This window comes from Podarcis liolepis, assembly GCF_965112155.1.
Source record: "Podarcis liolepis genome assembly, chromosome: 2".
NCBI classification, from domain to species: Eukaryota; Metazoa; Chordata; class Lepidosauria; order Squamata; family Lacertidae; genus Podarcis; species Podarcis liolepis.
The window spans coordinates 52,583,277-52,727,455 of NC_139555.1; the positions used below are offsets into that span (position 1 = coordinate 52,583,277).

At 42.0% G+C, this 144,179-nt stretch overlaps 2 long non-coding RNA genes across 5 annotated transcripts; one reads left to right on the top strand and one right to left on the bottom strand.

Moving 5' to 3' along the window:
- Nucleotides 1-22,938: 22,938 nt before the first annotated feature.
- On the bottom strand, nt 22,939-70,950 carry LOC310697520. 3 transcript variants are annotated; one of them, XR_014521033.1, is made up of 5 exons: nt 70,640-70,950; nt 70,463-70,527; nt 43,784-43,900; nt 39,245-39,396; nt 22,939-23,455 (listed from the first exon to the last, which is right to left on the bottom strand). It is a non-coding gene; the product is annotated as an uncharacterized lncRNA (long non-coding RNA). The 3 variants fall into 3 exon arrangements; XR_014521032.1 differs by lacking the exons at nt 39,245-39,396; nt 43,784-43,900; XR_014521034.1 differs by lacking the exons at nt 22,939-23,455; nt 39,245-39,396; nt 43,784-43,900 and adding an exon at nt 58,711-59,238.
- Nucleotides 70,951-71,000: 50 nt separating this feature from the next.
- LOC310697509 lies at nt 71,001-87,627 on the top strand. Of its 2 annotated transcripts, none has more exons than XR_014521028.1 (2): nt 71,001-71,900; nt 86,667-87,627. It is a non-coding gene; the product is annotated as an uncharacterized lncRNA (long non-coding RNA). The 2 variants fall into 2 exon arrangements; XR_014521029.1 differs by lacking the exon at nt 86,667-87,627 and adding an exon at nt 76,447-78,016.
- The last annotated feature ends 56,552 nt before the right edge of the window (nt 87,628-144,179 follow it).

A 144,179-nucleotide genomic window follows, 5' to 3' on the forward strand; every position in this document is an offset into this window, starting at 1 on the left:
GTGAGTGACAAGAATAAAATGATTAATTCTGCACATATGGTGTCTCCCTGCTCTGGAGGTAAAACAGTCCTGTTAACTTTTTGATGGAATTTATGAGAGGGTTCATGAGCAGACATGTTTGTTCTGTACTAATTACCCAGAAATAAATAATATTCCTGGCTCTAACTAAAAACTGATTAAGTTTAAACAACCATTCTGTACTAAATGGGGCATTCAGTAGGTCATGTTTTGAACAGATGAGAAAATGCTTCCTGTGCATCACCCATTTGTTCTCTTAGCTGCTGTTAACCTTAATCACTCACAAACAAAAGTGGCAATTTGTGGAAATCAAGGGGGGTTGTGGGGGGGGGGGAACCAGGGATGAACAGATCTGTCCATTTTGATTCTCTCAGTTTTTCAATTTCCCAGTCTTAATTTCAGTTCTCCACATTTCTGTAGCAATTCACATTTTAAAAAATCCTCCTGAAAATATGTCAGCATTTTAGCACGAATTTCTCCTAAATGAACATGTTTGAATGCAGTTTTGACCAACATACATCTTTTTGCAAGCAATGTTCCCTAATATAATGCAGGTTTGCATGCTATTTCCATGAATATGTTCATTTTCATTCTCATTTCCCTCTAACATATACACTTATGTTACCATTGTTTGGCTGGAGAACGTCATTGCAAAATTCAGATGAGAGCAAATTTCAAATGATGGCTGTCTTTTGGTTCCCGTATCGTTTTGGAATGCATGAATTAGGCACAGTTTTGTCTTTAAATACAAACTGAATCAAATGTATTCTCCACCTCTGGAATCAACATATTTTCCCTCAATTCAGTGCTTGCACCCTCAGATGGCCTGAATTACCACCCTCTAGAAGTAAATGCAACATTTTCTTTTCATGTTCATTAGAATTTGGGAGGAGGTGGAGGTCATTCCTCCCCTCATTTAGGCCTTTATGATGCCCATGCCCATACATTCCACTTTACTATTAAGGATAATTATTTTAACATTTTCTTGAAATATTCAGGTTAGTTATATTTATGTAGCTCACAACTGCAACAGCACCTCCATGTTGAATATTCTCTGTGGACTGACTGGCAAATTTCTGGAATGCTGTAATAGGCAGTGTTTATTAATATCTTGTATTAAGAGTAACCCAGAATAAAATTTCTAATTAGTAATGTTCAAGTGACTTTTCCATTATTCATCAACAGTGGAGGGCGGAGGAGAGAGAAACTGGGTTATCTCTTTATAGCCTCTTACGGAGTATATAAAGATGTTGAGGTTTGTCTGTTGCAGGATTCACTCAGCTTTTGCTGAGAAATAGAAAGGTGTGGGGTTTGTGTGCATGAGAGTGCATATGTATGGTTATGCAGCATTCATCTGAACAGAAATGCTTCTCCTCACAGCCAAAGTGCACATTGTATAAATGGCACATTTACACTTACAGCACAGGTGTGTGTTGTATGAGTTAGGCCAAGAATAGGGAGCTTAACCACACAATCCTAAGCATGTTGACTCCTAAGAAAGTCCTGTTGAATCCAATGGGGCTTAATTTCAGGTAACTGGAGTTAAGATTGCACATCACTTTCAAATGAACAGCAACAGCACAGTGTGTGTGTGTGTGTGTGTGCGCGCGCGTGCGTGCGTGTATGTGTGTGTAAAATTCTCTCCAAACAGAAATCTGTTTCCACCAGTTTTTATGTCCAACCACCTGGGGTGTACCTGAAATTCATGGGACAGCTTTAGAAATCAAAAGGCCTGCTGAGGCTAGAAAATTGGGGTGGGGTAAGGGTAATGTGTGTTCCTTATTGACAGTTTTCTAGCTGAAAAATGCATGGTAGGTGAAGCAATCATTTGACAAGAAGAAACTGATCCTTTAGTGTAATTGGCGCAGTTCTATGGATTACTCTGCCAATAGAGATTCAGGGGGTGCTTTCACCTGCTGAAAACATTTATATTCTGCCAGGCCTAAAATTAAGGCTATCTCCTTCTGTAATGGTTAACTGATGTCTGTTTTTAACTGTTTTTAACTGTTTTTAACTGCATGTTTTTTTTAAAAAAAGTTTTCATTGTATACCACTTTGATATTTTCTTTATGGCACAGGGGTATAGAAAGATCCTTATAGATAAATAATAAATTTGTTCCTTTGCTGGGCACTGAATCTATGGGGAGCATATTCTAGAAAAAAACAACATAGCCCCTATCAGGCATTTTGTACACATATGGAATCATATGTAGAGTGTGACAGCATCTTTCCTGCATTCTGTCATATGTGTTTATATTGCGGACAGGCAAAGGAATATGGGTAAGGTGTGGGTGGGGCCTGCAGCCATGTTGCTGCCCCACCAGACCTATGTATGCTTACTGAATGTATGGAGCTCCCCTGCCCCCTTCCTAGAATGTCTGAAAGGGACTAATGTTCTTCTCCTACCATTCTTCCTAAAAGAAATGTTTCACAAAGATACCATAAGTATTTGTTCCTCCACAGAAAACTGACTCTCCAGAGGCTGCTTTGAACTTTCTGCCACTTTGGGAAACAATATTATAATAATCTCACTTAGACCATGTGGAAGGACATTGACCTTGTGCTCTTCTGGGTACATTAAAATGACTTATTGATAAAGGCTTCTAGCTTCCACACTGCAGCTCTCAAGTGCTACTGAGGCATTGCTTTTCCTACGCCTGCTAGAAGCCTAATTGAAAGTTCCACACAAGCACTTCATATATTAAATGCATTCATTAAAAACATTTCTCTCCTGCCCTTCCTTTGCAGACTGCAGAGGTAGCCAATACTGTGTGCCCTTCAGCTGTTATTGGATTGCAGCTCCTATCAGCTCTGGCCAGCATAGTCAATGTGGAGTGATGATGGGAGATGTAGTTCAGTAACATCTGGTGGTCACTGGGTTGAGGAAGCCTGGCATACAGCATTGACCAAACAGAGATGGCTATATGATCTAGAAAATGCTGTTCCTCGTGTCCAAAATCCTCCTGTGTTAACTCAAAGCTTTTGAGTAACATTTGCAGACCATTCTGATCATTAGGGCTGGAAGGATAGCCATATCCCGATCCCTGGTCCTCTGGTGGCCAGGGAGGAAGATGTGGGTGGGGACATACGAAGGGAAAGAAATATGGAGCTTCATCTCTAGGTAGGGCTGAGAGAGATTCCTGCCTGAAACCATGGAGTGCTTCTGCCAGTCGGTGTAGAAAAAGCTGAGCTCAAAGGACCATTGGCTCGATTTGATATAAGACAGCTTCCTATCTTGGATGCTCCGCAATGAGGAAGTAAACAAAGGGAAGCACGAACTTTTCTGTCTGTTTATATGTTTGTCAATGGCTCATGCTGAATTGGCTATCATTGGGAAGGCGGCCAACATAGCGCAGGAGGCTCCGGTGATGAAATTTCAGCCATCAAGTAAAAACTCCGACTGGGGCAGTGAACCCACCCTTAACACATACACAGAAATTCAGAAAGTTGACTGCAATTTTCATATGACAATGGCAGGAAAAACGACCCCCAAGGAAAACCAGATCATCCCCAATTAATGGAGAAACAGTACATGAAGTTTCTGATGTGTGCAGCTCAGTCTAGCTGGGTTTGCTCATAAGTCCTGTCTGTTTTAGTGGGACCTATTGCTGGAGAAGCCTGCACATAAATGCAGCCAAAGGGAGGTGGGAGAAGAGAGTTGGCTGGGAGGGAGGGAGTGCTTTATTTCCTGGCAGAGTTTTACATACTTCTGATCTCTTCAGTCATTCTGTTTGAACCTGCTGACAAAAAGCAACAACATAGGCAAGAATCAGAGGCAATTACTTTGAGCACTAACATTCATTCAGCTTATTAAATAAAAAGCCGATATAAGGTCAACACTCTGAAATAGGCAGAGAGGTCATGGGAGAAGAGATCAAATATGTTGATCACTCTTGCCTCAGTAATAAGCTTCTTCTGTTATTTATTCCCGTGCTTTCAGCACATAACAGAGAGCTGTGTACTTTCAAGTGGAGTATGTTCTCTGGAGGCAGTATGGCAGAGTGTGCTACTTACTTACCCCCTTCTAAATGAGATATAACAAACAATGGTGATGTTCAACATAACTCTCTATAACTCCACTACGATTTAATGTATTGAGAAGACACTTTTGCAGCAAACTGATTGAGTTTAATGGAGCATTTGTCTTCTGAATCTTGGTTTGTATTGCACAGACTTGTTTGAGGTCTCCATGTTTCCAGCAGGGCTCATGTCCCTTTAAAAAGTGTGTGCAGAAATTTGACAGGTGTTACTCACCATCAATGCATTTTCATACTAGAAAGAGTCATAGAATGAATTTCTGTCACAGGACCCTGCCAAAAAAGAGTTTTGTGCTGTATTTTTATTTTTTTCAAGTTAATAGTTTCCAAGAACTATTGCCCACATACCCTTCACTTTCAGCATATTCCATGGAACCTAAAAAGTTCCTACATGAATAAAGCCTTTGAATGCCAAAAACTGCAGGTGATGGAGTTGGCTCAGTCGGCAGAGCGTAAGGCACCAATTCTCAGTGTTGTGGGTTCAAGCCTCATGTTTGAAGATTCCTTCATTGCAGGGGATTGGACTAGATGACCCTCGTGGTCCCTTCCAACTCTATGATTCTATTATACTTCTGTGATTCCAAGCTAATTCACTCAAGCTGCAAGGTCTGATAACAATATGTTCATTTGTGGTGCTCTTTGAGACCTAGAATATCTTATATACTGCAAATAAAAGGGAGCCAAAATTAAATGTTCTCTGGATCTACCCATGGTTTCAATAGACACATTGTTTAGTGATGTGATGCTCAAGACCACTGAACATTTTTTTTTTAAAAAAAATATTAGAAATGTTGCTACTTGTTGTTTGTAGGATAAAAGTTTTCCTTCCTTTGAGCTTTGGGCCTGATTTGTATTTCAATAAGTCACTAGATTAGTGGGGATTGAAGTAGGAATCCTTTGAAAACATTGAAACAAAAAAGGGGAAGCACATTCCTCTTTCATCACCCCCTTTCAAAACCCACTTGTTTTATTTTTGATATGTTGTCCTTTGTTCTTAGAATGCCTAGGTCATCATTTGAGCTTGACAGAAAATGTTCTGCTCTTCACTGATAACTTCAACAGTGCAATAGCTACAATTGTGAATAAGATTTCAAATAGGTTTCTGTGTAAGGCACATGGGGCATTATTGGGCACTTTGAGCCTGGCTCTCACTGGTTCCTGAACTATCTCAGACCCAGATTAACATGTGCTGATTTGATTAAGATATGAAGTTGCAAGGTAAAGCTTTATAAATGGCATTTGGAGGATAGCTGTGAGGGGAAATACAAAAAAAAAAAAGCAACCCCTGTCCCCAAGTCTCTTTAAGCATGTTGACTTGACAATTATTCTTTATTAAGTTAATATGATCTATTCAGACATAGGAGCAGATCCATTAAAAATGGAATAGGATTTTTAAAAAAAACCTGGGTAAAGTTTCCCCAAAGGCTGTTTTACAGGATCACAAATCTATTGTGATTAGCAGCGCCAATCCAAGACAGTGGCACAGCAAGCCGCTCTGGCGCCTGGGGTGGCACGCCCAGGAGCAGCACACACCGCCCATAGGGGCAGGGCGCACCGCAGGGGCCTCTGGAGTCTGCCTGCCTCCTCCCACTCAGCCGCCCTACAGCTGGGGGAAAGGCAGCGGGTGGACCGCTTACACAGCGCGGAGCCTGCGCGCGCCCAAGCCACCACATTTTCCCCACGAAAGAAGCGTGGCTCGGGCGCGCTGCAGGCCCCCGTGGTGAGTTCTGCCTGGCATTTTGTCATCCCCCTTAGTGGTGACACCCGGGGCAGTCCGCACCTACTGTACCCCCCCTTCCTCCGCCCCTGCCTGTAAATCCAGGACTGTCCCTGGAAAATAGGGACACTTGGAGGGTCTAATTTTTTTTGTCTCTGAAGATAGTTCAGTCTCACAACTCTGCTATTACAGGAAATAAGGGCAAATTCTGCCCAAAATTGTTGTTGTTGTTTACTTTTCAATGGACAAAGTCAACAGAAATTATGACTGGTTAGCAGCGCTACTTCTTCCTAACTATACTTTCTCACCTGAAATGTGGTCATAAGAGTAATGGCCTATCTCACCGAGTTGTAAAGACGAATGAGTTGAGAATTGTAAAGCAATTTGTGCATTCCAAATATGATCTAAATGAATGATATAAGACACTGAAAGAGGACCTTGTGCTGGGTGAAACCACGAGATGTCCCAATGTAATTAATGACATTAATACCAGTCAGAAAAAGTGTGTAATGATGTTCAGACATTTTAAGTGGAGAGGTCCATTTGTAAAAGATGAGGTAGATCAGTGGCTTAGCGATCACAGAGATTAGTTATAATACCAAGATATATGACCATACCACTACTCATCTATCAGCTGAACATAACGTTTTACTCACAAAGTGAAACTCTCTGCATAGATTAGTGAAAAGATTTCTCGCGTTTTAGTTTCCTAGTTTTCCTGTATTTCCCCCTAAAAATAGGCCTAAATATAGGCCTAAAACCTATACTGATATCAAACTAATTCACACATTAAATTTTCCAAGGTATAATTTAAGCACACACATGAAAAAATAAAGTGTTATCAATCCGCGGGTTTGCTGTTGCCATTGCAAATCAGTGTAATCAGACCCATGGCTACAATTGACCGTGTTGTGTATGAAAAGACATGAATTGTCACTAAAATGCACAGAAAAACATTTTTTTAAAATTCTGGGAGTTCTTACAAACAAGGCAGCCAACTGAATTAAGCAATGCAGACTGTTTCAATAAAGAAAACAGAAAAAAACACTATCTTGAGTTCTCAGCACTCTTTTAGTTATTCAAATATTTATTGACCATATGATTTAAGAAAGAAAATTAAGCAGGAATAGAAAAAATAGCAAAAAAAAGAGTGGAAGAAACAGCTGTCTTTCAGCTACTCTTGGTTCAGAAGAACAAAGAGACTTCTAAGTTCCTTTGTAGTTAGTCTTTGTCTGGAAATCTTGTTTGTTCCAAAATAGAAGAAGTAGAAAAAGATGAGTATGGGGTTTTGCCAGGAAATAACTTGTCTGGCCTTGGGTACTTTACATCTTAACTTGTGGGTGAGGGGACACAGGCATCGGCTGCTCCACTTCTGCCATGACATTTGATAGCAGAATAAGCTATGCTTTCACACTTAAAGCAACTACTGCCTGCCAGAGCTTGGGGAGGTTTGCCTTGTAGACTACATGGCAATTTCTCTGAAAATTTCCCCAAACGAGTGGTCTCAACACCCACCTGTTCGTAAAGGTTTTGCTTTAATTGTTCTTCATTAAACCAATTAAACATGCTAAAGTCATCTATCCATGAAAAGAACCTGTAAATGTATACAGTGGTACCTCGGGTTAAGTACTTAATTCGTTCCGGAGGTCCGTACTTAACCTGAAACTGTTCTTAACCTGAAGCACCACTTTAGCTAATGGGGCCTCCTGCTGCTGCCACGCTGCCGGAGCACGATTTCTGTTCTCATCCTGAAGCAAAGTTCTTAACCTGAAGCACTATTTCTGGGTTAGCGGAGTCTGTAACCTGAAGCGTATGTAACCTGAAGCATATGCAACCCGAGGTACCACTGTACTTATACTGCATTCTCCTTGCCAGCATCAGACCATAAGATGGTGCCCTCTGTTTCCATTCCATGTATGTAAGCCAACCAAACTAGAAGCTGAACCTTAGATGAACAGCAGCAGCAGGCTACTTTAGGGAATACCACTCTACACCTCCTAGCAATTGCCACCTAGGTGCCTGCCTCACTCTGCCTAATGGTATGGCCAGCCCTGGATGTTGAGGCCACTGGCACAGTGAGGCCAAGTTACAGTGCAGTGAATCGTGTCTCTCCTGCCCCTATTACAGTATCCTGGAGCATTTTAAATAAAGTGTCTAAAGCAGTTTTAGATCTAGGGTGGGTAAGCCTAAGCGTTTTGATCTCTGTAAATATTAGGTCAGTAAATATTGACTCTTCTTCCAGTGCATCATTCATACATGCTAATCAACACCATTTCTAGTGACAGTCTAGGCTTTCCCCTAATTATTTAAAAGCCTTCTAGTGTGGAGAACAGCCCTTGGGTTTTCATTGTTCAATCATTTGTAGCACGCTTCTTCTTTGATGAATTGCAAAGACCGAAAAATAGATTTCAACCATCCACTTCTGTCCCCAGGAAAATTGGATAGTATTTTTTTTTAAGTACTACATGATTATGAATCTTTACCTTGCATACCATTTCTGTGCCCAAGTTATAGGTTTAAATCTTAACATAATCATGGATGCAAATCTTTCAGCAGAGGGCTCGCCACTAGCTAATGTGGCTGTGATCTTTGAAATCCGTATTTGTGTGGCACCAAGTATGAAAGCTTTGCACATCAAAAGACTAACAGCGGATTTCCATTCAGCACAGATTTCATAGCTGGATGTCTCTTTCAGAATGTGCAAGCAGGACCACAATAACAAGCCATATGATTATATGGCTTATCATTCAAAATTGCTGTGTTAAAGAATGGGGGGGGGGGAGAGACCAACTCCCAGAGGACTATTACATCTACATATGTAACAAAAGGTCAGTTTGGGCATATGGATTGATAAATACACATTCCTTTTAAAAAAAGAAGACACTGTAAAATTACATTTTGAACCTGACAGCTAATTTCTATGGTCTACTAAGGTGACTAAGGTGGCGCTGTGGGTTAAACCACAGAGCCTAGGACTTGCCGATCGGAAGGTCGGCGGTTCGAATCCCCGCAACGGGGTGAGCTCCTGTTGCTCGGTCCCTGCTCCTGCCAACCTAGCAGTTCGAAAGCACGTCAAAGTGCAAGTAGATAAATAGGTACCACTCTGGCATAAAGGTAAATGACGTTTCCGTGTGTTGCTCTGGTTTGCCAGAAGTGGCTTAGTCATGCTGGCCACATGACCCGGAAGTTGTACGCCAGCTCCCTCGGCCAATAAAGTGAGAAGAGCGCCGCAACCCCAGAGTCGGCCACGACTGGACCTAATGGTCAGGGGTCCCTTTACTTTTACTAAGGTGACTATAGCTGCGCCATTAATTACACCAGTACATTTTAGTTGGCAACTGAGGTTACTCAGCACCATCCAGCTGAAAATGTACTAAGAATGATATAAGAATAATAAATGTCATCTGTGCAACAAACCCAGTCTCCCATACTGACACTGATCATAGTAACTAACTGCAGCATTGTCGCTAGAACAAATTCTTAGCAGGTAAGCATGGAAAACACAAGTCGCCATGCAGCAATTATTATTATTATTATTATTTATTCAATTTCTATACCGCCCTACACTGGTGGAGGAAGAGGAATGCAGGGGGAGCTCACCGTCCCTGGCAGCGCGATCCCCAGGGTGCCATCATGGCTGCGCCCCTGCACGTGCTGGGTGCCCTGCCCCCGCAGGTGGTGCCCCCCACCCCAGGACACATGTCAGCCCCGCCCCCGCCTGCTCTCTGCCCCCTGGTGCCTGAGCATGAAGCTCCACCACTGCCGCCCTATACCCAAAGGTGTCTTGTTCAGCTGAAAACAATTAACTTGGGCAATGCACACCTTAGTGGTTAATCTGGCTTTTGAGTCCATGAACACTTGTTAGCCAGGACCCATGGGCATCTTGGAGCTTCTTCTAAAATACCTATGTTTTCTCCTAAACCACTTTCATTCTGACTTGAAAACTGCTGTGTATAACGGAAACATTTACTGGGAGTGGTCCTAAATCCCAGACATCAGCATGGCAACTTCCTGCCTGCAGTTTGGGATCATTTCACCACTCTTATCACTTCCTCTACTCACCTGCACCTTATTGTGGATATTTCACCCCTCCCATTGCAAGAATCTCCTGACAATGTTTTCAGAAAGGAGGGGGCAGAATCTGCACATCGCTTCTTCCGCTCCACCCTGGCTGTGTGGGAGTCTGAGTGTTATCTGTGTAGAGATAAGATGACTGCTCAAGCAACTGCAACACTCATGCAGTCCGGTAGCCTCCAATAGTCTTTAGTTTCTAGTTTATTTTAATTTGCAGTAGTTGTAAAAGTTATGCTTCTGAGCTGTCGTTTGTGTAGTTCATACTCTGCTGTGCTCTGCTGACTTTGGCACCGGGTTTGGTGCTCACAGCTCAAAGTTGTGAGTCCATTGCACTTAGACCTACTTCCTGCACTGGAAGGTCTCTGGAAGTGCTTTCCCAGCTCGTCTGGCCCAGTCAGGGCTGAAGAGGTTGAGCCCAGTCGTTGGCACCGGCTCAAAGGTGAAGCTGACACTTATTGGCTAGGGAAAAAATGGCAGTGCAGTCTCCGCTTGTCCCCATCCCTCATAGCAAGCCAGATTGTGGTGGGAGCAACCTCTTCATCTCCACCTACCTCTTTAATTTTTTTTATCCTCCCCCAGCAAGATCGGGCTGGGCCTGGGCTAAAGAGAAGCTGAACATAAGAAGAGTCTCTGGATCAGGCCTATGGATCAGGCCAGCATCCTGTTCTCAAAGGCCAACCTGTGGGATTCAAGCATGCACTGCACTTTAACCACTGCAGCATACTGGTTGGGCTTGACAATGCAACATCCCTAATCACTTCACTGCCCCTCTTTGAAGGGGAGAAATTATGCCTGCAAGTATTGGCACGAGGAACCAGGCTCATTCATTACAACAATTGTATCCTCTGCATGGCAGAAGGGAGGAAGGCACCCACTTCTCAAAAATGCAATGAAGAATACTGCCCTGGGTAATGTATGAACTAAGATTGAGTTGTCTGGGGAAAGGAACATAACCATTTGCTTCGCACCAGTGAAAAAAAGGAAGATGGAGAGGTATTGTGAACAGGCCAGTACAAAAGTTGTAATGTGCTATTTCATATAAAACTATCTGATCTCCTGACAGTTTTCTTCAGAAGCCTTTCTCTCTCTCTCCAGGTACTGCTCATAAAACCAAGGGTCACCATCTTTCTGTCTTAGTTCCGGAAATCCTCGGAAATCCTTGTCTATGTATATTTTCCCCTGGCTTATAGTTGGGGAAAATGCGACTCTCTACTGTTTTCTTGCATGGTGAACTTCAAAGCTTTTGACGTATAGTCCCCCCTTTTTTTCTTTCAGATGACCTGGATTGTTTTTACTCCTTGAATATATTTCCTGGTTTTGAATTCTGTACAGAGTTTGATTTGTCTGATTTCAGCAACATTGCGGTCAAATGTCACCTCTCATCCTGTCACTAAGTAATCAGGACGGAGAAAGGACAAATAGGTTGCTTGGCACTTTGGTTACAGGAAGAAATGAAGTTTGCTGTTCCCTCCAGCACCACTGAAGTTGAATTGAAGTTAATTCTACCCTATGTCTGGAGTTCATTTCAGGAAACAATTCTGCTTCAGTTCCCTTTTCCCATTCTGCATGCATACTTAGCATCTGACCCTGCGATGACTTGTTCAGTTTTCTGATCTGACCATGTGATTTTAACAACCATCTCAGAAAGCAAAATATATATACTGCTTTCCGTAAGTTCTCAATTCACTTCAAATCCATAATCCCAATAGCTAGATGAATTCTGTAAGGTGGGGTAGTATTATTATTCTCAGAGTTATATGGGGCAGGGCTGAGACTGCTATTGAATGTGATTTACTTGAAGCCACACAATGAGGACACAGAATTGTAGAGTTGGAAGGGATCCCGAGGGTCATCTAGTCCAACCCACTGCAAAGCAGGAATTGATGTGAAGGAACTGAGGTTTGAACCCAGACCAGTCAACTAATACTTATTGCTACCAACCAGAGTGCTGTAGCAGATTAGTGACTGCACTTCATTTGCTATGGGCAAGTGTGCAGTGTGGCATTTGGGTATGAAGGTGCTTAACTATGAAACTACCGTAACGGGAAGGCCTTGAATGAATCACCAACACACAAGCTAACTTTTCACAGAATTGTCCACTCAAGTGAGATAACCCTAAAGTAATTTTGTAAACTGAAAAGCTCAACAGAAGCATTATATAGTGGCCCCCATTTCTTGCCCTATCTCTGTTGCATAGATTTGTGAAAAATGAGATTCCAGCTCAAGGGGTGCCTCACATTTAGACATTTCTTCTATTTTGGGGCGGGGCATTCTATACGTTTCATAACTTGCTTTTAGGCACATCAGACCAAGATGTGAAACCCTCTCTCTGCTTAGAGCTGCAAATCTAAGCAGATGAGATATGTGATTTGGTAAAAGACTTCATTTCTTTGCTAACTGGCGTAAATTTTGTCATATTAAACAGCTTAAACTGCTCATAAATAGTAATAAAATATATATTGGCTTTGATGGCAGAAGATTAGACTTTAATAATGTGTCCTCTCAGATCATCTGATCATATTAAAAAAAAGACCACCCACTCTTTTGGGGGTGTCTTACTGTGTTTTGTGTGTCATCCTATTTTATTTTAATTATGACTGGAGCCTCAAAAACTGGACGTCTGAGAAGACCTGGAAATGGGGGTGTTTTGTGCCTCCTGTAACTGTCATCAAAAACATTTTAGATTGTCATGGATGGCCACACATGTATTAAAGATACAGATTGCTTTGAATCACTCTTTCTTTTGTTTTCAGGTGTCTTCGTCTTTCAAGGCTGCTGTACAAACACAGCTAGAGAACGTGAACATCAATCTTTACAAGCCTGCTGCCCTCCAGTCATTTTGGAATAACATTCCCTTCCACGGCTGTGCTGGTTGGGGCTGATGGGCATCCTAATCTAGTGTAAATAGAAAACACACTGATTGTGAAGTTATGCTTCTTGTTGACTCATCTCCCGGCAGTTGCAATATCGGGGAGAAATCCCGAACATTAAAAATTGAGCTTCTCACTCCCCATAATTCACTGCACTCTGTTTCACATATCACCTCGGTGTACGTGAAAAGAGGATGCTTCTATAGACTTTGCTTGAACACTGACACTAAATAACATAGGAAAGGCAACTGTTCTCTGTTCAGATCTTGGCAAAGCAAGTGGAAGAATTTTTTTTCAAATATTTTGCTTTAAGCCTGGTATGTGCCTGTAGGACCAAGTCTACATACATAATTCCAAAGACTGGTGTGTGGAATATTAAGCAGTTTCTTATAAAGCTTTGCAGCTTACTAGGAATCCTCTTTTGAATCTACTGCTTTACTCTGTATGCATGCAGGCTGGTGGAGGTTTCAGGGAATATTATAGACATCTGATCCACTATGTCCTCCATAGTAATTTGAAGACACGCAGCCTGGTCCTACGGATGATATGGCAGTAAGTCCCATGGAATTTAATGGATCTCGCTTCCAAGTAAATGTGCACACAACTGTAGCTTTAAACTAGAACTGCTGTAGAAAGTAATCAAATGATTATTGGACACATGCCTGATATTATTGTGCCCAGATGCCTGATCCAGTGCAGATGCAGGCCACAATCCAGCCAGGGGAGGCTGGTCCATGGTGAACGGGACACTGCTCCACCACCCTGTCTGCTCTCAGCCAGCCCCCATCTGCCTGCTTTCTTACTACCAGTGCAGATGGGTAGCAACAGTGGCGTAGCGTGGGTTGTCAGCACCCGGGGCAAGGCAAGTAATTTGCGCCCCCTAACCCGTGGATTTGCGCCCCCTAACCCTAACCCCCAGATGTTGCGCCCGGTGCAGCCGGCCCCCCCTGCACCCCCCACGCTACGCCACTGGGTAGCAATGCTTCCCAGCTTCCTTCTCCTTTGTTTCAGCGTCACCCTTGTAAAACCTGACAGGGTTGGAATTCCATATACAGTGGTACCTTGGGTTAAGTACTTCATTCGTTCTGGAGGTCCGTACTTAACCTGAAACTGTTCTTAACCTGAAGCACCACTTTAGCTAATGGGGCCTCCTGCTGCTGCCACACCGCCGGAGCACGATTTCTGTTCTCATCCTGAAGCAAAGTTCTTAACCTGAAGCACTATTTCTGGGTTAGCGGAGTCTGTAACCTGAAGCGTATGTAACCTGAAGCATATGTAACCCGAGGTACCACTGTACTTCAATCCTGTGCATGTTTGCTCAGAGCAACCCCAACTGAGCTCAAAAGGGTTTACCCCCCCCCCCATCGCCCCAAGTAACTGTCCATATGATTGCAGCTTAACTCTGTCTTGGTTTGTGGCCATAGTTCTAATTCTATGGTTCTAGTTTTTGCCAGTTTATATTTGATTTTTGGAAGAACGATAATATATTTGTGGTTTTTGTGTGTTTTTTGTTGTAGTAGTAATGCCTTTGGTTTTAGCTTTCCAGTATCAAGTAAACAGGATGAACCTGGATCGCCACATTGTACCCTCAGATTTCAAACTTTGTGAGATGGCTGATTCTTTTTCTGGCATCCAGTAAGAAAGAGAAGACCTTGGAAAATTCCTAACTATGTACTATTATGTAGCCAGTAGGCTAGATTTTGTTCTCAAAGCCAAGAACAATACCAGAATTAGGGCTAAATGTGGGAAGATTGAAGACAGGCAAAAGGAAGTTCTTCCTCACCACTCAACCAACTAGGATGTCTTTAAAAGAAGATTAGACAAATTCATGAGAGATAAGCTATCAGTGGCTACTAGTAGTTGTGATGGATAATATACTTCCTACACCGCTAGAGGCAGTTGCTTTGGAACAACAGTGACAGAGTGCTGTTGCACTTATGTCCTGGTTGGCCACAGTTGGATTAAAGCATTGCTCTGCTACTAGGCTATGGTCCTTTTTGTACATTCCTCAAACAAGGTCAATCTTCTTTGTATAGGAGAGGGGCAAATGGTGCAGGGACTTGTAGAGGTACTTGTATAAATGAACCAATCTATTTCCAGTGTATAGGCTGGAGTTTGGGGGTAGGGTGGGAATCAGTGGTTAAGGGAGGAACAGTGATAATGGGAGAGCTTGAGCCAATGATGGAAAGAAAAACACAGTTTTTGGAAATGTAGATATGTATAAGACAGAAAGGAATTGTGCCGCCAATTGTCTGAAATGACATTGAAATTATCCCACAATAATTCTGCTGTCTTTTCAAGAGTCTCTGAGTGTTCCAGGTGGGATTCTGAGGTTGATTCCTATTGGGATAGTTTAATTATGTGTTGCTAATTATCTTTAAATCATATTTATTTGACTTTAATGAATCTACAGGAAGTCCCAAATTGCTAGATTAATTTCCCTGAATTCAAACTTTCACCTTTGTTGTTTGTTTTTATTCAACTAAGACTCATAGATGATAGAAACCAGTTATTCAATAGCGGTTATGAGAGGAGGTGGGAATTAATGTATCACTAAAAACATCGCATCTGGTTGTTTTCAATGGTTCTTCTCAACACTGCAATATGGAGAAAGAATACGAAATATAAGCTCCATAGATTAGAAACAATGAACAAAGTGTAATCTTTAGACTTTCATGAAATAGAGGTTTTGTACTAAAAATTGCATTGTAAGGATGTGTAAGGAGCATCCTTTTGGCCCAAAAGGAGGAACATCTAGAACCTCAGAGCCCCAGTCCTTCCTCATACTGCAGAGGAGGCTTGGTAAGTCCCTTACGCCTACTGTCTATTAGCAGATATGACTTGTGTGGAGGCCCTACATTTGCTTTCAAGCAGGTGGGACACTGTTGCTAATCAGGAGGGAGAAAAGTGAGATGGCGAGGAGGTTGAGGTGCTGCAAACGCGCTGGTGCAATCAATCTGGTGTTCCTTCCTGTGTGTTTGCACTGCACCAACCTCTCCATCCCCTCTACTCACCCTGCTGGTAAGCAACAGAAAAAAATCACCTGCCAGGAAGCTAGTATAGCAACTCTGCCCAACCAGTGAGATTCTTCAGTTAGGTAGGCTGGGACTCTGCTCATCACCAAGTTCTCTACAGTATCATTCTGCACTCCCTTCACCTCCCAGTGCTCCCTTCTATTGATTCCTCACTATTACTTTCAGTTATAAGCGAGTAAACTTTATGTAGATAAGAAAGCTTTGGGGTATTACAAATGGTTCACTATTTTATTTATGTATTTATTTATTCATTGGTTTACTTTGAGATGTAGGCACTGGGCTGGTTTTTATGATTGCTATTGTATGATGGTGTTAATTTTTACATTGGAACCTACCTTTTTGCTTTAAAATTATTGGTAGAAATGTATTAAATAATCGGCAAAAACATTAGATGGAAGTTTTTATTTCACATGGAGTCTCATCTGTTGAGCTTTGTTTGTGTCATGTGGTGAACATAAGAAGTGCCTGCTAGATTGGGCCACTGGCCCACCAAGTCTAGGATCCTGTTGCCACAGAGGCCAATCAGATGCCTCTGGGAAATGCTTAGTAACATAGCTATAGCAGTGTTGTTCTGAGATTAGAAAGGCATGGCCAAAACTCTTATGGTCCGTTCTTTCTCGTTCAGGAAGTACTAGATCATCCCTCCTGTGATGAGCTCAGGAGCATGTTCTAGTGCCACCAACCATCAGAAATGAGCTTAAATAGGTAGAGACACGCTTCAAAATGTGGGTGGGTGGCTGAGATCAGAAGCATCGAAACAATATCCTTGATCCCTGAAAGTAACAGACTATGTTCTCTTTTCTGTAATGGCAAGTGAAGCATGCAGGAAAGATGACTAGGATGCTCTGGAGAAGAGAAGAGACTTCATTCTTCCTGAATTTAGAAGAATATCTCATTTTCTCTTGTAAATCTTCTCTCTCTTTTTTAACTCTCAGTAGGAGGAAAAAAGTATCCAACCCAGCAGCTGACAAATGGCATGAATAATTCATTCCGTCTAATTTCACACCATTTCAGCTTCATTGCTGCCTTGTAATTAACACGTGTAGATTATTTAAGGAAGAGAGAAAATTGCTTTTAAATGCAGGTAGAAGGGTAGGTTGAATAGCCCCTTGGAATAATGCATAATGATACCTTCTGCGGGGAGCGGCTATGTTGATTAAGCTTCCTGTGGCCACCTTCTACCCAAGAAGAAAAGCTTCTTTGTTTGGAAAGACAAGTAATGACAACACTAAAAGAGAGCAAGAAAGGTCTTGGTTTTATAGTGATTTTTTTAAAATAAAAAACCTAGTTTTTCCACTTCAGGAGCCTGCCATAATAGCAGAGTCAAAATCCGTTTCAATCAATGCTTCTGATTCCTCCCCTGCCCCAATAAATCTCGTCAGTTTTTGAAGCAGCCGATTGAATTTAACATTGAGATTGGCTATTTACTCCATTCCATTACAACAGAAGGAATTACTTTTGGATCAGAGTAAGACACAGGTTAGTTCAGGAATAATTTCACACAGGAGGGTGGTTGCATGGGGGAAAATCTCTTGTTAAAACTAACATCACCTTAGCTTAAAACCCTTTTTTAGCCCAGCTACTGCTTAGCCAATTACCCCTCCCTCTCCACTTCTGCATGTACAATGGGCAATCCTCCTTCCAGTGCGAGTCTTCGGTTTGTCAAAACAACTTTGAATTCTAATTCTACCTGCCAAAGTGTTTACAATATTCCTGAACTGGGTGTCATTTGTGTATTTGGCAGGAATACTTTGCGCTCCTCTAAGACATTAATAAAAATGCAGAACAGCACAAGATCCCAGAGCATCACCTCCATCCTTGCTATCTTTGTTCCTCATTTGCCATTAATCCATTTATCCACGCTAAATTAATATTTTTACCTAATATCAAATATCTCACCCCCCATGTCTTGCCCATCTCCATAGTCCCTCCCCATTTTCACTGCAGAAAAGGTGGTGGTGGTAAAAGTTGTTTGTTTGTTTTTAAATCCACGCAGGTTTATACCCATCTGTGTACTAAACCCAGGGTTGGCCCATATGTGAAGTGGAGTGAAGCAGCTGCCTCAGTCTGCAGAAACCCCTGAGGCAGCTCCCTCACAGGTATCCTGCATGCCCCACCACCTCTGCCAGTGGTGGAGAAGCAGCACATGCATTGGTTACAGGGATCCAGGCAGAGTGCCTTCTCGGTAGTGGCGCCCACCCTGTGGAACTCCCTCCCATCAGATGTCAAGGAAATAAACCACTGTCTGACTTTTAGAAGACATCTGAAGGCAGCCCTGTTTAGGGGAGTTTTTAATGTTTGATGTTTTATCATGTTTTTAATATTCTATTGTGAGCCACCCGGAGTGGCTGGGAAAACCCAGCTAGATGGGCAGGGTATAAATAATAAATTTATTATCCTCCTCCTCCTCGTTATTATTCTTGGCATCAATTTTCAATGAGAGTGCACAAGAGTTTGTTGAGATCTCACTGGAACCTGCCGCCACCACTGATTCATGCCGCCACCCTGCAAACTAGCAAAGGGATGCTTGGGCGGTAGTGGTACACAGCAGGGCGTGGTGAAATGGGACATGCTGCCCTTAACCCAACCTGAATTTCATTCAACCCTATTGCTGTCTCTACGTTCTAGATGAGCCAACAAGGCTCCAGGATCCTAGCAGTTTCATGATTCTTTTAAAATAGACATCAGATATATCATGGGACAAATGAATGTTTGTTACATCGCTCTTTCTCCGGCATGCCAGGATACTTACCATCACCTTGGCTTATTTTCAAACTGAGGTGTGTACAAGTTGTAAGATGGATGCCTAGCAATGGGCTTATATGATAGTAAAATCAATGTTAAGCAACCCGTAGGTCCTTCTGGTATTTGGTATATTTATTTATTTATTTATTTATCTTCATACATTTATATCTCAGCCTTTGTTCCATCACAGAGTTCCCAGGCAGTAACTCATCCAGGCTCTGACCAGTGTAACTTCAGCCATGTGTACCTTCAGACCACACCTTGGGACCACATGTTCATAAATATGACTTGAGAGACTTGTATACCAACCAGTGAGAAGCTCTGATTAATAAGAGACACCTGGGGTCACAGGCTATGGGTCAGAGAAAGGAAAGAGGGAGGGAAGGAGCAAAGAAAGAAAGAAAACCTAAGTTGAGACCTTGCTCCTACAGTTTCAAGACAAGCTTGGGCATCAAGTGGTAGTCATGAACTTTGCTACTGAAAAGCAGAGGTGGGGCAAAAGCATGAAGGACAGGGCATGCACTGCCTGTGCAATGTACCAGTTAGTGCAAGCTGGAGAAGTAGTTAATGGGGATTTTTAGAATTCCCAGCACATCAAATCATGCACATCTTAATTACACCAATTAAATTTTGCAGCTGAATGATGGCCACTTGGCCAAGAATATGGCATGTCATGCCAAACAATTGCTTCATTCCTCCTGTAAAAACGTAAGTAAGTTGTTTCCACAGCCACAGAGGGGTTTTACATGGCAAAATCTTTCTTTCGAGACATGAAGCAAGCATTTAAAAAAGAAAATAAAAAAATCTTGATCTATCTAACACCAATGAATTGAGCCTTGGCCTACATGGCAGTGTTGGCAGGGCAAATTACAAAGCCACCTGCTCGTAAGCAGAGTAATTATACCTAAATTGTGTTCTATAATTAAAAAGGTACGATAAACGACTCAGATCTCATCTTCAAATAGAAGTACAATGATACCTGAGGGCTTGAGTCAGATTTGTTGCCAAAAGGAAATTTGCTTATCGGATTAAGACCAAATGTATTTGGGGGCTGATTAATTAAAAATAAAGCACCTATGTAAACTGCAAAGGAAATAGGAAAATATCTGCACAGAACAATCCTCTTATATCCACTCCAGTAAGTTAAAGATAGGCTGGATTTTTAAAAATTAAGCTGCTATGGCTTTATTTACTTGTCTTTTCTCCTGCAATGTGCTTAAAAGTACAGTGGTACCTTGGTTTAAGAACAGCCCTGTTTACGAATTATTCAGTTTACGAACTCCGCAAAACCGAAAGTAGTGTCTCGGTTTGCGAACTTTACCTCAGTCTAAGAATGGAAGCCAAACGGTGGAAGGGCACCAGTGGTGGGAGGCCTCATTAGGGAAAGCGCACCTCAGTTTAAGAACGGTTTCGGTTTAAGAACGGACTTCCGGAACAGATTAAGTTTGTAAAAAGAGGTACCACTGTACAAACAAGAAGCAGCAAAAATTGGGAGCTTTCAAGAGTTTAATTCTTGCCAATGTGTATACTTACTAAGTCTAATGTCAATATTTAACTGTATAGTCCTATGTATGCTTTCAATGTATGCTTACTTGGAAATAAGTAAGTGCGTCCTATAATTGAACTTACAAATTAGTACATGTGTTTAGAATTACAACCTAAAGGCTCTTAGTTACAGCAGATGAATACTAATCCTCATCACCATAAACAACAGCAATGCTAGCAGAGTGACCACTCCCAAGAGTCACCTTGTTTTTGTATCTATGCTTTTCAGTAGTACAATGATGAGAAACAGCAATGGAAGGTCAACTGGCTGCAACTGAAGGTGAGTGGAGGGTTGCTTTGCCTAGGGATGTAGTCAGATGTGGGGTTCATTGTATTAGTTTTCCTGGTTATAACATTAACACTTCTGTACCTGTTTCTAATGTCCCTTGTTGCATTATGGAACTGTGGCTTTTTTATCAATCTGCCACCATATTGCACCAAATTTCATTCAAACCTGTGGGTGTGATGTGACACAACCTAGGAATCCTGCATTTGGGTTCCTTCCAACTCTACAATTCTCTGGTTCTGTGTCATTGGACATGGTACGACCCTTTATGCGCATGCGTGCTTCTGTTCCCTCATGACTGACCCATGAAAATGGTGGGAAAGAGCTGTACTGTATGTCGGAATACAGTGCCAGGTTTTGTCACAAGCCACTATCCATGCAAAGGGGTGGGGAAATCGCAGCACAAAACTCCTACAATAATCCGGGTTAACTGGGTGGCCGTCAGATCATTTCTGAAAACATTTAGCATGGAAATGAGCATCAAACTTCTGCTAGATTTCCAGGAGTGGCTTTTACATCAGATGAAAGATCACGTTAAAAACTGGAAATTATCAGGGAAGGAAATGTCAGGGAAGCAGAGTAAAGTACTGTCTGAATGCAGCCTGGGCCTACTTTATATATTTTGAAGACCTTGTTGTCTTTAAACATTTGTGATAGGTGAGCAAGAAAACTTAGCATGAAGCATACTCACTGTAACATCTATCTTTCCCACATATTCCAGAAAAAACAGCAGTACAAATCTGTCCAACAAAAGAATTGTTATTTTTCTCATTATCTTCAGCAAAGTAGTTATTAGCCATCATTATTGTTGCTCTTCAGATTAATTGGCAAATACAATCAAAATGGAAAAGATTCCAATCATCAAACAAAGGGAAGAACCATAGAACCCTAATCTGCCTGAGTGGGTTAACCGTCATTTTTGCTCCTCAGTTCTCCAATGTACAAGTGACTAATTGCTTATTTAGCCCTGCTTTAGATTAAAATAGTTTTTGTTCTCAAAGTACCATTGTGAGGAGAGAAACATGAAAATGCCACCGCTCACAGCCTTTTCTCACACAAAACGCACTCGACACCTTCTGAGGGCGTTTTTGTGTGACCTTTTGTGATAGGCAAAGGCAAACAGGTTTAATTGTTATTTCTACAGGGGTCATGCAGAAGTGTGCAGACATTTTTTTAATGTCTAGGAGTGCCCCCCCTCCCCGTTGTTAGGAGGACTTTCAGGTTGTGTGGATTTTTCCTGAAGTTCTGCTCTGTTTTTAAAGTGGATTTAGTAGGACTGCAATCCAATTAAAGAAATTGTAATCAATTGATCATATGAGTTTAAGGGACCAATATGAAGCTCCGCCCCCCATGCAGGAAATTGTGGGAAACACACAGGAAATAGGGAGGGGGGAAGCTTCTGCCACTGGAGACCAAGGTTTGCCAGTGAATCAGTACTATTGCCCTCAAGGTCCCCTCCCTACATCCCTGCAGGAATGTCTGCAAGTATAAAGGCACTGCTGTCAGAAGGGCCCAAACAGGTTGTTCTGGGGACATGCTGAGGTTGTGCCTGGGATGAGCATGGACCCACAGCTCCCCAACACACCACAAAAGAGTCCCTTAACTGCTCCAGGCCTGGAACTGCCATACTCAGTTCCCTCCCATTGAGTTCAAGAAAGGATAACAAGGCATCCTACCTTAGCGGCATTGAGCTGGTAGGGCTATGGATGTATGAAATGCTGTAGAGCCATTCTCCCTTTTACCTTATCCTCAATATCCAGGATTGCTTTGTTAGCTGCTTAATTGAGACACCTGTCAAATGCATTTGCATGTGGGTATATATATATATTTCATGTTGAATTAAGATTCAGCTCCCCATCCTATTGACATCTGTCCATGGACGGGGAGGTGCCCTGTCATGTCCTTCACCTTTAATTTTCAAGCCTCGCTGTTTTTCTCTAGAGCAAGTTTCTTAGCTTTCCATACACCCACCTCTCTGCCCTACAACACACCCATTTCCTTCAATGAAAGCCCCATCTACCCAGAAGGTCATCCAGCTCTCTGGGGGAATCTACCGATTTACAGCCAAAGCAGAAGCAGACTTGGCTGAGGGCAAATACCAAGACCTGTTGTTAAGGCAAAGCTTGGAAAGTGCAACTGCATGCACCACCAGATGGAGAGCTTCTTTGATGCGCAACCACCTCTTGCTAATGCTTGTTTGCTATCTAATTGCTCAGTCTTGGGCTATTGGAGCTCTCTGTTTCCTGGTTCAAGACTGCATCCTTTCAAATGAAGCTCACACATCACCATATGTGTCTGATGACCACGGGGCAAGAGGGGAAAGTTATATTGCTGACAAATAATTGCAGTGTCTGCTTGCTTAACATTTGCAGCAAATCAACAGTGGCATTTGGAAGGGCTGCCTGGAGGTCTGGAGCTGTCAGGCTGGATAATGGCTTTAAATACCACTGGCTGGTAATAATGCTGGGCTTCAGTGCACAATGTTTAAATGTGTAAAGAGAGCCATTCTAAGAAGCACTTTTCTTCTGCTTTCTATATGCCCATCTGCTGACACCCGTTTTGGAGCAAAAAGGGTCACTGGGACCTCATGTAACATACTTGGCCTCTGACCTTGAGAGGATAAGGCAGCTTTATTGTGCATAACAATGTTATTTGCATTTAACCTCTGGCCAAATTCTCCATGGGTTTCACGAGTTAGGCAGCATATGAGCTCAATGATATTTGATGGGAACGCTCCCAGGGAAATCTGCCGCTTTGACAGGTGCGATTCTCTTTCCAAAAGAACTGGACCGAGGACTATACAGATGCTGTGATGGAGTATGAGATCATGATTCTTCAATATGGTAGTCGGGTTTATCTTCATGCTGCAACAATCAACCTAAATTTCCCTTGAAAGCACAGGCAAGCATGAAGCTCTTGGACATGGAAGGAAAGTACTGGATGCTCATAGATTGTCTCTTTCCAGCTTATGTTGGCCATCTTTTTTCTGGCTATCCTCTAACACATTGCAGTAGTAAATTCACCAAAATTATAAACTGTACAGAAGGGATGGGGAACCTGCAGGCTTCCTGCTGTTGTATGCTGTGAATCCTGGGGCAGCATCTGGGAGGGAAGGAGGTTGGCAAAATCTGTCAGAGGGGAGAAAGGAGAAGTAGTCAGTGGATGGGGATGGAAAGGGTTCGAGTTGTGCTCCCTAGGTGGAAGGAGAGCCACTCAAGCTGCCTCAGGCCTCACCTTCATTGCAGGACATTGTCATGGTGACTGAGAAGCCAGCTTGCCAATCAATGGGTTCAGCAGGGTTGACAGAGACTGGGACTGAGAGTGAAGTAGCAGAACCAGACAAGCTTCCATCTCCAAGTATGTATCATAGGATGCAAACAGTTTGATCTCCTTTGGAGGGCTGCTTAGTTGCTATCTTTACATAGAAGAAATGAACCACCTGAGTGATAGTCTGTGCTTGGCTGTTCGAAAGCAAAGTAGGAAGGGCATACCAGCCATTGGGACAATGTCTTAGCTTGGGCCTAGTCATGTATTCTAGAACTCTGTTTATATATCTGAGAACTTTATAATCTATAGTCTGAGCTCATACATAGATCACGTACTGACTTCTTGAATAAAGCTTTTGGATGTACCAAATTTTTCACTTCATAAGACACACTTTTTTCTTCCTAAAAAGTAAGGGGAAGTGTCTGTGCGCCTTATGGAGCGAATGCATGGTCCCTGGAGCCGAATTGCCCAGGGGCAAAAAGCAGATCATGCTTTTTCTTTTTTTTTGGAAAGAGGGAAGTGGGTGTTGAAACAAAGCTGCTGATTGGCAAGTGATCAGAGGGAGATAAGGGATGCAGGCAATAAAGGAGGCTGCCTGGGAGCGGGGAGGTAAAGAGTGAACATGCAAGGAGAGGAGACAGGAAGACTAAAGCAACGAGGAGAGAAATTAGAAGAAAAGGAGGAGCAAAAAACTGCTCCAGCTAATAATAATAATAATAATAATAATAATAATAATAATAATAAAATTTTATTTATATTCCGCCCTCCCCAGCTGAAGCTGGGCTCAGAGCGGCTAACAACAAGAAAAGTAACACAACATTCTAAAATCAATTCGTTTTAAAATAAATTCAAAATCAAATTCATGGCAACCATTGGGCTAGAGTTCTTTGAGGAATACCAAAGGAGGGGGTCAGACTGTGCCTTGGCCAAAGGCCTGGTGGAACAGCTCTGTCAAGATGTCAAGTCCCGCAGGGCCCTGGTCTCTTGTGATAGAGTGTTCCACCAGATTGGTGCCACGGTCCAAAAAGCCCTGGCTCTGGTTGAGGCCAGATTAAGGCTAAGGAAAAGACACTAAGGCAAACAAGAGGGAAGGGAGTGTTGAAAGGAAGCAGCTGATCGGTAAGGGAGATAAGAGACGCTAGCGATAAAGGAGGCTGCCTGGGAAGGGGGAGGTAAAAGCCCATGGATCTTCAGGATTTTTGCATTAGGTCACCCCAAATTCACCATCAGATAACATAGCATGTCTATGGCTACAGCCTGCACATACAAAAAACAGGCATCCACTGTTGCGTGGGGCCCCAATGGCACAAAAACATGGTTACAAAGCAGGGGTCCACATGGATTCTAGGATTTTTGCATTTGGCTACCCCAAACGCACCATCAAATCACATGTCTGTGGCCACAGCATGAACCACAAAAATCACGCATCCACTGTTTCGTTCAGAATATTTCTTTTCTTGTTTTCCTCCTCTAAAAACTAGGTGTGTCTTATTTCCTCCCCATATGGTCAGGTGTGTCTTATGGAGTGAAAAATACGGTAGTTCAGGAACTTATACTGCCTTGGGCTTCTGACTTTTTCCGAACATTTAACATTGGCGACAAAGGTGGGATCAATGAGCTTCTGCCGGCTGCCAGAGGCCCAAGACCACACCTCAGCACCGCCACCTGCCGCCTCGCAGTAAGCGCGACCTCACCGCCTCGATGGACTCAGCAAATAGTCCCGGAAATGAGACTAAAAACTGGGTGCGTCTTATGGTCGGGTGTGTCTTATAGAGTGAAAAATACGGTAATCATGTGGAGAGTTTGAGTTCAGAGACTGAGAGTGGGAGCCAGCACAGTTGTAGGATTCTAATTCCCAGCGGTGGCAGCCAACAGACCAAGGACAATGGCAGTTCTAGTCCAACAAAATCTGGAGCGCCATGGATTCCTCATCTCAACGATGCAGAATGGGTTGTATTTAACAAAGTCATCCCATTAGCCCCAGGGTTTCTGCCTATGCAACTGCACTTCCTCCTAAAAATAAAAGCTCAGTGTGCAATTAATTATCATCCGCCAAACTAAACTTTTGCCAGTGACTTGAGTGATGAAAAAAGCCCCTTTGGAAATATGTGTTTGTGTGCTTATATTCCTTACTCTGGAACCTGAAAAGACTCAAGGATGGAGGAGTGAAACTATATCAACTTCTGCTGATCATCAGTTTCTAGTAATTAAGGGTTATCGATTGGTTATCAATTATTTCTAAGTTACCTCTATCATATCTAATTGCTGATAATTAGCACTAAATTGCCATATAATTGAATGTGTTTGAACTAACAAAAATGAAAATAGCTACAGGTAGATGTCCCATTGCATTTCCCAAATATTGAAACAAAGTACTAAAATGCTCTATACTTATTTATTTCTCTCCCTGGGCTTTTGGGAAAGGGACAACAGTCAGAAAAGTTATTGCAAGCTCCCAGCCAGCTGTGATATCAACTAATCCAACAAAAGAATAAATATTTTAGCAGCATCCTATTAAAATGTGTAAGAACAAGCCACCTGCTGTCATTGAGGAGTTGTTTGCACTGCAGAGTTAGAGGACTCCAGAACAGCTAAATGGAGCTGGAGCTTGTTTCAAACTAATTAGTCAAAATGCTGAACTATCATTATGCTACACATTGTCGCTCAGTTTCCTTTCTTGAGGTGGGGGGAGGAAAGAAATTCTGTTTGTTTATTTTACTGTTTGGAGTGATAAAGTCACTCCAAAGCCCAAAACAACAACGAAGACTGATTTTGCCTAGTTGGTTTTAAAAAGCTGCGTAATTTTTATAAAATCAAATATTATTTGTTTGTAAGGCACTTTCTGCTAGTCATGCACACTTAAGAGTCTTACATAAGTATGCACGGCTAACAGAAAGCGCTTTGCCAAAAGAAACTATTTTTGTTGTTGGAAATTATAAAGCTATTTAAAACCGGGATTCTCCAAATGACCTGTTTTTTGAACATCCATCCTGATTTTCTTGCACAGACTTTATGCTGAGATTAGACTATGTCTGGTCTTTATGCATAATTTGCTCTGTTTTTGTTCACATGGAAGTTATATGGCAAGGGACCTTCATCCTGATTTTCTTACAGGGTATTTAGAAGTGTTCCCGTTAATCATTTTTCATTTTTCAGTGTACTGTATTTCCCTATCACTTTTCCAACTGCAATAAGTCCGGGAGAGGGCAGATTTTATGTTTTTTAATGTGGATTTGTTGCATTAGAGCAACATAGTGCTTCACTTATTTAAATATTTGTAAACTGCACCATCATCTAAAAAAGCACAAGGCGGTATACAGGCTTAAACTATTCTACCATGCCATAAAACATGCCATAACACAATCATAAAATATGGTTGGCAAGGAATCTCGGGTTTGCAAGGTCTCTCAGAAGTTTATGATTTTTAAAACGGTGTCGACAACTGAGGAGGGATGGCTCCTTTTGAACTTCTACCATACCCAGCAATTGTCACAGCAAAAATGGAACATCCCATTTTTTCTTGCAGATGGACAGTGGCCCAAATGGCCACTGTGATCTTGTGCGATTTTGGGCTGCGCTTTTCTCAGGCATGGTGTCCCCAAACACACATTTTTGCACACTGCACCCCCAAAAGGCTTTTGGGGTGCCAAGATCTTGCGTGGGTCACATGACTTGTGCGGGAGTGCGGACCTGGAAGATGGCATCCCGGATTTGGGTTGGGCCATGTTGGAAGGTTTGTTCTATTGGCCAGGAGTTCTACAGGCCAGGGCTTTTCAGACTAAAGGCTCAGTTCCCTGGTAAAGGCCAGCTGAATCTCAGGGTCATGTCGGACCCCAAAAGCTCTACACACACAACCAGTTGGCTGCTATGCAGGAGGGCTTTTAAAGTCCTTTGGAATTACACCAAAGAACCTCCTTGTTCTCGAGCAAGCAAAACTTCTGCTGTCCCAGCAGGAAGAGAAGAAATGAACACTGATTTTCATGCAGGTGCTTGGAACCAGTAGGAAGCAAGTTGTAGAATGGCAGGGGGACCAGTGTCCTATCATGAGATCTGTTGTTGACATTTGGGGTTGTTCCCTAACTACAGTGGTACCTCAGGTTACATACGCTTCAGGTTACAGACCGCTAACCCAGAAATATTACCTCGGGTTAAGTACTTTGTTCAGGATGAGAACAGAAATTGTGCTCTGGCGGCGCAGCGGCAGCAGGAGGCCCCATTAGCTAAAGTGGTGCTTCAGGTTAAGAACAGTTTCAGGTTAAGTACGGACCTCCGGAACGAATTAAGTACTTAACCTGAGCTACCACTGTATACTCTTTTGTAATTTTGACACTGCCCCTTAGGGGCAAAGCAGTTACTTTGGTTTGGTTTAGTTTGGTTTAACTTTCCTTTCCTGTCTTCAGATTTGTTAGTTACACCCAGTCAGGCACCAAAAGCAGCCTTTCTGGCTTCTAATAAGGTTCTTAACCCTGTTCCACTGGCTGTTGGTGGAATTATTACAGCCTGTAATTCCATTGGAGAGCATGTGCTTTGCATGCTGAAGGGCCTAGGTTCAATTCCTGGCTTCTCCCCTTTGTGATGCTCCAGTTCTCCCATTGCACCAAATACCGTACTCCTATTGTCCAATTAACGACAGCATAGAAAATAACATTAATAAAGAAACAACAACCTACCTAAACTGAACTGGAAATACGGGAGGTTAATCAGCTTGCATAGTTAAATTAATGGCATAACAATTAGCCTCACATTTCTTTCTCTCATGCTCTGCTGTATTCACTATATCCTGCATCCTTCCCATATGCAACCTTGTGGTATATGGAGTGCTGACAAGTTCACTTTTAGGCACCATAGGTGGTAGCATTTCATTAACCAGTCAAATCATGTGTAGAGATGAAATGCAAATGCTTCATTGGAAAATTAATGAATTGTTGTCTGATTCAGCTTTAATCTGAATTAATGTTTTGATTCCAGCTGCCGCGCCAGTAACGTCAAGGACAGTAGTGCATTTCTCATTTCCACTTGGACTCTAAATTGTCGGTGTAATTGGCTTCATAGATCTCAGTCACTGATAGGGCGGACCTCCCCTCAAAAAAGGGGGGTTGCAAAAGAACAATGTGTTAAGTAAAACACTATTCATTTCACTCAAGGGGGTAGGAAAGAGAACAATGGGCCATAGAAGTCAGCATTCAGAAAGGGCTAGGCCACTGGTGCATTCTGGGTGACTCATTTCCAACTCAAATGTGTATAATCTGGGATAAACTACAGTGGTGCCTCGCAAGACGAAAATAATCCGTTCCGCGAGTCTCTTCGTCTAGCGGTTTTTTCGTCTTGCGAAGCAACCCTATTAGCGGATTAGCGGATTAGCGCTATTAGCGGTTTAGCAGCTATTAAACGCTGAGTGGCTAAAAGGCTATTAGCGGCTTAGCGGCTTAGAAAAAGGGGGGGAAAGCGAAAAAAATCGCAAGACTCGCAAGATGTTTTTGTCTTGCGAAGCAAGCCCATAGGGAAATTCGTCTTGCGAAGCGCATCGAAAAACGGAAAACCCTTTCGTCTAGCGGGTTTTCGTCTTGTGAGGCATTCGTCTTGCAGGCCACCACTGTATTCATTATATTAGTCTAACTGGCCCAACATCATTATATTTTGTAGCAGCTGGGCCACTGGTTATCAAAAAGGCTGATGTTCAGTGGTGGTTAGTTATATGTGGGGCTGCCTCTGAAATGGTTCAGAAATGTCAGCTGGTGTAGAATTCAGTAGCCAGGCAAGACTGGGGCAAGACGGTTTGAGCATATTATGCCAATCCTGGCCCACCTGTTCTGCTTGTAAATTAGTTTCCAGGCCCAATTCAAAGTGCTGGTTTTGGCCTGTAAAGCTTTAAATACCTCAGGGACCACCTTTTGCCATATGAACCGACTCAAACACTGCAATCGTGTGTGTGTGTGTGTGTGTGTGTGTGTATACATACATACATACATACATACATACATACAGTGCTTTTTCTGGGGGGACGCAGGTGTATGCATACCCCTAAACATTTTGTGAATCTTTCTACTTTTGTCCATTTACTGCATTTATTTTTCCAGATTTGAACTATAAAATGGTGATTTTCTTAAGTCAAAATGAGAGTACATTTTTTAAAGAAAAAAGCACTGTGTGTGTGTGCGCACACACACACACAAACACACACAAACACACACACAAGGGAATGAGAGGGAATTCCTGGATGCCAAGATCCAAGTCTGGGGACAAGTACTCTTTGGTGAGAGAACTCCAGCAGAGATTTAAAGTCACAAAATACACAGCAAAGTAAAGCATGGAAATATAAGCTGTTGGACCTCTAAAATATGCACTTCCGAGTGAACTTCAAAGTTTTCCATTTCCCTTAGCATTTTAAAAAATGCACACATTTGGTAAGTGCTTTTACATACATCAGTCAGAAAAGTTGCATAGGCAGTAAAACTTAGTTTAGTTACAAAGTGGTAAAAGTTCCTAGGTTATTGGTATAGAAACTCAAGAGTGGCTGGTGAGAGCCATGCTGCTGAGTGGGAGGCAACAAGCTCAAACATTGTCACATACTGAGATTTACTGGTAGGCTGGGAGGGGACAATAGGGTTGATTATCTATTACCTCCCAAGGTAAGTGACATAGCTAAGTCTGTCAGGACAGCTTACTCTATGGTATTAACCCCTTCATGCATCAATCAGACATAAGCATGTAGATTATATAGAACTGGCTATCCCACATGAGGGAGATTGGAATAGTCATCCCTTGAGATCCCTTCCAACTCTACAATTCTGTAATTCTAATGCAGCCTTTGATGGTGAAAGACATGGAACATGATGAAAGACATGGAACAAGGTCGTATCAGATAATCTTAACACACATGACTGATAATACAGGAGAAGGCATTCTCTGAGATGCATTTGTTCAAGCAGTCCAAACAGATTTGGTGAATTTAAAGCTTGACAAAGCTGTGCTGCAAACCTGCAGAAGATTGAGTTCTAACGCCTGTGTTTTTTACACATTTAATAATGGATTGATGTTTTCATTCTAACTATAGCTCTAGTAATGTCAAGGACAAAGCATGCTATACTCTGTTGCAAAGCAAAGTGGCAAAATATGAGATAAGATATCTAAAAAGTATGAATATGGAAAGTGAAAGCTATGGTATGAAAATCCTAGGAATGAAATAAAGTAGATTTGAGTCTTACCCTCCAGAGCAGGAGAAGACAAGCTTGCTCCTTCTTCCATGTGACAGCCCCTGAGATATTTGAAGATGGCTCTCATATCTCCTCTCTGTCTTCTCTTTTCAAGGCTAAGCATTCCCAGCTCCTTCAACCACTCCTCATAAGGCTTTGTTTCCAGATCCTTGATCATCTTGGTAACCCCCTCTGCACACATTTCAGCTTGTCTATCTTTCTTAAGGGGGATGCGGGTGGCGCTGTGGGTTAAACCACAGAGCCTAGGACTTGCTGATCAGAAGGTCGGCAGTTCGAATCCCCACGATGGGGTGAGCTCCCGTTGCTCGGTCCCTGCTCCTGCCAACCTAGTAGTTCAAAAGCACCTCAAAGTGCAAGTAGATAAATAGGTACCGCTCCGGTGGGAAGGTAAACAGCATTTCCATGTGCTGCTCTGGTTCGCCAGAAGCGGCTTAGTCATGCTGGCCACATGACCCGGAAGCTGTATGCCGGTTCCCTTGGCCAATAATGTGAGATGAGCACTGCAACCCCAGAGTCGGCCACGACTGGACCTAATGGCCAGGGGTTTACCTATCTTTCTTAAATTTTGATGCCCAGAAGTGGACACAGTATTCCAGGTATGGCGTAAGGCAGAATAGAGTGGTACTATTACTTCCCTCTGATTCTGAAGGAAATCAGCCCTGAGCGCTCACTGGAAGGACAGATCGTGAAGCTGAGGCTCCAATACTTTGGCCACCTCATGAGAAGAGAAGACTCCCTGGAAAAGACCCTGATGTTGGGAAAGATGGAGGGCACAAGGAGAAGGGGACGACAGAGAATGAGATGGTTGGATGGTGTTCTTGAAGCTACCAGCATGAGTTTGATCAAACTGCGGGAGGCAGTGGAGGACAGAAGTGCCTGGCGTGCTCTGGTCCATGGGGTCACGAAGAGTCGGACACGACTAAATGACTAAACAACAACAACAATTACTTCCCTCACTCCAGGCCATTCACCAAGCTGCCTGAGGCAAATGGGAGCTGGAGACTAGCAACATCTGGAAAGCCACAGGTCTCCTTATGTAGTGTTAAGCAACTTTGCTTCTTATACAAAAACAGAGAACTGGGATCATAAAAGTAGAATATGAGACACATGGACAAAAATGAAATGAAGCATCGGCTGCAGTTCACACTGAAAAGTAAGGTGTGTAGGATGATCAGCAGGTGTGTGCTATCTGATAACTTCAAATATGGAAAATACAGATTGGATTTAAAAGGATAGGTTATAGCAGCCTTCCCCAACCTCGTGCCCTCTAGATGTACTGGGCTACAACTTTCATGATCCTTGCCAACTGGTCACCCTGGCTGGGGCTGATGGGACTCCAAAACATCTGGAGGGCATCAGTTCAAGGGAAGGCTGGAGTATACTAAATCAAAAGAAATTATTTCAAGTCACTGAACACTGAGAACCCAAGAGAATGAGCTTGTATGTACAGATATCCGTTTCACTGAAATTTCCGTTTGCCTCGAAGCAGCCTCTTGGTGGTGCCATCTGTGACAAAAGTATGTACAAGGGCACAGCTTTCCAGCTGCAGGCCTTCCTTCCCTTGGAAGATTGACTGAGCTCCAGAAGTGGATATTATATACTTTTATGCCACTGAATCATTCATTAAGCAGCCGAAGTCCTCAGAGTTAGGCCAATAGAGAGAGACTTTTTTTTTTTAAAAAGGAATAAAAGTAATATGGATAATCTATGAGCCAGAGGTAAAGGTAAAAGGTAAAGGGCCCCTGATAGTTAAGTCCAGTCACGAATGACTCTGGGTTTGCGGCGCCCATCTCGCTTTACTGGCCGAGGGAGCCGACGTTTGTCCGCAGACAGTTTTTCCAGGTCATGTGGTCAGCATGACTAAGCCGCTTCTGGTGAAAATATTTGGGGGCCACGTAAGCCCTGCCCCACATATTCGATCACAAGATGCGGCACATACATACCATTTGAATGGCAATGCCCCTCAACTTTGGGGGGCCCTCAAATATTTTATGGGGGTGGGCAAAGGGACCACAGCCCCTAGGAGTTGGCTCCTATGGTTAGAACCAAACAGAGTTCTTATTTACTTGTGCAACGAGCAGTTACCTTTCAGAGACTCTAGGATTCCTAGCAGAGCTTCTGACCTGGGGCGGGGGGGGGGGACGGGACTCTTCTGGCTTTTCATCAGGTCCACCACCACATCTGCAACATTTAGGGAAAGAAGAACGAGTCTACTTCTAATCTGTGTCACTGTCTCCAGATTCACAAATAAATTATATCCCTTTTCTGCAGTAATCTGCATTTCTTTAAAAAAAAAAAACCTGTATGAAAATGCAAATTTAAATATGTAGTTGAGTATGTAATTTTTGGTCTGAAGTACTGTCTGTATTCAGCTTGTGTTAGCAAAAATACTTTATATCTGCTTATTATTTGTGTATTTTTAAATTATTTCCCTGTAGTATGAGGGCTAACAGCAGGACAACAAAAATGGATTTAATGAGCCCTTATAGTCGCTAAGAGACTTCTACTTCAAGCCTGGAAAGATAAATACTCACCATCTATTATACAATGGCTTGAAGGCCTTAATGTCCTTGCTATGTTTGAATGTACTTTACAGAAACATACTTAGAAGAATGAGCTAGCTATTGTTTGGATACCTATTCACACATTTGAATGGCGTATATCGATCCGTGATTGTAAACTGGGATGGATGTGTTGATGTTTATTGCACTGTGAACAGGAGCCGACAATATTGTTTTTGTTCCGTTGTGTTCCCCCTTCTTTATATGTCTGTGTTTCTTTTGTTTTTTCTTTAACAAATTTACAATTTAAAAGATCAATAGCAAGTATGTATTTTTGAACATACAGTTGTACCTCGGAAGTCGAACAGAATCTGTTCCGGAAGTTTGTTCTACTTCCAAAACATTCAGAAACCAAGGTGCGGCTTCCAACTGGCTGCAGGAAGCTCCTGCAGCCAATCGGAAGCCGTGGAAGCTGCGTCAGACATTCGGGTTCCAAAGAACGTTCGCAAACCAGAACACTCACTTCTGGGTTTGCGGTGTTCAGGAGCCAAACCGTTTGACGCCCAAGGCGTTTGGCTTCCAAGGTACGACTGTATTTAACACAAAATATGCATCTGTAAGGTTGCATGCCTAACTGTCTCATTCAGTGCACTACTGGACTCTCCCCAGCAGGACAGATGGGATGAAAATAAACTACACCAGCACCTGGCGGTCTGTCAAAGTACTGGGAAGGCATGGAATCTTTCAGAGTTGCATGTGGCTTCTTCTTTGTACAGTTTTCCATGAATGCTGAAGAGGCACCTGTTCACCCTGGCTTTTGACACTCGAGATGTATATTTTTAGTGCCTACCTTATTTTTTTGTAAGTAGCTTTAAACTGTTTTTAACATTGTGTTTTAATACAAGTTAGTCACAATGTGCACTTGTGTGCATTCAGCTTTACGCACTTGGCAAAAAGATTTATTAAAATTAAAAAGGGGTGGGAGTCCGGGGGTGGTGGAGCTTGGGCAAGCCCACCCATCATTGCACCCAATGTGTTTTGACTATTCATGCTTTTGGCTTTACACACTATCCCCGGAACGTAACCCTCGCGTAAGTTGAGAGTGACCTGTATTAATGTGCCTTGATTGTTGTAACCCACCCTTAGGGTGAAGAATGGGTAATAAATTGCATTAATAAGAATAACTGTAGTAAATAATAGACAGGCCATTGGCTTGATCTAGCAGAGTTCTTTTTAAGCTCTCCAACTCAGAAACATAACCTTTCATTCCATTAAGAATCTAAACAAGGCCACATTCATTTTCAGGACATCTGTTGGATATCCGTGTGAAGACTTTCCAAAAGCTGGTTGGAAAACAACTCCAGGGATTGGCCTTTAATGGCTAAATTTGTAGATATGTTCAGAAAGAAATCTCAAAATCTCACCAACAGTGTTGGAATAGTTATCTTGTTTCTACCTATTTGATTTATTTCACGTCACTGAGGTGCTTTGTTATAAGCCAGATGGATGAAGACAGAATTATACTCTGAGAGCTCTGAAAAATGCTGTGTAATAAAAGAAATGGCTGTGCTTGAAAGTTTAAGTTCATTGTTAATGCTGCCTCAGAAAGAATAATGCTTTATTTGCTCTGAGCTTCTGAACAACAAATCTCATTTTGGAGGGCCTGGGATGTGGATTGTGTGTTTTTTAGGTATGGTAAAAGAAACAGAAAGTTTCAGTTTTTCTGCTTGGCTTCCCTGGAAACGTTAAACGTTGAACTTTGTGCGAAGAACCCTAGAGATCCTCCCCATTGTTGCTTTTGATTCTGTCCTGCCCATTCTGTTTATTAAATCAGTGCATTCCAAACATTTATCTTTGAGACACACTTAGCTTTTCTTCTCCATAACACCTGAATCAACGGAGGCTGTGAAAACTCTGGACCAGTGTCTGAATGCAGTAGTGGACTGGATGAGGCCAGATAAACTGTGCTTGAATGCTGGGAAGACAGGGGCTCTTTGAGTGGGTGGTTCCCCTGTTCTGGAAACTAGCTTCGTTAACTAAGAACCCCCAAAACTGGGGTCCCCTCAAAACAGGTGCCAAAGTTTTGTAATTGTTTGAAGCACTTTGTAGCAAACCCCCACATTTTCTAGCACCCCACAGATTACCGTAATTGATGCATCAAACTCGGGTTCCTAGTTAGCAAACAAAAACCCAACGTTGTCTGATCCCCTTGAAACAGGTGTGGAAGTTTTGTATAGTAATCATTTTATAGAGTTTTGCAGCACCCCCCCCCCCCCCGCAACTTGCAGCATCCCACAAATGGAGCAATAGACAATTTTTATTTGCTAAAAATGATTATTTAAAAATTCCTTCACGAAATGTGAATTTTGATCAATAAAACTGTATTTTTTATCAGCTTTAAACATTTCAAACGTATGTGGGGTGCTACAAAATGCGGGGTTTTCACAAAAAGCACTACAAAACGATTACAAAACTTTGACACTGGTTTTGAGGGGATCGGACAATGTTGGGTTTTGAGGTGACCCTGTGATTCTCAGGTTTGAGTGTCTATTGCTCTGTTTGTGGGAGGCTACAAATCATGGGGTTTTTGTTACAAAATGCTACAAAATGATTTAAAATTGAAGGGATCGGACAACGTTGGGTTTTTGGGTGACCCCGTGACCCTCGGTTTTGAGTGTCTCTTGCTCTGTGGGGTGCTACAAATTGTGATGTTTTCACTACAAAATGCTACAAAACGTTGGCACCAGCTGGAAACTGGCATGTTACCTGTTCTCTCCCAAAAGGATACTCCTGGGTGCATCTTTACCACTTTGCCCAAGTGTCCTCTTGTGCCTTTTATTGGTCTTTAGTGAAATTTATTCTGACTTGTTTGCAGGGAGGTTATATGACAAAGAACATAGGGTACATTCTAATTTGTTAGTGCAGTGCTTATACATGCTCCCATTAATCATTTGTTCATTCCACACTTTTCAATGCACTTCACCATCACTTTCCTAACTGCAAAAATCCCAGTTTTAAAAACAAAAGTGGAATTGTTGCACTAGGCTTCAATCCATTTTAACCTAAATTTCCCGTATGCACATGAATCCCTCTTGTAGAATACTGAGAATATGGAAGCGGAATGTAGGATGTGCTGCAGTATCCACTCCAGAGGTGACCAGGATCTAAACAGGCTCTGCAAATTATTTATTTTTTAACAGTTTTCCTGAAAATGTTTATATTGCCTATATTGTAAAAAAAACACCATGCCACCATTCTCCTCCATGCCCCTCGTACGGTTCCTGTGTGAAGGCACTTAATAATGCTCCTGCATTGTTGGGAATGAATTAGAGAGATTTAATTGATTTAAAAACCGGTGCTGGTGGGGAAAAGAATGGATGAGCCAACACTGTTACTGCTAAGTGCAGCATAAATGGTTTGGGGTTTTTTTTGCCACGAGTGCATGTCAAAAAATCCTTTCCCACCTTCTCTCACAGTGGCTGTTTAAATTGTGTGTGTGCTTGTGACACTTGCCTTTCAAAGCCCTGAGATAATAAAAACCCTCTATCGTGCTCCATCGCCAGGCCAAATTATCCAATGTCCTATCGTTATATTTAGCTATCTCTGGTGTTGCGGAACAAAGGGCAGAAAAACATGTAGTTTTTTAAATCTGGCACCGCTCTGCAAAAAGCACATGATGCATCTTTTATATTTAGCTCCTTTGGTTGTTTGAAGTACTGACGGGCAGTCCCCTTTCAATGTGACATTTAAAACAGCCCTAGGAAAATGGGAAAGGAGGACAATCCCTGCCCCCTGCCCCCGAAAGCCAAATGATACAGCTGGAAAATGTGCACCGGCTTACTTGAGCTGACATATAACAGAAAAGGGGCCTGAAATTGGTTACACAGAAGAATGTAGAGGCCACAACTTTTTCAGAAAAGGCAAAATGAAGTATTTTTCAGTTCATACACCCATAAAGTCTTGCTCATGAGCAAGAAGCAGATTACAAGACATGTTCTGACATCCTCCGGTTAAAGGGCGGCTTTACTCCAACAAAAATATCACCCTACCTTTCTCCCGAATCATTCTTCCTCCCAGGAGTGCCAGCTGTCGGTGCCCAGGGCTGTGGGTGCTCTGCAGCATACATGGCCTTGGCACTGAATTTTGTGGGTGCCTGGCCCCTTCATGGGCAATTTTGCGGGTGCTCAGGCACCCAGGGCCCCAGGGAATTGGCACCTATGCTCCCTCCCTTTCCCTCTCCCCTCTTCTTCTCTGTTAATTGTGGAAACTCTGTTTACAACTTTGAAGTGTGATCTTTAGAGCTGTGCACCAGATTCGGCTGAGGCCCTAGGCCTGAACTGCATTAAGCTGACTTGGGGGAATATGGCTGTGAGTTGGGTGGGGTTGAAGTAGCCCCAGATCACGGTGGGCTGTTGGGCCAGAGTGATCTAAGTCTGTCAGGCGGTTTGCTAGGAAAACTGCAAAAAGGGCCTACCCAGCAGCTGAGTCTTCATGGACGTGGGTGGTTGCCTCCCCCCCCCCATCTCTCCTTTAGCCTTGCCCTCAAATTGTTTTGAGGGCAAATCTCAGGCAGGTGGTCCTCAGGCAGCCCAGATCAGATTGGCCTGATCAGTGGGCCACAGAGTGGGTGGGGAATGGACAATCATTTGACTGATCAGCAATGTGACTGTGGTTCATTTGAATCCTCAACCTCAAATCTGACCCTCTGGGGGGTTGGGCAGTGTACAAAAACTGAGCTTGACTGAGCATTGAAGAGGTGCCTGATATTGAGTCAAACTAATAGGAACTCTGGCGTTGTCCACTTAGCCCTGATAGGCAGCAGCACTCCTGTATCAGACATTATTTGACACTCCTGCTACTTGAGAGTCTTTTAATTGCTATGAGATTGTCATGCATGCTAAGCAAGTGTTTTGGGCCAAATACACATTTCACTTACAGTGGTACCTTGGGTTACAGACGCTTCAGGTTACAGACTCTGCTAACCCAGAAATAGTACCTCGGGTTAAGAAATTTGCTTCAGGATGAGAACAAAATTTGTGCTCTGGTGGCAGCAGGAAGCCCCATTAACTAAAGTGGTACCTCAGGTTAAGAACAGTTTCAGGTTAAGAACGGACTTCCATTTTTGCCCAATGTGATCCTGAGATTAAGAGTCTCATGCCCTGTCGAGTCCAAGGCTGGTTTACAGATAAACAACCATCCGAAGAGAAAGCACGGGATTGGTCATCAAAACTTTTCTCCTGCACAGTAGACTGAGCAGGTGCAAAGTTCACCTGGTCACAGTCTTCCCCACTATGGAGAGATGTGGTTTAATTTCCATTGATGTTAATTTATTATTTCTCGATTTGCACCTATACATTTAAACGAGCAGATGCAGAGCTTATGCAAACCACTTAAAAAAGAAGGTGATTCCTTTCTTCTCCTTTGGCAATCTTCAATGGCCTGTTAGGTTCACATATAAACTTGCCCCTTGACTCCACAATAGCATGTAAGCAACTGGATTGTGTGATCAAGCCATTAGTCAATGAATTGTGCTGGCTAATCAAGGAGTGCCCTCCAGATGTTCTCCTCTTGTGCCACGCCAGATTAGCTGCTCTGTATACGTGTGGGTTGAACTGTGTCTCTCTGGAAATCCCTGGCGCCTTGAACAAGAGAGAGACGTGACGAGTGGAAGATGTGGGGGAAGCTGGTAGCATGTTTTTCGAGAGCTAATGCCTGGTTTTCTTTGACTCTTTTGTGCACTATCTGTAATTGCTTGCTGTACAGACAGCAACACTTGGCATCACAGGGATCTGAGGAGCTCTGTGCCGTAGAAAAACCGTCTACCTATAGAGAGCTTAGCTCATGCGCTCTAGGAAGGCTATAGAGCCTCTCAGGAATTACGACCTCCTGTCCAGCTAGGTGTATGTAACTCTATATTATTTATACACTCACTTACACATAACCTAGAATGAGTTTGCTTCAAGGGCTCATGGTTCACAGAGAAGTGCAATCTCCTGAGGATTTTCTCTCTCTTTTCTTTCATTAAATATTCTTTGTCCGGAACCATTGGCAAACCTCGTAAATCGCCCGGCAGTTAACCACCCTGAGCTTAAAAAAAAAAGGTGCAGTTGATGATGAAGCAATGATTTATACGACTCGGGGAAGCAGGTTCAAACAGGCAACAAACTAATCAATCGCTAGGAAATACAGTCACATACTTACAGCCTTATCAGCTCTCAGAAAGAAAAATACCAACACTTGAAAGGCTTCAAAATGAATGCCTTTGGAGGCATTTTTCCTATTAGAAATTGTAGTCTTTCCCTCTGTCTCTAGGCCTGAACATACAGTGTCACATACATACACACATACATACATACACACAGACATTTTTTTCTTTTTATGTCACTTTTCCACAGTTCAAACCATGCTCAAGACAGCTTACAACTTGAAAAGAATTCATAATTACAACATGAAAAAAACACATGACTGCAACATAAAAAGTAGCCCTAAACAATCACTAAAACATTAAAAATACACAAACGGAACAATGGGCTGCGATTTGTACATGGGTATCTTTCTGTTGTATCCTGGGTGAATGGTATGTGCCCTGTAGGAAGTCCCAGATCTAATTCCTGATGTTGCCAGTTAAAAGGATACCAGGTATCAGAGCTTAGAAAGATCCTTGCCTGAGACCCCAGGGAATCAGCTGCCCGGGTACACAATACTGACTCTCAGCATTCAACCTTCTCCATGCAGCTGCTGGCTTGCAGATGCTCAACACTGATCAAAATCTATCTAGCCCACCCATAGCAGAAGAATTCATAGAATTCAAAGAGGGCTTGCCCTTTTAAGGCAGCCAGTGAAGGCATTGAAGAGAGCTGGGAACTGGGATCCCAATCTCTCCTCCACATGTTCACTTGTCATCTGAAATAGACTGCTAGGGTCCTGCAGCACACAAATGGGAACAGAGAAAGGATCCAAAGATCCTTCTTTTGTCCCCATTGCTGCAGTGCTGAATTGGGAATGGGGGAAACTATCGCATGTAGGTGTCCATGAGGTTATTACATGGCCATAGGACTATGAACAGTTCAGCTGGAAGGTCAGGCAGTTGTTTGTGATGATCCCACCTTTCATCTGATTCCCTGTTAGTGAATGACCCCATGGAAACTGGCATGTGTGGCGAGAGATTTGAGCCAGCCTGTTTGCTATGCAGTTGTAGGCACAGATTTGTAATGACTTGGGGTCTTCTGTAAAGCAGAGAAAGGTTAAAACCCTGACGTCTTCTTGGCACTTGAGGCATAATGGTAAGTTGCCCAGTTTAGCTAAGAAGTTGGCTCTATTTGGCTGTGTGTGCATTTGGACTATGTTAATTAGCACCACCTACAGAAATAATGCTGCTGCCTAACGAGAGGTTGAGACTTTACATCTGATGTCAGTACCTCCCCCTGCCCACCGGAACACCTTTCCTGAGCTTGTCACACAAACTTCCGCCAGGGAGGGTTGCACCTAACATGCAAAACTGTTAAGAGACTTCTAAAACCCATTCCATTGAATATGAGCTCCCAAATTATTCGAGATCAACCATCAATAAAGCAAGAGGCAGGCCAAAATTGCCACTGTGCAGTGCTGAGCTATGCCTGCACAAAGGTCTTTGAGAGATTGGAAGTGTAGCCTATGCAAATGCTTCCTGAATTCCCAGTTCTGCAATACAGCACTAAGAGGACGTGCACCTAAGGCGAAGAAGCACAGAAATGAGAGGTGGAATAATTTTACTTTGTCACGATGGGAGGACATGCATCCTCCAGAGAAATCACGAGAAGGAAGGACTTCCTTGCCTACTCGGCAAGTAAGCCCTACTCAGTGGGGCAACCGAAGGTAAGTAGGGAGAGGAAGGCATAATTAATTCCTTTCAGGACAAGAATCACGTTGTTAGCACTGAGAGACTGTTGGATTCTCCCTCCTCCACCTCCCTCTTTCCCTCCTAGAACTAAAATTTATATCCTTGAGGAGCAGGAAAACATCTTTCAGAAAGAGAATAGGAATCAGAGAAAGAGAGCTAAATATCAAATATGTCTCCATTGCCCCCTTGTGGAATATCTTATAAATAGCAGCCTCATAATGGGAACACATGGTGTTCAATTTGAAAGCTCATCGTGCATGCCAAATTGAAAGGGTTTCATGAAAATGCTGGCCAAAGAGCCACCTGTGGACCTACAGTCAGGATGACCAGTTCACTTTCCCTATGATTCTTCCATCCCTTGTCCCACCCCACTTGGTTGCCCTCCTCCAATGTCTGCTAGTGACAAAAAAAGCAAGATGCTCATATGTGGTTAGCATGATCTGAGCCAAAATATCAGGCAATTTCCATTGTCCTCTATGTGCACAGCCTATGTCTCTCAGAAAGTCCAGCAATGGCTAATGGGCAGGGGGAGAGGAATAAACAGGAAAACATCAGGGGTATGCTGGGCTATCACCACAGTTCACAACAGACAGGACTGGGGAGGCATCTAAGGACACAAACACCCCAGTAGTCTCACTTGGAGACTAATAGGAGCTGGGTCAGAAAATCGCTGTGTTAGGTATTTTATATATATGAGACAGCCCTCTTTGAATTCTATGGATTCTTCAGCTATGGGTAGGCTAGATGGATTTTGATCAGTGTTGAGCATTGGCAAGCCAGCAGCTGCATGGAGAAGGTTGAATGCTGAGAGTCAATACTGTGTACCCTGTCAGCTGATTCCCTGGGGTCTCAGGCAGAGATCTTTCTAAGCCCTGATCTGGGACTTCCTCATTACAGAGCACATGGCCTTCTACAGTGCTACTGCCCCTTGCCACATCCCCCCTTTTTTCTTTTTAAATATCACATATTTCGCATCTGAATCTTTCCTAGCTCTGAAAATTCTGTCCCAAGGCTAAGTCCTGAAAAGCGCTAGATATCAGTGAAAAGGTGAATCAGAATCTGCCAATGTAATTTTAACATGGTAGGCATATCTTTCCCCCAAAGGCACAGTCCAATCTTTATTGAAATTACATTTGCATATTGTGTATTCTCCCCTTCCCTGACGAAATATCTTTTCTTTTTTTTGTGATATAATGCTTTTTCTCCTCTGGGTTTTCAAAGGACCAACAATACTGGTGCACATTCAATGAGGGTGACCCCCAAATACCTGGCATCTGCTTCTTCTTTGTGATAAAACAGAGAGGCGCTTGCTCATTTCGCAGATAGGATATCTTTTCTTTTAGGCACAGGATGTCAGAGAAAAGGATGAACTCTGGGGATTACAATGCAGGCTTTTTTTTCTTTTTGAGGGAGATAATAGAATGCTCTTCCCATTGCATGTGCTTCCTGACGATCCCCACATAAATTTAACAATAGCGTCCTCTGGTGGAGTTAAGATGAGTCGCCTAATCTGCCATAATCGTTCCATGTTTTTCTTCATGAAATCTGTCTGAATTTAACTGAAGAGGAGTAGGTAGGGATTGGAGGATTCTGAAGTGGACTCACTTGAGTGAGTCTGAGCAGATTGGGACCACGATCAGTTCATGGTTCACTTCAGAATCCACAGTCCTGCAGAACTCTTTTTAAGGTGTCTGAGGGCTGTAAAACTGACTCTGTCAGTGGGTAGCATTCTGCCCACTCCCTGCCCCCACCTTGTAAGGAGCTCCAAAACAGGTCATCCAGTCACCCAAAGCTAGGAGTGGCTAGGGCTCCTTGACACTGTGCACTTTGAATACAGCACAGCAAGCTCCCCTGGGGTGGGCGGGTCTTGACGACATTGCATCACTAAAAAACATGCCTGTCCCATGTAAAAGAGGGGTGCAGGTGACCTCAAAAGTGGTACTGACTCAAAAAGGAATAATATGCCCCCTTCCTTCATACTAATGGTTTTGCAATCTACTTCTCTCTCGTGAAGACGTGGCCCTTTGTAGCAGTGATGTAGCTTTGGTTTGAGTTTTCTGTTCCAGTGGCAATACAACCTTTATATTGGTTCATGATTAATGAATGTGTATCACTGAACAAGGAAATTCTGTATAATAACTGTATCTTTGCATATAGGACCAATGTTGCCTCAGTCAACAACCAACAGCTCAAATGGGCACAAATTGTTTCGTTTAATCTGACCAAAGCACAAATAACTGCATTGCGGCTGGTTGCCGGTTGCCCTCTCTTATTATGAAGATCTCATCAACTAAGTGTCCCCCTATCAAATTGGACAAACCAACCACAGCCTCCAACAAGTTGTGTGATAGGTAGACAAATCCTAACAGAGAAAAACGAAGAGATGCCTCCACTGGTTTTATCTACATTTCAGCATTAACTCTTGCTCCTGAGCCCTGGAAGCCTACCTTCACTCAAAAGGCTGGATTTCATTGGAATTCCTAATTTTCCCTGCAGTGACAGTTTGGGAGCCATGCTGTTGGCCTTGACGGCATTTCTACAAGACAGAGCTTACTCACAACAATGTACTTGTGCAGGCCACTGTCATGTTTTTACCTCCCAGGGCTTCCTCTCTGCTTGATGGGAGCCGTGTGAAATGCTCCCTTGGTCTCAGCACACCAGTGCCAACATGGGTGTGTTGCATCTGCGCGGTTCATGCATCTGCGCGGAGATCTGTGAATGATTGCACCAGTAAATGCCATCATTTCCCATCAGGATATATTGTTCAGGTCCTGCACCAGCTCATTTGTGGCAACAAAAGATTGCAACTCAAGGACATGAACAGGGAGAAAAGGCCTCTGGCTGCACTCTTATATCCCCACGTAAGGGAAATCATCTTATTGTCGCTACAACGTAGGACAATTGTACAGCGTATGATTTAGATGCCGGGAAACCCATGTTCAATCTGTGACTTCTCCAGTTACAAGGATCTCTGGTAGGAGGACTAGCAGAGGCCCCTAACTAATATCTTGTAGTTCACAGCATCTGGAGAGCACCATGCTGGCTGCCCTTGAGTAGCCAAGAGCTAGATTAGATAAACCAACAGTCTGATTCAGTATAAGACAGCTTCACATGCTAATCATTAACTGTGAGGATATGTGGTTGTTTTTAGATGGTTTTAGTATGCTTTTTATATTATTTTAAATTGTATCAATTTACTACTAATGTGTTTGCCACCTCGAGTGTCTTTGGGAAGAAGGGTGAGATATACATTTAATTACATCCACCCATATGCAGCTCACATAATGATCTGCTCACATGTTTCTTAATGTTTTTAAAAAGATTGATCAGAGCTGACCACAGGACAAAATGAAATGTCACTGAATTTGACGTCGTTAGAAGTATGTCATTGATTCCACCCAAGCTGCGGTCTTGCAGCCACCCAATTTGCAAGTGCCAATCATGAGATTGGACGGGCACCTCGTTCAGATTGGACCATCACCTTCTAATAAGTTCTATAGCATATGGCTCTGGCCCCTCTCCCAGACAGCTGAGTCCCTGCCAAGGATGGAAATTATTTGAGCACCAAATAGGTACCTGTTAGGATTCAAGGACAGTCCAGAATTAAATTTCTAGACATGTAGCACTGACCACTGCAAATGCTATTTGGAACTGACAGCTACATCTGCTTATATAGGCATCTCACGTGGCCCCCATCCCTCACACCTCCTGCTCATTCACTCATTGTTGCTTTCACACAATGGAACAGTCCAAAGAAAAGCTGGGAAGGCAGGTGATTCTATCTATCATCTATCTGTCTGTCTGTCTATCTATCTATCTATCTATCTATCTATCTATCTATCTATCTATCTATCATCTACCATCTAAGATTACTTCAGAGCTGACACCAGCTAAGACAGAGCTACTGTCACTAATATTTAGTATCTATTGAGCCATTTATTTATACCATACCCCACCTTTTTCCCTGGTAGGTGGCTTACAGATAAAAACAAGAATCGCTAAAAACATAGAAAAAGCAATAACTAAAAAGCAATGAAACATTGATAGAATGAAAACTATATATATAAAATCTGTTTAAATCATGCCAATAATTCCTTATGTGCATAAAGTAGTCATATTATTCATCTTGCAACAGTCCTGTAAGGCAGGAATAGATTACCTGTGGCTCTTCAGATGTTGGATTTCCATCAGCCCTAGATAGCAGAGCCCATTATCAAGGATGATGGGAGTTAGGCCCCATTCTGCACTATATAAAACATCATCATGCATGGGAATGAAAGTTCATTAAAGGTGCTGAGAGTTTTTAGGAGACCCTCATCCCCCTCACAGAGCTACAGTTCCCAGAGTTCCCTGGAAAGATAGCTTGACTGTTAAACTCTGGGTTTAAAGTAGCATGATGATGCTTTAAGCATGTAGTGAAGATGTGGCCTTGGAATGCCAATCACATCTGGAGGGCCACAGGTTCCGCATCTCTGCTGTAAGGTAAGCCAGAGCAGCATTTTTCAGCCCTGAATTTATTCACGACCACCATTGCCTTTTGCTCTGGATCAATCCAAGACCTGGTGTAAGTTTCCTTTCCCCCCTCTGACTCTTCAGCAGGTTTCATTTGCAATCATCCTGCTGTAGTACAAGAGGTGTCTTGCCATAGCTGATAACTCTCCTGCATAACAAAGAGTTTCGTAGTGCCTCAAAGGTTAATAAACTGATTACGGCATCAGTGACCAGAGTCTACTTCATTGAGATGTTAGAGGGAAAGGACCCACAGTTCCCTGGGTGATTGGTCCAAGCACAGCTGAATTTCTGCTTCTAAGTTGAGAGGCAGGCAGTTGCTAGGCAACCTTTTGATCAGCAGCATGGAAAGCTAGCATCTGCTTGACATTCCTGGGGATTGTAAGGATGTTAACAGGTTTATAAGGAGGCAACAGGTGAGAGGATGCAATGGCAGCTATCATCATATGGGCATGGGATCCTAGATATTAGGCTGCTGAAGCAGCCATCAAGGCAAAGTTTCAAGGTGGACTTTAGTGGCCAAGGGAGCCAGCTGTTTTACATAGGGCTCAGTTCTCAGCATTTTGTCTCTGATATACACCACATTCCTCCCTCCCCCCACCCTGTTCTTCCAGTCTTAGTATATTGTTATACCTTTCTGTCAGAGAAATTTACGGAGGGATGGATACCAAGAGAAGCATCATAACACATCTGTTTGGGTACGCTTGAGAAAGAAGGCAGTAAGTCTGCAGTGGTGATCAGCTAGAAGGAGAGGGGTTGAGAAGAGGGTGACACACACACATTGAAAACAATGCATTTTCACTTCAATATGTGGAGAGGTGTTTTTTTTTAAGTCCTCATGAAAATTCATCAGCATTGAATGTGAACTTCTCCCAATATACACATATTTATATGTAATTTCACCAGTATACAATTCTGCATTTTTGCATGCCCCTCACTAATATTTATGCACACCTTATACATCCTTATACATCCTTATACATCCAGCACATTACTTGGCTGGAGAATTACAAAATTCAGAAATATGCGAATTTCAAAGGATGGGTGCATTTTAGTTCACATTTTGCATCAGAAAGTGTGAATTAGGTAGGCTTGCCCTTAAATATGAACTGAATCAAATTTCAAATGCTAAGGTAAGGTGGATGAACAAATGACCCTTGTAGGTTAATCAAAATCTTCTTGCTGTTAATATCACAAATCTTTTGGGCCAGACAGGAAGAAGGAAACATTGATTTTGGATAAAGTGAATGCTAAAGCAAGTTCTTCTACAACTAAGTAAAATAACTTATAGCTAAAATCCTTTTTAAAATTCCCAGGGACAAATTTTCATGTATCTGAATGTCAGCAAGAAAGAAAGCCAAAAGCAATTCATGCTTTTGGCTTTCTGAAATCTAGCTTCTCAATTGCAAATTCTTCTATCATCTACTGAACCTCTGTCTCTATTTTCAGTTAGCAAAAGGGAAGATGCTCAAACTTTTGGTATACTATGGATTTGCCAAGTCATTCATGACTATAAACAGAAGACAGGAAACCTTCCCACTTTCACCCCTTTTATAGGTGATCAGTTTCAACATCAAAGACAAAAATATGAAAGTGTCCATCATTTCACAAGCACAGCAATTGCAGAAAATGCATCCAGGTTTGGGAGAATTTCTTGTACCCCATGAACTACGTGGCGCTACTTGAAGAATGTTAAAAAGATATGGCATTTCCTATCTTATAATCCATTATTCATCAAAGAGCCATGTAGTGAAAATGGAAGTACAAAACATCTGTTTTCAAGTAGACCTCTTTTTTTGGATCTCTAATTCTTCCAAAGAAACCCACAAGCCAAATATCATAAATAGTCAAACAACTGATGTTAGGGACTAGAAGAGAGGAACACACTTTCCTCATTAATCTTTTGGTATTTGGGGTCATGTGAGATATGTCACCATTTGAATTTTCAGGGTTGAACAAAGTCATACAGTAGCGATTCCAAACAGGCTGGGCAGAACCTACCTGCGGTTTACAAAGAGCATTCTGCATGCCAGCAGCGAATAATGGGGGAATACAGCTTAAGTGTATATTTCCAGATCACTGGAGGGCTAAGTGATACTTGCCAAACAAAAGCTATGGGAACCTGAAACCTCAGGGTTGCAGCTTTGGTGTCCTCCTGGATTCAGCCCTCAGCCTAGATGCCCAGATTTCAGCCTAGATGCCTAGTGCATCAGCTGTGCACGTTCCTGGAGATGCCTGACCTGGTCACATTAATACATGCCTCAGTTGCATCCTGCTTGGATTACTGTTACATGTTCTGTCTTTGGAAAGTGTTCAGAAAGGTCCAAGATGCTACATCCAGATTGGTGACCGGAGATGGTTACAGGAACGTCAGGATGGACTTTCTGACAGAAGCAGCAGTTCCACAGTGGAACGGTCTCCTTTGGGAGGTTATGGACTCTCCTTCACTGGAGGTTTTTAAGCAGATGTTGAGTGTTCCTCTGTCTTTTTTAAAAATGATTTTTAAAATAAATTTTCCATTTAAACATATATAATCACATTGTTATTATCCACATTACTTCTTTTGGCTCTTTACAGCATATCAATTTCCTTCCCTCCCACCTATTGGCTTTCAAAAGTAACCGTTATATCACAGCATTATATATATTTTCCAATTCTAATATTACAAAATACCTCAAAATTTAAATAAATATAGAAAGGTAAAAAAAAAATCTTATTACAAGTCTTCGGGTAACCCTGCTAGTGTCGTTAAATGCTTACAATGCTCTTTCAGATATTGTATAAATTTACTCCAATGCTTTTGGAATACTTGATCTCTCTGGTTTCGGATTTTTCCAGTCAGCTTTGCCAATTCTGCAAAGTCCATCATTTTCATCTGCCACTCTTCTTTCGGAGTGGCCCTCTGTCATGGATGCTTTAGCTGAGATTCCTGCATTGCAGAAGGTTGCACTAGGTGACCCTCTGGTCATAGAACAATACAATTCTATGATTCCTTGTTAGAATAGCTCGACTAGCTATGTTCATAACAAGTACAAAATGCTTAATGCATCAATATTTTTAATTACCTCATAGAAAAAGCTTGAGTGAATAGATAAGTTTTTAAGCACAGACCTAAAAGCCAGTATTGTATGTAAAGGTAAAGGAACCCCTGACCATTAGGTCCAGTCGTGACCGACTCTGGGGTTGCGGCGCTCATCTCGCTTTATTGGCCGAGGGAGCTGGCGTGCAGCTTCCGGGTCATGTGGCCAGCGTGACTAAGCCGCTTCTGGCAAACCAGAGCAGCGCATGGAAACATTGTTTACCTTCCCGCCGGAGCGGTACCTATTTATCTACTTGCACTTTGACGTGCTTTTGAACTGCTAGGTTGGCAGGAGCAGGGACCGAGCAACGGGAGCTCACCCCGTCGCGGGGATTCGAACCGCCAACCTTCTGATCAGCAAGTCCTAGGCTCTGTGGTTTAACCCACAGCGCCACCCGCATCCCAGTATTGTATGTACCTGGTGTTAATTGGAAATGCATCTCAAAGGGCAAGCACATCTCCACTAATGGCCCTGTTCTTAGTCGACATAAGCCAAACCTTGAGAGGAGACAATTAATAAAAGCTTCTCTCCCATGGATCAAAGTGATCAGGCAGATAAAGTTATACAAGATAAGGCAATCCCTGGTCCCACATTATTCAGATCTTTCTGTGTCAAGAGAGAGAGAGAGAGAGAGAGAGAGAGAGAGAGAGCACTTTCCATGGTATTATATGAAGTTATATGATGTTATACTGCCCTTCAAATATACAGGGTGGTCTATAGATATTCTATGATCCTGGATAATAATACAGTATTAAAATTCCAAAACTGCATGAAAAGAAAAACCCTGATTCAAGAAACACTACAAAATTCATAATTTCCTTTAGGGTTTTTAAAAAAACCACTTTCCTCAGTAGAGGGCGTCTCAGTCTGCAGCAAAGAACTTCATAGATGTCGACTGTTATGTCTGCCCTGGCACTGTCTGTCATCATTTCAAATTCAAACATTTCAGATCAGGTTTCATTGCTTCAGATATTAGTATCTCAGCAGGGGAAGAAATGGTGATACTTAGGGAGCTCTGTGTATACAATAAGAGCATGTGAAGCATTCAGAATAAGAACGAAAACCTTCCCATTTCTTTTGATGATCTCAAAAGCTGGATTCAGGGCATGTATTGGGGGGGGGATTGTCAGCAATATCCATTTGGAAACATAGAGAAAAGGATTAAGGCAGTCTTCCTCCCTCTAATAATGAAGTCAGGGACTGAGTGTGACAGGACTGGAACTAAAGTGGGGAACCAACAGGAGAGAGATATATTACCATGCTTGGTGGAACCAGGAGGAGAGAAGACTGAGGGCTGTAGAAGTAAAATAAAAACATCCAGTAGGTAAATAAACCACAAAACAATACATATTCAGTAGGCATGGAATGTGGAACTGGACTGGAAAAATAGCAAGCAAAGAGAGATCCATAAGTCAGCGGGGCCAGAGCCAAAGTGAGTTTGCAGCCTTGCAAGTTGGCATCTTTATTTATACTTTGGTGGTTTACAAAAAGGATGAAACAAGAAAATTATCAGTAAAAACAGTTTAAAACAATTTTTTAAAACATTAAAATAATTAAAATCAACAATAAGCTAAAATCAGGTTAAAACAACTGCCAACATTCTACCTGTCAACATGTGTTTTAATCTGGTTTTTAGCTTGTTTAGGCATTTTACATACTGCCTCGTGTTTCTTTTTGTTATGAATTTATTAACCCCCTTCCCCAGAAGTCTCAAGGGGAACTCCCTCCCTACAGAGGCTAGACTGGCTCCCTCCTTGTTCTTCCACAGGCAGGAGAACACCGTTTTATACCAGTGGGCTTTTGGGAACTTTTTTTTGGGGGGGGGGCTTTTAATAGTGGTGTGCTGTTTTTATAAAAAAAATGTTTGCTGGATTTTATAGATTTGTTTTTATATTGTTTTAAACTATGACACTGTATATTTTTTTAGCTTTCTGTGTTACATCCATGTTTGTTTCCACTTATGTGAGCTGCCTTGAGTCCTGGTTCTGGGATATAAAGCTGGGAAAGGAACAAATAAAATAATTGACCATTAACTATTCTATTCTATTCTATTCTATTCTATTCTATTCTATTCTATTCTATTCTATTCTATTCTATTCTATTCTATTATTTATATGCAATATAAATGCATCATGCTATCCAAGGTAGTTATAGTTTCAGGCCCTGATCAGACCCACACCTGAGAGAGTTTGTTTTGTGAACATTTGTGAAGCTGTCATTTTCTCTTTCTAAACTAAAAGGTTAGTGCTTCAACACTTTTGCAACCAACTCTTCTTGGCTAAGAAAACACTTATAACCAGTCAGCACTGTTTGTTCTTGCCTACAGTATGATCTTGCTTAGCAGGAACGACTTCACAGAAGCATGATAATCAAATGATGGTTGCAGCATTTCATGTTTGAAATCAATTGCAACATGAAATTATGACTTCCCTGGTCAAATAAAACATCGAAGCACATTCCAGTGCTTTTCTGTGGAGTGTGTTCCCACATTCAGCTGTGGACTGCAAGTAAACAGGTGATAAGAAATGAAGTGGTGTGTTAATTATAATTGCAAGTGTGAAGCAGTCTTGAGAAGTCAGATGAGATTCCCATAAAGCAGGTGCGAGGAACCTTTGGCCCGCCAGATGTTGAACTACAACTCCCATCAGCCTTAGCACACATGGTTAATGGGCAGGGGTGATGGGAGTTGTAGTTCAGCAACATTTGTGCCATTCCTAGATGGCATGGCTCACAGCTGTATACAGCACAGATATGTTGTGAACATATAGATGGGAAGCAGTAATTAAGACGTCTTGGGCAACCCTGAAACAAAGCAGTGTGATGATGGAGTACAATCTGTAATCTCAAGGCAAGGTGGTAAGCAACTTTCCCTGGCTTTGGGAAGAGAATGATAACCATAAACTCATTACAGTATCTGGTTTCCATCTCTTATGTTCCCTGACATCACAAACCATGAAACTTACCCTTGGGTGTCTCTAAGTTGCACCAGTATTGTGCTGGCTTTGCAACACAGGAGAATAATGTACATTGAAATTCATGGTTTCAAAGTTTGTTTTATTTATAATTACATCTGTATATTGCTAATTAGAAAAGAAATCAAAGTGGTCTACAAAACACACACACATACACACATAAAATGAATGCTATGTAAGAATTTAAACTCAAAGATCAGTTAACTATTACACAAAGTTATTTCTTAATTGCCTATTTATGTTCCCATGTTCCCATCTAATGATCTTTGGGAGTTTTAAAACTTGGAAGAGCAACTCTGTTTCATTTACTGTCAAATTATAGTTCACTTTCTCCCTGCCCACACATTTTCACATCTATATTTGTGGTTTCCACTCAGATCAAAGGAACTGATGCATGCTCAGTACTAAAGAACATCAGGCCAATTACTCATGTACCTTGTAAAGTGTTGTGTTCCCAAGCCTCCACCCTAAAATGTCAAAGCAACATTTCAATATGGTTTTCTTTATTAACTATGCATTATAAAACCCCTTTAATTCACTAGAGTCTTACCTCAGAGTAAACATGATTAGGTTCTGTTCTAAGCCTTGTAAAATGTTTGGGCTAACCCAAAACAGGTATGTGCATCTATGTTGGAGAGGAGTGCTTTTGGCCATTTTTCTCTCTCTGTGCGGAAAGTGCTCCACTCTTTGGCAATTTGGGGGAGGCAAGCAAACATGCCAAGCTCAGGATTGAATATGAGCTTCAAGGGTTTACAAAGCTCACCTCAAAGGAGAGTTTTACAAGCCCCCAAGTTATTCAACTCAGATTAAAATGCAAGCCAGAAAATAATGCCTGGCTTTCCTTTCCCCTCCCCAATGCCCAACCCATCCCCATCACAAACACCAGCAAACAGGCACAAACAGGTAATCTTTCAAAGGTCTTTCTTGAAACAATTTGGATCTTTCGAGGGAGCTACCAGACTATCACTGTTTCAGGCGGGTTTCAGTCACATACTGGAAAAGGCAGGTAGCCAAATTCAAGATATTATGCTGCTCTTGAGCAACAAGCCCTCTTCCCCTCCCAGAATGGGACCTTTTGTAGTAATGAGTGACAGAAAGATGCGCTAGAAAGTGTGGGGAAACAATTGCTTGAAGTAACATCATCTAACCTCCCTGCAGACATTATGCAAAAAAACCAGGATGATAGCTCAATAAACAGGTTATCTGGAAGCAACCTTAAAGTCTGATTCTCAGGCAAATATGGAGAACATTCAAATGAGTTAAACAAAATGAGTGCCATAATTACTAACAATTCCCGTATTTGGTAGAATCAAACACTTGTAAGTTTGTTTATATATCTCACATTATAGAAATCTTTGCTTTAGATGCCCATCTTAGGCAATCCCTCCAGTTATAGCATAAAGCATATGCACTGAGTGAAGAATTATCCTAGTGCTGTGCTTGGAAGTTATATATTTTTCAGGGGCAAAAGGAGGTTATCTTCTGCATCAAAATTTATGGATCAAGTTCTAATCCAAGGTGAACACTGTTGATATGGCAACAACTGCCAACTTGAGGTATGTTAAATAAATCCCGACTTGCAAAATAATCCATGGGTGGGTGTCCATTCATGGATCAATCTGTCATTTTCAGGGATGAGGTGGACTAAGGATGAGATGGATCATCATTTGGATCGGGCATTGTGATTGCAAGTGTGTCTTACATAGAGAGAAATCCATACTCCAGTGCAGCCTACTTCAGTGGACTGGGGGCCACGAGATAGATGACTAATGTCAGGTGTGACTATGAAAATCATTTGGGCAGGAGACTTTTTACAATTCCCCATTTCTCATAGAAACAGGTAATATTGTGGGAGGAAAGAAGAACTAGAGAGGGTTCTGTCTAAGGAAAGGGCTTTGAAGAAAAGACCTGAAAATTAATATAGTATATATGGTAAGCTGGGAGAGATTGTTTGTTTTGAACATGTTAACATTCACAATTTAACATTCAATGGTACATATATACAGATTGTAAGTATGTGAAATATGTTTCCACCCTAGGGCTAAAATAGCAAACTGGCAGTGCAGAATTAATGTTTAAATGTTGATTAATCTCTCTTTCCTTCTCACATGATACCCACACCACCAGCAACATTTATGTTTTTTTTTAAAAAAATATGTATGCTACAATTTCATAAGAAAATATAAAAGCAGTTTACAACAGATATATATTTATAGATAGATAGATCTGCAATAAAAACCACATAAATATTTAAAATTGCAGCTCATCAGCTAACTGCTACAGAAAAGGTTGTTTTATTATTTATTTAGGATGTCCTGAATTTGTGTGCCTTTGTGGGTTTGTGTTTCGAACTGGCCTGCGGTCTTGTAGCATACAAAGCATTGTATCTAACTTTGTGATCAAGTTCACAAATCTGGTTGGAGAACAGAGGAGTCAGGTATAGTTTCCATATGCTTAGTATAACACTTTTCTATTTAAAGCTGAGATGGGTAGCAATGTTTGAATGAGGAACCACCTGCCTCATAGCTCGTGCTGTTAACCACTGTGGTACACCAGCATCTTCTTATCAGATCCCTCACCCTTCAACCACTACCTGGCAGTCCACAGGGAAACTGGAAAGTATGCAAATAAACACAGCCACATGCCTTATACCAAGTCAGACCTTGGATCTATCTAGCACTGTATAATCTACACTGGCTGGAGTTTTTCTTTCCCAGCTTTAACTAGAGAAGCCGAGAGTTGAACTTGGGACCTTCTGTTTGCAAAGCAGGTGATCTACCACTGAGCCATGGTCTTTCCCCAGTGACTCAAGAATCAAGCGAATTCTCCTTCCCTAGCCTCGATTTTTCAGCCAGCTGGACTCAGGTGTTTGTTGTTATGGCTGCTGAAAAAAGAAAATCTACTCAGGAACTGGGGAAGGAGATAATGAGTGCTGGACTATGCAGGGAGCTGATATCATTCAGGGCAATTTGTTTGAGGAGAGTTTTTAATTTTTTTTTTTTTAAGTCAAATCATAAGGGAGCTCAAGAAGAAACTTTCCAGTGTGCAATCCTTTCAAATTTACAGGCACCAGAAAGGTTAATTATTCAGGGGCTTTCTCTAATATGCTACAGGGACTATGAATCCTCCCTATTGGTTGCTTTTCACGTCTCTAAATGGGGTAGGGCAATATTTCATTTGGCCCAGTTCCCCACATGTTGATAATAGTCAAAGCGGGGAGGGGGGGCTTCACATTTGAGAGAGGAAGAAATCTCTTTAAAAGGTGGGTCCCAAAATAAAGCATCCGGGGAGAAGGGAGGGGATGCTACCAGCAGCACTTCCATGTGTGGTGACATGAAAGCTCCTCAAATCAGCCTCAGGAGCTCCTACTGAGAAGCAAGAGCATTGTCTTAATTGCCTTCCTCCCTACAAAACACACCAACGTAAACCTCTTCGGGGTTTCTTCTTTTCTTTTTAGACTGCAATTCTATCCACTCACCTGGGAGCAAGTCCCATTGAACTAAGTGGGGCTTACTTCTGAACAGACGTGCATGGCATCGCACAGTTTAAAACGCCTTTTATACTGACACCCCAGCAATGCTCTTGACTAGATGTGCCTGAGAAACCCTCCATCAAAAGGGGGACATCTCCAGAGTGTTTATTCCCCTGGCTAGCTCAAAAGGGCCCCCATCATCATCTGCCTGTGCTTTATATATCTGCTGCTCTGATGCGTGGGGAAGGGTGGGAGAGGATTGGGGGATGGGGTGGGGAGGGCTGTGGGTTCTTTCGTTTATGTGAGTCTCACAGCCATAGGGGGTATTTAACTTTCTGCCCTGGTTGCTGTAATTCTCTCTCCAGTGGATATACAGTTCAGATCAGGTTCCTATTGCTGTGATGACAGGCATTCAGCAGGCACTATAATTGCAGAGTTAAAACAGCTCATTTTCTTACTGGCAAGCTGTAGTTAAAGAGGTGCTAGGAGGCAGCCTGGCTGTCTGCATAGAAACTGATCAAAGCACTGAAAGGCATCTGGGTTGCCTCTGTTTTCTTTCACCACTCTCCCCCCTCCCCTTTTGCTTAAAAAGGGGGGATGGGGAAGGGAGGGGGGAGGAAGAAAAATTGGTTTTAAAAGTAATTTAAGAAGATGAATACCTATCCCTTTCCTGGGGCTAAAAGGTGGCCACTTATTAGAGATATTAAACCTATGTGGAGTGGGCTTTCTTGCGCCTTAGACATTTTCTAATAAGAGAATTTGGGCTGCTGCACTAGGCTACCTAGACGTCTATTTCCATTAAGTCCTGCTGTGCAAAATTTCCAAGCTATTGGATTGGACTTTTCACACTTGAACTTATTTCCTGGAGGAGATGAAATTTTCCCCACCTCTTTACTGATCTGAAGCTGTCCAGCCTGACTTTCCCTCACTGCCCCCTCCCCATTGACAGTATCTGAGTCCTCCTGTGAAAAAGGACGGTGATACCGCTTCATATTGAGTGACTAGATGGACCACAGCTCCTGTTTTGCTGTCTTAAATCTTTGCAAAACAACATATCATGATTCCCTGCCCCACCTCTTCAGTTTTCTTTTTCTACAGAAAGGAATGCTTGGTGATTCCTACTAGGCATTCACATATTCGGGAGAAATAGACACATGCTTAAAGACGTGGGGCCTAGGGAAACAGGCCTTAAGGAGTTGTCATTTAGCCTTCTCATGTCTTTGCTGGACTTAGAGAACCTCGTTTTCAAAGGGAGTTGTGAGAGCTACAGAACAGTGTATGAGCTGTAGGAACTACTTACTCATTTACACTGGAAGGCAGGAGAGTGATAACCATGACAAGGGCTTTTTTGTTGTTGTGGCAGCTGGTCTGAAGAACGTCCTCTGAAGAGATGCTCACCTGTCATCTACTTTGTCATTTTTGCATAGCTAGGGAATCTCAATCTTGTGGGCTGGATGTTGACCTCTGAGACTCTCTATGTCAGCCTAATGATGCTCCTTAAACTATGACCCTCACCATCCCTGATCTGTGCCTGTGAACATGTTTGCCTGGTTGATAGGTGTCCTTGAAGGCATCTTCCTTGCCTTCATGGGTTGTCGTGGACTGGTTGGATGCAGAGGAATGGCGATAGGAAATGGGAGATGGGGACACCATCTCTCTCAATATCCTCTGTGGCAGGGCAGGAAAATTTATCTTACAGTTTCTTGGCAGTGGCACTTCCCACCAGCCTCATGATATCTTCCTTCTCCTCACTCCAAAGTCTCTCCCCCCCCCCGGTCACTGTTGCAAACAGCAGCAAGTGCACCAGCAAGCACCATTTTGCATGGTCTGCCATGATCCAGACCTAGCATCATTTGGAGGTGTGGTGGAGGCAACTACCACAAAACCATGGCAAAGACTATTCTGCAAAATTGTCCTCTTTTCCAATGTAGGGGTCAAAAAAGAACCCCAGAAATTCCTTCTCATAATAATCTCACGACATGCTCTAAAGGGAGCTGGCTGCAGGCACCAGGCTCATTGGAAGGCCAACTCTGTGTCACAAAGATGTCTGCAAATGTGACATGTGGGAATCCCTTGCAGACAACCACAGTGCCTGGAGACAGGCAGCCAGGACTTGTGTCCACAGCAGTGACCATGGATGCCAACCACCGTCTCTAAGAACTCTAAGAACCCAAAAATACCTGCACTGTATCATACAACTGGGTTAAAAGTTTGCTACTCTTTGTCCATATGTAAGAGTGAAGCCGTCTAATGGGGTAAATATTTTATTTCATTTCCTAGTTTTCATACAAAAGTAGTTTTCCTCTTACTCCATTTGTTTGGTAAAAGGAAAACAAATCAACATGTTGGAATCCCTGTTCCTAAATGTCCGTTATGAGCATCTAGATTTTTAAAGATGTCCAGTGTACACCTGAATAACCCATGCTGAAGAAATCAATAGGTCGTTTGTAGAAAAAAGGTGGCAGGGGGGGGAATAATGCAAGCATTGCAAAATATATCTATGAAAGTAGTTGTGCTGGTTTAGAACATGGGTAGCCAAAATGTTGCCCCTCCTACATTGCTGGACACAAGATCCTATAATCAGATTGACTACGCTACCTGGGGCTAATGGGAACTGTGTGAAAGTGCACTGCTCATGATTCTTACATTGTTGTTCAATATATGCTGGAGAGTTGCTCAACGGCAAAGCTTGGAAAACATTGCCCCATTTGATTTCCCCTGCCCTGTCTGCATATTGACTATGGAAAGCCCTGTACTCTCTCTCTCTCTCTTCCTCTCTCTCTTTCTGTGGTGATGTTGTTACCTTTTTGGAAGCAAAAAGAAAGTGGGGATGCTATTTCTTTTAAAGGAGACAAGACTGTAGTTACCTGGCTCCCAGGAGCCTACACATGGTTGCCTACAAATTGAGGCTGGAAGGCGTCCTATGCTTTGACTTTGTCTCCTCTGCTCCTTTGTTTCTTATTAGCATAATTTATTAATATATTAGAGCCTTGCATGGGAATGCATGGTATTGGTTCTGAGTGTTCCCCGAGGCTATTCTGTGAAACTTCCCCCACTGTTTTAATGACACATTGAATAAAGAAACTGGCTTCAGATATCATTTAAATTATAGCTTTCCACTCAGTCTCTGAATGCTCATTTCCTTTAAACAAGGTTAATTTCCTTCAATAACGAAAATCCCTCAATTTCAGGTTACTATTCATTAGAGCCTCTCATTCATATGCAGCAAAGTGCCACAAGCCCATATTTAAAAGGGGAAGGAGGTGAAAAAGATTTCAAATGAGCCCCCCCCCCTTAGAGAAGCGTGTGATCTTTGTTTTCTTATCCTGAAAATCACATACTGCCAAGTTTAATAAAATATTTCAGGCACAACCATTCTGGGGAGTTTTTTTTCCATCCCAGGGCAGACTACTGTTGTAATGCCTTCCTATGAATCTGCCCTAAACTCTTCACTATGAGCAAGAACTAACAGGTGTTAGATGAGGAGGAGCTGGATAAGTATAGCTTATCGCCAGGGCTCTGGCAACCTCTGCTTGTAATTAATAGTTGAGGGCCGATCAGAATTGGGTACTTTGAATCCAGGCAGAGTCTAGCAGGGTAGAAAAACAGGTGTCAGTGTTTGCAGACTGAAATTTGTGGACCACTTTTCTGATTATAATGATTGACAGCCTTAAGAGTATATGCACTTTCTGAATTTGTTTGCAGTAAATCTTTGCTGTTGTTGATGTTAACCCAACCCCCCAATTTATATCTGGCTGTTTGTTCTTGTTTGATAATTAACATTCAAAAGAACTGGGAAAGACAACTAGGTCCCAACTGCAGGGAAAGCAATTGTGTGTTATTTTATTTATCATTTTAATGGGAACATAGGAAGCTACCTTACCCCAAATCAGAAGAGTGGTCCATCTAGCTATGTATTGTCTATGGCTCTGACTGGTAGGAGCAACTCAAGATTTCAGGTGCAGAGAGGCCTTTCTCAGACCTACCCAGAGATGCCACAGATGAAGCTGTGACCTCCTGCGTGCAAAGCAGATGCTGAGATATAAAAAGGTTACAAGAGAGATACAGAATAAAATCAGTTAGTTGGTTGGTATCCATCTGTCTCGGGAGACAATGGACGAGTGTGGCTTTGAGGGTGAAGTCAAACTGTTGGAGAGTTACAGGGCTTGCTGTGGATATAGAGACCAATACAGGAGAGACATGCTTTGCTGCAGCTGGGGCAGATGAAGGCATCCGGTTGTGCTGATGCTGGTGTACCATTGCGTTCCTTATTTCTGCACTCCTCCCAGTGGTCATTCCCCCTCTGGTCACTACTGTGGAGAGAGGGATATACTTTGGTGATGCCTTTCTATGTGTATCTCATTCCGAATCACCTTTAGCATCACCACTGCATTTCACAGAAACAATTCAAAGGATGCTGATTAGTGTGACAGGTCCCCAGTTTTTCCCAGGGAGCTGAAGCAAGCAAGAGTCTGTATGTATGAATCACAAATGTTTAAAATACAGAGACAACTTCTTAGCATTATGAGCTGAACTTCGAAAGCAGTAGTAAATCTGTGGTTTTTAATTTTTGCCCTCTTGCTTTTGAGTCTTTTAGATTAGAATGCCATCATGCTTTCAACTTTGCCTCCATAATCAGGAGCACTAGAAAATGATGTGAAAAATGAGAAGCAAGATTTTTTAAAAAGGGAATTTAAAGAGAGTGTATGTGGGCAGAAAAAGCTGCCTTCTCCCAGGCTATTCAATAGAGTGGGGCAATAAAGAGCTCACGTACCCTAAAATCAGTTTCCCTTCCCCAACCCACAGAGATTTATGATAGGATTAGTCCTATACATCTTTTGCTCACCCAGATGAGTCAAATTAAATGTTTTGGGGGCTTTTTGTTCTTTTCATAGTTCCTCATAAACCATCCTTTGAACAGTTTAATAATTTCTCCAGCTCTTGTTCTAATTTGTCTGCATCCTTCTGGTAGCAGGTTTCTAGGTGTGGCTCTAATATATCCGTAGATGCAGAAACTAAAGTAAATCTGTTTGAAGATACAATGAAATTCTACTCTCAAAAGAGGCAGTCACATCCTCTGTTGTCACTAACAAACACCATTCTCTTAATTTCTCCAAACAAAACACATTCAATATTCTATGTCAGTTTAACACATTTGACATGAATGCTACATCTGCAACAGGGTTATTTCTGTGCTTTAAAGTGTTAGTTTTTTTCTTGATAAAATCCTAACAGAGACAGTTAACTTGTTTAAACCTATCAGTATAAAGATGTGAAACAATCAGCAAAATACATTGCAGCATATACAGTCAAACCTTGGATCCTGAATGCCTTGCGACTCAAACGTTTTTGCTCCCGAATACCACAAACCCAGAAGAGAGTGTTCTGGTTTGCGAATGTTTGTTGGAACTCGAACGTCCGGAACAGCTTCCGCGGCTTCTGATTGGCTAGCCCAAGAGGCTCAGTGGTTTAGACCACAGCACCACCTGTGTCCCTTATACAACCAGTAGGAGGTGGTTAATAATGATTTATTATTATAATTGTTTAAATTATAGAATTAATTATACATTTGAATTGATGCATATAAATTAGCACATGCTAAGGTTATGCAGTTTTTGAAGCTACCAGCATGAGTTTGACCAAACTGCGGGAGGCAGTGGAAGACAGGAGTGCCTGGCGTGCTCTGGTCCATGGGGCACGAAGAGTCGGACATGACTAAATGACTAAACAACAAGGTTATGCAAATCTACACCACCTTTAGTGCTCTTTTTTTGGTGATGTAGTCCCTTTTGGGGGTGGGGGGCAATGTATAAGTGGCCCCTCTATCAGTGAACCTTTCCATGCTGTCTGCAGCAACTCGTTTTCACCAAATCCTTTTTGCTTTCTTCTTTGCTTCCTTTGCCTCACCTGCCCTAGTCTTTCCTCTCTTGCCTCTCCCACTGTCAAAATGTGGTTTGTAATCTCCTGGGGGCAAGGGTCCATGCTGTAGCTTGTGAAGTTGAGCATGCACAATGCTTATACTGTATGTAAAAAAAAAAATGTTATCTGAGTAAAAACGTTTCTCTCTCTCCTCTCATCTCCACCACACCATCCCTTTAACTCTGGTATATAGACAGCCTGCCTGCAAGATCTCTAAGGCCTTGATAATTGCTCCCACACAATAGTTTAAGAGTCTCACCATTTACATGGAGCAAACGTTTTTCCAAAGGGTCAAAGTGCAAGGAGATCTTGTAAGCAGATTAAGAAACTGGTAGAAAGGCCAAAGGCACCCTAAGACTTTACATTCCCAAAGTGTTGTGTTAAGTGGTAGCCCAAGGATGTACTTAACTCTGGAGGTCAAATGAACTTGCAGCATTTCAACCATAATCAGTCTGGAAATACAGTTGTTTACAAAGTACATTAAAGGGGCGTCCAAATAACAAAATGCCATTTCTTCAAATACATCTAGCCCATACTAGACCGCTGCTGCTTTATGGTGGTAATACTGAAACAAAAGAAATATTCTGTTTCCACTTACTTTAACTCTTAATGTGAGTTCATGCCTAAATTGGATGCATGTTCTACATTTCTTTGAAAAATCTGATACTTTATTTTCAGTAATTCTATTGTATTAGCAGTACTGTAGGACTGCAGTCTTAATCTCCTATTTACCTGTGAGTAAACCCCATCAAATTCAATAGGACTTACTTCTGAGTAGGCATAGTTAGAGTTGTGCTGTTAGTTTTGTAGTATCTAATTGTCAAGTATGATTTATGCTGCTTTGCATGAAAACAAGAAAATGTGATCAACTCTGGGAGATCAACACAATAGTATAAAACACAGTTCTTAAATTATAAGGACTTGAGGAGGTGGACAAATGCCTATTATCTCAAGCTGTGGCTCCTATTTTAAATGAATCCTTCTTATGTGAGAATAGTAGGATGAGATATCTAAAGAGCTTAATGGTAGATTTTGTAAATTAATCAATGGGGTCCAATAGATAGTTGGCCTTTAGGACTATCCTTGTTCATTGATTCTATACAACAGAGGACAGCCAATATAGTACTTCCATTTCATGGCAACTGGCCATAATGGCTACACTCTGCTTCCATGATCATCAGCAGAAATGTTTTTGAGTACCACTTGCTGGAAACAGCAGATGGGGAGAGTGGTCTTCTGCTTAGGTCCTGCTCAAGGGCATACCTAGGCTAAGATATGGTTGCCATACTTCAAAAAGTAAATACCAGGACACCCTGAAAGTTGTCAAGCTTTCTTTAAGAAGACCCCAATATTGTTCAGCTTTTTTTTATTATTAAGGAAACCACCAAAATTGTTCAGCTTTTTTTTTAAGGGCCAATTGAATTGAAATCCTGATAATATCCAGACATATGGCACCCCCAGGCTAAGAGCCCTTCTGCTCCTTCGGACACACCCTGGGCTGCTTCTCCATTGTTCTGTGAGGGCAGGCAGGGTGTGCAGGCTCCTCTGGGTTCCTTGGCAGAAGAAAGCAGTGAGTGGAGGGAGGCAGGCGGGCAGATGAAGGAGGAGAATGAGGAGAGATGGAGCAGAGCAGTCCCGACCCCATGGCCACAGAGGAAGTCATTGGAGCAGGAAGTCATTGGTGAAGTGAGAAAGGTGCCGAAAAGCAAACTTTTTGAGATTCTGGCCCATGGACTCTTCCAGCTTTGGTGGTGCTTAATGGAGGCAGTGAGAGATTTTACTTTCTTGGGCTCCATGATCACTGCAGATGGTGACAGCAGTCACAAAATTAAAAGACACCTGCTTCTTGGGAGAAAAGCAATGACAAACCTAGACAGCATCTTAAAAAGCAGAGACATCACCTTGCCAACAAAGGTCTGTATAGTTAAAGCTATGGTTTTCCCAGTAGTGATGTATGGAAGTGAGAGCTGGACCATAAAGAAAGCTGATCGCCGAAGAATTGATGCTTTTGAATTATGGTGCTGGAGGAGACTCTTGAGAGTCCCATGGACTGCAAGAAGATCAAACTGATCCATTCTTAAGGAAACCAGCCCTGAGTGCTCACTGGAAGGACAGATTGTGAAGCTGAGGCTCCAATACTTCGGCCACCTCATGAGAAGAGAAGACTCCCTGGAAAAGACCCTGATGTTGGGAAAGATTGAAGGCACAAGGAGAAGGGGACGACAGAGGACCAGATGGTTGGACAGTGTTCTCGAAGCTCCCAGCATGAGTTTGACCAAACTGTGGGAGGCAGTGGAAGACAGGAGTGCCTGGCGTGCTTTGGTCCATGGGGTCACGAAGAGTCGGACATGACTAAATGACTAAGCAACAACAACATACCTTGCCAGGGATGCAAAGGATGAGACAGGGCCACTGATCTATCTCCTTGCCAAGGGCGCAAGGGAGCCTTGGTATGCCTCTGTTCCTGCTTGTGGGTTTTCCACAGGCATCTGGTTGGTTCCTGTGAGAGCAAGATGCTGGACCAGATGGGCTGAAGGCCTGATCCAGCAGGCTCTTCTTGTCTTATGTTGCTGGACTGCAACACCCATCACCCCTGGCCTTTGACCATGCTAGCTGGCACTGAGGAGTGCTGTAGTCCAAAATCATCTGGAGGGCACCAGATTAGCTTTCCATGCTATAAAAAGTTTTCTTAATGTATTTTGGAACATCTCCAAACACACACACACTCCCATGGCACTGAATTTGATTAAATACCACACATTCCTGCTCTTAGGGATGTGGGTGGCACTGTGGGTTAAACCACAGAGCCTAGGGCTTGCTGATCAGAAGGTCGGCGGTTCAAATCACCATGACGGGGTGAGCTCCCATTGCTCAGTCCCAGCTCCTGCCAACCTAGCAATTCGAAAACGTCAAAGTGCAAGTAGATAAATGGGTACCGCTCCAGCAGGAAGGTAAACAGCATTTCCGTGCGCTGCTCTGGTTCGTCAGAAGTGGCTTAGTCAAGCTGGCCACATGACCCGGAAGCTGTATGCTGGCTCCCTCAGCCAATAAAGCGAGATGAGCGCCGCAACCCCAGAGTTGGCCATGACTGGACCTAATGGTCAGGCGTCCCTTTACCTTTTTCTTCCTGCTCTTTGCCTACATCGATATAGAATGTAAGCATTTGCTCAACCCTTTGTATTACAAGCATGATGATGATGATGATGATGAAGAAGAAGAAATTGGCAGAGCTCCCCTTTCCCTTACAAACCTTGCCAACTATCTCAGGAGAGCTTAGTCCTCTAGTTTTACATACAATAAAGAATAGAGACATCTGGTGGCTGAGCTACGTAATAGCAAATAACTAACCATCCAACCATCCCAATTGTTGGCATCTCTCTGGCAGGGTCAACAGAAGCAGAGACAAAGAATCAATGAGACGATATTATCTTCCCTCTGAAAACAGAGAAAGAAGTAGCTCATACTTAAAATAAAGCAAGGAAACTTTCAGTAAGAAGAAGCGATTCACTCAAATAAAATGATGGAAAATTCCACAGAGAATAGGACTGGGAGGGGGGCTGTTGTGGTGGTGTGTATTTGGCCATTTCTTCTTCCTATCATCTACCGCTGCAAAGCTTGCTGTGCTGGCCCAAAATCTAGTCAGCTTTACAAGTAGATTAATGCCTTTCCTCCATTGTGTTGCATGGGCATCCTTCCAGCTCTACAGTGTGAGAACCAGAAAGACGTCAACACTTTGGGCCATGGAGAAACCTAATTAAGCAGTTATTCCTGCTCTTTGTCTAAACCAAACTGAGCATGTAAGTGCTTTCACTCCACCTTTTGTACTATGAACATTGGGTTTTTTGTCTGAAGAAGCAGTCTATGGAGCCTGAAAGCTCACATAATGTCCTTAAACTACTGGTTGGTCCAAGCATCCCGTTGATTCTATGCCTGGCTTGTTTGTCTTTGGCAGGAGGCAAATTGCTACTTACACAAAGTGTCCTCATTATTTACATAGCACCATCAATGTCCATGATACTTCACAGAGTACAAAAAGACACACTATCCTGTTTTTGGAGTTTAGGGCATTTTTTTTATTTTTACACTATTGTCCAAGGAGAGGCAAGGACATAAGAAAGAGTTATGCTCTCTTCTTCATTCTTGGAAGAAGAAAATAGCCACCCTTGAATCTGTTTTATTAGCAGGCAATTTTTGTAAATCATCCAATGTGTTATAACAATGTTTGGGGGGTTTGCAACAGTAAATTTTGTATTTATTATGCCATATAAAAGCAAAATGACAAAAATGTCATGGGTTTGGCACATGACATATTCATTTTTCTTTTAAAAACTCCTTTTCTATGCTGTCACAGAACCTGATTTTTTCCAAATTTTAAATTGTATTTTTATTGCTTCTTTTGTTTTATTGTATTTTATTGCATTATAACTTGAATGTTATGGAATGCAAATTGTAGTGCAATACAATAGAATAAATAAAGGAAACAATTAAAATGCAATTAAAAACCATATATCAGCTTACAGTTCTCACAATGGGCAAAAATATATATTTCATTAAGTGGTCTGCCAAGACCGCCAGCAGTTTTCAAGGGATCGGGGGGGGGGAGGGTTGGGAACCACTGATTTAGAGAAATGTTCACTAAAATGCTGATGAATTTTCATGAGGACTTTAAAATAAGTAAATAAAACATGCTGATGTGGAATAGAAATGTGATGATCTGAACCTAACAATGGGAAAATGAAGGAATCTGAAATTGACAGGCTCACACATTCCTAATTAATTTCCCCCTTTGCCAAAACACCCAAGCACAATCTTGTCAAAGTCAAGGACTTCTAATAGCACTTGCCCTTTAAAATCAGTGAGAATTAACTCCAGCTTATTGAACCTTTTAATGCTACATTAAGGAACTTCCTCTTGGCTGCACTTTCATGGCATCCGAATCTGCGTCTGGAGATGGCTGCCTTGTTCTTCCCAATGACCAGGCTGACCCTGCCTTTGTGACCTAAGCAGAAATATTGGATGTTGTTAACTTGCTTCCCCAAGCTGAAAATAGATGCCAGGGAGACATTCAGTAACGTCTGAGCAAAGAAGCACTTCTCATTTTGCAGACACCTTCTTATTTTTACATGTTGCGCGATAGGTTTCTGAGAAGGCGCACAGACTTGTGAGCTGTGCACTCTGCGTCCTTTAAGGAGGGCCAAGTGAGCTGGCCAGTTAAACGTGAAGTGATGACTGCCGTCTTGACTTTGCAAAGCCCCCTTTGGTCTGTTTTTAGAAGGCTATTAAAGATAAGATATTAGTGAGCTGATTTCAAAAGATGCTGGGTTCGGAGGGATAATGCAACCGTGAAAGGGCAAGAAGGGAGATGTGGCTCTAGAGAAACATCTTCCTCAGATAGACAATCTTCTTCATAGCTGTTGTAGTCCAAGCTATGAGCTCAGCCCTTCCAGCAGCATTAAAGTCATGCAGGAATGCATTTGTCTCCTCAGACTTATAAAACAATCATAACAGGCATTAATGATGTTGGTGGCCTACCAGGGATGTTCTAATTACTGGCACTTCTATGCAACATTAATGGGCAGCCATCATTTATATGGGCCAAGCTAAGACATTGCAGACATTCCCCGAAAGCTTCATTACAAGTCTTTGGCATAGCCGGCATTGCTGCAACAGCTGCTTGTGGTTGATGGCAGCAGTGTATCCTCCACCCTCACTCCTCGTTGTGTTCATGACCTCTAGGAACCTGCTAGTTTACAGCAAATCATTCACAACTCCCCCCACCCCGAAAAATAATTTGATCAAGTCAGGCACAAGCTAGCATCGTGAAGAGAGCTTGTCTGCAGACACCTTTGGGGGCTGCCTCTTCTACTTCCTGAGCATTAGAATCCTTCATTTCAGATTCCAAGCATGTTGCTGTCTCTGGGTGACTGCCATGACCTCATTTACAAATGTGTGCAGTTACATTGATTCATCTCCAGGAAACGTGGACTCATTTGCCGGGTCCATCTAGCAATATAAGAGCAGTGGTTGGCTCCGAAATATGAAAAAAACAAAACACCTAATCAGATATGTTCAGCCTCAGCAAAGGTTTGTTTTTCTTTTCAAATATTCTAAGCAGCACTTTTTGTTGTTGTTAACACTACCACATAATAATATATGGAGTATAACGTTGTTGTTGTTGCAATTATGGCTGCTGATAATTCTATTTCTTTGTTCTGTTGACTTTGAGGGAATACAGTGATTAAAAAAAACCACATGGCTTGAGCTCAATTGTGTTGTGGATTGTGTGAATTAGGGCCAAATTCTCCGGCAGCTATCTGTCAACTTTTGTGGGAAAGTAACATATAGACACCTGCAGGGTTGGCCAATGATAATTTTGCTGCCTGGAAATATGGAGCCTGCTTGCATTCTGTGCACAAGACAAGACCCAACAGGACTGTGAGGTAACTCTTACTTCAGCATCCTACATTGCACCCAAGGAAAGTACACGAGTTGATGCTAAGGCAGGTCTCAGAGCACACAGAGCTCTGTCCAACAACTTTCCACCAGTCCTCACCTCCTGGCATCTGCCACTTGGTGGGTTGCCTTGGGAAGGGCTATAAAGCAATTTGCTCCTGTTTTCTTTCTGAGTTGTGATTTGGACACAGAGCACTTTGCAGCTATTTATGACAAAGCATACTTCCCTTTTTATCAGAAAAGACATTCTTGAGCTTCCTAATGATCCAGCAATTTATTTATTTTTTGCTGGTCATTCATCCCACCCTTGTGTTGGCTATTCACATCAACCTCATCTTGAGTTTGCAATCAACTTTTGATACAATAAGTGAATGGTAGACCTTGGATAAATTCTGCTGCAACAGCCGTAGATTCACCCACAAGGTAAATCTGGATACTGTAGAGCACACCAAATATGGAAATGGTTAATGGCAAAGTTGTTGTGACTTGATTTCATTTATAGCTTGCAATTTGCATTCTGTTACATTCTAACATATCCCCACCCTTTCTCTTCCTTTGTTTATCTATGCGTAACATTCCTTTAGGGGTTGAATTTGGATAGAAAAACATCCACTTGGGATGGATGCCTAATTTATCATGTTTCTTTTCTTCTGTGTTTTATGAGACACTTGAAACAAAGCCGGCTTTGGGTGGCGATGGCAGTGGTAGCAGCAGCAAAATGCACTATACCCTCTTTACACTGGGTAATTTCAGGGCATTGACACTCTGTGATGGGTGTGTACAAAGCAAACTGAGAACACCACGAAAATGGAAAAGATGTTCCTGGCATCTGCTTTCTAAACAGAGCTCAGATTTATTTGAACTGCCTTTGATGTTTTAATTACAATATTGATTCATTCTCAAAGCAGTAGGTCTAGTTTATCTTGCTCATAATTCATGTACATTGTTTTTCCTGTTCTTTGGCACCCCCAATCTAGACTATACTTAAGTAAATTTCCTTTTTGGACAAAATCAAGCAAGGTGAACAGGGCATGATACTTCCTTGTAGCAGAAGGCATAGCATATTAATTGAAGGGGTCTGTGTGACTGGGGATGCCTCCAGACATCTCCCCAAACAGAATATGTACCAAATTCTGGGGTTCCAGATGGAGAGGATTTGCTCCCCGGGTCTGAACATGCACTTAGATCTTGTGGGTGGGTAAATAATGCAGTACCGGTTCAGAGGCGCCACTGGGCCTTCTGATAAATGTGTGAGTACAGGGAAGGCACTGTATTCGTGTAGTGCTGTGATATCACCATGTCCCTCTGGAGCAGGGATGCAAAAAGAATGCAACGAGGTCATAAACAGAAAAGCTGGAAGTCTATGGATTTGCCCATTGCAGCACGGAATATACATTTCCTACTTATCAAGAAGATGTCTGCAAACGTAACATGAAGGCTGGCAACATTAGCCTTGCCATGTGGGAAACCTTGCAGATGAACACAGTGCCTGGAGACAGACAGCAGGTCATGTATCCACAGCAGTGACCAAGACCACCTCCCTTGTTCTCTTACAATAGAAATAGCGCCTGCCTGAGAGGTGCCAGAACTGAGTTCCAGTGAGTTCCAGCTTGAAAAATGTCCTGATGGTGCACCTGTAGCAGCAAAACCAGATGCCTTCACCTGCCCCACCTGTAATAAAACACGTCTCTCCCATATTGGTCTCTACAGCTGCAGCAGACACTGTAACTCACCAATGGTTTGACTTCACCCCCAGTGGCAAATTCTTCCATTGTCTCCCAAGGCAAATGAGTGCCAACATATGGTATTTTACAATTTTTGAATCAATAATCTGGGTTTGAACTGGAGCTAAATCTCATTCAGAAAATGCCAGATTTTGTCAGTTTTTGTAACACACATTACTTTTCACCTGGAGTTTTCATTATTAAGAAGCATTCATAGTCTATCAATGTGATTATTTCAAAATCCTAAAAAGTACCATCAGTTGATTTCTGACTTATCCCTTTGTTTACATTGCAAGTCAACTTGGTGGGACACCATTCATACTGGTTATTCACACTTAAATGTGTTCCACAATGTTCTGCAGATTTCAGTGTTCTCTCTCTATATAGATGTGCTTGACAATATACAATATTATGTGCATTTCTGTATTAAAGCACTTTTTACTTTTTTCTAAAACCAAACAAGAGAAGGAAAGTGGAATGCCACATCTTTGTACTTTTGTCCTGTAATGCTTTATGGCTTACATTTTTTATTTCCTTTCTTTTTGCTTTGTTTGCAACTTTTTGTTAACAAATCAAAAAAATTTATTTTGACTAAAAGCAATTAAAAAAGAAGGAAAGATTGATCATAGCATGGTCGTGCACATCACATCAGTCCATTCTCATTTCTTGGAATGGCCCACTTGGATTACCATTGTTAAATTTAAGATTATTTTGTGCTCTCATTTAGTTGAATTCTGGGTGGGTGAGCTTGTCGCCTTTTGACTTGGAAGTGATCTGAGTTGTCCCCCCCAAAAAACTGCAAATAATTGTTTTCTAAGCACGTATGATCTTAACAAAGCACCTACCTCTGCTCGCTTCCCTCTCAAAACAATTAACCCATCTGGGAATACCAGTGGTGTCAGTTTATATACCTCAACAAGAGTAGAAATAGGGCGGGGGTGTATTTATTTCCCATGTAAAGGTAAATTTTCATATTTTGCACTTTCCAAAACATCTCACGGACCAAAACAAAGCTATCTTTCAAAATCCACACTTATCTGAATTTTGTAGTTCTCTAGCCATGTAGTGTGTGCAAAAAAACAAAAAACCAAACAAATGCATACATTAGTGAAAATGCATACATATTAGAACAAATTCACACTTACAATGCTGGTGAATTTTCACAAGGACTTCTTCAAAAATCAGCAAACTTCTGTGGAAATGTGGACAACTAAAATGAAGATAGAAACAATGAGAAACTGAAACTGACAGATCCACCCATCTCTAAGCAAGCAGGAACAAGGACGATCTGATCTCATCTCTCCTTCTTCCCCTTCCCTCACCTCTCGGATTTGTTTCTTACAAGTGCCAGGAGGAAAAGTCCTGCTTCGCCCTTGGGAGATGTATTCGTAGCCACTGTGCATTTGCACATGTGGGCTTAGTTTGTATTTCAGTCTGTGGTATTATGTCACTGCACTTCTCACTTTCTCTGAAAGCCAAAGAGTATATTTGAAGACGCTGCTGCTCTTCATTACAAGTTACAACATCATACTTCAGAAATATGCTAAGGCTGTATTCACTCAAATAAAGTATCAACAAACAGGAGAATTCATTAAATGAGGCCAGCTTCCTATCTTCCCATTATTTAAATGCATTTCACCTTAAAAAACCTCAGAGAACTGACACACAAAGCAAACACACCCAGATATTTTAACATCTGGAACTCTTGAGTAATTTTTTCCAAGACTTATTCTTTAGACAAGGTTTTGGCATAATCCTTTATGATTCACACAGATAGTGACCTGGAGGCCCTTGTGGTATTGTCCTCATTCTGCCAAGTCTGTTAAGGGGATACAGAGACAACTCGCGGCATTATGGAATTGAATTACACGGCCGTCGTTTTTGTAGGATCCAATGGATCGCTTGCTCTCGGGCTGCTTTCCCAACGTACTGTGAAAGCATGACTTTCCAAAACAAAAGCCGTTCCCATCCTGCCGCCTTCACTGTTGGACGGGGAGAGAAGGGCTGAGCCAACACAGTAGTGTTTGTTTCGAGGCGAAACAGGATGTTAAAGCAGAGCTAAACCAAATACTGTGTTCAGAAGAGAAGGTAGATATGCTTAAACTGTAGAAATTTCCCTGGCAAAATTCATTCTCAGATGGGCAAAGGCAGCTTATTTATTTAAGGAAGCAGATTTTGGACTCCAAAGCCACAGCTTTATTATTATTATTATTATTACCTCAGGGACATTGTTCAACTCCATTACCATCAAGCTTATCTGGACACACTCTTTTCTCCCAGGAGACCTATTGAGGAGGGGAAAGAATGCATCCAGGGGAATTGTTGCAAATATCGCCTGGGAGATTATCAAATAACCTTGCTGAATAACCTTCCTTTGGTACCTCAGAGCATTGGAGGCGGCTGTGGAAATGTTCACTGTGAAGATGAATTGATGAAAAAACATCTACAAAGCCCGAGACTGAATACTTGGAGCCAGTTTCTTATCCAGGCAAGTTTAGGAAGAAGGAGCTGCAAGCAATTCCTGGATATCTTTCTGAGGAGAAAATAAGGCAGATTGTGGAGATTTTTCTTCCTCCTTTGCAGGTAACCTGTTCATTTCCACCTTAATGCCAAATGTTGTTGTTGTTGTTATTATTATTATTACATCTCTATCCTACCTTTCCTCCAAGGAGCTCAACGTACCATGCATGGTTTTCTGCCTCCTCATTTTATCCTCACAATAATTCAGTGAGGTCTGCTAGGCTGAGGGGAAAGTTCTGGCTGAAGGTCACCCACTGAGTGTCATAGCTGAGTGGAGATTAGAACCCTGGTCTCCCAGGTCCTAGTCCAACACTCTAACCACTACACTGAACAGGCTCTTATTCTATGTCCAGCAGAAATTGGCCTACTTTGAGTCAGTCCACTGGTCTGTTGGTCTCAGTATATAGGTGCTCTGACTGTCAAGGCATCAGGAAGTCATAGCTGCTAGTCTTACTACCTGAGACTCTTTTAAACTGAAAATTAAAATTAAACCCAGGACCTTCTGCATGCAACACATTTGTTCCTCCTCTGAGCTATAGCCCCTCCCCTTACTCCCAACCATCAGCTCCCCCTTATCACAGCAGAAGGATTTGAACCAATGCCCTCAAGGGCACATCACACAAGCCTGAGTCTGAAAACACCAAGCCACAATATCTTGCCATTTATTAAACATGCGGGAGGGAGAAACAGTTTTGGAACAAATGAGTACATCCATATTTCATCCCCAAAGATTCTTACGCTTTCAAAATTAGGATTTGTTTTAAAAACGTCCTCCAGATGATTCTCCTCCACCAAGAACATTGTAAAAATAAACTTTTTAGATATATAAATTGTTGCCACATTTCAGGGAAGCGGGTGACTCCGTTTCACACACATACCCAGCCGGGTGTTTTGACCTTTTTTCATTTGAACAGCAGCAGCTCGCTCCCCCAAGCCCCCACCCCACCGCCCTGTGGATAGCAAAGCCCTTTGAAAAATATTAGGAGTTGTGTTTTTTTAAAAACAGTATGAAATATGGAATAGCGGAGGTCAAATGCAACTTAAGGGTTATTTTTATTAGACATTTGGAACCCTCTGTACTGCAAAGAGGGTTACATTTATCTGAATAAAATAAAATAGAAAAGAGCAGACGTAGAATTTTGTATGTGCAGCCCTTTGGATCTGCTCAAAGAATGTGTCTGGATTGCAACCCTTCTCAATTACTTCAAGTTTGCCTCATTCACAGCAGGCGCTGGAAAGCTGCTCATTGATCCCCAGGGCCTGCCGTTTCAAAGCTGCTGATGAAGGGACAGCAGGTAGCTGCCTGGCTTTTGCCGTTTTCTAGGGGCGTCAGGAGGGCAGAGTCATCGCTGACTGCCTGATGAACAGCCAGCCCCCCTGAGGCTGCCGAAGAGCAGCAAAGCAGACCAGGTTAATTAATGTAAGAGCAACAGGCACACTTTGCTAAGTCGCTTTGAGGAGCTTAGTTAGGCAGAAGGCAAGGAATGCATGTATTAAACACCTACCTAGCTGATTGAATAGGTGCTTCATTGCTTTGCTGCATGCACTATAAAAGTATATGAAATATAAGTTATTTGGTTTAATAAAATAAAGCACATCAAGGTAGGCACCGTCTACAAAGCAGCTCTGTGACTTGTAAAGTTAATAATAATACTTAACATGTATATAGTGCTTTCAAGTGTACAAAGGGCTTCCCATGCATTATTTAACTATAATCTTTACAATAACATACCCCGGGATGTCCCCCCAAAAACGAGGCATCTCATTTTTTCCCATGAGAGCATGGAAGCCATTTTGGGTGCTGTGATATTCCATACCTTCCAATATTTCTCTGATGAAAATAGGGTTGTTGCATTCCACAAAGTGAAATTAAAGCCATTTTTTTTTTTTGCAATAAAATAACAGTAGCATATGGCAATCAGTGATGCACTTAGATAAATAGGGCAGCTCCTGCTAGACCCTGGAGACCTGTGAAAATAAATAGTATTATAATATGGAGTACATCCAGATCTGTACTGGGAGTTGCATAAACATGGTGCTACCACTGAAAAATCCCTGCCTTCTGAGCCACTGCACTTTATTTCCAGATCTCAGTTTCACCACTACTCGTGCTTTTGAACTGGATTCATCCAAAGCTGCTGCCTCAGTTTAATGTTAAATGAACTGATTGACCAGCTTTGTAGCTGGGTTGACTAGATTGCCATAGAAGCTAACATATCATAACAGCTCTGCGTGACTTTGCAAAAAATGGCATTTTGCATTATGCCAGTGTAATTCTAAAATGAAAATGTAGAGTTGGATTGGATACAGACTGGGTGGCATTCAGCATAGCACTATGGCAAGTTTTTTCCACTTGCCAGATGGAGCTCCTCCCCCCAGCACACTGTTCTGGGGGTTCTCTCATGCTCCCCCTCCCCAAGGCAATTTCAGATCTCACAACCAGAGGAGGTGAGGAAAACCTTTTTGCACTAGCAGAAGTCCATGCACACAAGTCCACTAGAGAGACTCCTGCCCTAAGACTGCAATCCTATGCCTGGGGAAATAGACCTAGAAAAGACCTCACTGAAGTCAATGCAACTTATTCTGTGCTCTAAGTCAGTTGCTCATGAATCCCATTGACATCAATGGGAAAAGTCAGTCATCACTTAAGCCCCATGGATTTCAGTGGGAACTAGATGCAACTAGACCCAACTCATAGCCTTAGGTCCTAACTTTTCTTTTGCAAATGGAATCAAATTCAAGGGTGTAGCATGGGGGTCTCTGTCTCTCCTTTCCCCTAGCAGCCCATTGTAACCATCAAAAACCTGGTCCTGGGAGTTGGGCAATCCTTGGGAATGGTGTGGGGAATTGGGGATAAATATTCCCCCTCCTTTTTTGACCAGAGGATCAACTTATGAACCAGGCCCAGATCACCCTAAAGGTAGCTATTACTATTGAAATGTTTAACAAAATGCCATTGAAGTCTCTGCAGTTAGGGAGACATGATGCTTTCATGTTTCTTTTATTGTGAACAGTAAAAATAATTAAGCAATAATAAGCATCAAGATACCTAGTAAGAGAGAGAGAGAGAGAGAGAGAGAGAGAGAGAGAGAGAGAGAGAGAAGAAAAGTTTCTGAGGGGAAAGAAACAAATATTAATGTTTGCGGTCAATTCCCAACAAATACCCTCTTCAAAGTGAACCAATTGCATTTTTAACTGAAATATATGACAGATAGCTGCGGCACTAATGTTTTTCACTGTTAATAAGGTCGATATGGAACAGAGCTCCTTTAGAATATATATGGCAAAATGGAAATGCATGCTTTGATGACTGCTATAAAGCAGGCCAAAGATATGTCATGTCCAATTAATGTCAATAAGGAACATCTGTATTTAGGCACCCAAGTTACTTAATGCAAACATTTCATAATTATATACTATAGCACACATGGAGCATTATGAGATGTGGTGTCCCAGTGTGAAAAATATTCACATTTTTCAGATCAGTCAGCAGTCTTGGTCTGGCTTTGGCTCAGCTTGCCGTCTCCCCATAAGAGTATTTCTTTATAATATTGAATTAAGTACAATCCACATTTTTTCTCTTATCTGTGAAATCTTGTGGTTGCAGCTTGACTGTTTTCATAAAATGAAAGGTCCATGTGCACAGAAAGTTGGGAAGGTTTTCCACCCCACCCCTTTCTTTTTAGTGAGACACATCTGTTTCTCTCCCCACCCCCCACCCCTACCCCAAGCTAGGAAGCAACGGCTGAAACATGAAGAATGCAATGTGCAAGATTCAAAACTTGCACTGTTGTGTTTTGTTTTTTTACTCTATGGAACAATGTGATTGTACACGGAAGAACATTGTGTGCCCAGTCCAGTCCCTCCCCTGTATATGCCACTCTTGTGATTGTAGCTATTTGCGCACGAAAGGGTTGTAGGTGGCAAGAGGAGGTTAGTGGTAAAAATGGATCTTCATACATGATGGCAGCATCAATGCATGTATATAAGCTGTATATATATGAAGGGTCCGTCAGAGATTTAACACAGCAGGCAGAACTTTAATGCCATGGCAGGTGCAGAGATTTTCAGTGGAGCCAAATCACACGTTCTGCTACCACCAGGAGTAAAGTATAGAACAATCAAGGGTGTACATGCATGCGTGAACTAGTTCTCAAAGGTATCCTATCCTATCCATCATCATTTGCTCTATTCTTATTGCTCAGGCTGTTAGTGCTAATGTAATCAAAATGGTGCCATGATGTAGCCATCATGGCACGATAATGTAGTCAAAATGGAACCTTAAGAAATAGCAGCAGGCTTGGGGAAAACCTAATTTTTGCCCAGACATGACACATGAGGTGGGGTACTGCTGAGGCTCCACTCCTCCAGCTGTAGTGGTGCTGCTTGCTCAGACCAGGATGGGGTAGGGCAGGGCTGCGGTGAGGGAAGGTGGCTGATTGCTCTGGATTTGCTGCAGAAATAAAAAATAAAAACCCTCAATGGTGGGGAGACCTCCAAAACATCCCAAAGGGTTCTAACCAAACTCAGTGCCCATGGAATGCTGACTGTAGAGATGAGAGTGATTGGAATCCTGAACAACCCTTGAAGCTGCAACATTTTGTTGCAGGTGCCACATATTCTGTTCTATACCAGACATCTAGAAGAAAATAAGATGGGACATAACAAGAGCAAATGAAACCACAAGTTACAAACAGTTTGGTGAGACAAGGATACAACCAACAAGAGATTTTTCGACATGGAGAGACGAATGCCATTCCTTTTGCAATGGAATCAATATAAACATAAATGAAGCTGTAACTATGGATGTACTAATCCTGGTATGATTAATTGTCTATATTTTAAGCATGAAATAATTAATTGTAAATCTTTGAATTTACATGTGTGTGGGATGTGAAAACTGACATCAAAGAAATAAATAAATAAATAGAGAATAGCCTTGCGCTGCACAATTAAGAGCCCTCCTATCTCACTCCTTGGCTGCGTTTAACTTAAGACGAGTGATTGCTCTCTACAGGAGAACACTTAGCTAGAAGAACATAAGGTTAGTCTTCTTTAGGAAGACTTCGTTTCAATCCCTATTTGAGCTGCATGTGAAGAATGGCCAACATTTAATAATGTTCACCTTTCAAATGGTTGGCGCCACTTGGGAGGAGACAATCAGCCCCAATATGCGTGGCACATTTCTCCCACCACCGTTTTTGCCAGCAGCCAGTTTGAGGAGGCACTCTGCAGCAACATGCAGATTGGAAAGCTCCCCATCTCTTGAAGGTTGTCAAGAGAAGGGGTGTATTGCACTGTAGCAAGCTGCTTTGAAGGGGGCATTCACAATTTGATGCACAACATGACCCCTCCCTTAACAAGCACTGTGCAATATGTGCTGGCAGCCAGAGGCGGCAGGGGAACAGATTGCAATCTCACAGTGAAAGGTGTTGGACTCTCCCCACCAAAGGGAGCACTATTCTTTTTGGGGGGGGGGCAACATTACTCTTATTTGCTTTGAACAACAGAGTTGTTCTCTTTTTTAAAAAAAGAGTTCTCTGTTCAATGACAGATCCTTGAGGGGCATAGGTTTACTTTAATTACCAACCTTCCTTTTGTCTGGGATCTCACTTGTTTGATGACTTTGAGGTGTGTTTGTCAAATGTTTAATGAACTTCTTGTGGGGCGCAATCACCCTCCACTTATCTATGATGGTTGATTCAGTGCTTTGAAGTAATATCCAAGAGATCCTGTTGGAATTTGTCTTATATAGGAAATGGGTTTTGACATCTACATTGTTAACTGCATTTTAGCTCCTGAGAAATTTTATTCTATTTCCCACCTAGCCATTGGAATCGGGTCAGAATTGGCACATGAAGCCATACGTTTTAAGGTCATCTACCATTCCCAAGCATAAAAGACTATGGTGAGGAATAGCTAAATGAAGCTGGAGGAGGAAGTTCTTGTCATTTGGCTGTCTCTGCAGAGGCAGACATTTGGTTTCAAGATGTTGACTTGGGGATTCACAGGTCAGAGATGATTTTTGGTATGGATCTTGAAGCTACCCGTAACTTTTTCTAACAGATAACCGTTGAAATAATGAATTGATCTGCACATTTTTAGTTGTTCTCCATTCTGAAATGCCATGTAAATATGTGTGTGGATTTCAAAAATTAAGAATTGTTTTTTCTCCGAAACACTGCTTGCTAGAAGAGTGCTCTTTAAATGGATGTTACCATATTTTTTGCTCTATAAGACTCACTTTTTCCCTCCTAAAAATTAAGGGGAAATGTGTGCCCGTCTTATGGAGTGAATGCAGGCTGCGCAGCTATCCCAGAAGCCAGAACAGCAAGAGGGATTGCTGCTTTCACTGCGCAGCGATCCCTCTTGCTTTTCTGACTTCTGAGATTAAGAATATTTTTTTCCTTGTTTTCCTCCTCCAAAAACTAGGTGCGTCTTGTGGTCTGGTGCGTCTTATAGAGCGAAAAATACGGTAGTTTGCCCACACCTCCAAGTTTTCATGTACACCATCCAGATGTGCTTTATTTCAGGTCTGGCTTCTTCCTTGGTTAAATCGAAAGTGATGGTAACTCCACTGGAAGTTGAAAGCGATTGTGAGAAACTCTTCATACTAGTTTTGGAGTTGACTTTGTAGCCCATCACATCCACTTGCTGAATCTGAACAGGAGGGTATACATTGCCAATATTGCTACCCCAGTTTATTACAGACCTTGCCCATTTACACTTGACCAGTGCCGAATTTACGTATAAGCTAAACAAGCTATAGCATAGGGCCCCACTCTCTTGGGGTCCCCCCCAAAATTAAAGGAAATAAACCTGAATGTACATTTCCAAAATATAAGATAAAAAAACAAATTACTTGGATAAAATACATATTTTGTTATGTGCAAATGGCTTTAGATACCTATTAGGTCCATAAATTACCATATAGCAAAAATTCAACATGAAAAACAGCGACAATTTGTTGTTGACAAAGGACAGCTGGATGTATAAAGGGCCTCATTACCTTCAGTAACTTAGGGCCTCAACAAACCTAAATCTGGCCCTGCACTTGACAACATCATCTGAACACAGAAATGCTGTGAATGAGGCCCATAACATGGATCTGTACCAACTAGTTGTCACTTGTGCAGAAAGAAGCTTCGGAACATTAGCTGTTTAGATCAAGAGCTTTCAAGCTACAGCAGAAAGGATACGGCAAGCAAAACAGAGCACATTTAAACTTTGAAAATGCTTCTGGAGTCCTGAGTTGTTGAAGAGGGAGGGAAGAAGGGAAGAAAACCACAGGCAATTTATCTCTCTAATTATATTTATATCCAGAAAGAATAAAGTATCAAGACAAGATCAGAGAAAAATCAGATAATTACGCATTTTTACTTTTATAATGAAGCATCACACTTTAACAGCCTTTTTGGCTTCAACATCATCTCTAAATAGAAGAGGCAGTAATTTTAATTGTTATTTTTGTATCAGCCATATTTCCTTGTTTGCTGAGCAGAAATCCTGGTGCAATGCAATGAATGAACCACACGTACATTGCCTTGGCTTCTTTGAAAGAGAACTATAAGTGTGCACACACAAAAACTAATAATAATAATAATAATAATAATAATAATAATAATAATAATAATAATAATACTATAACAGCACCAACAATCTGAAACAGTCGGTAGGAAGCATGAGGTCAGACAGCTGAGCTGAGTCACCAGTTGAAGTTTTGTGCACACTTTCTTGAAAATAAGCTCCATTGAATTCAACGGGATTTCCTTATGAGTAAACAAACACAGGGTTGCATTGCATATCAGTCAAATAAATTAAATGTCTTATTGCCAATAAACAAGGGAAAAGAAAAGGATGAGAAGGATAGATGTTCTTAAAGAGGCAAGACTGGAATCCAGACTTTGAATAATTTTGTAAAATTTATGTGTATGTGTTAAATTTGTACCCCACATATCCATCAAATTTTGTCCAAGGTCCACTGCAAAATAAGAACCAAAGCTTAAAAACAAGGCAGGCAAAACAAATAAATAAAACCAACAAATGCAACAACCGTTTAAGCGACAGCAACATAGTTACAATAGCTAAAAGAAGACAAAAGGTCTGTCTAAAGAAAAAATAAATTTGCTTTCTGGCAGAAGATCATTGGAAATATGGAAAGCCAGACCTCTCTCAGAAAAGAGTTCCAGAGACCTAGGTCAGTCACTGAGCAGGACCTTACTTAAGTACTTACTAAATGTGATAGTGAGACAGAAAGAAGGGTCTCGATCATGACCATTTTTTATTAAAACGGGACCTTAACAGCCTTTTTGGCTCTTTCTATAGCAAAGAAAGTCAATATTGGGCTAGAATAGATGTTCTAATAATCTGACTTGTTATCAAACTGATTCATATACAGTGGTACCTCGGGTTACATACGCTTCAGGTTGCAGACTCCGCTAACCCAGAAATAGTGCTTCAGGTTAAGAACTTTGCTTCAGGATGAGAACAGAAATCGTGCTCCGGCAGCACGGCAATAGCAGGAGGCCCCATTAGCTAAAGTGGTGCTTCAGTTTAAGAACGGTTTTAGGTTAAGTACAGGCCTCCGGAACGAATTAAGTACTTAACCCGAGGTACCACTGTATTCTAAAATCTCAGTGGAGGAATCTTGTGTCTGACGCAGGTTTAGAGTAGCGCCACCAGTTTGCCTGCATTGGGTGCGCAGGTGAGGAAGGCACCTTCTAAAAACCCAATAAGCACTTGCCCATTTATTATACCCTGTTGTTCTTCCATCATGGAGCCCAGGGCAACATCCATGGGGATTTCTGAGGCTGTCTTCCATCTAGCACCAACTAGGCCCAGACCTGCCTAGCTTCAGCAGGGTGGCTGCATCATGTCATATGTCCTCAGACCAAGTTTACCCCAAACAATGTAATAGTGAATGTGGAAGAGAAGAGAAGAGAAGAGAAGAGAAGAGAAGAGAAGAGAAGAGAAGAGAAGAGAAGAGAAGAGAAGAAGCCCTCAGAATGTCTGTGCATTTGAGTCATGAGCAAGGGGAGAATGCATAAGTAATACCTAATAAATCTGCTCTCGAGTCTTATTAACGACTAATGGGTTTTCTGTCTCTTCTACAACCACCTCCCATGAAATGCTTTGAACATTTAAAACTACAGAATTTGTTTGATTCCCACCCACCCACTGTTCTTTCCACCACTCCAATAAAACTCTGGAAATTAAACTTCAGTGTAAGTGTAAGTTCTAATTATAACATGACAGAAGAACATTGCACATTAAGCCTGGCTTGCTTCCAGGGAATAGAGTTGTATTTTTCAAACGATAAAAAGTCCCTTATTGTACAGTCATTTCCACCCCCACCCTACATGTTTGAATGCCAGCATGATTTCATAAATATTGCAAGCGGGGGATTTCTACGAGGAAATGGTAGATAAGTAGATCTGGGCTGATGTCAAGAAAAGTTGTGTTGTCAACAGACACATTTTGAAAAATGCAGCTACTGATAAAGATCATTAACACACCAACCCTGCGCACACTTACATGGGAACAAGTCATATTGAACTTAATGGGAATTAACTTCGAGTAGACATGCAAAGGCAGTAGAGGTCGCTGGTTACTTCAAACCATAAAGGGAGTTACTAAACAAACAAACAAAAACAGCAACCATTCCCTTGATATATAAAATTAGTACACTGAAATAATCCCAGCTGATACAAGAAAAAAAGGGTGCATGATACAATAGTACTGAAAAATAAATGAAATGAGTTAAACCCGACCAACTTTGGGTTGGGATTAACCCAAATATTTTCAAATTAGAATTCACTTGACACACCTGACTCCCTTGGGTAAAATTTAATGTTCAGTTGGGAGAATAGTTTTGAGGGAAATATTGTTAAATAATAATAAACATATTATTTCTAAAACCTACACGTTGCTTTTAGAATATGGCTCCAAAATGGAGCAAGTAAACTGTAAAAGGGTTTGATGGGCTCAAGGCATAGTAGACAACATTCCCATGCCAGCTAGGAGAGTTTGTGCGACAATGGATTGCATCCAACTTCGTTTTACTCAAAGTAGACCCACTGAAATGAATAAGCCTAAATTAATAATGTTTATTAAGGTCAATAGGTCTAATCTGAGTAGGACTAGCATTGGCTACAACCCAATGTACAAAACTTTTCTTTGAATATGATTGTTATACTACATTTTCCCTTCTCATATATTGTGGGATTGCCCACTGTCTAAAATGTTTTGGGGGAGAAATTAGAAGAGTATCAGTGAAGATCTTGAGGTCTTATATTCATACCACTACAGCTACTATTCTTCTTTCTGTCATATAAAATGTAAAAGCCAACAAAATGACAGAATGTCTCTATAGGAAGCAATTGACTGGTTCAGATCAATACTGGTGTCGTAAAAGCACCTTTTTGAGGCACATGATGCTGGCATGTTCTGTGGTGTCATCTTTCAGGCAATAAATTATTGTTCATATTAACTTGGTTTAGACAAATCCTTGATATGTGCTGATGTTCATGCACTCTTAAATTATATTCCTGTGGTGTGGGGACTAATGGATGGACAGCAAAAGTGGTCTTTGCAAGCTCTTGTGATGGGTAAGAGACTTCTATTACAAGGTTGGAAGGACAAACACCCACCAACTACTAATCTGGTTTGAAGATCTCATTGTCATTTCTGTTTATAGTAGTCAATCTCAAATAGAGACCTATTTGGATATATGGTCTGCCTATATTAATCTATATATATTTAATTAGGACTGATGGAATATTTTTATTCCCAATGTCTCCTGGGAAAAGTTTTTCCCTTTCTTTTTTGTTATATTTACAAATAATTCTTTTAAAGAAATAACAGAGAGTTAAAATCCTATATAGTCACAGATGCTAGGGTTCTTCATGTAAAATACTGGAGACTTCCATAATACCACCTGGAAGGGAATGACTAGGAAAAAATGTGGAATCATGGCACACTCATAGCAAAATCGGTAAAACATATATGAAAAGATGGGAGGAAGAGGAAAAAATGGAATATGTTTTGAAGGTACTGGGCTCCTTTGATTACCTTCTGAGAGATCGTTTCCTTGCAAATGTATGGTTGTTGTTTTCAATGCTGTAATCAATCCTATCTTACTTTTTTGTACTGATTATTTTTTTAAAACAGATCTTAATTGTTTCAATGTATTTTGTACAATCACTGTTGCGGGTTTCTTCTTCCTTTTAATCATTTCTTTTTTCCCAGCCACAGCTCCTTATTTTTAATAGATGATAGATAGCTCGATCGATTGATAGACAGACAGACATTAGAGATGTGTTTTCTCCCCCCCCCCCCCAGTTTTCTATGTTGAGAAAGTATTTTGTAATGTGGGGAAACATTTAAAAAATGACCTTTCTCAACTTCAGATTGAAACGGTCAATCCCAGAAAGAGCCTTTGACATGATTTTGCTGAACATGTAGAACAGAAAACACTGTATGCAGTGGAACAGAAAACAAAGATGCTGGTGGAAAGGGAAAGGAGGGGAACAAAGAGAGAACGAGACAGAATCTTCTGCCAAGACAAGGGAGACAATGCATGCAGTGCTATCATCAAGACTCAGCAGGATGGGGCCTCTGTTGAGGGCCCCAACTTCAGAAAGGGCCCCAATGGCAAGACTGCCGGGCCACTGTTGGATCATAAAGGGTCTGAAGCGATAAAAATAATTTTGGGGGTGGGGGCAAACGGTACAGGAATAAAAATGTCTGGGACTTCCTCACTACATGGAGTTGGAGAATCCCAGATACCGAACCCCTACTAGGAGAGGCTTCTCAGCAGAAGAACAATAGTTGTTGTTCTATGTCCTTGTGAGACTGATTTAATGACACATACTAGCTCCTAAGGGGGTGTTGCTAATCAGAATTAATTAAAATGTCCTGGGGAAATTCTTACAAGCATGAAAGCTGGAACTGGGGAAAAAATAAAGGGATCTTCCAAATGTGTCAAAGCTTTCCCATCAACATGTGAGCTGCTGACATATTAATTCACTTCTACAAGCACCCGTTTTAAGATTTCTTGCCAGTACTGTTGCTTTTTTAAAAAGTCAAAACACCAGATGCTTTTAAACGTATCTCTCTGGAGATCTACCCTCCCTTCATATTCATTCATCAGATTCTATAAAAAGGAGACAAATGCTTGTTTTATGTTTCCAAGATGACACAACATCAAAGGACTTGCATATTAAAAACCTTAATTACAGATGATTGGTTGATTTTTTATATATTATATAAAAAAATCCCTTCTGAATTTGATTAAACAGGAATTGCTACTATATTCCTTGGGATACAGTCTGTAGCAATCAGTGCAGCCCTGAATATCAAATTATTACTTTTGGCATTCAAGGCTAACACTTTTCTCACTTATATAATTACAATGTACAACTTCAAATTGCTAGTTTCAAGACCAGTAGCCCCATAACCGCTCTGAAATTATGCCTCACGTCAATAACTTTAGCACCAACTCTTGCTTTTATTTCAGCAGTTGTAGTGGTTTCAACATACATTTTGGCATAATAATAATAATAATAATAATAATAATAATAATAATAATAATAATACCTTTATGGAGGATACAGCTATCATTGGCTGCTGGTGAGGATGGCTATAGGGTCAGAAGCACTGCCAGGCATCCTACTTCTGAACACAAGTTGCTGGAGAACAGGGCTATTGCGCTCATGTCCTGTTTGTGGGTTTCCTGAAGGTATCTGGTTAACCACTGTGGGAAGAAGAATGGTGACCCAGATAAACCTTTGGTGCCTTTCAGCAGGGTCCTTCTTATGTTCTCATGTTTTTAATACTACGCTCCATAGATTGCAACCTACTTGGCATTCTGCGGAATCAGTAGAGCTATCCTCAAGGATATGAATAGTCAGGCATTGGCTTGGACCTAGATGCTGTACTGGTTGGTCAATCAAAACCCTATATCGTATGGAAACAAGTAGGGTGAACAGGATCATACAATCTTAGATATTGCTTATGTTGTCCTTCAAGGAGAACTTTACTGGCTTATCAAGAACACCTGATCCACCTACTGGGGAAAGAGAACATGAAAGAGAACAACTGTGGAGTAGCTATTGGTGTCCATTTCCTAGTTGTGGCATGGCCAGATAAAAGAGGGGAAAGAAAATAAGATTTAACAGAAAAAGAAAAGGGAAGGAAAGGCGGGAAACAACAGAAAGGGGGGAAGTCAGGACAATGAAAGAACAAGAAAAAAGAGGCATCTTGGGGGGATGAAGGAGGACTAGGGGGATGCCCCCAATTATTTGGGGGACTAAATTATCTTTCTTCCTTGACCTATAGTGGGGTACTGAGACTCCCTTTGCCCACAAAGCCCCTCCAACCTCAAAACAAATATCAACATGTTCAGCATACTGTGAGAGGACTATGGCACAGCTGTGTAATCTTTTGTTTGTTTTGTAGTGGTGTGTAATGGCTGCATACCTACACAAACTGTTTAATTGGAGTTCAATATGAGTCAATAAATGCCTTTGACTAGTCAAGTAGTCTCATAATGTACTATTAGTATGTGTTATGAATATTTGAAAGTAACAAGTACTCAGCTTCATTTTCTATATATTTTGATCTTTCCTCATGTATTTCTTGTTCTTTTTAAGGAACTACCTAACTCCTTCTTATATCCCATGTGCCCAACTGCATAAAAACTTCTCACACTACACAGTCTTTTGACACTGTGTAAAATGTGCGCACTGTGCATGTTACAATAAATTTTAATGAGGGGTCTCCTGCAGTGGTCTTTCATATCACCTGCTACCTAATGCTTTAACTGGAGAGGCAAGGGATGGAACATGCCATCTTCTGCAATCCAGAGCATGTGGTCTACCACTGAGTTATGGCTTCTCCTCAACCTTTCTCTTTGTTGGAGGAATCCAGACTATAAGTAGGGTTCTCTTGGCCAGAGTGGTTGTCCTGTGCTACTCTTATGCAACTTCACAGACTGTCATTATGGTCTTGTACACATTATAATAGAATGAGTTGTGCATCTCATTCTGGGCTATTGGCACACAAGTATGAAACATGTCACTGTATCATATGAATGAAGAAACGTTTTGAGGCTCGGAAAAATCCACCTAATTCTTCCCATCTTGATTTTGGCTGAAACCATAGGCAGAAAAGCCATCCTATTAAATGTCAAGATCTTCTTGTGATGTTTCCAACCATAGATGGAACAAGAAAATTGTTGACTATTCCACAAAAGAGTCTGTTCTCAGCCTGATAAATGTTTGGTAAAGCATTTCAAATGAAAAAAGAGAACCTTTTGATGTTGATCCATTACAGCCTCATATCAAATGTTAAAGCTGTCCTGGAGCTTCACTCTGTTTCCTGATTCTTCCTTCTGAACCTTAGTAGCAGAAGTAGCCCAGCCAGAAAACAATTATGAAAAATAACTTGCTTTGAACTTGCCAGTGATGAGGTCTGACTAATTTTAACCACATATGATGATAATTATTACCTAGAGCATTTAGCACTGAACTCAGGAATTACTGATGTTTATACAAAGAAGACAAGTTCAGAGTACCAATTTGATTTGGGGGCTTAACATGAAAGTGTAATTAGTAGCTAGCTGTTCAATACATGATTTCTGCTCCCTTTCAATCCTGAACAATGTTTGGGAGGATAATTAATCTGCAGGATCCAGTCCTCGGATACAGCAGTAGTTTGGAGTTCAGTGCTTTGCTACAATGTATGTAGGGTGGATGATGATTGTGCAAGAAATCAGATGACTCTGGTAACTTAGAGCACAATATAATGCATGTTTACTTTGCATTTTAGGTGCTGCATTGCAATTTCATCTTTGAGCCACTTGGAATAACACTGCTCATTCCTCTGACACTGTCACTGACAGTGGCGAAGGCGGAGGAGGAGGAAGGAGCAGCCTGAAAGGGACCCTCACTTGAGTATAAGCCAAGGGGAGCTTTTTCAGCATAAAAAATGTGCTGAAAAGGTCGGCTTATACATGAGTATATATGGCATGTGACTATTGCTTCCATACAACTGAATAGCAGACTGTGTTTAAATTGAACAGAGGTGGCCCACATGGCACCTTCCACTTGTTGCTGGACTATAATTCCCATCAGCCACCATAGCCAGTGGTCAAGGATGATAGAAGTTGTAGACTTCTAGCAGCAATTAGAGGGCACTGCTGGCTGCTCTTGAAATTTGCCTTTAAAACTCTCATTCAGAGGCCCTTCGGTTATCTAAGCAAGCATTCTGCTTTGGAGGACCCTCTAGAACATGGGTAGGCAAACTGAGGCCCGGGGGCTGGATCAAGCCCAATTGCCTTCTAAATCCGGTATGCGAATGGTCCGGGAATCAGAGTGTTTTTACATGAGTAGAATGTGTGCTTTTATTCAAAATGCATCTCTGGGTTATTTGCATAGGAATTCATTCTTTTTTCTTTTTCAAAATATAGTCCTGTCCCCCCACAAGGTCTGAGGGACAGTGGACCGCCCCCCCTACTGAAAAAGTTTGCTGACCCCTGCTCTAGAATAATAACAGCATCCTATGACATATATTGAAATGCATTCATGCACCATTTTCACTCATCTTGCTTGGAAATCACTCCCAAGTCATGCTCCAAATGTATAAGAACATTCTGACCAAAAATTAAGCAGTATTATTATTTATTACATTTTGTGTGTAAGAACTAATAAACATTGTTTTTTTAACTATACACAACATAGCTGCAATGCAACAGACAGGTAGATGTAAATAAATAGACTTTCTTGCCTGCTCCAAGTTGTTTTATGTATTTATTCCATTTTCAACACTCCAAGGAGGTCCAGGAGACAAATAGCATATTCCCCTATGTGGCTACACTTAGAGGTAGGTTTGGCTGAGAGAGTGACCAGCGCAATGAGCTTCATTGCTGAATAGCCAGGTTTGAACCCAAGTCTTCCTGATCCAGTACTGGTGCATGTCCAGTGCTGCCCTCCTGACATTGGTGTCACTGTTTCTTACCTGAGTGCGGATGGGGCAGGGTGGGTGGGAGGGAGGGAGGGAGATCAGGCCTATAGGTGTGCACTGGTGGGACCAATCCTATGCTCCTATTGGTGCACCACATGGTCCTCCTCCTACCCCAGCAACCTGAATGGGCACATTGACTCATTATTGCAGATCCGCTACAACCCTGCTCAAGTTCTCTCTCTCTCTTTTATTTTCAAAAAGCTTTGTTTATCAAACTAGAAAATGACAAACAAGAGGTGCAATTACCATATTTTTTCGTGTATAACACGCCCCCATGTATTTTGGGGGGCTCAAAATTTAGAAAATGGGGGGAGATTGCCTCTGTGTATAAGACTAAACCCCCCTTGTTGAAATTCTTTTTTAGTAAAAAAAAAAACCCTAGTCTTATACATGGAAAAGTACGGTAAATTAAAACAAACTAACAAAATGTCAGTGTGTGGCTATAGACATGAAAGTAAGCACTTCGTGCAGTGTAGCAGATGCAATAAAATGCTCTCCAGGCAATCACCAGTGTTGTTTTGGAGTTTTCGTTGGGCTCAATATTTAATTTGGGGGATGCTTACTTTTTGCTGTTCTCGGTATTAATTTTTTGAATCTTTATTGTTAGACCTTAATATGGGGATTGTTGAAATATTTACAAATAGCTGATAGACAAGGAATCAGAAGTTCTTTATTTTGCTTTCGTCTTCTTCTTCTCCCATTATTCCTTCTCTTTTTCTTCCTCTTTCTCTTTTTCTCTATCTCCTCTTTTCTCTATTTTCCTTTCCTTTTTTCCTTTTTTGTTGTGGTTTGTGTTTTATCTAGATTGACTTTAGTTTTGACAAAAAAAAAAGGAATTTGATATTAATGTCTGTTTTCCTTTTTCTAAATTCCAAAAAATATATATTTATTTAAAAGAGATGCTTTCTTATTTTTATTGCTTATGATCACTTAAATTTTGTTGCATTTTCATGTCGTAAGCCACCTTGAATGTGGTGGAAAGGCAGCATAAAAATAAATGATGATACAAACAAATGGTGATGAAATGGTGTAAAATTTGCCTGGAGCTTCCTTGCTCCTTGAGACTCTCACGTGATGTGTCACTCGTTCAGCCATCACTATCTTCCATACATTGCCGTACCACACATCCAGGTCTGAAGTCCTCCACTTTTGCACAATGGCCAGCTGTACTGCAGTGATCAAGTACACCTGCAGGCCTTTAGATTGAATGCTTACACTATTACATTCAAACAAGAGCAGTTGAGGAGTACAGTCCACCCAACATGTCAAAATTGTTGACATTTCCCTTGTCACTTCAGACCTGTGTCCCCTTACTCTCACAATTTAGCCAGTAGTTCTGGAATCCTCCTGCAATCATGTGAGACAGCTCTACTGTGATTCTGAACTACTAATGTATAGTTTTTCCAGAGGTATGCTGAAGTTGATTTCTGTGGCATGGAATCCCAGATTTCACCCCACTTATGTTCACCTAAAACGATCCCCCACTGCATTCAAAAATATCCAGTGTCCTCGCAAAACATTGATTAACTTGCCGTATACATTGCACACCATATCCCTATAATTGCATTCAAAATTTAGGATTAATTGTTCCCAAACTGTCAAAGGATGAGTGGCTGATGCTGAGGGTTGTTAAAGCACAATACATGAAACAATTGTTGCTCTTGCAACCATACTCCAATTCTTGCAATATCCTTAGCTTTTATGACAGTTTACATATAAACATTTCATAAATATTTGTGCATATTAACACAGAGACCAAACAGTCCCATTAACCAGAACATCTTTGAAATTTATAAATTATAATTGCTATTATACAGTGGAATGTTAACTATGATTGGGAGCTCCCCATAAAAAAGAAGTTGTTGTTGTTGTTGTTGTTGTTGTAATTTTACAAAAGACATTTTACAGAAGACATTTTCACACAGTATTGTTGTACTGTTTTATTGTTGTTAGCCGCCCTGAGCCCGGCTTTGGCTGGGGAGGGCGGGATATAAATAAAATTTATTATTATTATTATTATTATTATTATTATTATTATTATTATTATTAAAGGCCAGCTAGTTGTTTATCACTGTCAAACCATTGGTAATGATAATCTAAACACTGAAAATCCTGGTGCATCTTAATTACATATTTTAATTTTTTTTGGTAGATTTGGCTTCTACATTATGTATCATTTATTTCCCATGTTCTATTAGATGTGTACATTGTTTAATGTTTACCGTACGTTCTGATATGGTTTACCTTGCCTCATTGATGGTTGTGCATCAAGTTCAATTAATACAATTTATATCTTGTTGATTTCTTTCTGAGCATGTGCCTGTTTTGCCTGTTGCACACATAATATCATAGATCATTCCAAAATCATAATCACAGTATTTTGGCTACTCAAGGCCATTAAAATACATGTAGTACTACTCATTAGCAATATATGGTTATTGGGCATTATATTTCTGCATTTATAGTATAGTGTGTAGTATAATAACATAAACCGTGGGGTTTAATCCAGAGAAAATTAGGTGTGCTTAAGTCTCATTGAAATAACTGGAATTAAACTGCATAGTTAAAATGCTTTCGTGCCGTTGATTTCAACAGAATTTCAGCATGGCTAACTTTCATTAGATTGCAGCCACAGTCTTTGCCTTGAGGCACAAATGATCTAATTTCCAGAAATGACACAATAAATAAAGGCATGCTTCATGCACTGGAGATGCAGGGAGACCTAGAAAAAAAGTCGAGAGCAGCCTGATCACAACAGCAACCTTTCTATGTAAGAAACATTCAAATGAAGTTTCTTCTTGGCTGTTGCTGGCAACACTGAGCGATCTTATTGCAATGCAATCCACCTGGCTGTGCTGTTGGCTTGGAAGCCTCAACTTGCTTGCTTCTCTGGCAAACAAGAAGTGACTAATGCTTTTGCAATCTCCTGTGATTCAGCACATTCACAACATCCTGGCAATTACTGTGACACTCCCCCCCCCCCTGCTTTAAGTAGCAAAAATGGATGTTGTGAATTGAGAGGGGATGAATAGATTATGGCCATATTCTCCTGCTGAACATAACAGTAAAAGTTGAGGACACTGAGCAAGAAGTATAGGCAGGTGTTCCCTAAATCTGTGCTGCCCATCCCACCCCCACCCCCAGAAAGAGCAGCACATCATAGCAGATCTCCCCACACCACATTGCTCATATCAAGGAAGGCGCCTTAGCAGTAGTTGCTGGCTTAACTGTATGTTTATGTTTGACAAACAATCAATTATAGCTAGGCTGCAATTCAACATTTTCCCTGACATTCACTATGTATGAGTAAAAGAAAAGCCGTGCTGGTTCCGACCAAAGGTTCATCTGTGCAGGACTGAGTATTTGGAGATATGCTTTAGAGGTCCAGACTATGGGGAGCCCGGAAAAATTAATAATTTAAATTTGGATTACAATTTGGTCTTTTTTATTTTAGCTTTTTGCTATTAATTAGATTATGATGTGGACATGTTGATTGGCTGTCTTTATTGGAAAATCAATAAAAATGATTTTAAAAAACCCACAAAGGTTCATCCGTGCAGGGTCCTGTTTCCCACAGTGACCAAGCAGATGCCACCGAGATGCCTGCAAGCAGGGCACAAAGTCTCCAGCCATTGGTTCCAGTCACTCTCCAGCAAATTGTATTCACATACAAGCTGTCTCTGAATCTGAAGGTTTCATGCAGCCATCATGACATGAGGTTCAATCCACTGGATAGATTCCAATCCTTCTTTTATTTTGTTTGAAGGGTGGCAACATGGGAGCGGGGACATTTGGGGCACTTTTTCAGAGAGGGTTGGAATTCAAGGGGGGGGGCATGATATTTGCTACAGAAAAGTACCTTAGGAACAGTATTATGTGATAGTGAAGATGCTTCACTTTGTTGAAAAGGATTTCAGAGGGGAAGTGGCAGCCCCCTTATGAATGATACAACACCAATGGTGGGGAACCTGCGCCCAGCCAGATGGAGTTGGACTTCAACTCCCATCAGTTCCAACCAGCTTGGCTGACAGTCAGGAATGATGGAAACTGCAGTTCAACAATATCTGGAGCACCACAGATTTCCCATCCTTGCACTAAGTCATCACATAGCATCAAGACTTGGGTTTGGGAAGGGAAGGGAATGGCTGCCTCATTTAGGAAAAATTCACACAAATGCTGGTGAATTTTCATGAGGACTTTAAAAAATGAAACTGAAGAATAGGAATTAGACACTGCCCATCCACAAATGAATCATCACAGTCCTGAATCAATTGATTAGACCAAAGTATTTCCTGATTTTGGGGGTTGTGGTAGTGAGACAGCTCCACTGAATCCAAGTCAATGCAATTGAAGCCTATGGGCATTTTACCCTTATTTCCTTTCTTCACCTATTCATTTTTAAGCTGTGTAGGCCGTCACACCTCATGACCTCACATGCAGGTTTTTCACAATGTGCCCATGTGATACACCCATGCTGGTGAGCTCTGTTCACACAATCCTTTCTGACATAACAAAATGTACTGTGCCCACAATGTGTGTTGAATTAGCAATGAGTCATTCACCTGGCCATGTCATCACGAGGAGAGCTTGTGAATCGCCACCCCACAGTGAGAATGCTGAAACTGCTTCAGAGTGAGGGCATGCTGACCCACAATCTACATTTGCATCAGACCTGGCTCCTGCTGAGTTTGCAAGATTTACTGTAGCACAAAGGAGCAAGGAGTAGGTGAGGGAGAGGTGTTCAAAACAAGGTAAAGCACTTTACCTTTAGAAACAAAAACACCTTTCTGAAAAGAACTGGACTCCATGGTTTGGTTGGACACCTTTCTGAAAAGTGATGCTGCTGTTTAAGCTTAAAGATAATAATTGTTGGGGGAGATTTAAAAAAAAAAATGTTTGCATTGCACTATGGGTGGGGGTTGTTGATGTTTTCTTACTAAGTCTATTTTATACTTCAGCAGAGCAGCTTGGACAATTCTGAAAGCTGGAAAAAATGCTGCGGACCATACAAATGAATTCTGAATTGAACTGTGAATTGAACTGAAATGGAACTAGTTACTTTTGGGTGGCAGAAATCTGGAACTGGAACCAATTCCAATTTTGGAGGGTGTGAACCAGAATGAACTACTTTTTTAAAAAAAAAACTTTCCAAGCACTACTTAGGACACTTGTATGTACATCAACTGATATTACATAATGACTCACAACCAAACCAAGGAGTCCAGACCTTGAAAGTCATAGCTAGATTGGGAGCAAGTACCAGCTGACAGGGACGTGGGTGGCACTGTGGGTTAAACCACAGAGCCTAGGACTTGCCGATCAGAAGGTTGGCAGTTCGAATCCCCGCGATGGGGTGAGTTCCCGTTGCTCGGTCCTTGCTCCTGCCAACCTAGCAGTTCGAAAGCACGTCAAAGTACTTGACGGTACCCATAGGTACCGCTCCGGCGGGAAGGTAAACAGCGTTTCTGTGCGCTGCTCTGGTTCACCAGAAGTGGCTTAGTCATGCTGGCCACATGACCCGGAAGCTGTACGCCAGCTCCCTCAGCCAATAAAGCGAGATGAGCACCGCAAGCCCAGAGTCAGTCACAACTGGACCTAATGATCAGGGGTCCCTTTACCTTTACCTTTACCAGCTGACAAGGACTCATATGACCAGCTTGTCCTCATGGCTGTGAGCCTTGAGATGGTACAAAAATACTGTGAAATGAACCCACATAAAAGAAGCTCGCAGTCTATTCTTATAATGTGCAAAGCAGGGATGGGGGATCTGTGACTCTCCAGATTGCTTTGGACTCCCAACACCCATTGGCCTCAGCCAGCATAGCCAATGGTCAGAGATTATGGGAGCTGCAGTGTGACGTTCGGAGGGCCACAGGATCCCCACCCCTGGTATTAATAGGGAGCCACCATGGGAGAAATTTAAGACAAGCACATGGGCATATGATTGTGTCAGTCCTCTCAGCCACACTCAGAACATTTTAATACATGAAACTTAAATCACTTCTGAGCATCTTCAATGCTATTATGTGAATGCCTAATTCCCGTTACTGAGGAAAGAGGATATTTGTATGCTAATGGGCACCCTGGCCAATGGTTGAAAACCACTTGAGGCAACAGCAACTTTAAGCTTCTATGGATTCTGAAATCCTTTTGCAGATCTTCAGTATTCAAGACTCTGAGGATATCGCCAACAATGTGAAAAGTGCCACAGGAACGTTAATGACTCTGTTGGGCCAGGAGCCCTGTTTTACATCTCATTTGGAAAATTGCATTCTAAAATTCCAAGGGATAAACAAATATATGTGGTAAAAGTAAATGAGATGTTTACATCCCCCCCCCCCCCGGGTTTTATGGTCTCTAGATCATTGTGGTTACACAGCTGAGAATTTATTTATCCATGCGATTTGTTATCTTGAAAATGTTTAATCTCAAACTTCATATTGCTGTTAAAAAAAGTCAGGGGGAGAGAATCCTTTTCCCCCATGACAAATATGAAGTTAGCAACCATAATGTGAAGGGGGAGGGAACTCAAGGGGGCCAAAGGAGTACTTGCTAAGAGTCTTGTAGTACTTTATGACAGCTATGACTAGAACATTGAAGTAGGGCTTGGGGGAGTCTGGTGGGCTGACTCTACACATATGATTTTAGAAGCTATGCAATAACTGCTTCCATCCCCCAGCAGGCTACAGAGCAGCTATGAGAAATCACGGGATCACTGTGGGCAACACAGTCTCCACACAGAAGGGAAAACAAGAAACATGATACCCTGTTTCTGCTCTTGGAAAAGTTTGGAGGATGACTCCTTTTTCCATTTGGTTGTCTGCAGACATATGCCCATCCCCTTTCTGGAATCATAGGAATGTGCCTTATACCAGTCCAGGCTATTTGTCTATCTAGTATTGTCTGTTTGACTGGTCTTGGCTCTTTGGGGTCCCAGGAAGACATCTCTCATAACATTTGCTACCTGATCCCATTAACTGAAGATGTCAGGGATTGAACCTGAGATCTCCTACATACAAATGTGTGCTCTACCATCGAACCTCCCCTTTTCTGGGGACTCCATACCTTGGAGGATACCTTGCAGGAGGTCATCACTGTGGGCCTCCACAGCTTCTGGGGGGATCATTAATGTTATATGCCACATATTGATAGACATCTCCTGCATCAAAATGGCTTAGGAGCATAACCAGAACGTTGGTCCACCTAGCTCAAAACTGTTTGCCATGACTGGCAGCAGTTCATCGGGATTTCAGACAGGGGAAATTCCTACCCAGACTTCCAGAGAAGATGGAGACTGAGCCTGGGACCTTCTGTAGCAAAGCAAATGCTCTACCATTGACCTATGGATTTGCCCCCAAAGGACAGGATGACAGGATGAAATAGTAGAATACTGCATGTGCGATGTAGCCTATAATGTCAGAGAAGCCTTTCATACATTAAGTGGAGCCTGTGGTGTTTCAGTAAGCCCGGGGTTTAGTCTGGTTTTATTCCTCTATGGTTGGAGTCCCAAATCTCCTACTAATATTGCTTTAAGTGGAATTAGATGGCATCCTTAATTAGAACTAAGGGCAGAAGAAGAGATTAGCATTTCCAACTATGTATTTTCCTCATACATAGCATATGTAGCATATGGAGGTAGGGAAAGCCCATTAGCATATGGAGGTAGGGAAAGCATTTGAAAGAAAGAATCAATGGGTGGAAGATAAATGATGAACCTATTGATTCTCTGCAAATATTACCCCCTCAGTCATTTTTACTGGAAGTAAGCAAAGTTGAGCGGGAAATACGGAGCAGCCAAAATTCTCCCCATTAGCTTCAGGTTCCTATTCCATCTTCAGTGCTGTGTCACTGAGGGACTAATGCCAAATACTGAGCAGAGGTTGATTTGGGGCATTATGATTAGTTCCACCGCACTGGGTGCCGAGCCTAGGAGGCACAGCAGGGCATATCAACTATGAAGCAGTAAATTGAGCAGAGCAGAAAGTGAGGGGCGGGGGCGCCAAATTTTGGCCTCACACAAGGTGTCGCTGACTTCGAAAGACCAAAGTCTGCCTCTACACTGAGGGAGGAAACATCCTTCCCACCTCACTTCTTCCAGATCAAGAACAGAAGCCAAGTACGTGGGTGGGAATGAGAGAAGGGAAGAAGGTTTGGTTTTGGAGGGTGACTGGAGGTTGAGACAATGGAAGATTTAAACATATCTCTGTTCTGTGTTAAAATCTAAGCTGGAGAAGAATTGGAAGGGGTCATAATGCTCACTGTGTATTTGAGGGCAACACTACAAGTGCCCGAAATAGGTCTCTCCAAGCTATGAAATATGAGTCTCCATGACATCTGCAATGAAAGAATTTAGAAACAGAAATGGCAGTCCAGAAACAACAAAATATTAGTACTTAGAAAAATACTCCAGAAAGGAATGCTGTGCTTGAAAATGTTTGGCAACATTTTTCTTTGAACTGTTGTGAGGTATTTGCTGCTGTTGTTTTCAATATGCAAACTATATGTAATGATACATAATAGATTACTTCCTCCTCTCTGCCACAATTCACATTGTGTGAATTTCAATTTGCATTGAAATGAATGGTGTGGAATAACATAATGATTTGCTTTACTTACTTAACTTACTTACTTACTTAAATGTTATACCTCCCTTTATCCAAGGATCACAGAGCAGATTACTGTATAAAAACACAAAATAAATAACTTAATAATAAACAAAACAATAATTCCCCAGAGCAGACAACTGAGACAACTAATGTAGTTTTTCTTGGAAGCTGAACTGCAGTGGAAATGAAATATCACTGCATGCATTGGATATGGGGTGGAAAAATAACCAATGCATTTTTACATCCCTAGCCATGGCATTCAGTTTGTAGCTTGGGAAACATGGTGAAAAAAGTAATGCAGAACTGAAAAGAAGATGCTTGATCTGGCTTGAGTATCTTTTGATTACAAATGGGAGGAGATATTTTGCCCAAGATTCACAGCTGGAGTTCCAGCATAGAGGACTGCATTGTAGCAGAATATTACATTATTTGTGAGGGTCTTCCGCAGGAACAGTAGACCTTTGCTGATAGGGTTGCCCTCATCAAATCATTATCATTAGAGATTCCATGTTAGGTCTCAGTTGTGATGTGAAGATGCTTGTTTATTCATATTTGTTCTTTAACAATGTATTCCTTCCGCCTATCTCCCCATTTTAAAAGCATCTACTGTAAGTGCATAAGTTTCAGATTGTAGAGTTCACAGCAATTGCTAGCTTCCGTTTGCAATTGTGTCACTAATTCTTATGTGATCTTTGATAAGAGACTCTTTCATTTTGTACCTCAGTCTATCCACTCTGTGAAATGGAGATGTAAGCTTCTGGGCCCCCCTTCTTCCTCCCACCAATCATTTTTATGAGAGACTCAATGTATGATTTAATACATGGCAATAGCAAAGTATTTATAGTGATGATCAAGTCACGCATAGAATTGCACTATCTCTTTTTTATATAATATATTTATTAAAGTTTCCAGTTTTATACAAACAAAAAAGAAAAAACAAACATAAAAATATGAAAAACACATACATTTCACAGCTTATTTTCTTGTAGCTTATTTCCCCAACCTCCTCATACCGCCCCTTCTTGTATCCCCAGTTTAAGTTGTTTATACAGCAAATCCTTATCTCAACATCTTAAATTATTATAACTTCACATTCTTACTTTAAAAAAAGAAAACCATTTTATCATAATTACAGCTTAAAACCACTTAATTCCAATCCAACATCATTCAACATTCCTTAATTTTGCAATATTTTTGTAAATAGTCCTTAAATTTTTTCCAATCTTCTTCTGCCAACTCTTCTCCCCGGTCACGGATTCTGCCAGTCATTTCTGCCAGTCCCATGCAGTCAATCAGCTTCATCTGCCATTCTTCCAAAGTGGGTGGAATTGCACTACGTATCTCGCTGGAGCCAGAAACACAACATCACATGGTGTTTGCACAGTATTTCATCTGTTTAACTAATTACCTGTGGAAGACACCATAGAATCAACTGATCTCTTCAATGACCAATGTGCAAACGGAGTGCATGTAAGTGCACATTCATTTTATACTCTTAATCATATATTGTTATGAGTTCGTGGGGAAGGGGTTAGACTGTATGCTGAGACCCTTCTAGTTATTGAAATAGCCAGGCTATCTTCCTGGTGAGATAATGGGTCGTTAAGGAAACAAAGGAAGTAGCTTTGTGCCAGAAGACAAAGGGGTCCCTCCCTCAGATGTCTGGTAGTTAAAAAGACAAAAGTGAGAGTTGAGATAGCTGGAAGCTGGAAGCAAAGCTGCAGGCTGGGAAGCCAGAGAGAGAGCCATGCCTTATTTCTGTTGTTATGGGGGAGTGTTAATGCTGCAAGCCCCTCCGTCAAAGGTTCAGGTTGTATATATGTGTAAATAAACCATAAAGACGCCACAGTCTCCACTGTCCCTCATTCCAAAGGAAACTCAAACCCTAGGCAAGTGCCTGGAAACCCAGGAATCCTTCACCACTCAGAGATTGGGGTGGCATGCAACAATATAATACATGCTCGCACTCTGAGATACAATACATGATGCCTGCATTCTTCCTAGAAATACAAGGAAGTATTTGTGCAAGCTAACTAGATTCCTCGAAAAATGCCAGATACATAGTTTCCCACCATTCTTCTACTCTGGTTCTTTTCCCCCCTTTGTCCCTTATTAATTTGTGCAGCAGCTAATTATGATCCCTGCAGGCTAAATAACTGTGCAGTTAAAGATATACTAGATGAGTGGGTACGGTACTGCAATAAGAGAGGCTTTTTTCTGTTTGCTTATTACATGTATTGTTTTAGGTAATTAACATCCACTTTGTAGTGGCAACAGAGACGCCTTGCTGTCTGTACAGCTTCTTGGCTCGCAGCCTTTAAAATGCTGCTGGTACACTCCTTGCAAAACCATGTTATATAATTCCCCAGGTTGAAAGGAATTGTGCCCATCCAGGTTCAACTGGAGTGTGTGCGCCCTGGCATGTTTACATGTGTGTGTATATGTACACACTGATAGACCCACACATTTTAAAATATTTTTAAAGTTTACATCATGTTCCTAGAGTCCTGCAGGCCGCATGGCGTTCAAGCACATTCCCTGCTACCACACCTACCTGCAGAGCAAATGTTGTGAATCCCAGGCAGGTGCCACAGACCACACACAAAACAGAGGGCAATGCCGTCGTTAAGAAGCCCTGCTTCACATCAGAGAACTTTAGAAGCACAGGATCCCAGCAGATCTTTTAGTTCAACTCCCCGTATCTGAATGTGGGATATATTATATTTACCATATCCTAGTACCTTTGCTGAAGTTCATGACATGGCTAAGGGCATGGTCCTTCGTGAGTTATGAGGCGAACAACCCCTGAGCTCTTCTCCAGCTTAAATTTTAATGAAACCCTACAGTTTCTAGAAGAGACGGAGGACTTCCTCTCCCCACTTTCTCCTTCTTTTTCTTATCTCAGATTCCCAACGGCACCTGGTTCCAGTAGCTCGTGGTTCCTGACATTGGTGTGGACATCAAAGGCAAGAGAAGAATACATTTGCTAGAACTCCTGGATTCTGGGATGTTACAATAACAGTAATTCAAACAAGAGAAAGAGAAGCCATGATATCCCAGTGTCAAGTGTGGAGTATCCTCTCCTTCCCCCATAGGCAAGAAGAACGAACAGTTTGTATTGTATGGCTTTTTATTCAGTCATCTGGTTGCAAGACAAAAAAATCCATGTCTCCACGCATAGGAGACGTTGGCTACTCTGAATCCCTCCTCTTCTGTTGCCCACAACATCCTGGAAACCTACGGGAAGTCACAGGAGTCACATCCCCTCCGCATACTCTGTTCTTGAATGCAGAGAGACCAATGAGCCCTTGGACTAGGAGGGTCTCCCAGAGTCTCCAGGGAGGTCTCTGCTATCTGCTCTCTAACTTCTCCCTCCTCCTCCTCTTCCACTACCTCGTAACTAGGCATTTCCTCATTCAGCTGTAGATCATCCCTGTCTCCCTCTCCTCCTGAAACTGCTGAAGATGGGGGAGGGGGGACTTCCCACGCCCCCTCCTCTTCTTGGAGGAGCCGATCAGACTGAGGGCACATTTCCTATTCCTCCTGTTCAGTCCAGTCCCTGACACACAGTGGCCTCAGCAGATGGTAGGTGCACGGAGAAAGAAGGGTAGAGAGATCCCTTTTCCACCACTGTCAGCAGTGTCCAGTATGGGGGTGGGGATCATAGGAGGGTAGTCTGGGAGTTCAAAGGAAGGCAGCAAGTGTGGGTGGATTTAGAACACTTCCCCAACCTCCTTTACTTTCTTTTTCAATTGCCCGTCTCATTCCAAATGAGGGAAGTCCACAAAGCACTACTAAGGAAGTCCCCACTAGTTGCCACCATACTGGATACTGCTCAGCCATTTCCCAGTACTTGTTGGGTAAGGTTCTCAAGTGTGTAGTGTTAGAATTCCTGTTCTGTGATTGCAGTCATGGGATTTTTGTCTATCACATGACGGTGTATGTTTTGACTCCACAGAGTGGGAAGTGATGGAGACAGAATGTTTGTGTTGCTGTATTCCATGAAGTGGGACTATTGTCCTTTGTTCTTTTTCTCTGTCTGATGCTAGAGAGAGAGGGAGCCATGTTGCAGTGCTCCGTGTGTGTGTGTTTATATGTAAAGAAAGTAGATTAGCCAAAATGCTGATTTGCTGAGGTCTGTTACACAAGCTGCAAAGACTCTGCGGGTCCCTAAATATGCCGTTGTCTGCTGGCATCGGTCGCTGTGATGTTTGGGCAGAAGAAAAATTTTGAAACTCCCGAACGATAGACCAGGAGGGAGAGAACATGCCAGTCGGGCATGTGTCTCTGTCAGGGTCCTACTTGAGTGTAGGATGAGCTCCTGACATCTGTAGGATACACACAGAGCCCATGCATGACAATTTCACATCTTCTTTCTTTAATGACTACTTCCTGTACTTCTAGTTTGTCACCAGTATAGAGATGTGTATGAAAAAGATTGCTAATTAAGCCACAAGAACACAGAGGTTTCCTTCTTTTAGCCCAACTTTGTTCAGATAATTTCCTAAAGCAAGAATTGGGAGCATAGGAAACTTGCCATGTGGATGAGAGATCCAAAAAACTGGAGCATGTTGAACTGGGTGCAAATTAGAACATTTGGCACCAGTTTCCACTTTAGTTTGGCCTTGAGAAATAAGCTCATACCTAGCTCTTGACACTGCATTTCTATAACTCTTCCTTTAATTGGACCCATCAGTTGCCCAGCTCAGCCTACATGAGAAATGTAGGAGGAAATGAATGTCCCCTTCGCTACTATTATTAGATCAGGAACTCATCTGCTATCTGAGAGTAAATACATCTCTGCAGTTGTAAATCATCTTGCCATGTCTTTGGGTTGCCACAGCATAAATCTAAACATAAGAAAATTGAGCAAAAGCAATCAAGTATGATAAAAACATAAAGCAGGGAATACAGTGCCACAGAAGTGCACATTATCAGAGACATGGTGCCTATTTCCAAATTCTCCGATGACCCCATATAGAAAAACCGGGACACCATCTTCTTAGGCCACGTTTCCACACAAGTCATATGACCCACACAAGATCGCGGGCATCTTTTGCCCTTTCAAAGCTAAGATTATTGTGATTTGGAGCCTCATTTTGGTCAGTTTGGTTGCTGTCCATGATTTCAATGTCTGTTATCACCTTGGTCAAAGCTTTGCATTTCAGATGAATATCCACATCAAGTTTGGTTCAGGTTTTTCTTAAAATGCCCACCACCAGGGCCGGATCTAAGTTTGATGAGGCCCTAAGCTACTGAAGGTAATGGGGCCCTTTATATGTCCAGCTGTCCTTTGTCAACAACAAATTGCTGCTCTTTTTTGTGCTGAATATATGCTAAATGCGGGGCCCATTACTTACATCAAAGGAGCCTGCACAACACAAAACACTGTTGCTGTATGTAGGTTTTATTTTATTTTATCTGTTTTTTATCTTCTATTTTGGAAATGTACATCCAGGGGTTTTTTTCCCTTTAATTTTTTTGGGGGGCCCCAAGAGATTGGGGTCCAAAGCTATAGCTTGTTTAGCTTATACGTAAATCCAGTACTACCACAACACACTGGTCAATCCTGTGTAAACTGGCAGTTAGGAATAATGTCCCCATTGTCTCTTTTTCTAACCAGTACTGGTCCTACCATTTGTCAGACTATCTCAGGCAGCAGATTGCAGGGGGTTGGACTAGATGACCCTCATGGTCCCTTCCAACACTACAGTTATATTATCCTATGATTCCTCCACACTCCCACTACCATTAAAAGGCAGCAAGTTGCCAATTATTTGGAGCATCATTATATTTGATTTTATGTCACCATGAGGAATGCCATTTCATGTTTGGGCACCCAAACGTCTCGGTCTGACTCCAAATTTAACAGAGATGTTCCCTGTTTTCAGCAAATATTTCCTGCATCAGCATACCACAGCTAAATGGATGGAGCATCTCTTTCATTCCTGCTCCCTGTGCCACTCCACAGAACTTCATAAAACACAAATATATCTTCATTGCCCCTTGTTTCTGAAATGGAATGTTGGCAGTCTTCACAAAGGCTGAGTAATTTGACTGCAAGGTTTTTAAAACTGGAAATGGCAGATCAGAGGGTGAGCAGCAGTACAGAAGGGTCACATCAGCACAGCGTTGCTCTGACAAAACCATAGCAAAAAGCTTTGTACTGAAGATGGGGTGTAGTAATTGCTCCAGAAAGTGTGGCAGAAACTTGTTGCACATTCTAGGAATGGCACTAGCCAAGGAAAGCCACAAAATGATACAGGTTTTTCAGCTTTTAAGAACTATGAGAAGATTAAAGAACCTGACAACTTTACAGAACGAAAAGTTGTCTTGGATTTGGAACGTGGTCATTTTAAAAAATGCTGAATAGTCTGAATGGCAACTTTTTGGCCAACACAGAGCATGCTTGAGAGAATGTCTGCATAGTGGTTATAGTGGTGTAGTGGTGGTGTGGTGTAGTGGTTAAAAGCGGTAGTCACGTAATCTGGGTAACCGGGTTCGCGTCTCCACTCCTCCACATGCAGCTGCTGGGTGACCTTGGGCCAGTCACACTTCTCTGAAGTCTCTCAGCCCCACTCACCTCACAGAGTGTTTGTTGTGGGGGAGGAAGGGAAAGGAGAATGTTAGCCGCTTTGAGACTCCTGAAGGGGAGTGAAAGGCGGGATATCAAATCCAAACTCTTCTTCTTCTTATAAACGGATCAGACATGAGTTCAGTGGGTTGGTGGACCCTTGTAATCTATTGCTGTTGTAGAAAGTGCACAATCATCACAGACCATGTAATATGCACACTTGCAAATCAGGCATCATCATCATCATCATCATCATCATCATCATCATAATTTATTTATACCCCACCCATCTGGCTGGGTTTCCCCAGCCTCTCTCGGTGGCTCCCAATCGAATACTAAAAACACAATACAGCATTAAAAATTAAAAATTTCCTTTAAAAGGGCTGCCTTCAGATGTCTTTTAAAAGTTCCTTCCTTGACATCTGATGGGAACGCATTCCACAGGGCAGGCGCCACTACCGAGAAGACCCTCTGCCTGGTTCCCTGTAACCTCACTTCTCTCAGTGAGGGAACCGCCAGAAGGCCCTCAGTGCTGGATCTCAGTGTCCGGGCTGAAGGATGGGGGTGAAGACACTCAGGATCGAGGCCATTTTTGTTTTCCTTCCTTCCTTCCTTCCTTCCTTCCTTCCTTCCTTCCTTCCTTCCTTCCTTCCTTCCTTCTTCCTTCCTTCTGCCTACTTCATCTCACTAACAACACATTTGATAAAGTACAGAAAGTGTTCGGATGACAGACCGTGAAGCTATCATGTGGACGTATCCAAAAACCAGGACAACATGGAACAAAAAGGTGAAAGATTAGTAGCAGAGAGGATATCTGGGCCTCAGATTTGTGGGGCCAGGTTTGCTCAACTTGTGACCCATCAAACTGAGCAGCTCCTGCCTACACTCACTAGACATGCAAGGTAAATGGGACGCGGGTGGCGTTGTGGGCTTGCTGCTCTGCCTCAGCTCCTGCCAACCTATCTCGAAAGCACACCAGTGCAAGTAGATAAATAGGTACTGCTGCAGTGGGAAGGTAAACTGCTTTTCCATGCACTCTGGCACCAGAAGTGGTTTAGTCATGCTGGCCACATGACCCAGAAAGCTGTCTGTGGACAAATGCTGGCTCTCTTGGCTGCAACCCCATAGTTGCCTTTGACTGAACTGAATGGTCCAGGGTGTTAGGATATTTCCGTTCCACCTTAAAAGGGGGCAGGCTTTGTAAGTTACAGAGTCTGCGCATGTCCTATTCACAGGATGTTTATGTTTGCTGATTCCTTTCGTTTTCTCAGTTGGCCGAAGATGCTGACACAGAACGGTCATGTTTTTCTTTGTTCTGTTATACGCTAAATAAAGTCTGTAAAATATGCTCTTCTGCGGTGCAAGCTTTTGGCTGTGTTTCTGCTGATAAACAGTGTGCACAACCCTGGAATGTGGCTAGGAATTTCCAGAGGCTTCGTGCCGCTAACTGCTGGATCTGCCTGTCTACGGGAGATCGATGGACGCCCAGAACTCCGGCTTGGGCCATGATGGACTATATCTCCCTGGCAGTTTCCCAACACAGGGTTCATTTACCTTTACCTTAATGGATGCATTTGCACTGTAAACCATGGTTTAGCACTATGCGCATGAGCAGGAGGGAGCTGCCACAAACTTTGGACTCAGGCACTCCCTTCCCCTTTACTCTTCTCCTTCTCTGCAGCCAACGATACTTCAGCAGAATGAAGTTTTGCTTTCTAAACCTGGCTTGTTATACCATACCAACCAGAGACATACAGTAATGGTTAATTTCTAAACAGGCCATCTTCAAGCCATAAGTTGTGAAGCTGGCTTATCTAAACCAACCAGAATTTGTTTTAAATGGCACATTCTGGTTCATATGCAAAACTGGAAGCCAGATCTGAACTCTGCCAAAGTCCTTTTCTAAGTGGTAGGGGAGAAATAGGGGAAATCCGGAAAAACTTTCCTTGGGCTCACTCCATCTTGTGCATGTGGTGCTAATTCACGAATTAGCATTACATGTGGCCCATAGGAACCCACAGGGATATAATAAATCTCCTGCTTTTTCTGTCAACCTGGAACTATTTAAATAAGGGGGCTGCCAAGCACCAGGCAGGGCAGAAACATGGTTGTAAGTTGCTTTGGGTTGCCTTGGCAAGATAAAGTAACTAACAGATTTAAACAATCAGTTAATTAATTAATTCTTAAAATATTAATTAATGAGCTGCTGTTGGCTTCCTAGGTCACAACCTGAGGATGCCTGAGATGGGCAGTGAACATATTTGGCAAGCTAGACTGGGCTGTAACACCAAATGGCTTTAAAATGGGGTGTTGTAAGCTCCAAAGTGGGATATTGATTCAGTATAGACTTTTATCTGTGGGCAATGTAACCTTTAAAAAATCATTTATTTATTAAGCATGCCCCCTTCTGTCCTTTAAGAACTCAGAGCATCATCTCCCACCCAGACAATGTAATTCTATGTACCTCTACTCAGACATAGGGATGGAAGCATCTGTACATTTCAGTTTCTATCGGTTTCTCATTTTCCCCATCGGAATTTTGGTTCGCCACATTTCTGAATCAGTTTTTTTTAAATAAAAAAATCCTCATGGAAAATCATTATATTATATTAATATATCCCCTAACAAAACACATTTTAAAATAGATTGTTTTCATTAAAATATGCATTTTTATACATGGGCTGGAGATTATTATTTTGGGCAGTGTGAATTAGGTAAGTTGCATTAAAACTGAACGTTTTCTCCCTCTATCCATTCTGAGAAGGCATTCCCATTTACTTACTCTCAGATAGTAGGACTGCAGCCAAAAAATACCCAGCATGGCTCTTTACTTCGTGCCTGATTGGCCAATGCTTTTATGATTTCCTCACATTTACAAGCCTCAAATTGATGAACAAATTATAGTAAAAATCATCCTCATCTGTTTTCATGCTTTTAGGCCAAAATAACAATGTAAAGCATTCAGTAAAATGGAAAAAAGACTTTCATTTACTTTCACTTGCTTTCAACTTTCAATTCGTTTCATGTGTTTCCATTTCTTTTCTTCTTCTTTTTAATCCTACAGAGTATTTATTTTCAGGACTACAATGGATAGACTAAATTTATTTCCTTGATGAAAATTATTGTCGGGATTTAGAAAACCTTTCACTCCGTTTATGAACCTCCTCGTGGCTTTGGCCCGTTTCCTGGAAGCACTGCAATGAGAACCATGCACCACCTAGGAGAGGGTGGTGGGTATGATTTAAAACATCTTTCCAGGAAAAAAAGAGTAACAGAATGAGGAACGGGAACCTTTGGCCAGCCAGCCACGTTGCTGCTGCAGTGGGGAGATGGGCATGGTGCAAATACACCCCCAGGAGTACTAGATTGGTTCTGTCAGCGTGTTTGCACTGTGCTGACCTACCACTTTATCACTCCAAGCAGCAGTGAGGCAAAGGGGTGGTCATCCGCTACTATCACATGCATCAAAAGATGGAAAGGCAGAGCATAACTGTGCTTCTTCCTCTTCTTCTGACTAGCGGCAGGAGTACAGGACTTCCAAACCAGGGGTGGGAATGTGCTGGACACAGAGTAAATGGAAGCATGGGCACAACTAAAGCTGAGGTGGAGTCCAGAGTAGTAAAACTGAAGTGCTTGTTTTCCAATATTCCAAAAAGCACCTCCTTTTCCTTTTCACTGATGGGGTCTTTTAATTTTGCCCTTGCTCACAACTAAACCTTCTTCTTTATTGGTCAATGACAGGTCACAGCATAAACACCCAGAGGAACAGGTTTTCCATTGTCTTAGGGAGTGACGTGATTCCAAATCTTATCAGGGCACAGGGAGTCTCATGAAGGTCACTTGGAGCCGCTAACAAGTCTTGTATCTTCTTCACCCTGGTACATGATCTCAGCTTGACTAAAGTCTTGCCAAGCTTTCTGTTTCTTACGTTCCAGCAGGTTCTGGGCAGACAGAGATGTTTCTACCCTTAAAGCATCAGGGAATGGCTCTTCCTTTTCCTTCTCAGTGGTAGCCGGCACTAGTAGCAAGTGTTCTCTCCTGTTCTACCTCACCAGACCCCTCAGGTGTAATAAATTAAAACTGAGGTGGCTCCAGCTTAGCAGTCACTTCCACAGACTTATGGAATGGCGGCTTTCATATTAAAGGTATAGAAAAGCACCATAAAGATAGAGCCAAAAGCAGTTTGCTGGGTCAGGTGGAGCCACTAAAACAGGGTTCAGCAAACTTTTCCCCTCAGACCTTGTGGGGGGGGCACACTATATTTTTTGGGGGGAAATGAACAAATTCCTATGCCCCACAAATAACCCAGAGATGCATTTTAAATAAAAGCACACATTATACTCGTGTAAAAACACCAGGCAGGCCCCACAATTAACCCAGAGATGCATTTTAAATAAAAGGACACATTCTACTCATGTAAAAACATGCTGATTCCCAGACCGTTCCACGGGCCAGATTTAGAAGGTGATTGGACTGGATCCGGCCCCAAGGCCTTAGTTTGCCAACCCATGCACTAAAATATGCTCCCAGCAGGTGCATGACTGTAGCCTACTGGGGCAAGGCAGTGGGAAGAAGAAGAAGAAGAAGAAGAAGAAGAAGAAGAAGAAGAAGAAGAAGAAGAAGAAGAAGAAGAAGGGGAGTAGTAGTAGTAGTAGTAGTAGTAGTTTGGATTTGGCTTTATCACTACCTGAAGGAGTCTCAAAGCGACTAACAATCTCCTGTCCCTTCCTCCCCCACAACAAACACTCTGTGAGGTGAGTGGGGCTGAGAGACTTCAGAGAAGTGTGACTGGCCCAAGGTCACCCAGCAGCTGCATGTGGAGGAGCAGGGAATCAAACCCAGTTCACCAGATTACGAGACTACCTCTCTTAACCACTACACCACGCTGGCTCAATGCTGGTTGATGTGCAATTGCACTGGGCAGGATTCACCTAGTGAGTTCTGTCAGTGGAAGCCTTATGGAAGGACTTCCATTTTTAAAATGGAGCTTCCCCTTCACCTCCCTCCATGCACCCTCAAGGTACTCCAAAACTGGCTCCAAGTGGGTGGGTGAGGAAACTCCCTAGAAGAGGATGCAAGGGGGAGGAGAGAAGGTATCGCAACGGCTGAAATGCTTGCGCTGACAGAAAGATTGCCTTTGTCTGACTTTGAATTCCTCCCAGTGACTGAGGATCCTTCCTGCTGGTGCGTCTGCACTGTTCTGACCTCCCTGATGCCTCCACCCTTCCAATAAGAAACAGTGATCCACCTGCCAGAAAGCTAGCATAGCAGCTTTGCCCCACCTGGCGAGTATCTTCTGGTTGAAACCCAAACGGGGCTTGCTTTTCGTGAACAATTTTGCCCCCTGCAGACATCAGTCACCTTTGGACAATGCCTTAGATTGGTGAGGTGTAATGAATATTAAAGCACTGACACATCCAGCAGAAAGGCAATGTAATGAAGGATGCTCTGTTTCCTCGTATTGGTTATGTGGCACTGGCATCTTTTGAATCTTCTATCAAACTCCCATAAACTTTCTGGCTTGGAATAGTTGTAATCCAGGAAAAATCCCCGCAATTTAAGATTTAGCTCTGGCAGAACCTAATTTTAGATAAAGGGGTTGGGGGGTGGGGACCCTGATAAAACACTGTATGGATGGCAAGCATTCAACACCCTTCTGAAAGCATCTTACAACACGGTCTATTAAGAACAGAAAGAGTCTGCTGAACAAGAATACCTTTTATCTCCCCTTTGTGGGCCAAAGACAGCTGCCAAACACAAATTAATGTGTAATTATTTTTCTTCCCTGAATCATTTTCTTTCATGTGCCATAACATGCAGGCTAAATAGCACCACACCTTTGACTTTAATTGTGGTAATCTGATCTGTCAACCACAAGAAAGCATTTTCTAATGCTTTCTTTAAAATGGACTTTCAAGTCAAAGCAACAACAGGGACTACGATTGTTCCCACCTTTTCTTTTTTGTCCAGGTTGGAATGAGAATGTTGAAAACACAACCAAATCTTGGCCCACACAGCAAACAGCAGTGCCTTAAAAGATACAAATGGCTATGTGTTTGACAGGTGACTTAAGGTGATGATAGGAATCCTTTTTTCCTGTGTTTGGTGACTAATTATTTGCCTGGTAAATGTAAGGCTACCTGGCTTTGCGTTAATACTATAATGGGAAACAGACTGTAGTATTTATCTAATTCAATTGTTTAAACATTTGGAAGAAAATGCATAAAGAGAAGCAGGTGGCTTGATCACTTCGGATCTTTTGTATGATAGAGATTGTCAAAACAAATAGGATTGCTCTTGATGGGGCTTTGCTGGTGATTATCCTAGAGATTGAGAGTTTATTTACTAATGCGAATGTGATCAAAAGGCTAGGTTCAAGATACATATTGATTTTATGAAATGCATTTTAATTAAATATTAAAATTGCCCCTGTTCAGTCAGGAATGAAGATTCATTGCTATGATAAATCAATTTCATGCGAAAGGCAGGATCTCTCTTGGCAGGATCCACCAGGAATTTCATCTGCATAATCCATTAGTAAAACCTAGGCTGCATTCTCTGACTGCACTTTATTCTGTCTTCTCAACATTTGCTTACCTGTTAATTGTTGTGCTTGATGTCATCTTCCACATGATGCAGAAGTCACTTCTGGAAATTTTGTGGAATCTAGCAGAAATTTAGCATTTGTTTCGGTGCAATTTTTATTTTATTTTATTTAGTTATTTTTAGTTATTTTCAACCCCAATAATTTTTGTATAGCAATTTCCCTCGTTTTCATGATCATGTCACCACTGCTCATATGACACATCTAGGGCAGTATCCTGGCAAACAGTTCTTTCCTGCTGTTTAAAATTTATTGCAGTATCAGTCAAAAAGCCACAGTTCCATAAGGCAACAGGCACTGCAGTGTAAAAGGAACAGTTGAAATCAGTACAGAAGCACTAGCATCATAACCAGCAAAATGAATGCAATAAACCCTCCATTTGACTGCAGCCTTTAACACTTTTCCAGTTCTCAATTCAGTGGGTGTAGACATAGGAGATCCCCATTTAAATGTATAGAGCAGAAGGGGCCCTAGCTAGTTTGTTAGGATTACCATTTATTGGAACATAATACTAAGGATGTGATCCAAATGTTCACCAGGTGGCAGGGCTCATGTTTGGGGCTTACCTATCTTCCTTCTGTTTCCTTCCAGTAAATGTTTCTCCTGAATTTTGTAGACTCCCTGACTACTCATGCTTCCTCATCAGGGGGGGAAAAACCCGTTGGAGGAGTTTGTTTCGGTATTTTATTTATTTATTTACAAATAAAAGTATTTATATAACACCCTCTCATAAAATATCAGGGTGGTGTTCAGCAGTGTAAAAACATTTCTTAAAAAAAAATAAAAGCAGTACAGAACAATCATTAAAATGACTGGCTACTGAAGAAAAAATTAAACCACGACTTACACTTGTCAGTGCAAAAATAAAAAATAAAAACAAAAAAATCAAGAGATGCATGGAAGTCAAAAGTGGGGTTGACGAATCTTTGCTGAAAGAGTGCTCCACGACATGAGACTGGCAGTGCTAAATGTCTGCCTTTCTGAAACACATGAATCTCTATAACTTGGGGGAAGATGATGTCTTACTCTGGGCTTCAATTGAAGAGTTGGCATCCTGGAAGACTGCAGAGTGAAAAGCACTGAGGAGATGATTTGCAGAATGAAATGATGGGCCCTCTTACAAACAGTCTTATCCCCTGCACCCACTCATGAGAACTTATCTGAATTTTCCTTTCCTTTCACACCTTTCGAACACAGTTTCTTGCCTTGTGAACTGATGCAGAGCGGGGCTGGTGGTGTTAGACTTTTCGGCACAGCACTCTGCTGAGGTTTAGCTCGTGAATTCTTCCACCACCCTGCTTGGCGCTGCAGGCACGGATTCAATTTTAGTCATCTACGATAATTAATTGTTAATGAATCCATTGACATATGTAAATCACTTGCATCATTTGCCCCCAGCGCTTCTTTATATAGTTCCTAGAAATATTGCATTGCTGGCTCTAATCATCCGAATGCATTAGATCTGGCTTCCTCAAACTCGGCCCTCCAGATGTTTTTGGCCCACAACTCCCATGATCCCTAGCTAGAAGGACCAGTGGTCAGGGATGATGGGAATTGTAGTCTCCAAACATCTGGAGGGTCGAGTTTGAGGAAATCGCAGTCCAGGCTGCTGAGTGAGACAGGCTTCTGGGAATGTGTTGCTCCAGTGCTGAAACAGCATCGCCGGCTGCTACTTTGCTTTGAAGTGCTGGTGTCTGCAGCCCTAAAGAGATTTTCTTTCCCCACATGTGCTTACTTATGCACTGCAATCTTTATCACAGGCCTTTCTCTAGGTGTCCTCACTTTCTGAGGCAGAGGCAGGCTGGGAGAGGAAGTTTTCTCTCTCTGAAAGACCCTCCCAAGGATGCACCCTTGTCTTGTCTTTGGGGCACCAGAAAAAGCTCTGCTCAGGCTGCAATCACATACCCTTACCTGCAAGTAAGCACCAGTGAGTTTGATGGGTCCTCTGAGTCATGCATAGGATTGTGCTGTAAATTTCCCAGGCCTTAAAAAAAGAAAAAGCACTCCACAAAATTGGGTTTTATTCTCTTCCTGGATGGATGTTTTTGCTTCTGTTGTTTTGATTAGGTCATTGTTTTCACAATAGTGTCGTTTTATTGTTTTAATTGTTTTCTATCTTTCATCAATCACCCAGCAAACACCCTGCCAAAGGGAGCGGTGAAAACAATGCATTATGAAATCCACTCAGGTCAGACAGTTGCATCAAAATAAATTCTACTCAGAGTAGACCCACTGAAATGAAGAGACCTAAGTTATTCACACCAATAAATTTTAATTGGCTGAGTATGACGAATGCTGGATACAGCCCAGAGATTTCACCATCTATCTTGACAGTATTACAATTTTGTTGATAGTGGTATGTGAGCTTCTGTAGTCAATAAACACTCCTCTAAGAGGGAATGGGCACAGCTCAGTGGGAGAATATATGTTTTGTGTGCAGAAAGAATCAAGCGCAAGTCCTGACATCTCCAGGTAGGACTGGGAATGTCCCCTGCCTGGAAACCTGGAGAGCTACTGTCAGTCATGGACCAATGATATAAAGGCAGCTTCCTATGCACTTTGACAAAAAACAAACCAACCCTGCCCATCATTATTTTATATATCAGAGAAATGTTCCTCTCTCCTTTAGACATCACCTCTAGAGACTAGTCATAATCAGATTTCTGGTGTTTAAACTTTGATTTAAAGTCTTATTTTTCAATTAGGTTTTCAGGCCAATTCTCAGCCCGCTCACTCCTTCTGTTTTTAATTATAATCTGATATAAACATTTTGCTCTAGGATCACTCTTGCACATCAGATTTTGAATATATAGCACACTAAAGGTCAAAGGATGTCAATCCAACCAGTTCATAGAATCATAGAATCATAGAGTTGGAAGAGACCACAAGGGCCATCGAGTCCAACCCCCTGCCAAGCAGGAAACATCATCAGAGCACTCCTGACATATGGTTGTCAAGCCTCTGCTTAAAGACTTCCGAAGAAGGAGACTCCACCACACTCCTTGGCAGCAAATGCCACTGTCGAACAGCTCTTACTGTCAGGAAGTTCTTCCTAATGTTTAGGTGGAATCTTCTTTCTTGTAGTTTGGATCCATTGCTCCGTGTCCGCTTCTCTGGAGCAGCAGAAAACAACCTTTGTTCCTGGTTCAAAGGGGAAAGAGGCATCACAGCTTCTGTCAATAGTGATGCTCTGGTTGTAGTCATTTATTAAACTGACAAACCAGATGAAATACACTATCATCATCAACCTCTGTCCATGCGAACTTTATTTGTGCCTTGATCTGGCTCATATGGTTTCGAAGACTTATATCCTGTCCCCCCCCCATTTTTCCATTGAATAAAACTGGAGGTTTCTTTCGGGGGGGAGTATCAGGAATAAGTATGATGTAGTAATACAACACATATGAATGATCAGGCTATATCAGTCCATTTAGTCCAACATTCAATGCTGTTGGTCCCCACCCCACCCCACCCCACCCCAGCCCAGCATTTCAGAGGTACACTTGCTTCTGGAAATTCAGATTCTATTTAGCTTTCATGATTAATAGCTACTGATAGACCCAGCCTCCAAAAATTGTAGAATTTTCATCTAAAGCTAGTTACCCATCAGATGATCATCAGCACATCTCATGACAATGAGGATCCCATACGTTCATTAGATAACTAGGTGAAGTTATTAGGACTGGGCAGTGTATGGGTGAGCCTGCCATTCTTTGAATAAAGACTTTGCTGTTCCCACTGCCTGGACCATGCTAGAAACATCATTAATAAAAGCAGCCTTGGTATTTTAATATTTTTTAAACTTATCCAGATCACATTTCTAAATGTGTTGCAAGCGAAGACATTGGAGAGCTTTACAGTAGTACCTTGATTTACAAACGTCTCAGGTTACAAACGCTTCAGGTTACAAACTCCGCTAACCTGTAAGAGTTACCTTGAGTTGAGAACTTTGCCCCAGGATGAGAACAGAAATTGTGTGCCAGCAGCGCAGTGGCAGCAAGAGGCCCCATTAGCGAAAGCACGCCTCTAGTTAAGAACACTTTCAGGTTAAGAATGAATTAAGTTCGTAACTAGAGGTACCACTGTATATCACCACATTTGAAGGCAAAAAATCAGGTGTTGTTGGACTCCCAGTCAAGGGATGAAGGGACTTTAAAGCTCAGCAACAGCTGGAGGGCCACAGCTTTACCACCTCTGGTTTAGCACAATCTCTTTTCAGACAGCGATCCCTTTCTAAAAATGTTTACTAGGTGCAGATTGTTAGGATTCTTGCACCGTGTTTGTAGTCATCTGCTTCATCCTTTCCACACTGCCCTGGGCAAGCTGCCCCCAACCTCTAGCATTGCCTGCTAGCAGTGGCGCCACAACGGGGGGCAGGGGGGCGGTACACCCCAGGTTCCATGTCTGCGGGGGTGACAAGAAGTCAGACTGGGAACTTGTAGCAGCGCAAGCAGCCATTGCGCTGCCACAGCTGCATGTGGAGGATCCTCTGTTCGTGGTTGCGGCCACAAGCAGAGGATCCCGGCACCGGCAGCAAACCACTATGTACAGTGCATGTGCGGTGTCACACACATACGCTGTATGTAGCGACACCGCACATGCATTGTATAGCGGTTTGCTCCAGTGCTGTATGGACGGTGCCGGGATCCTCTGCTTACGGCTGCAGCCACGAATGGAGGATCCTCCATTCACGGCTGTAGCGGCAATAGAGGGATCCCAGCACAGTCCGTACAGCGCTGAAGTGGTGGCACTGGCGAACCGCTATACAGTGCATGTGTGGCGTCACTATGTACAGCGCATGCATCATACGTAGCAATGCCCGCCCCAGGTGTCACACCACTTTCCTTCGCCCCTGCCTGCTAGATCCCTCCTCAACACCCCTCTTGATTCATCACTGCGCTTGAGCTTCAGCTTGCCTCTCTGCAGCTTCACTCAGCCCATAAGAGCCCTACCTTGTCCCACAGGCTTTGACCAGGCAAGACAAGCTGTTTGGTATGCTATGGTGCATCCCAGTACATGGGAATTCTTTCTTACTTATTTAGTTAGTTATGAAAGTGTTTATATACTGCCATGTCATAAAACATGAGGGTGGTGTGCAATGATAAAACTTGAAACACCATTAAGAAAAGTACAAAACAATAATTAAAGTGACTGGCTCATCCAGAATGTTTGATACAGCTTCATAGGCCTGTCACCATAAAAAGGTCTTCAAGAGACACCTGTAAGTCAAAAGCGAAGGTGTCTGCCAAATCTTTGTCCCACAGAAAGGGACCAGTGACACTAAATGCCCAACTTCTAGTTGAGGCTAGTCAGGCCTCTGTGATGTGAGGGCAACTAACTGCAGTCATCTGGATGATCTCTGTAGATCCTGCTAACCTTGTTTTAAGTAGGAAACCTCGGTGAAGATACCACTTTGGAAACATTTTAAATGATGTGAAACTAAGCAGCACACAGCAGAGTTTGAGGGGAAAATAATCGAAAAACAGATCAGGCTTACCTACAGACAAAAGAGAATTGACAGGTCCAGGCAGTAGCAAATGTCTTCATCCTGTTCCACTCCCCAAAACATTCCAAGGATGATGTCACACAATCATGTTTTTCTTTTCACATGGAGATTGCAAGTGTGATACGATAGCCCAAAGGCAACAATGCTTTTTGAGAAAGATCTGGAAGTTAAACTGATTTGCAAATTGAACATAAGACAACAGTGTGATGCTGTATGTACCACATATAGCAAACATCATTTATTTTAGACTACCTGATGTGGAGTGTGGTTTCCATGACTCTGAAAGCAATGGCGCCACTCTGCTGAGCACGACAAAGACCCCATCTGTAGCCTACCTCTATTTGGCCTCCACAATTGATTCTAGATGGCAAAACCAGTGAGATGGTGCAAAGCACATGGGTGTACTTAGCTCAGAGAAAAGATTAAGATAAACTACTTGTATTAGCTTTGCAGAGTCATTCTGAGAACATGTATGTGTGTATGCTGTGGTGCTCAAAAACTGCTCCTTCAGATTGAGGGCAAAAAGATGATCATGTACATAAAACAAGGCATGCCATAGTTGCATTAAAATGATCTAGTGATCTAGTCATTTTGACGTAGCCCACCCCTTGCCCAACCAATAGGAATAGAGATCACATTGATGATGGCAGCCCACCCCTTGTCCAAATGTGTGATAGATGTTTCAACCAACAGAGGCAGATGGAGAGGGGTCTTTCTCCTGATTAGCGAGTCAACCAATGAGCTCCTTGGATGAGGAGCAGGGGTTTATGAGGGCATTCCTAGGGCACTTATCTCAAGCTGTTGACCATGGTATCTCAGAGCAACAAAACTCTGAGGCCTACACAAAGCACCCAGCTCCCTTGTGTGCTGAGGTATAAACCTATGAAAAGGTGTTTGGGCAGCAGGTTGGAAGATGAGGCTGCACCTCCTGTGAAAAGCAACTCTTTGCAAAACAAGACCATGATAGTGCTGGAAACAACAGCTATCCTCTAACAAAGGTGTGTATTGTTTTTCTTGTGGTGAGGCAATCATAATCGTACCATGCAACTTGGTGGTTTGCATTTATTTTTCAGAGAAATACTCCACACACAGCACAAAGATGAATGCATGAAGAGATGAATGTGATTGTCAGAATGATCATACTGGCAGCCATGGAATACACCTGCAGCACATTTCTATTCAATAAATGTGAGGGATGTATTATTGACACGGGAGGGGGGGCAGGGTTTGCATTCCTATGTGCATTGTGTGATGAATAAATAGGTAAAGGTAAAGGGACCCCTGACCATTAGGTCCAGTCTTACCAACTCTGGGGTTGCGGCGCTCATCTCGCTTTACTGGCCGAGGGAGCCGGCGTACAGCTTCCAGGTCATGTGGCCAGCATGACTAAGCCACTTCTGGTGAACCAGAGCAGCACACGGAAATGCCTATTACCTTCCCGCCAGTGCAGTACCTGTTTATCTACTTGCACTTTGACGTGCTTTCGAACTTCTAGGTTGGCAGGAGCAGGGACCGAGCAACGGGAGCTCACCCCATCGTGGGGATTTGAACCGCCGACCTTCTGATCAGCAAGTCCTAGGCTCTGTGGTTTAACCCCCAGCGCCACCCACGTCTCTTGTGATGAATAAATTCTTATGCCAAAAATCTGATTATGTAAACTTTTTCATAACTATTGTGAAGGATGTAATAATAAACCAGTCCGATCTGTACCTCACACCTTTCTGTATTTTGGGGGAGTGTAGATAAGGAGACTTCACAAGCAAAATCCATCAGAATAACATATGATGGAGTAAGAGACAGTTGAAATAAAAACAGATACCCATTGGCAGCACCCTTTCTCAGTAATTCTCACAGGCCCGAGCAGCTGCAGGAAAAGCTGCTTTCTTATTATTATTTTAAGTACTGCACCATGCAGTTTATGTGAGATATAGGGTAGTGCCAATAAGCATGTTTCAAAACCAGCTCAGAAACTTGTTTGAGGCTGTGCACAACTCGTTGAAGTTGCATAATCTGGGGACCATCATGGAAATGGCCTTATCTCTCATGCCCATGAAAAGAATCAGCCTTCCAGGAGGGTCTACAGGCAAGTCCTCTGAAGCGGATATTAATGCCAGGGGAAGGTTCGGGTGCATGTACGCAGACCTTCAGATAACCTGATCCCAACTTGTTCAAGGCTCTGAATGTCCAGTCCAGAACTGGGTCTGGAAATGCACTGTGAACCAGTACAGACCTGATGTCACGTGTTCTGACTCCAGGCAACATCTGGGCGGCCACATTCTGCACTAGTTGAAGCTTCTAATCTTCAAAGGCAAGGCAATATATAGTGCATTATATCAGCAGGGCTGGGTGGGATAATTAAAATCCTCCTCCCATGCACTGATTGGAATGTACCTATAGGGCTGTGTTGTATATTCTTCTTTTTCAATTTTCTGTCCCACACGGGCAGTTTTGGTGGAGTAGGAATTGCTCCTGGAAAATATTTAGACATTGAATACCAAACGTTCACCTTTCCCAAATCCTGTTCAGTGCGCCCCCCAGCTACTCCTTCTATGACATCATTCTCTCCTGCACTACAGTTTATGATGATGGATTATGATTTCCCCTCCCATCCAGTTTAGACACGTGAGCCATCTATGAAGCTAGATATTATTTGTTCTAGAGTTCTTAGCTAACCAGGCTGGCTTGAACTTACCTAAACACTAAACTTCCCTTGATCCTGTCCTCAAATAACCTATTTGATTGTATGTAATATGTCACTTTATGAAGGAGGATTTCTGTTTAATGCAGGTGTCAGGTATATATCTTTTTATAAGAGACTTATAATAAAGTTTTCTAATAGCAGTTGGCTCCTTAGCTCTCTCACCCTGACCTAGCCACTGTGATCCACGTGGCGGTCACCTCCAGACTGGATTATTGTAACTCGCTCTACATGGGGCTGCCCTTGAGACTGACCCAGAAACTCCAGTGGGTGCAGAATGCCGCGGCGAGACTCCTTACGGGGTCCTCACTCCAAGATCACATTCACCTGGTGCTATACCAGCTGCACTGGCTCCCAGTGGAGTACAGGATCAGGTTTAAGGTGCTGGTTTTAACCTTTAAAGCCCTAAACTGCCTAGGACCCTCGTACCTATGGGACCGCCTCTCCTGGTATGTCCCACAGAGGAACTTACGATCTTCAAACAAAAACATCTTGGAGGTCCCAGGCCACAGAGAGGTTAGGCTGGCCTCAACCAGAGCCAGGGCTTTTTTGGCCGTGGCCCCGGTCTGGTGGAATGCTCTGTCACAAGAGACTAGGGCCCTGAGGGACTTGATATCTTTCTGCAGGGCCTGCAAGACAGAGCTGTTCCACCAAGCCTTTGGCCAGGGCACAGCCTGACTCCCTCCTTTGGCAATCTTCACAGAACTCTAGCCCAATGGTTGCCATCAATTTGATTTGAATTAATTTTATAATGAAATGATTTTAGAATGTTGTATTATTTTATTGTTGTTAGCCGCCCTGAGCCTGGCTTTGGCTGGGGAGGGCGGGATATAAATAAATTATTATTATTGTTGTTGTTGTTGTTATTCCGAGGGTGTTGACTGAGAACAGACTGGGGGCAGGGTAGGTGGTTAAAGGAAGATTCACAGTCACTTATTCCATCACACGTTCCCACCCAGTCAAAGATCCTAAAGTGAATTTGAGGGCACCATGACACAGCAAATCAAATTTGGCCTGTGATACCAAGGGGAAGGGGAAGCAATTGACAGTGAGGGGATGTGAAGTAATTTAAACAAACAAATTTTTGAACAATGGCACCTGGTCTGTACTGTTGCAAATACTGATGAAAAACTGTCAGGGGCTTCATTTGAGCCCCCTCAATTAAAATATCTCTGCTATGTTGACTAGTAATAGGGATATGAACACGTATTTCATGAGTGATTCAATTATGAGAATGAGTGCTCTGAATTAATGGATCTTAGATGGGGGTTTTCCCATGAATTCCTTTCAGAAACAATACATAGTCCAAATCCAAAGCCCCCGGGGTGTAAAATCCCACTCCTGCCTGGAAAAGGAATTGTGTAACACATCTAAGGTTTGTTTGATCCCATATAGTTTCAGAGTTCCACATTTGGCTTTTTTCCACCTGTACTTTTTAGATCTCATTGTCAACACTGGTTTGTGCCACTATTGTGGAGCAGGCATTAAACTATGTTTAAAATTAGGCATAAATCTTTCCGATTCTTGTCATTACTCCCATAAAGAAACACAAGAATTAGCATACCAGTGCATAGTGTGGCTCTCTGTGTGTGTGTGTGTGTGTGTTAGGTACATTCTCTCTCACTCTCCCTCCTCTATTTTATAGGAGAGAGAGAATTACATTTTGCCTTGGGCCAGACTGATTGGTAAGACTTTCAGACACTTTAAGTAGGCGCCACAAATTGTGTAAGCTCTGACCTGCTGGCTCACAGCCTAGTTCACATGACAGAGCTATCTTATGGCTTTGCCAAGTTAAAGCAATGTAAAAAGGTGCCAAGGAACTGAAAGGAATGTAGAAGATATCCTAGAGATTTTTGAAAAAGGTAAATGTTTCCTGGGATCATCTTTTTTTCATCATTTTCTCTCCCCCCCCCCCAATGTTTTTGATGAGGTTCATTGGTCCAAGACTGGGCTTAGCACAAACTAAGTACTCAACAATACGATAGGGACAAGCCAAGAGATGAGAGAGTGAAGGTGGAAGAGATGGCAAAGAGACACATGCTCAGTGCCGGATTTATATATAGGCTAAGTAGGCTGAAGCCTAGGGCCTCTAAATCTAGGGGGCCTCGCCAGCCCACCCGCTCCCCAGCAGGCAGTCTCCCCTCTCCCAGAATTGCAAACCCAAGAGTTCATGTGAGGGCAGGGCAACTTGGGCCTCTAAATCTAGGGGGCCTCTCCAGCCTGCCCGTTTCCCAGTGCCACAGTCTCCCCTCTCCCAAAATTGCAAACCCAAGACTTCATGCAAGGGCAGGGCAACTCAGGCCCAGCAACTATGAGACTCAGGGCTAGCCAGTGAGGCCCAATTTGAAGTAGTGGGGCCCAACTACAAGTTCACAGTCAAAGTCTGCAAAATCTTATATATAAATAAAATCCATCCAGATTGCCCTGGTGCGGGGGCCACCTTAGAAGTGGCCTGTGGGGCCCAATTTGGCCAAATTGCTCCAATTGCCTTAAGGTCAGCCCTGATGAATCTGTGCAGGGGTTGGACTGACAAGCCCTGCACCTTCTAGGTCCCTGGTGTCACCATTCAGAGTACCGACTCAATGAGTTTTAATGGAAATAAGGGGGGGCATTTATTGGAAATCAGTTTTGTCCTCTCCCCCCCTCAACCCCAGGACAATGAGCCCAGCCACCTTTTATTCACAGTCGTATAAGCACTACACTACAGCATGGCCATAAATCTGTACGTTCAACTGCTGAAATATACACTCAATATGTAGCAATGTAGATTTATGTTGCTGCTTTATGAATAAACACTGTGCCATCAATAGGGAGCTCTAGATTCTGACAGCTAAACAATTGGGTACTACCAAACAGCGACCCCTATTGCTGAAAGCAGGTAACGAGCAGGAAATGTTTTAGCTCAGCCTTTGCACTGCTGACTGAACACCCCCTGTTGTGCAGATAATGGAGAAAGCTCATAAATTGTATCCCTTCTGGCATCCTGGCCAACTCTTTTACACTGGTGTAAACCCTGGTGCACCAGAAGCCCAGAATAGCAGCAAATAAAATCCACTCATATGTCAGCGACTGATAAGACTTGTCAACCAGTTCTTCCAAAGTCTTCCTAAATTATAAAGCTCCAAAACAGAGGCCAAAAGAGAACAGGTCTGGGAAGAACGAGCCATACAATGGGCACCACCAGTGAAAAGGTCCTGCTCTGTGTAGCTCCTGCCTCTCATTTGACAGGGTGTCCACTTGCCCTCCTTCTTGACATGGAATGGTCTCTGTTGGAGTCTCCAGGTCCAGTACAAAGACCATAAGAAGGGAGAGCAGGGACCTTGAAGCTCCCAACAGCTGTTAATCAAGCAAGCAAACACACAGCTCACCTTTGTCACAGTCAGAATGCCTATGTCCTGGCCAGGCCTGCACCTAATCTTGTTTTTGTACAATCTTGTTTGTAAAGTTTGTAAAGAAAAGTTCCAGGGTGGCAACAGAAAGCAAACTAAAAATGCTTTTGCAGTTCATCAAAACTATCCAGCAATATCAAGCTATAGGAAAACTGGTGCTATTAACATTAATCCTTCTAGTTGGTTAATTGGTTTGGCAACTTCCATGCACATGACGTGTGATGCTAATTATTTCCCGAAAGAGTTAAATGATAACTAATCAAAGGCAGCTACAGTTGCAAATGGCAACAAAATATCAGTGAAAGGAAGAGGAGCAGGTTTGTTCAAGTGTGTTGCACATAGAAATACTGTTTGTAATGAAGTGGGAGCAGTAGTTTACTTGCTCGAATTAACAAATAAGAAAGTTTTGAGAATTTAAATTCTAGATTAAAATTGATTACTTACTTGAGAAGGGGATTGTAAGAAAAACACTGAGGCCTAATTTGAATAGTAGAGTGCCTGGTATCTGGTGGGCAATCTCATCCTTTATTTCCACACTGTGGCTGCAGACCAGATAACCTGTCAGGAGAGTTGTGAGATTCAGGTGAGGGTCAGATGCCTTATCAATCCCAGCAGGTATATAAGAAGGAGACTGCCCTGGCCACGCCATCTTTCACAGTTTTGTTTTAAGAATAACATTACAACTACATTTTCCTAAAAAAATAATGCTTATTCCACAAAAGGTTTACAAAGTTCAGTTATTGCAAAAGTTTTTCAGTGTTAATTTTATGCATTTTTTTTAAAATCACTATGGTATTTAACAATAATATCTTATTATTATTCTCCTCTTATCTTAGAGGAGAAATTGTGAATTGCAGAATCTTAAATACCCGTCATCATCCTTGGCTTCACTCAATTTTGTTTATAACACTCTTCCATTTTCTTCTAGTTGTGAGGGTGGGGGATGGGGAGGGGCCTCACAAGTGGAGTAGCCTAGGGCCTCGCTTCATCTAAATCCGGCCCTGCACACGCTAGTTGTTTAGAAGTTTGCCACTTGTTGGCATGGACATCTATAGCTTCTGATCATGCAGGTTCTTGCCTTCTTAGAGATTATGCAGTTTCTAAACCCACCACACATTCAATAAACACATACCGTACTTTTCCTTGTATAAGACACCCCCATGTATAAGATTTTGGGGGACTCAAATTTAAGAAAATGGGGGGAGATGGCTCAGAGTTGTTGAGCTTTTTCTGTGAAGGACTGCCCATTGCTGTTGAGGTTTTTTTGAGGCGGGGTTGCATAGGGTTGTTGAGCTTTTTTGAGGGGGAGATTGCTGAAAATCGCTCACCCATACCAGCCCTTCACGCGGCAACCAATAACATGCCAAATAGCCACTGACAGCCAAGGCAATAACCAAACATCCCCCTATGTTTGCACTATTCATGTATAAGACAACCCCCACTTTTTAGCATAATATTTAAAGAAAAAAAACTAGTCTTATACACAGAAAAGTGTGGTAAGTGGCAGTAAATGGTAAATGGCAGTGACATTATGAGACCGCTGCACCACATTGGCCATTCCTAGTAGGCGAGGTAGGCCAGCAAAGTACATAAGCCAAATAATCTCTTGAGTGACGGAAATATTTCACTGTTTTTCTTAGGTACAGACTTTTCAAAACTTAGAGTTCCTCAGAAACCTATCATGGGTTCATCAATAAGATATCTAATAGTAAACAAATGTCCTTTAAGCCTTAAGTTAGGGCCGAAGAACCTGCCGCCTTCCAGAGGTTGCTGGACTACAACTCCTGTTATTCCTGACCATTGGCCATACTGCCAGAAGCTGCCAGGAGCTGGGGTCCACGGGTTCTCCATCCCTGCCTTAATTTTAATGAAAATTTGTCCCCACTACTGGATTTTCTCCACAATGTGAAGCTGCAGTGGAGTGTTTGGGGGAATGTGGTCCCAGTATGGTAATGTTGAGACCTAACAGGCCACAGAACTCCTTGTGTGAATAGATACTCCTAGAATACTCCTAGAATACTCCTAGAATACTCCTAGAATACTCCTAGAATAGATACTCCTAGAATAGATACTCCAGAATCATGCTCAATATGCAGGAATTCCATCTAGATGTGCAGATAAGTCCATGTGGAAAGTGTTCCCTCAAGGTGGAAGGTTTCAAAACTACTGATATGGGAACCAAAATGCCAATAACAGGTTCTGAGCAGCTGTTGTCTAATCAAATTGTGTGTGTGTGTGTGTGTGTGTGTGTGTATTCCCTTGACTCAGGGCAAAGACATATCTTTAGAGACACTTGGGTCTCTATTGTGATAATACACGTGTTTTGGTTTTGTCTGCCTTCTCCCTGTGTGTGGAGTGGGGTAAGTGAAGCAAACTTGAAAGACCACAAAGGCAAGTTGTGTCCTTTGTTACGTCTGGCCAGTAGAATGTCACCAGTGATGAATTAGGCTCCATTTCTTGCTGCTGTTGACCTAGCAGTCCACAACTGCAGAAATGCAAACATTTAACTTTTCAAAAGCCCAGGTTTGATATATCACTTTGTATGAAAACTAGATTAGAGTCTTGAAGCATGACTTCAGGCACTGTTGAATTTTGATTCTATACAAGGGATCAAAGGTGTCTTTTTGGCCTGGACCATTTTGGTTTTGCAAAGTGAAAGCAATTTGCTCTTTTGGTGTTCTTCACCCTGCAGGCCAGCATCTATTTCTGTTTTTGTTTTACTGTTTATTTATTGCTGAAGCAGCATTCAGAGCTGGAAAATGCTTGGAGGCTTGAACCTTCCTCTCTCCACCTGCTTTTCTACTTCAGCTTAATAGCTGAAATAGAAATGACAAAGAGCTCCATAGGTCACATTTGCGCCACCCAATCATGGCACATTTAAAGCACATGGTTTGTGCCAAAATATCTTGGGAACTGTAGCTGGTTAAGGGGGCTGGGAATTGTAGCTCTATGAGGGATAAACAATAGTTCCCAAGATTCTTCAGGGCGAGTTGTGTGCTTTATGGTGTGGAGGCGACCACTGTTTGAGCCTACACCTTCATTTACCCACTTTCCACCTACATTTTCTCCCACATTTTCAAAAATCCATAGGCAGGGATCACAGCATTTTCAAGTCTGTTCCTTGGTCCGTTTTGACTGAGCAGGCCTATCTCAATCCTCCCAGTGCTCTTGAAGTCATCCTCCTTCACCTACATTCTCCATCCTCTTCTTTTGTTGTTTCTCTGGGACTTTCCATTCCTCGCAGTCTCATTCCCTGGGTGGTTCTGCTCTTTGCTAGGTAACTTGTCAAGCAATCAGCTTAGCATTCAGTTGCCACAAGAATATAAAAGGCAGCAACGCTATTAAGGATCAGGGTACCAGGGAGGCAGCAGATTTATTTGCTGAGTGATTTATTAATGAATAATTTTATACTAATGTTCTGACATAGACTGAGGTCATACTATTCACAAGTGGTTCAGACTCAACTTGAAAAGGAGCTTTGCCCTAATTGCATTTGTATACACACACACACACACACTACAATTTATGTGTACTGGGATCTCTGCCATACATTTCACTTGACCTTTTCAACCACAAGCGCCTGGTTTCTTTGCTGTCTTTGCAAGTTTATATTAATTTAACTTCTTTCTGAGCTCAGATGAAAATCTCTCTGGGTACAATACAAAATCCTTCTTAAAAGCACATGCATGCACAGCAACAATCCTCTTACAGAACTTCCAGTGTGGTCACGTCTGGAGCTCTTAGCTGAGATGAGAGAAATCTCACTTGTGACAGTATTATGCAGCTTCCGCTGCCAGGGTTGGATCAATCCTGAGGTGAAGGATGTCATGGCACTTTCCCAATTTCATGTATGGAAGCCCAGTGAAATGGCAGTTGAATTGAACTTCAAGGCTAGCGACCAGATTCTGTCATCCACTGCACCTGAGGCTTCTGCTCTTATCATTTCAATTCTCTCCTGGTTCTGGTAGACAGTGGTGCAGGAGAGGGTGAAGCACCCAACCCTTCACTTGCTCACCTGACCTGCCTCTTCCTCCTCTTCTTCCAACTCAATCCTGTGCTCCACTCTTCAGCTCCGAAGCTTCCTCTGCCTTTGATTCTTGCCACTTGGTTGGTACACATCCCCACAAATCCCTGCCCCTCTCTCCTAAGTCAAATCCCAGTTCCCCTTCTCCCAGGGCACACTCCTCAGCAACCTTCCAGCCCCTGACATTTAGTATGTTGATGAAATTGTTTTATTGTGTATTTTAATTACCGGTATGTGCAGCTATAAGCTTTATAATCAGTTGTATACTTGTAAAACACCTAGAGACCATTTTGGTAAGTAAGTGGTATACAAATTAATTAAGCAATATTACTACTAATACTACTACTATTCCTCCACCTAGCAGTTCGAAAGCACCCTTAAGTGCAAGTAGATAAATAGGTACCGCTTTATAGCGGGAAGGTAAATGGCGTTTCCGTGTGCTGCACTGGTGCTGGCTCGCCAGAGCAGCTTCGTCACGCTGGCCACGTGACCCGGAAGTGTCTCCGGACAGCGCTGGCTCCCGGCCTCTTAAGTGAGATGAGCGCACAACCCTAGAGTCGGACACAACTGGCCCGTACGGGCAGGGGTACCTTTACCTTTACCTTTACTACTATTGCTAATAGTCTTTCCTCTGCTACCAGATGTTACTCCAGTCCCGCTTTCTTGTGATTTTGGACATGGGTACTCATTTCAATACAATATAGTTATACTGTGTATGTGTATTCTTATGTCTACATGCCATACCACAAGGAAATATGATGACTGAGATTAGGAAACGTAAGGTCACTTTATTTTTTTGTAAATACATTTTATTGGTTTTACAGTTTCAACATCAACAATTATTTCCCATCAAGTAAGATACAAAATATCCAACATAAAAAATAAAAAGTGAAATAAAAGTAAGGAGAACCAAAGAAAGAGAAAGAAGAGAAGAAAGAGAAAGAGAAAGAAAAAAAGAAAAGATATTTTCTGAGGTTCTCTTTAGCCTCCTGACTTCCCTCCATTTCCTTTCCTGGTTCATTGAACATATACCTTTTCTGCATAATTTACTCAAACCTCTTTTTCTTATCCTTATTGTTTTATCCTAATTGCATGCCATAAGATTTTGATATTCCAGTTCCAATTTCCTTCCATAAATTTTATCTCAATTTAACTACTTGCAAATGTTTAGTCAAAGCCTGCTAGTGTTTCTACTTGTTTACAATATTTTTGTACATATTCAATAAATGCTTCCCATTCTTTTTTAAATTTATCAATGTCTCTGAGCTTTTCTGTAAGTTTTGCCATTTCTGCATAGTCCGTCATTTTCAGTTGCCCTTCTTCTATTGTTGGTATCTTGTCTTCCTTCCACCTTTGAGCTAGTAGGGTCCGGGCTGCTGCTATTGCATACATAAACAGTTTCTTCTTTTCCTTAAATGCTTCAAGTTTTTTTTAATGAAGGTCATTTTAAACATTTTCTTCAGTTCACTATATATCATTTCCCATAAATTTTTAACCATTTTACACTCCCACCACATATGATAAAGAGTACCTTCTTTTTCTTTACATTTCCAACACTTATTAGAACTTGTTCTATACATTTTTGCCAGTTTTACTGGTATTATGCACCAACGGTACACCATTTCCATATAGTTCTCTTTCAGTGTTGTACATGCAGTAAATTTCAAATCCACCTTCCAAAGTTTTCCCCAGTCACTCATTTGAATATTATGTCCCAGATCTCTTGCCTGCTTAATCATTACATATTTGACTTCTTCATCTTTTGTTTCCCATTCCAGCAAAAAACTATATTTTTTCTTCAATAGTTTGGCATTGTCCTCTACAATTTTTCCTTGAAATCTAGCTATTCTATAGCTAAATTCTATTATTTATTTATTTGTCTTCTCTAAAGATCTCATTTACTTTAAAATATTGTAACCAGTCACTTTAAAACAGTTTGAACAGTAAGGGCAGGAACACGATTTTAGGTTTCAGTAGGGGATGCAGCAAAGATGTTTCAGGGAGGAAATGAATTGTAGGGTGAGAAGGTTTGCTCCTAGACATATGCATGATTATTAATTTGGAAAAGAAACAGTCCTTTTTTGTTACGTAAAAATTATCCCCCCACCACCATTCCATCCACTAATAGGATGCCCAAGGCCATAAACAACCAAATTTAAGAACAGGACAATTAAAAATAAATGCAAACAGTTTCCAGACAAACCAAATATTCAATAATTGCCTATGCTCTGTGCATGCCAGCCCATTTTTACTTGGTATTTGAATGCCAGCTGTTTCCCCACTTCTGGAGAGGTTCAGTACATACAAACCTGACAGCAAATAAGCTTCACAGATGTTTAGCAGAGAGCCCCAACAGAGCTGTAGCTCAGATGGAGAGCTGGACGCTCCGCCCCTTCCTGGCTTTCAGGCCATGATTCAGTGTAAGCAGGTGCCTACAAGAGCTTCCCCCTCCTTCCAAGTAGGGATGGATGAATCAGTGAATTTCCAGTCCATGTACATTTTGCACGTCTATTCATAAACCCCTTCCATCTCATCTCTGCATTAATCTGCTTTAAAGAAAGAAATCCATTTGAAGCTGAGTCCGTTTTAAGAGCATTGTTGTGGTTACTTGTGTGATACTTCATGATAGCTAAGCATGCAAGTATTCGTGCTGAATAAGTGGTCTGAAGCACATTGCAGGAGTCACTTCAGTCTCTGCTGCTCCACAATGCCACTCCCAGGTGGAACTAACTTCCTTATTTGGTGATGCCTGCAGAGGGCCAAACATTTCTAGTAGCTGTAATTCCATTGTGAGAAAAGAGCAAAACACAAAATTGCATACAGGATGAATTCTAGTTTGCCAAGTCTTTTAAGGTGCCTCAAGTCTTGTTGTTTTGCTGCAACAGACTAACATCACTACCCCTCTGCAAAATAAAAAAAAATCCTTCCAGTAGCACCTTAGAAACCAACTAAGTTTGTTATTGGTATCAGCTTTCGTGTGCATGTACACTTCTTCAGATATCTTCTTCATATCATGCACACGAAAGCTCATACCAATAGTTGGTCTCTAAGGTGCTGCTGGAAGGAATTTTTTTATTTTGTTTTGACTACGGCAGACCAACACGGCTACCTACCTGTAACTACCCCTTTGCAAATAGTCTGGTGTTTGACACAGCAGAAATATTATCAGCAAAGAAAAGGGAGAGCTGTAGTTTAACAACACAATGAAAGAGATGTAAAATTGTAATAACCTACCTACTCCCTATACTTACCTTATGTCTTTCTCCCTCGCTGCTGGTTAAACAAACTTTCTAATCAACCTTCTAAGCGGGAAAATGGTGGATATTTTCTGAGACACTTTCAACCAGGGATGACATTAGGTCAGTGGGCACTTTGGCAATTGTGAGAAAGTACTGCCGTGGGGCCATGGCTTGATGCAAACTATCTTCCACATCTAAAACAGCTGAAAATGAGACATTGCCATAAAATGGTGCAGGCATGCCCCCATCACTCCCTCCTGCAACCAATGGGGGAAAGGCCCTTGTATCAGCCACCATCCTGCTCACTTACAGAGGGAAGTTCTCCTTGTTCAGAACAGGAGGAAGAATGGGTGTTTGATCCTGACATGCAAGGAAATAAGGGCACATTTCAGCGTGAGACTAGCTGAGCCAGTGCAAACACAGGAAGACCAAACAGTTTTGCATGCACTGTGGACTTTTGAGGGGATATTTACTGACACATTTTGTGGGTGGCATAGCAGATACTGGTGGATACATAGGTGCCTGTCGGTGTGATATTGGTAGCCCCTACTTTGGACTATTGGAATTATGTGGTGATGTCTCAAAATCCGGGGGGGGGGGGTAAATTTAGGCACTATTAAATAAAAGGGACGATAGCTGTTTTATAGTGTTGACAAGCTATGAAAAAAGACCTCCCACATAATCTTTATTCCAAACTAATTAGTGGATTAAAATTACGTAATGGCAGCTGCATCAATGAGAAGAGAGAAGCCTTCTCCTTTGGGCCTATAGGTTCTTAGACTGGGAAATTCCTTAGATGGCAAGTCTCTCATATTTAAAACCTGCAGGCAAGCAGGAAAATGAAACAGAAGGAAATGAGTTAATAAGGAATCTTGATATAATAATGGGAAACTCAGATTTCATTCAGTTAAGTGTTTTTAGCCCTCATTTTGGAGGAAAAAAATTATCATCATAACTGCAGCTTATGATCTGCGGAAGCCAATATTCGGATCAACAAATACGGGTGGTTTTTTTTGTTGGTTTTTTTTGCCAAGCCTATGAACTGGGTGTGTGAGATTTTGGATTAATAATATCATGTGCACATTTTCTGCCTAAGGTGAATCTATCAAAACTTTTCTTACGAAACACTCTACTCTCCCCAGTTCTTGGGAGTACAAGTGTCATGCAAATACAGCTGAGTCAAAATGGTTTCTCTGTATGTTCTTGTGCATTCAGACATGCTTGCATGCACACTCTTTGATCATTTCCTGCATGTGAAACAGCTGCTGTCCATTTTATCATTTTTTGAATCTTAAATACAGTTTTTCACAATTTTTTTTATTTCATAAAATTTATGTACTACTTGATTGTAAAAAAAAATAATCTTCAAAAAGGTTTGCATTTCTGCAGCAACTTGCAGATTGTCATGGAAATTATTCAGCATTTTAGTGCAAATTTCTCCTAATGAACACATTTTTGTATGCAGCTTTAACTAATGTACACATCTTTGCAATTCTCCTAATACAATGTACTTTGAATGTATTTTTCACTAATAAGTTCATTTTTATACACACCTTTACCTAATTTATTCATTTTTTTGAAATATTCGTTAATTGGAGAACTGTGATGCAAAATTCAGAAAAGTGTGACTTTCAAAAGACAGCTGTGTTTTGGTTGTCATATTATTTCAACAAGTGCAAATTTGGTACAGCTGGCTTTACATGTGAACTGAATCAAATTTCTCCCCCATCATACTATGTACTGCACAACAGAATGAAATGGCAGTCCAGGTAACAAATGCAAACAATGTTTATTAAGAAGCTAAATCTGAAATCTCCCAACACATTCAGACATTTCCTCAAAGGAAATTCCACAATGTACAAATTGAATTCAGCCAAAAAGTTTATTCCAGAGGAAGTGGACAACAGGTTTCCTAGATGTGGAGAGAGCTGGTTCACTGTACTCAAGAAACCTGAATGGAAATTTCCAGATAAGCGACATCACTTATTGAGTAGATGTATAATTGGGTATTTCTTCCAGGAAAAACAGGGGAGAGGGGAAGAAGAGAGAGACAGAGAGATTAAGAACACTGATATTTGAGACCACTGGGAAATTTGGCAGCTAGGTTCTTTATCAATCTGTCCTGCATGCTGTGCTTTTGCCACCTCTTCATTCTACAAGACTAACAGGCTGCTTCTAATCTTGTTTATTCTGACTGTGCAGTCCAATCCTATGCACATTTACTTAAGAGTAAGTCATCTGAATGCAATAGGGCTTATGCTTGAGCAAGCAATTGGTGAGTGCCTTAGTAATCTTATACCTGCTTATTAGAAGTAAGCCTTATTGTGCTCCATGGAGCTCACTCCCAACCAGGGACTCATCTACTATGAAACTAATGAAGCTTAAACTTCAAGGCCCCTAATCCCAGAGGGACCCCAAAAGCAACTTTAGTCCACATTGCTTAAAACAATTGGGTCTAGTCTAGTAGACCCAATTTGAGTCACATTGATTTGAGTCAAATTGATCGTTTGTTGTTGTACAGGGTGAGTCCTTTAAAAGAGGCCCCGTGGATACAGAATACACATGTTCTATGCGGCCTCTTTTAAAAGACTCACCCTGTATATCTTTCAACAACCCCAAAGTTTGAGAGTCAGTAGCACAGATGTTGTAAAGGTGTGGCGATCGGTAGTGGAACACCCCAGCTGAAAAAGATAACAGTGGTTAGTCAGACCTTGTTGCTGAATGTGGAAGGGCGCCCCATGACAGTTCAAGCTTCAGGGCCTCAAAATGTAGGTGCGCCACTGCTCCTAACATGCATAGAGTTGCATCCTTGGCAACAGAAACATGCAATTTCCTTTGAACACATTGGGTACAGCTGGGATAGGGAACCTTTTTCAGCCATAGCTTTTGGGCAGCCCTGTGACGAGTGGATCCAGAGGCCAAAATGGGTGGAGCCATGAATATAACATTTATCTTTCTACACAGCCCTCTGTATCCTCCATTCAGGCAACCAAGAGACATGATCAGATTTCAATGGCACATTCTGGCCATGCAAAAATACAGAGGATGTGAGGCAAGGCTGGTGAAGTTGTGTGATCTCAGGAGAGTCCTAGTGGTCAGATAGAGAGGACTGGAGGGCCTCATTTGCACCCTGAGCTGTTGGTTCCCCACCCCTGAAGTATAGGGTTGCAGCCTCAATGAGCCAACAGTTGGAAATGAGATTTTGTTTATTTGTTTGTTTCTCACCCTTCTGGAGTTACACTTTTTCAAACTACCTCTATGACCATGAGGGCAAGAAGGCTACTTTTGTTTTCTTACAGTGCAATGCTACACATACCTTCTCAGATGTATCAGAACCACTGACTTCCGTGGGATATGTGCAACTTTGTTCCAACTTTATATGGAAATTTAAGATTCCCAGGATTGCATTACACATTCCTAGCCTGGACCACAATGACATAAAGTTTGTCTAAAATAGGAGCTCATGCAGGTTTCTGTTACTATTGAGCAGCATGCCTAATTTCTTCCACGTCATGACTCTTTTTTAACAATTCCAGGTAATGATAATTTCCCTACTTATGTGCTTACACAGAAATCCTTGGATTGTGCAACTGATCTTCTCAGGAATTGCATGCCTGATACAACAGGTCTTACTTGAGGTTTTTCTCAAAGGATTACATAGTGACATGGCAAAACATCAGCGGTCTTGAGGACGGTGAAGATGATTATTATTTGGTGGGTTGCCACAACTATATTTGGTACTGCACAGGGAGAAAGCACATGTCCCCAGAACCATTATAAATGCATGACCTTGAACCAGATTTTGTTATTCCAGACTCTGAAAGCAGAGTCAGCCTTTGGCAGTTGCACAATCCAGCACGCATGGTATGTAACGTGCTTCAGAAAGCAACCTAAAATTATTACAAGGCAGTGAATTTATTTTAATTGTTAAATATATTTGTCTAAAATGAATTTACAATATTGATTGGGCCTTCTGCACTTTGATCATATTTACGTTCAGAATAGGGCTGATGTTATGAGGAGTGAATTGAAGGCACTCTCCCGGGAACTCCATCTTGGAGTGGTTCCCAAACATTTGATTCTGATACTGCTGGAGGACTGCCACAGGCCATTATTTTAAAACAAACTCCTCTTGCTAAGCAAAATCTAGGCAAAATGGACCTGTGACCTTCTGAGAGGTTCATGAGACCTGAGCTGATGTAAAACTAGAAACTGGATTCAGAGAAAGTTTCACATCCAGAATTTGAAGTTTGCACAGTGGGAGTGATTAGCAGTTCATTGCTTTCAGTTGCCATGTCAATGAACAATAACCTATTTATGAATTCATTTTTTTCAACATTTATATCTTACTTTGTAATCTCAGTGGGGCCTTCAAGACAGCTCATGAAACAAAATTAAAATGAATCATGGTATTTTAAACAAAACACCCTAATATAGCATGCATCATTACTTAGAGAGAAACAGCTACAATAAAATGCAGCCACCACACACACCTCAAATAACTTTTTAAGTTATAAAAAGAAGTAGTGATCAGTTGCCTAAAGCTAGAGAGGAATCCACCTTTTGAAGAAAAGAATTCTCACTCACCCTGTGGCCAGGGTGAAGCAAATGGCTGCACAAAAACTCATTTTCTATCAGGTTAGTATATAACTGTCAACCGTCACTAGTCTTCACAAAGTTTGTTAAGCTTCACCATATATATGTTCCGTTTTCTATAATTATTTGTGCACATTCTCTTCCCCCTATGAGTGTATATGTACAATGATGGCATTCTCAAAACATAATTTGTCAATGAAGTAAAACACATGCTGCAGTTATAGTATATCATTTTGCACTGAAACAGTGATCACATTTCAATCTCCTCTTGAATATTTTATAGGGGGCCCACTTTTCACCATAGACATTAGTTACTGAAGCTACAGGTTGAACTCTGGCTACAAAATCAGGATAGGTTACACTTTTACTACTCCTTTTTGCAGTGGTACCTCGGGTTACAGACGCTTCAGGTTACATATGCTTCAGGTTACAAACTCCGCTAACCCAGAAATAGTACCTCGGGTTAAGAACTTTGCTTCAGGATGAGAACAGAAATCGCGCGGTGGTGGCGCAGCAGCAGTAGGAGGCCCCATTAGCTAAAGTGGTGCTTCAGGTTAAGGACAGTTTCAGGTTAAGAACGGACCTCCGGAACGAATTAAGTTCTTAACCTGAGGTCCCACTGTATAGTCCTGCATGGTGATAGGCTAGGAGGGATGCTATGGATCTTGTTGCCAATCCAAAAACTCAACCTCTCTTCCTAATTCTATACCAATTTCTTAGGATCAATTAGTTTTTTTCCCCCTTTTACTCCTTCAATGCTTACACAAACATTGTATTGTGTTAATGCATATTCCAGCTGGCTTTATTTTCCAAAGTCGCTTTTGACATCACAAAAGCTGCTGTAGCTATGTTTCACAAACCTTTGGCTCTAAAGTATATTGCTTACATGAGAAGAAGACTTCCAAGAATGAACAAAGCAGCTAACGGTAAAAATGGAATAACCCCTCAAGACTGTTTCCCACATACCCTAATGCCATCTATTCTGTAAACCGCCCTGAGAAATCATCATCATCATAATCTTTTCTCGGACACAGATCTTTGAACACAATATAGTGCTGACTTACATTAGTTGAATAGTACACACACATACATGGAAATAGCTGCTTGAGGAAAGAGTGGTTTAAAAACATGGGAGCTATCCCCAGAGGATACAAGCAATGCAAATTTTATACTTAGAAATCTTGCTTTGGTAGAAAGTGGTTTGCAGTGGTCAGTGGCGTAGCGTGGGTTGTCAGCACCCGGGGCAAGGCAAGTAATTTGCGCCCCCTAACCCGTGGACTTGCGCCCCCTAACCCGTGGATTTGCGCCCCCTAACCCTAACCCCCAGATGTTGCGCCTGGTGCAGCCGGGCCCCCCTGCACCCCCCACGCTACGCCACTGGCAGTGGTTAGAGGGCAGAGGAAGTTCCATGCTCATGGCCATTGCTGTCCATGTGCTATTAATCTCAAGGTTAGATTGCTGTAATGCGCTTGATGTGGGACTGGCCTTGATCATTGCACCACCTCATCAGGAGGCCTGTCCTGTACAATTTAAGAATAGGGCTTTAAGCATGGCAGCATCTACCCTTAGGAACGCTTGTTACATATCAGACTGGTACCACGACTACTGTCTTTTTGGCACCTATTGAAGATCTTCATTTTCCAACAAGCTTCAAAGTGAAGATTGTTATTTCAGTTGGTATCTGTATTGAATTTGAAATAGATTTTGTATATGATGTAGTAGCAGCAGCATTTTTTATGTTTGGTCATAAATCATAACAAAATCATTCAGAGCCGAGCCACAAATTTGGCTCTTAATTTCCAGGCTGCCAACACAAATAGAGAAACACAGTTTTCTCTATTTGTCACCTAATTTTCTTGGTCTGACAACAAAAAAGCATGCAAAGACACTTGGTTTGACACTTGGTGGGGCCTTTAGAGAATGCTATATATACAGTTTGGGACCAGGGACCTAAAATAGAATCTCACCCCAGATATACCCAATTGATCCCTGCTCTCTGCAGGAGAAGTCATACTTCAGATACCATCTTATCACAAGGAAGTCTATTCTGTACAATGTAGAAATTGGCCTTTTGGTGCGCCTACACAAGGAAATCAATCTGTAATTGACTGTGAACACTCAGTTGAAACTGAAATCACCCACTACCTACGGAATTTCCTTTCATTACATATCTAGCAGGTGTCATCTTTATTTTCTTTTTGGTTCTTGTTGCATACTTTTCTTTTTAAACACACCTTTGTGTGGAGATCTTTGTCCCAGTCTTTTATCTGTATTGGTGTAGACATTGTATTCAAATATGTTTTGTTGTGAATGATTTTTATGGTTAAATCACTTTGGCATGTTTCATGGGGAGTGATTTATAAATGAAATGAAACAAACAAAGGAGATATATCCCTGCCCCAAAAAGCTTACAAACAGGACCTTAGGGTGCCATTTTGGTGGGGGAAAGCCACATAAGTAGCATCACCAGGCCTGTAGTTCTAGGCCTTTAAATGTTACAGGAGTTCCATGGAGTAAAATTCATAACAAAACTTTTTGGAATGTTTAAAGGAGATCTTCATTAGCTTGCAACTTAAGTAGCTTCTTTTTCATTTATCATTAACCACAAAGAGCCCAAGCAAATACAACTGCAATCCAGAAACAAAATAGCCTAAAAAGACAAAACAATCTGGTGAAGCCAGAGGGCAACATGGTTTAAGATGCTGGTGACATCTCAAGCATATGATGTGACATCTCAAAGAGCAGTGTATTCCAACAACAAAGTGCTTGCTGTTTATTGTACATTTGACCTGCCTGGCCAGAAGTAATTCATATTGACAGCCTTAAATCTTTTGTTTTGATAATTCACTTGCCTAAAATGACAGAAGAAGCAAAAAAAAAAAAAAAAAAAAAAAGGTCCTCGCCTCCTTTCTTTGGCCAAGAGCCCACATCAGCTAATAAAAATATCGCTAATTGCTGAGGCAGTGCTTACAAGTCAAAGCTTTTAGAATATATATTTTGATAGTGGATGATATTTCAGATCATTTGCTGAGGACTAGGAGGAGAAGGCAATTTGGCATGTTGTACAGGAAGAAATGCCTGCTTGACAAAGCATCATATTAATGAGGTAAACGACTACTTCAGCACAGTGGGAGAGATCAGGATGTAAATATCAGGGCGTAACCCTACAGAGGAAAATCCTCTAAAGACTTGTTGAAAGATGTGGTATCAAATGAATTGCTTGCTTCTTAGAAACTGCTTTGATATTTATTGGTTCAAATTGCTCCAGTGACTCACCCCTTGCATAAGCTTTCATGGCCCATTTTAATCTTGACATTTCGGGAAGCCAGTCTGATGCAGGATAATGACTAGGTTTTCAAAGGATCAAAATGAAAAAGGAGAAGCTGGGCTGTAATAATTATAGTCTGGCAACATATAGTTTCACATAATCTGAGTTGAGTAAAGTGATAATATAATAATGAGCAGAGCTATAATGCCAAGAAAGATTATAGAAAATGGAGCTCTCACTTTGGCTAAATTGGGTAGAATTGTATTTTGATATGTGTGTCTGTCTATGTTGAAAGCAAAGTAAATATTGCTTGCCGTGTTTGTGTGTGTGTTTTGAAATAATAAAGAATCATACAAAGCTAGGTAATCATCTTATTATACTAAGAAGTTGGTCCACAGAAAACAATAATACAAAGCTAGGTCATCATCTTATTATACTAAGAGGTTGGTCCATAGAAGGAAGTTCTACTGGTTTGTGTGACCTGAAGTCTCCTTACTTAGGATGGCAGCCAAGGAAGGCTAACCACTTGACACTCCTTTTCTATGTAAGAATATCTGTTGAAGATGCAGAGAGAGAATTGTGCCACCATAGCTACAGCCTGAAGTGGTATAGGCCCATTGTGTTGTATTGTCTGCCAGGAGCAGTCCTGTATCTGGTACCTCCACTGTACACATTGTACCCTCTGAAGTGTATATAGCTGGCCAAAAACAAGACAAATAGGCTCAGGTGTATTTTTTTTGTCCCATGCACTTTAAATGTTGATTTACTTAATATTTTATATAAAAAACAAAACAAAACAGGAAATGTCTATAACTTGGAGGAAGCTGGGAACTGTAGGATTGCCTTCTAATAGACAAAAATCCTCCTGGTTAATATGTAAGGAGGAATAACAAAACCCAACACTTCCCAGAGTTCGTGTCTTCAGAAGCAACTTAGAATACAAGGGTATATTAGAACCAGGTTTCAGCTTTAGCGTCAGCCCCCCTCGGAATTTGTTAAGAATGAGTGAGAAAGGCGTGAGGAAGGAAAATGGCAAAATTGTGAGTTGGTGTTGAGCACTGTAAGTCATGGTATAATTCAGAGGGGAAAGGTTTGGCTCAGTTTCTAATGGCTAGTGGATTACATCCTTACTGGAAAAGCAAACGACGAGTCTATGGCAGCGTTTCTTCCTCGTTTAGATCCAACTCTTCACCAGATTGAGCCAGGAAGCTTTATTTCTGACGCAGTTCAAAACCTTCCTGAGGCAAGATCTTCTCCCTCAGTCAGACAAAGATGTCTGGCCAAACCATTAGTGGCCCCACTTATCAAGACTGAGACAGACGTTTGGCTCCCACAGATGTGAGAATCTGAATTTTAACATATATATTTATATTTTCAAGCATGGAGACCATTTACTCTATTGCTTTTGGGACTTATTTCAAACCTGGGTTCCCCCCTTCTGCCAGAATAAACTGAGAATGTGCATGGCAACCTGATGAATTGGTGAACTGGCCCTTATGCCAACAAATCTCCAATGTACACAACATGATTTGCCTGAGAAAATCGACATAGGTTCATTTAGCTAGTGCTAGTGACACATGCTAATGGTGGCTGATCTACACTGCCAGTTTATCATGATCGACCCAAATCTGAGCATCTATCATTAGGCAGTGATCGTCAAACACTCACCATCAAAAAGTCTCCCATATCAAAGAACATTCTGTGAAGTAAACGGCATAGCTTTCATAGTTCAAAAATGTAGCCCAGGAAGCCAAAAATTACCATAAGGCTATATCAGATAGCTATCCATCTAGAGAAACAGCAAATATCTCTTTGCATAAAACCACAAGTGTGGATGTGGCCAAAATTAAACTGAGGGTGCTGGCTTTAAGTACTCACTGGAGACACCAGTAATAATGTTTTATTGGGTGCACCCTCCACATCATAATGGACTTTGATGAAATAATGAAGTACTTGTGGTGCCTGTGAAGCTAAGCAGGCAGCGTTGCCAGCGACAGACCTCCCATGAATAAAATCGCCTTGGTAGCAACACTCTGCTGAGAGAGTCAACAAGCCAGAAATGCTGGCAACCCACCCACTTCCTATGTGACTTATCCCCGCCCCTCACACTTCTATTTCTTGAGCCTTGGAAACAACCATCATTTGTCTTTTTCAGTCTGTGGTTAATAGATATGTCTAGAGGACTTCATGTTTTTTTTAAGCAAAATTGACTGAGTTTGCTGAGCACAGCAATCAAAATGAGTGGCAAATCTGTATCTGGCACTGCTACCACGTAAAGGCTCAGTCTAACCAAATGCATTTGAAATCCCATTGGTGTAAGTGGGAGACACAGAGTTGAGCTCCTGCTTTAACCCTGCCACTGCAATTAGCAGGCCTAAAAAGTTCATTTTGGGTGGATAGCAGAGGGAAATATTTCACACAGAACTACGAAGAAAAAAGTTTGAACAGACCAATGGTTGTAAACATAAAGGAAATTTAAGTGAAGGATCAACATCGGAATGGTTTGTTGGCTAATTAAGAAATGCAATGTGGTATTAGATGAGCACTCCGCGAAATTCAGAGCATGGGAAGCCATCCAAAGATATATAATTTGGAATTTATATTTGGCTTTTTTTGATTGTATTGTAGTTTGGAATGTTTTAATGTGGTTCTTATTGGATTATTAAAATGGAAAACTTAATAAATATTATAATAAAAAAGAAAGTTCATTTTTGGTAGGACAGCTTTTTCCTATGCATGTGTTTGAGGAAACTCAACCAAAAATACTCTCACTTAAGTTTCCATTTCACTATCCAATTTTGGGGGCATTTTACATATTACATTTTTAGGTAATCCCTGCTGAGTTTATATATGGTTGCAAACCTAAGTTTGCTTCTGTGTAATGTGTGAAATGGCCTAGACTGTGAGAGTACAAAAAGAGGAAGTCGTTATAGTTGGTATATTCATTCTGTTCTTTACATACATTTTTGTTCACACTTTAGAACACGGTATAAACATCTGCTAATTGAACTAATTATATTCCTTTCTCTCCCAGTTGTCCCAAGAGCTAATTGGCGCACTTTATGTCATTTGTACTGACATCAAATAAATAAAACACACCATTGCGATTAAAAGAGCTCTGCTTCCAACAAATAAGGGATGAAATAAAAATTATGAGTAAGCCTGGTTCACAAATCTGACAACACCCTTTAGATTTTGGAGTGGCAGAGGTCCAAATGCTAATCCTGATGAATTAATAAATGCTTGTGGATTGTGTTCTGAGATGAATCCTGAATGAGATGCACTTTCTAGTAACAGATCTAATTAAGATGAAATCCATAATTGTGGCAACTGCCATGAAGTCAAATTGTTACAAGACATATTTTCAGTTTAGCAGCCAAATTCTTAAAAGAACTGCATGGCATGTTGTTAAATAAAATCCAAGCCTTGCTGTGGAACTATGGCCAGTGAAGGCTTACCCATTTCTCAGGCAAACTTTATAAACAGGTGTCCGCAAGTAGTTTCCCCTAGACATCCATGCTTCTTATTTGTGTTGCCTGACTAATCACATTAAATCAAATCTGCTTCAGGAGATTTTTTTATGAGGGGGGTGGGCGTTAGGCATCTCTTGTTATTGAGCTGCGAAGCAAAGAGGTTAGTAATAAGCTCTCTAGATGTTCCTTACCAAGCTTGTTAACAAGGAACAGCTCTCTAATGTTTCTTTTACCTGGAAAAGGTTAAGACACACTCTGCCATCTTAATCTACCTACACAGAAGAACAAAAGCAGACAAATAAGAGGCCCAATTATCTCTCCTGGGGATCTGAGCCTGCTCCATATTGTACTTCTTGTACCTGCTTAATTAGCCCATACCATTGCACCCAGTGAAGAGTGAGAAGCCAAGCGCAGATAAGAAAATTGCCTCACACTTTTTGCTATGTTGTTACATCACCCATGCAGTTATTATCGTCAATTAACAGAATGTTTAAGCTGCAATGGATGTTTAAGCTGCAAGGTTAGACAAGGAATGAAACTGGGTGGAGTTAAGAAAGATTGATGCCAGGTCTCTAAAAAACAGAGGAGAAGAATCACTTCCTGTAACATGTGGGGGAGAGGAGAGAGAAATGGGAGTGATCCATGTCCTCCTGAACTTTGTGGTAAACTTCTCATACATTAAAATCTTTATAAATTGTACAGTACATCCATAGGCAACAGTCAGGATACACTTGACTGGGGTTTTTTTTTACATCTGGGATCAGTTTGAAAACATTTGTGTATCCTAATATACTATTGTACTGCACCTTGTGTATAGTTAACTTTTTCCTTTCTTTCTTTCTTTTGCCACAGTGACATTTAAAATGGAATCAATCCTGTCTGAGTGCCCAAGAAAAAGCATTGAGAGGTTAACTCTAAAATGTCCACAGACACAAGTTTTCCTCCACACTGCTATTTATCGAATTCTCTTATCAAATTTCTACCCACTTTTCTCTAGATGCATGGGCATCAACTCCTATGGGCTGAGATATCTTCAGTCTCCTCTAAATTGTTTAACAGGGGCCTCACAAACACCCTGTATTAAAAGTGCAAAGGAGGCCAAGCACTGAGCGTAGCACTGCCTGCACCACCCTGCTGCCCATGCCACTGCCTCATAGAATCATAGAATCATAGAATCATAGAGTTGGAAGAGACCACAAGGGCCATCGAGTCCAACCCCCTGCCAAGCAGGAAACACCATCAGAGCACTCCTGACATGGTTGTCAAGCCTCTGCTTAAAGACCTCCAAAGAAGGAGACTCCAACACACTCCTTGGCAGCAAATTCCACTGTCGAACAGCTCTTACTGTCAGGAAGTTCTTCCTAATGTTTAGGTGGAATCTTCTTTCTTGTAGTTTGGATCCATTGCTCCGTGTCCGCTTCTCTGGAGCAGCAGAAAACAACCTTTCTCCCTCCACTTCCTCCTCTTCCCACCACTGCTGCAGGGCTCTTGGCAGAAGCGGCTGTGGTGCTGACAACTTGGGCACTTCCACAAGCAGCCAGCCCTCCTACAGCCAGGGAGCCCTGCTAGAGCCCTGCGTTGCCACTGCCGTTTCTCCCGCCACTGCCACTGACCGTGGCTGCTGTGGCTGACGAAGCAGTGGCTCCCACTCCAGTTGTGCCAGCCTCAGCCAGGCCACAACCTGGCTGGCAAGAATCTTGCATGGTCTGCCACCAGGCTCCATTGGCTGGGCTAGGCGCTTGGCCTCCTCCTGGTTTGACATACACCTGTGGTGTGCAGCGTGTGTTGTCACAGGTGTTACATGGCACCGAGCCCTCTCAGTGTTGGGCCCAAGGCAAGTGCCTCTGTCTAGATGTCATTCTTCAACCTATCATTCTTTCTGCTGCCTGTACAGTAGTCTTCCTTATCCAGGGATAGGGAACCTCCCGCAAGACCTCTCTACCCAGCTTTCAGGACTCTCCCTAGGCTGCATTTCCTCCTCAGCTACTCCCTCGCCAACCACACTTTGCTTCCTCCTTGAGTGTTTTTGCAGGGCTGGAATGTTTCCTTTAACGCTGATGACTCTTACTTACCTGGGTGGAGGATAGAGAGGGGTATGTATGTATGTACAGAAACTATCCTACTATACAAAGTCTAAATTTACATTTGTTGCTCCACCCACTTTTGCCTTTGGCTCTACCCACCATTAGCATGTGCCCACTGAAAGACTGGCCAGACAGGAATGTGGCCCTCCATCAAAAATAGATTCTCTGCCCCTGCCCTAATCCCTCTCAGGTCTGAAGAACCTTGTACATCCTTTTTTGTTTCTGGGGAGTGTGATATCAAACTCCTCAACCATCCTAAAATAGTTCATTTCACTGCTCAGTTCCTAGTAATTTGCCTTTAGCTTCTTGTTTCTTGTCCCTTCCTCTATATGGCATGGGAGTTATTCTCCACCTTCTATACGCCAACCTTCTAAGTCTTGAGCTGGGGCCTCCAGTGGCCAGACTTTGCTATGTCACTTCCTGTACCATGTGGGAATTGAACGAGCCAGCTAGGCTCCGTAGGACAAGGGCATCCCCTAGGCTGCAGTACCAGTCTGAGTTCTGTCAGCAGACACCACCAATTGAATGTAGTCAGCTGACCTTGCAGCCCAATCAAGAGACACCAGGCCCTTTGAAGCCCTTCCTGCTGTGCTGATCTTCTGAGCCACTTGCCTCATCTAGAAACACAAAGTGGCACTTGCCTCATCTTGCACCTACCCTACCTCTCCTCATCCTGGAAATTCTCAGAAATCTCCAAATCAGTGGAGTTTTGACAGTTTCAGTCCACCCTCTTGATTCAAAATAGTGTCCAGTTGTGTCCAAACATAGATGAAAACTTTCTCTTGGGAACCATCATTCAAAGTTTGGTTAAAAGATTTTGATCGATGGTTCCCGAGCAAGTTTTCATCTACATTTGGACACAATTGGACACTATTTTGAATCAAGAGGGTAGACGGAAACTTTCAAAACTGCACTGAATCTAACCTCTGATTTCAAAACTCCACTGATTTGGAGATTTCTGAGAATTCCCAAGCAATGCCTCGTATGAAGCTGCTAGTAGTTATATAACCCCATTAATCTCCTTTTCACTGGAATAAACATACTCATCCTTTCAGCCTCTTGACATATGTCTTGCATTCTGAAACCATGATCATGTTTGCTCCTCTCTTGGGCTTCCTCCCCAATCAAGCCACAATTTTCTTATCCTGTGGTCCACTAAAACCAAATACAGTCTCCAGCAGAGTACTGTACATAGTAATTTTCACTAAATAAACATTTTGAGTGGAATGTTCAGAAGCTTAAAGAAAGGAAATCAGGCCTATTCCAAAGAGGTTGCATTGATCACCACTGAGAGCCTGGGACATGTACTAAAAATGGCATGCCCAAATATAAACAATATCCTTGCCAAAAGATCAGCGTTGGGCAATAAAGCGATTCCAGAAGCCCATAGCCATCACAAAAGCTGTCAAATTTGCACCCTGTCCCACTTCAAACGAAAAAAATGACACAGGCATGGAAACACCAGGAGCTTTCTCTCTCCTGCTTTTAACAACATGTGGTGTGTGGCTTACTGAATCATATGGTGTGTGTTCTTTTGGTTTCTTAAAACAAATTTTTGCTTAACCTCTGCTGTGACCCAGTGAGTAAACACAGCACCAAGATATACTCAATTTCTATTTCTTTCAAAAACCAGAATGTTTGCTTATGTGGTGACCAGCGGAGGAGAAATGCCTGCTCTGATTAACCCCACAATGAATATTTGCCGCTTCTTGTTTTCCGACATAATTTTCTCTGTGCCTCCTAATTGCAAATGTTCTTGTTTGTGTCAGATACCTAATGCTGATGTATGTCTTTGTTGATTCACGTGTTATACAGTTGATCTCCTCCAGTTAATTAAAGGTCTAGACACAACGTCTGTGAACCTACCTTCAGATATTTGCCCTCGCCATCCCAGTACCCTGGGAGTCCAGACAGCAGAATGAATACAAATCCACATGTGCCCAGGACCAGCTCGCTCCCCCACTCCTTCTTGAAATTACTGTGGTTGGAATTTGTGAAACAAGACCAGCTGTCAGGGAAAGGGAAAAGATTATTCGTCTGATGAGGGGGTTTTTTCCTCTCTTAAGTCTTCCTTCTTTCTCTTTGCTGCTGATGTTACAGCCCAAGGCAACAACATATAGTCATAATGATCAGATGGCGGCAGCAGAAACTAATCTTGACACCTGTAGAGCTCAAGGATGGCACCCAAAAGGGAGTGGGAACTGAAAGAAGAAAATGGCTGTTTCATATGGTCATCATGCTGCATAAACAGCATCTTA